The following is a 143,121-nucleotide window of genomic DNA, read 5'->3' as shown; positions in this document are numbered from 1 at the left end:
ATCAGGATTTGAATCAGATCCCCTAATCGCAAAGTTAATCCTAAAGTGAGTTCTTCTTATACTGTGCCACAGTGGAAAGGAAGGGGATCTTTGAGGCTTTCAAGGACACCCAATATCTATGCACTTATTACCCAAATCCTTTAAAGTGCAGATGATAGGATTATAGATTAGGAACTAGAGGAACCTTAGAGGCCATCTAGTCTAACCCCCTAATTTTATGATAAAACTTATGGCCAGGGAAGTTAAGTGACTTGTCCAAGATGACATAGGTAGTAAGCACCAGAGGTGAGATTTGAACTTATGTCCTTTGATTTCAGAGGCAGTACTCATTCTAGCCTTCATACAAATCCTCTGGACTATGGTATATTTTAACACAAAATCACCATGTAAAGTCAGGTCCTAGATTTAGGTTATGGACTTCCATTAATTAGGTATAATGATGATGATGATGACAATATGAGGTAGTCATTTTGTGTCCTGTTCTTTGCCTGGATGGTCAGCTTTCTTTAGCTCCTTAAAAACTGCTATTCATATTAACTACTTTAGGCAGAAGGCATGAGTATGTTTGGATACTGTACAGGACAGAGTGAGCCAGCACAGAAACCTTGGTTTTTTAATGGGAAATCAGCACAAATTAAGATACAGAGAATACAGGAGAGGGTACTTGGAAAGAGGATGGATGGAGGCAGGTGGTCTGTAAAGACTGTTTATTTTTTATTTACTGTAGCCTTCTTTAACAACCTAAAAATGAATATCTTTCTAGGTTTTGTCCCATTATATGCCTTACAAATTGCAAGCTCTCATTAAATATTTGTTGATGGCTATTATCGATCCTTCTTGATGACATCACTGAAAAAAATGTGTGATCAGAAAAGGAGAACAGTCTCGTTCTATCAGTGAAGGAAAGGATGGGGTTCTATAATTGGCACCCAAGAACTACAGAGTGATCCAAAAGTCTTGGTTCAGTTTACAGTTTTAATAACTGGAGAAGATCTGGAAAGTTTATTTCACCCCTGTTATTTTAGAGATGAAGACACTGAGGCCTAGAGAGCCAGGATTTGCACCCAGGTTCTCTGTCTCCAGATCCCCAGGCTTCCTATTGCATTCTGCTGCTTCCTTAGTTGATTTGTACTATTGCTTCCACCCCTTAATGGGTGGAGCCAAGGAAAGTAGATTTGTTCTCTCCTCCTGCCCTTCCACTCTAGCACATTGGATAGCACCCCTTTGAAAGATCTATTGAGAAAATGGACTAGAATTATGCAGAGTAAGAGACCATTAAGGAACTGTCATCTGCAGTGATGGAGGGAATAGTCACATTAATGAGATCAAAGATTTATTGAAGTCTTTTTTTTTTTTGGTACTTTAACAATTAGGTGGTGCATTGGATAGAGCACCAGGTCTGGAGTCAGGAAGAACCTAGTTCAAATTTGGGCTCAGGCACTTACTAGTTGTGGTACCCTCAGCAAGTCCCTTAACCTTGTTTACCTCAGTTTCCTCATCTGTAAAATAAATTGAAGAAGGAAATGGCAAAGCATTCCAGTGTCTTTGCTGAGAAAACCCCAAATAGGGTTACAAAGAGTTGGACATGACTGAAGCAACTGAGCAACACGAGGTAGAGCTGGAAGATATTCATTTTTAGGACACCCAATATCTATGCACTTATTACCCAAATCCTTTAAAGCGCAGATGATAGGATTATAGATTAGGAACTAGAGGAACCTTAGAAGCATAGTTTCGATTGTCGTCACCATCCTGGTCACCCTTCACTAGAAGGACTCCAGCTTGTCAACATTGCTGCCTTAGTCCTTAGGTGCCCACCTCTTTCAAAATGTATTCTCAGTAATAGCAGAGGTGGAGGGAGGGTAGAAAGGCACTAGTGGGAGATAAGAAAGCAAAATCCTGCTTTGAGGGCTATGCCTGAAGAGGTTCTCTCAGTTAATGAGTTGAAGAGGGAGAACAGGAGGCAAAATCAGGGTCAGAATGTGTATCTGATTATGGTGGAGGGAAAAAAGGATGCAACTGATGTCCAAATGAATGATTGACATAGACATCCATGCCGTGGGACCAGATTACGTGAGAAATGGACAAGGAGGCTGCCTTGAAGCAGCTAAGGCATGGTGGAAGGGGCACTGACTCTGGAGGGAAAGGACCCAAATTCAGATTCTGCTTCTACCACTTATTAGTTCTGTGACTTAGGGCAATTGATTTAATCTCTGTGAGGCTCAGTTTTCCCATCTATAAAACAGAGATAAACCACAGTTTCCTCATCTAAAAGTAAGCATGAAAAGAATGCCTGTATTGCTTCATAGTTTTGTGAAGAACAAAAAGATAATAGATTGAAAGATAGTATAGTACCATGGAGAGAGCATTGGGTTTAGAATCAGATTTAATCATGAATCCTGGTTCTCCTACTTTATCACCTATGTGTTCTTGGGCAAGTTACTTCATCTCTCTGGGCCTCAGTTTCCCCATCTGTAAAATGAAGGAGTTGGACTAGATGATCTTTGTGGCCCTTTCATTTCTAAAATCAGATTTTTTTTGGTTGTTTAGTCATGTCCAACTTTTCATAACACCACTTAGGATTTTCTTCTCAAAGATGCAGAAGTGTTTTGCCATTTCCTTCTCCAACTCATTTTACAGAGGAAGAAACTGAGGAAAACAGGGTTAAGTGACTTGTCCAGGATCACACAGCTAGTAAGCATCTGAGGCTGGGTTTGAACTGAGATCTTCCTGATTCCATGGCCGGCACTCTATCCAATGCACCGAAATCTATGTTCCTATATAAAATGCTTTTGCAAAGTCTATTTGAAGGTCAGCAGTTGTTATTATTTGAACTATAGTTTCTTAGTGCTGGGTAAAGATTGAAACTCAGAAGGCTTGTGGATGTTACCCCCTGGAGCTCAAGCCAGGACTGTTGACTATGGCATTGACAGGAAGAAGAGAGGACTCCGGGGAGAGGAGAGGTCAATCCAGGGGGTGAAGAGCAGAGGAGACAGGATGGAGCCTCAGGTGAAATGCCCAAAGAACAGTGATTAAAGGGAGAGAGATGACTCAGAGCTGGCACAACAGTGACTGATGAAGCCCAGGAAGCAGGAGCAGGAGCCGAGCCAGGCATCATGAGGAGGCATCTGTTTAGAGGAGCAGCTGAACAGGTGTAGGAGAATCACTGAGGCGTAAAAGCTCTCAGTTTAGAGAGAGGATGGCAGGACAGAATTACAAGGGTGTATGTGTGTGTGTGTATGTACGTGTGTGTGTATGATGATAACACCAGCTATAGACTAGCCCTATCAGCCTTTTGCTCACAAATATCCCTCATCTTCAACCTCTCCTAGCACTGTATATATTTTAAATCCCCAGACACATGCACTGTGAGGCACCTCCCTCTTCCATCCCTGTTCTTCCCTCCTTCCTCCTCTGCAGAGCCTCCAGGTCAGATTCATTCCAAACTAACAGCTTGTCTTGGTCATACTGCCTTGCTGCATGCCACTGCAATGAAGGAACATGGATTTAGAACTTGAAGGCACCTCAAAGATCATCCAGTCCAACCGCTCATTTTACACTTGGTGAAACTGAGGCATAGAGAAATTAAGTGACTTGCCCAAGGCCATACAGATAGAAAGGATCAGAGATGGGATTTGAACCTAAGTCCTTGGGGCAGCTAGGTAGTGCAGTGGACAGAGCACCAGGCCTAGAGTCAGTAAGATCTGAGGTCAAATCGCGTCTCAGACACTTACTAGCTGTGTGACCCTGGGCAAGTCATTTAACCTCTAATTGCCTCAGTTTCTCTTCTGTAACGTGGGAACACACCAGAGAAGGAAATAGCAAACTTCAGGTATCTTTGCCAAGAAAACCCCCTGGACAAGACCCATGGGGTCACAGAGAGTTGGGCATGACTGAATGATTAAGCAACAACAAAAACAATCCGACTCCCAATCCCCACTCTTTCCACTTTATCTGTCCTCAGGACTCTTCGTTTCTCACATATTTGTCTCTGATATCTGCTTCTCTTCACCTTCCTCTGGTCCAGGGGCCACAGTGAGCCTGCAGGCATCCACAAGTCCCAGATGGTGCTCTTGTGCATGTGTTCACAGAAACTCAGGAGGAAATACTGGTCAAATGCATCCTTATTTTGAGGTTTCAGTTATTCAAGCAGGATGGGACTCTAGATGTATTTAGGATCCGATAGCTTGAAACCCCCTTTTGGCAGAGAAGCTCGAAAAGCATAGTCTTAAGAGCAGTGGCCTTGGAGTCAGAATGATGGTGATGATAATAACAGCATTTTATAGTGCCTGCTATGTACCAGGCATTGTGCTTAGTGCTTTACAAATATTAGCTCGTTTAATCCTCACAATAACCCTAGGAGGTAGGTGCTATTATTAATCCCCTTTTCACAGATAAAGAAACTGACGCAACAGAAGATGGAGGTTTTAGTTTCGGCTCCAGCACTTGCTAGATGTGTGACTTTAAGTCACTCGAATTTTCAGTTTCTGGAGTTATAAAATGCAGATAAGCTATGCTCTGTTTCATAGGCTTATTGTAAGGAAAGGGCTTTGTAAACTTTAAAGTGTTATATAATTTGTGAGATTACGTTATTGTAGCATTGGCATTTCTATTATATTTGCAATGAACTCTGAAGTTATCAGAAAGGATCCACTGTTTCTAAAAAGGTCCCCTATGTTCCCTGCATAGTGTAGACTATAGCACTAGAGAGCAGTTTGGAAAATTCAGATCAATGAGAATGAAACGTTCAAGTGTTGGGGGGGAGGGGCTAGGAATAGTATAAACAGATGATAGACTATGATGTCCACAATGTTGTTTTTAAAGTACTTTTACTGCTAGCTTTCGTTTTTTATCACCTTCATTTCCAAATAGATCTCTTCCTCTTCTCTTCCCAGCAAGCCATCCCTTGTAACAAAAATTAAAAAAAAAAATAAAAATAGAAAGGGAAGAAACCCCAAAGCAGTTCCAGAAAACTTACCAATATACTTGATGGTATATCCACATCCATATCATCCACATCCATAGACACCCTCCCACTGTCTCTACAAATAGAGGAGAGGGAATGTATTTTCTCCTTTTCTTCTTTTGGGTCAAGTTTGGTCATTATAATCGCACCACATTAGGGTTTTTGTTGTTCTCTCTGTTTACCTAGCTGTAAGCATTGTATATATCGTTTTCCTGGTTCTGCTTACTTCACTTTTCTGCCTGTTCAAATAATTCTTCCCGTGCTCCTCTGTATTCTTCATATTCATCTTTTCCTGTAAGGCAGCAATATTCTATTAGATTCCTTCACCACAATTTGCATTTTGTGGAAATATTGTTAAATCTCTTCCTGGTGGCATTCACAGAAGCATGGTAAGTGAACTGGCTAGTTGGTTGTTCAAAGTTTTAACATGGAAAAGTCAAAGGATCATATCAGATTTTGATCCTGACCTCTCAGATAGTTAAGGATAGATTACATGGACATCTTCTTTAAACAACAGTTTCCTGAATCATGAGAACATAGATTTAGAGCTGGAAAGGGTCTCAGAGGTCATCTAGTACAACACCTTAGATGAGGAGACAACTATAAAAAGTAACACAGGCGTTAAGCAGAAGGACTGGATTTGAACCCAGGTCCTCTAAATTCAAATCCGTTGCTCTTTTCATGGACCAATATTTCTTGTCTATTTGGGAAGGTAGGGTACTAGCCCAATCCTTGCTGACCCTCTGGATCTTGAAGAGCAAATGACTTGGTTGACCAAGGTGTATGCTTTGTGTTGAGTTTTATCTTCCTCTTCCTCATCATCATTAAGTGTGTCAAGGAAAAGATCCCTATCAACTGTGCTTAGCTTAGAAAGAGACGAATGGTACAAAATCATAGGAAGAAGCAATATGTGGGCAATTTATCCTATCCTTTTCGCAGTTAATGGAAGGAGCAGAAGGGAAGAATAAAAACTGAGAAAGCTTTTCTATTCAAATTAACAAATAGCTTATATTAAGTAAAATCTCATGAAAGTTAACATCTAATTGCTTTGCTGGCTTTCACTCTTCTTTGGAGCAGGCTTTGGACTGTGCCTGTTCTCTTAGCTAAATGAATATATCCCTTCCCCGAGGCTCTGTGAGAGGTAATATGGTGTAGCAGATAGAGAACTGACCTTGAAATGGAGAAGACCTGGGTTCAAGTCTGTGACACATACTGGATGTGGGACCCTGAGCAAGGCACTTAACATCTCATTGACCCAGACAATTCTCTAAGACTATAGGCTTCAAAGAAGACACAGACTTGTGTTGCTTGAGGGAGTTTCCTCATGTAATACTAACAAAACCATAGGTCCCATAACTATATACTAGGTTCTGGGGACAGAGAGTTAAAAAATGACAGGCCTTGTCTTTAATAGCTTAAATTCTTATTGGGAATGAAGGGCGTGTTGCATGTAAAATTAAAATATCATTAAATATGTAGGAATAAAGTGGCCTGAGGGACATTGTAGGATGGGATCCTTTTAACTGGGGATACGAAGGAAAAATTCACGCAGGAGGTAGCATCTGCTCTGGATCTTGAAAGAAGAGGAGGATTTTAGCAGACAGAGATATGGGGAGAATTTTAGTTCAGGCAATACAGAGAAGCTAGGGGCAAATGTATGGAGGTGGGAGCAGTCAGGATGAAATCAGCCAACGACTAATAATCCAGTTTGACTAGATTTGTAAGGGATGTTCAGTGGAGGACTCTGTGTTTTGTCCTAGACGCACTAGAAAATATCTGAGCAGGGGATTAACATGCTTACACTGGTGTGTCAGGAAGATTGTTTTTGTAGAGAATGGATTGGGAAAAGGAGGGACTGAAGAGAGGCCAATAGGGACTTCATTTGTAGTAGTTGAGGTGAAAGGTGACAAGGGTCTAAATTAGAGTGGCAACCATCTGAGGGGGAGAAGAGAATGAAGAAGAGAGATATCCGAGTAGGCTGAAATAAGATTAGAAACATGGATTGGAACACTCAATTGGGTATGAAAATCTGCCTTGCCTTACAGGAAAGTAGGGGGGAATGGGATGGGGAGGGGATGATAGAAGGGAGGGCAAACGGGAGGAGGGAGTAATCAGATGCAAACACTTTTGAGGAGGGACAGGGTCAAAGGAGAGAACAGAATAAATGGGGGGCAGGATAGGATGGAGGAAAATATGGTTAGTATTTTACAACATGACTGTTATGGAAGTGTTTTGCGTGACTACACATGTATAACCTACATCAAATTGCTTGCCTTCTCAATGAGGGTGGGTGGGGCGGGAGGAAGGGAGAAAATGTGGAACTCAAAGTTTTAAAAACAAATGTTAAAAATTGTTTTTCCATGCAACTGTGAAATAAGATATACAGGTAGTGGTGCATAGAAATCTCTCTTTCCCTACAGGAAAATAGAAGGGGAGGGTATAAGAGAAAGGCAAGGGGCTGGTGATAGAAGGGAGGGCAGATTGGGGGAATGGGTAATCAGAATGCACACTGTCTTAGGGTGGGGGAGGGGAGAGATGGGGAGAAAATTTGGAAGTCAAAATCTTGTGGAAGTGAATGTTGAAAACTAAAAATAAATTAATAACGATAATTTAAAAAACCCAAAACAACAACAACAAAGAAACATGTGCTGGAGCCAGATTTTGACAGTTGGGGAGGTCAAATGCCAGAATAATGGGTTTGTATTTTATTCTGATGAGATTCCCCTCCCCCACCCCATCTATTATGTCTTGCCATACCATAAGTAACAGGGTGAGAGGGCAGCTCACTCTTTTTTGTCCCCTTGTCTCCTCTCTTCTTTCCCCTACTATCTCTTTCTTCTTCTCTTGACAAATTGCTGTAACCACATCCTCAACCACTGTGAGCTGGTGGGGCGGGGGGAACGGTCGCCTAGACAGTCTGTTTCTAGCACCCTGATTCTTGTAGCATCTGGTACTCTTTCCAGTTGTACAGCTGTTGGTGGTGCTCCCCCAAGGCAGTGATAGTGGTGGCAGTGGCTCTGTTTACAGAGGGAAAACCATTCCCTCTTCCCCTTTAGATAAAAGCTCCAGTAGAGGCAGTGGGCCATCTTCGTGGTTCTCGTGGAGTCAGTCCTGACTTTTGTTTCCAAGAGTTAGTGTAAGTGTGGATTATAAGCTGACTGAGCTCATGTCCTATCTTCTGCAGGAAGTCTTTCCTGGCTCCCAGCTGCTCAGACCTGCCTCTTTCAGATCACCTTTGATCTACTCTATATCTTTCTTCCTTGTAGTTAGTTGTTTACATGTTGTCTCCCCCATTGGAATATGAGCACCCCAAGGGTAGGCGTTATCTTTTGCCCTTCTTCATATCCCCTCAACTGAGCATAGTGCCTGGCACATAGTGTATACTTAATAAGTAAATGCTTATTGATTCACTATATTGGTGAAAATTCTGGTACAGGTTAAAGAGGAATTTATTGAGATGTATAACATGGTTGACAGTCACCAGGATGGACTAATTATACATAATAACCCTGTGAACTAGATTAGCATGGTTGTTGTTGTTGTTCAGTCATTTTCAGTTGTGTCTGTCTTTTTGTGACCCCACTGGGATTTTCGTGGCGAAGATACCAGAGTGGTTTGCCATTTTTTTCTCCTGATCATGTTAAAGATGAAGAAACTGAGGCAAACAGGGTTAAGTGACTTGCCCAGGGTCACACAGTTAATAAGAATGCTTGAGGCAGGATTATTCATTTCTTCCTGATTCTAGGTGTGGTACTCTGCCGGGATTTTGTTAGATACTAACCCTCTAAGGACTGCCCCTGGATATGATACAGAGAGAGGGCTCTCTATTTCCAGGAGGGAGTCTGCAATGCCAAAGCTTTCCTGATCTTAGAGAGGAACCCTTGGGACATATCTGAGACCCTTGTCCCCCGCCCCAAACCTCAGCTAAATCCCTGAAGCAGTCCTGAAATCCCTGATGTATGGAATGTAGAGCATCCAGAGTTCTCAAGTCCCCAGAGGCTACAAGAATGATATGAAGAATATTTGGTTAATAACTAATCTTACTGAAATTAATTAATTACATTTCTTGTATGCACATGCATGATAAACTCTAGAATGTATTTCCCTTGATATTGAATAAGAAGTCCAAGAAGTTTTACTAAAAAGTCAAGGGTTAAGGAGACTGAAAAGTTTGAGAATCCTTGGAAGAGAGAATGAAAAGTGCAGTGCTGTTGGGAAGCGGATGGAGAGTCTTATATCTTGACAGTTTCTGGGACATAAGAGTGATGAGCTGAACCAGTTCTTTGGCATGGGTGGGGAGGAAGAAACTAAACGGGCAGACTTCATCTGTAATTCACAGAAGAGTTTCAAATGTGGCTCTTAAGTATGTGCAAAAATGGCTGTCTCTCCCTCATTCTGTCATTTCCACCCCCACTAGATCCATGAAAATATGGCTTAAGTTGGAGTTTGAGTGGTAGGGAAGCTTAAATATGCTTTTCCCATGTTTATCCCCAGGGTGCTGGGGGAGGAAGTGGGCATTGCCACGTGGTGCCTTCCTGGGCAGCAGGAGCAGCACTTAATGCCAGTGACAGCTTAGCTGTGTTTCCATGGAGGAGGAAACCTTTCAGTTTGTGAAGTATTTTCAGGTTCTGCCCAGGAGATGTTTCCCAAGTTACATTAGGCATTGCCATTAACTCAATCGTTTTAAACCTTCTGACCAACAGAAAGACTGGGGAAGGCTTTCTGCCCTTTCTGCATCCTTAGCAATAGCTCACCTTAATATAGCACTATGATGGTTTAGAGAATACTTTGCTCTCAATATCTCTTGTTCCACTTCCAAGGGTTCATATCATTTTTACCAATGGAGAAGGATCAATGTGTTGTCGTGGGAAAAGTGCTAAGAACAGCATCAGGAAGACCTTGGTTTCAAATTCAGACTGACATTTTCTGGCTACGCGACCCAGCTCCAATCATCTCATTTCTTTGTGCCTCTGGCAACTCCCTTGTACTTATAGACTAAAATCAGAGACAGGTTTAGAGCTACACAGTGAAGAAACCAGAGATCTTTCCCTTCATTTGTGGATGGAGAAACTGAAACTCATGAAGTCTAAGTGACTTACACAGGTCCACACTGCTAAAAAAAAAAAAAGTTGGAATCAGGATTCAAACATGGCTTCCTTCTGTTACCAAGTCCATCATCCTTTTTTTCCCCTTAAAAAATTTTATTTATGTTTTGGGGGTTATTTTTGCATCATTGTCATTTCTCAATAACCCCTCCTCCTGTAACAAAGAGAAACAAAAAGGAATCATATGTATCCACCATGTATAAAACATTTCTGCATCTGTAATCCACCATGTCTTGATAAAGAGGAGGGAAATATGTCTTCTGGGATCAAGATTTGTCATTACATTAATCTAATTTGTGATGATTTTTAATATAGTTTTGCTTTATATTATTGAGTCCTTTGTGTTTAATGATGTCTCGTTTTTTTTTCTTTTTTTATGTGGGTATTTTTCCCTCGGAATCACTTGAAACAATGGCAACCAACTCTTCCCAAGTTTCTTTAATCTACTCGTGGCCATTGTTTTGAATGGCACAGCAAAATCCTATTACATTCCAGTATTACAATTTATTCAACCATTTCCCAATCAATGGACACCTATTTTATTTTTCAGTTTTTTTGTTAGCACAAAAATTGTGGCTATGAACATTTGGTCTATATGGGATTATTTTCTCTTTCTTTGACTTCCTTGTTTTATGTGCTCAGTATTTGAAATGAAGGACAAGTACATTTTAGTCTCTTTTTTCATATATTCCAAATAGTTTTCCAGGATAGTTGGATCAATTTATAGGTTCAACATATCTAATTTCTCAGAGCCTCTCCAACACTTCATATTTCCTTCTTAAAAAAAATTATCTTTGACAATTTGATTTGAAGGGCTGGCATATGGAGGGGCAATTGAACTTGGTCCTTTTGACCCCAGAGGGCCAGAACCAAGAGCAATGGATAGAAGTTTCAAAAAGACAAATTTAGGTTCAATATGAGGAAAATTTCCTAATAATTGGAGCTGTCCCAAAGTAGAATGGGATGCTTCAAAGAAACAGTGTGTTCTTCCACCTTGGTGATCTTCAGGCAGAGGCTGAAGGAGCACTTGTCAGATATGTTGTGGTTGGAGTTCTTTTTCATGTATCAATTGGGCTAAATGGCAACTGAGGTCCCTTCCAGCTCCCTAATTCTGTGATTGGTATGAGGTGAAATCTCAGAATTCTTTTAATTTGCATTTATTAGTATTGGTGATCAGGAACATTTTTCATACGGTTGTTGATAGTTTACATTTTTTCTTTTGAAAACTGTTGTTTCCCATCCAATGTCCATTAATCTATTGAGGAATGGCTCTTGGTCTCAGGCATTTGTGCCAATACACTATATATCTTGGTTGTCATACTTTTATCAAAGCTAGAAATATATTTCCCCACTGGATTTCATTGTTTTTCTAGTCTAATATGCTTTCCACTCCATTATTCTGCTATTCTTTTTCCCCCTCAATGCCCCCTATGATTTGGATAGCCTGCCAGGGAAATATGACTGTATTCTGAATACATCCTCTCTTGTTTTTCCACTTTGTAGGATTTCCTAAAAAAAAGCTCAGTGAGGCAAGAAGCAAAATGTAAAATGGCCTGGGGAGAACCCTACATTCTTAGATATTTCATCCCTCTCTCTCTCCTTCTCTTCTCCTCCAGGTCTTTTTATATACAGTGGGCCACACCTTTAGGGATGATTCCAGGGTTATTTCAGAGTGGCAGTGTGGTATAGTGGATAGAGAGAAATCCTTCAAGCCAGGAGCACCTTGGTTCAAGTATAGCTTTTGACTCATACATGTGTATGACCTGTGTAATCAGGCCAAATCACTTCATCTCTCAGTATTGTAGACTAGCAGTAATCAAACTTTTTGGTCTCAGGACTCCTTTACACTCTTAAAAATCATTGAGAATGCCCCAATAGCTTTTGTTTATGTTATATCTATCAGCATTTACTATATTAAAAATTAAAATGTCAGTATTATTATGAAAATATGCTTAATGTCAAGGGCCACCTGAAGAAGTCTTGGGGGGGGGGAATCTCAAAGGTACTAGGACTATACTTTGAGAATTGCTGCTCTAGACAACTCTCTAGGACTATAAGTTGCAGAGAAGATATCGACCTGTGTTAGTAGAGGGAGTTTTCTCTCTCTGGGCATTCCCTGTACCAGTGAAATTCCAGGTCTGGTCTCTATCCCTATTTCAGAAACAAGCAAAAAATGAGGGATTTCCTTGTGCCGTCTTTATGTTGCCCCAGTGGTGCTATTGCTTCCCTTTGGTACTTCATGGAAGATGAAAACAACCAGCCTTCCAAGAGTTAAGAGGATGACTCATGCATGATTCATCTAAAATAAAATAAGTGGCTTTGAAATCAAACATTTTAGACTAAGGGTTTATGCTTGAAATGATTGGTACCCAGTAGGAAATGTGAAAATTGAATGCTGCAGGAGACTTTTTAATCTGCTTTTAATTTCCTCTGTATTTGCTTTCTTCTTCTCTTCCTTTTCTTCCATTGTTCCCATTACCTTGACTATACAAATACATTGTAGAAGGTATGTCAGAAGGGGGAGGAAAATAGTCAGCTTGGTGCAGTGGATAAGAGCCAGAAAGATTTGTGTTTAAATCCTACCTTCAAGAATTATTAGATGTGTAGCCCTAAGCAAGCTCCTTCACCTCTGGACTTCGGTTTCCTCCTGTGTAAAATGAGAAATTTGGATGTGAATGGCATCCAAAGTCCCTCCCAACTCTACACCTAAGATCTCATGAGCTTATATTCCTTGTTAAAATATATTTAAGATGATAAAGCCTACGAAGGCCAGGTCAGGGATGGCCAGAGATGTAGACCAGTTCCCCTCCTTGGCTATGATGAGCTGGGTGAGGCGACTTTTTTTTGAAAGCTAAAATCTACAGTTGGGCTGAATCAGTTGCCTTGGTGATGGGAAAGTCTAGTTCAATTAAAACATAACTAATTCGGTCTTGCTTTAAGTGCAGACAAATTAGTAATTAAAATTGCCTCCTCATCTTTCATTAAAGCCTGCTCAGATCTTCTTGAGTCTATCTTTGTCCCAGGTGTCAAATCATCACATGATAAGTCTCTACCTTTAGCCAGCCTCATTCTTTCTTGTTTTACTATTATTTGCCCCTGTACCAACAAATACCCCAACTTTCAGTCAGATTTGTTATCTTTGGGCATTCTTTTAGGAAATTTCTGTCTCTATGTTCTTCCTATATTTCTGTACACGTACAGGAGAATCTGTGATATTGGCAGTGTGGGGAACTCATAGTATGAAGACTCTCTCCACCAATGAAGACAGCATCCAATTTATGACTTAGATAAGTCTGGGGCCATGTTACTTAGTCCATCTGAGACTCAGTTTCCTCCTCTGGAGGGGATCCATGACCTACCTTAAACACCCTGCTAGCTTTCATCCAAGGGGTGGTCCCTAAGGCACATGCAGAATAAGTGACTTGTCCAAGGTCACACAGGTAGTAACCATCAAAAGCTGGTCTTTGACTCCAAGCCTAGCACTCTAGTTGTGATTCTATGTTGCCTTGTTATCCCTTGGCTTTTCCTTTCTTTCCATTACTGCCCACACGGACCTTTCTCTGCCATCCCAGCACTTTCTCAAGTTTCAACATCTCTTCAGAGATTACTGTTCATTTTTGAAGACAACAAGATGTTAATGTTACTGGGCCTCAGGATCCACTATTTGGGATAGGAGTCTACCTCTTTAAATAAATGGGAATCTTGAACTGGACTTCCTATATGTTGCCTTGTTTATTCCACCACATTTCAAACTTCCAATGCCATTTTTCCTTCCACCTGCTTTTTCCCTGTAATTCTGTATTCCCCAACAACTGAGCCACAGTAGCCAGATTTGGTAACCCTGGATATAAAGAGGGCATTTTAATACCTGCCTTTAAACTGGCAACACTGGCAGACTCAGGCCTTCCCTTTTAACCTTTGTCCTCCGCAGCTTTCCACTATAACCTTCACCCCTCTTCTGTGCCTCTTGCTTTGCTGTAAACATCACATGAGTTTCACGATACATCTCCTCCAACACTGGGCCCATCTGTCACCAGGGAAAGCAAGGAGAGGGGTGGGGGGAGGAGCACAGGCTACTCTCTCCAGCCATATCTTCTACCGCTTAGAGGTCACTCAGCTTCTCAAATTACCTCCCTTCTCCACCCCCACCACACACACAAGCATCTGTATTTATTGTCTCTATTGTTCAGCTCTCTTGAAGCAACATGAACAAGAGGAGTTGATCCTGAATTCTTTCTGTCTGATCCAATCTGGCCTCAGGAGTCAGATGAACAGAATTAAAAGTCCATTTAAGATAACAACTAAATGCTTTAAACATCTAAGAATTAACCTACCAACACACACAGGATTTATATAAACCCCAAAGTGTTTTCACAGAACAACAAAATAAATCCTGTTTCATGTACATAGATGGATGGACCTTAGAAAGTGTAAACCAAGGTAGGCCAACTCCAGGAGCCTTCTGGATTTCTCTATACAGTGTGAGCTGAGCCAATCAGTCCAGCTCCATTTCTTCTCCCCACTATCAGTCATCGGAGAAGTGCCCTTTTTTGAGGTAGGGGACACACCTTGTGGTAGTAGAAAGAGTGGAGACTGGATTTGAGTTGTGCCTCTGACACCTAATCGATGTCTTGTCATTGGTATTGTTCAGTCATTTCAGTCTTGTCCTTCTCTTTGTGATCCCATCTGGGGTTTTCTTGGCAGAGATCCTGGAGTGGTTTGCCATTTTCTTCTCCAGCTCATTTTACAAATGAGGAAACTGAGGCAAATAAGGTTAAGTGACTTGTCTAGGGTCACAAAGCTAGCAACTAACTGTCTGAGGCCAGATTTGAATTCAGGAAGATGAGTGTTCCTGATTTCAGGCCTGGCACTCTGTCCACTTCATCTCTTGGTTGCCTCTCATAGCTGTGTAACCATGAGCAGATCATTTTGCCTCTCCATGACTTAATTGCCACATCTGTAAAGTGGAGACAATAAGCCTTTCACTGCCTACCATTCAGGGTGAGAAAAATGCTTTGTAAACATTAAAACAGTGTATAAAGATGAGTTATTAGTTTACTAATAATTACCAATTAGTAATTTAGTAGTAGTTTACTAATAACTACTAATTAGCATTAGTATTTTAGGTGTTCTTTCTAAATTTTTTTTCAATTAACAAGCATTTATTTTCCCTTTCTGCTATCTCCCCATCTCGCCAGTGGGAAAAGAAAAAGATAAAAAGACAAATATGCGTAGTTAAGCAAAACAGATTTCCACTTTGTCTATATCCAAAATTGCGTGTCTCTTTCTGTCTGTTGAGTCCATCACCTTTCTGTCAGGCGATGGGTAATGTTCTCACACTTCTCTGGAATCATGTTTGGTCCCTGCATTGATCAGAGGTCTTAGATCTTTCAAAGTTCATTTCTACAATCTTGTTGTTGTCCTAGAAACTGTTCTGGTTCCGCTCAAATCATATAAGCCTTCCCAGGTTTCTTTGAAAAACATCTCTTTCCCGTTCATCATTTCTTTGGGCACGATAGTACTCTATTCTATTCACAAATGATTATTTGTCCAACCATTCCCTGATTGAAGGGAGCCCCCTTAGTTTCTAGCTCTTTGCCACCATGATAAAAACTACTTGTTATATTTACTATCATTATCATTGTTACATGGGTCTTATTATCATGAGTCTTTTTTCTTTGATCTCTTTGGGGACCTTGACCTAATAAGCAGCTATCATTACTGTTAAATTGTCAGTCAGAGCCACCTATGCCTGCCACCAAATGGATAGATTTTCCCCCACTTTAGCCCAAGTCACACTTTCTCTGGGCCTCAAATTCCTCATCTCTAAAACGAGAATGTGGGTCTAGGCGATCTCTGAGGTCTGTTCCAGCTCTCAATCTATTGTCTCAGAAACATGTCAGAATGAGTGGAGGCCCTGTGCTCAGGGGAGGAGCTGAGATGTGTTAGCCCTGCCACCTGCTAATTATTTGGAATGTATTATCCACACAACAACTGTGAAGTGATTAGAATCAGTGACTGTGAACTAATTAGAATGACCCAGTGACTGTGAACTGATTAGGATTTCTCACTCAGTGACTGGAATGTGCTACTTAACCCAGGCAGTCCTGTCCATCTTCGGAAGCTTTTAACCTCAGAAGCACTTTGTGCTGGAAATATCCCTGGGACTTGGGGGCCTGCCAATCACCCAATCTTGCAACGCAGGCATCATTCTCAACTCCCCTTTCTCTCTCACCCTCCATATCCAATCTATTGCTAAGACCTGCTGATTTTTACCTCTGCATCATCTCTTGAATATTCCACCTTCTCTCCTCTGACACTGCCCTCACTCTAGGCTCTCATCACCTCACTTGGACTGCTGGTTGTTCTGCCTGCCAATGGTCTCTCTATACTCCAGTCCATCCTCTACTCAGCTGTTAAAGTGATCTTCCTTCCTAAAGTACCAATTTGTGCCATGTTCCCCCAAAATGTAATGACTCCCTATCATCTCCAAGATCAATATAAGATCCACTGGCATTCAAAGTCCTTCATAATTTGTCGCCCCCATATGTTTCCCGTCTTCTTACAACCTATAAACCTCCTATACCTCTTCCCCTCCCCCACTCTGTGATTAAGTGACCCTGGCCTCCTTGTATTCCTCAGACACGACACTCCATCTTGCTACATTTTTACTGGTCATCTCCATGCATGGAAGGCTCTCCCCACCTCATTTCCACCTACTGGTTTCCTTGGCTTCCTTCAAGTCCCAGCTAAAACCGTACCTTCTACAGGAAGCTTTTTCTAATCCCTCTTAATTCTAGTGTCTCCCTCTCTGATCTCCAATTCAATCTTATAAATAGCTTGTTTGTACAGAGTTGTTTGCATGTTGTCTCTGCCAAAGATTGAGAGCTCCTTTAAGGTAGGAGACACACCTTGTAGTAGTAGAAGGAGTGCTGTGCTTAGAGGCAGGAGCCTGGGTTTGAATCATGCCTCTGATGCCTGATCGGTGTCTTCTCGTTGGAGTTCAGTCGCTTCAGTCTCGTCCTTCTCTTTGTGACCCCATTTGGGGTTTCCTTGGCAAAGATACTGGAGTGGTTTGCCATTTCCTTCTCCAGCTCATTTTACAGATGAGGAAACTGAGGCAAACAGGATGAAGCAACTTGTCCAGTCACACAGCCAATAAGAATACGAGGCCGGCTTTGAACGCAGGAAGATGAGCAGGGACTGTATTTTTGCCTTTCTCTGTATCCTCAATGCTAGCAAACAGTAAGCCCTTAGTAAATGTTTATTGATTGACTTATGGTGAATTATAAGGCATAGCAGTTTTGGGCCCTAGTAGTTTAAAACTGATTTAAGACTTTTGAAACACTCTGTAAATTTGACATGACTTCCCTGGGACTATCTATTATGACCAGTCAAAGCTTTTAATGTTTTTTCTTCTAGAAACCTCACCAGAGCTCCAACCCCAAACCTTTGTTTCTTCCTGTGAAAGGTATTTTAATCTAATCATTTTGTTGGTGGATTTCTAGGGAAAGACATGGCTGCTGTGCAGAGGACCTTGATGGCATTGGGCAGCTTAGCTGTCACAAAGGATGATGGCTGCTACAGAGGGGAACCATCGTGGTTTCACAGGTAAAAAACCAAAAATCCCAAAATCAATGTGCTTGAAGCCAAGAGTGGTGCTCAGAGGGAAGCCTGGGAGGCTGGCAATATTAACTGATATTTACCCAGGCCCAACAGCGTACTTCCCTCTGTCTAACACACAAGGATCACAGAGTTATAGAACTGCAGAATTGGAGGGGACCTTACATTCATCTTGTCCAACATGGCAGCTAAAGAAGGAATCAGATGTGAACTGGCCATTTGGGAGGACATGTATGATCGTTACTTGGAACCAAAAGGGACTTCATTCATTTTACAGATTAGAAAACTGAAGCCCTGAGTCATTTAGTAATTAAGAAGTGAAGTTGACATTTGAACCTGAGTCTTCTGATTCCAAGGTGGTGCAGTGGATAGAAGTCTGGGCCTGGAGCTGGGAAGACACGTCTTCCTGAGTTCAAATCTGGCCTCAGACATTTACTAGCTGTGTGACTCTGGGCAAGTCACTTAACCCTGTTTGCCTTAGTCTTCCCATATACAGAATAAGCTGGAGAAGGAAATGGCAAACCGCTCCAGTATCTTTGCCAAGAAAATCCCAAATGGAGTCACAAAGAGTCAGACATGATGGAAAAATGGCTAAGCAAGCTCTGATTCCAATGATCTTACCCCCTACCTTTTTTTCCTGCTAGAGCTTCAGATTCTCCCCTCACATCTCTTGAATCATCAAGTATTGTCCCAACCTTTTCCTCTCTTAAAGTTTATAGGGATGGTGTGGCATGTATGAAGCATGGTTTGAATACCAAAATGTATTTTGATCATGACTTAAGTTTCACCTCTTGCTAATTTTTTTTAACTTTCTATTTAATAAAATATATGGTCTCTGTTGTTGTTCAGTTGTGTCCAACTCTTCATGACTCTATTTGGGGTTTGCTTGGCAAAGATACTGGAATAGTTTGCTATTTCCTTCTCCAGCTCATTTTACAGATGAGGAACTGAGGCAAACAGAGTTAAGTGACTTGCCCAGGGTCACACAGCTTTAAGTGTCTGAGGTCAAATTTGAACTCAGGTCTTCCTGACTTCAGGCCTGGCAACCTAGGCACTGTACTACTTAGTTGCCCATGGTCTCCGTTTTCTCACCTCTACAGTGAGTAGGTGTAGACCTGAGTTGGGGTGGCCATAGCAGTGAAATTCATTAACTGATGAGAGAGAGAGAGGGAGAGGGAGTTGGGGTGGGTAGTATTGCTTCAGTCTTCACTGCCCTCTATCATAAAAATCAGGGCATATCTTGAAAGGGGTGTAGTAGAGGGAGAGGATGGCGATGGCAGCCCCCTGGGAGATGTACCAGGTAAATCTTTGAAATCTGCCAATAGGTTCCGACATACCTGCTGGGAAGTCATGTTATAGCTTATCCAACAACATTATCTTGAGATGGTCAAAGAAATAAGAATAAGTTTCATATTACTATGGAAATTGGTCATAATGACACTTTACGATCTTTTCTCTGTCCAGGAAAGCTCAGCAGAACCGGAGAGGGTTTTCTGAAGAGCAGCTTCGCCAAGGACAGAATGTAATAGGCCTGCAGATGGGCAGCAACAAAGGAGCATCTCAGTCTGGAATGACTGGGTACGGGATGCCCAGGCAGATCATGTAAAACACTCGGTTCCTTGTCCCCCATAGAGAGGATGAAAGGTTCACAGCACGATCTCTGTTAAAAAAAAAAAAAGACGTAGTTAGTCACCTTCCAACCTGCTCCTCTTCTTCCTCAAAACTTCTCTCCCTTTTCTTGGTTTTTGCAAATGCTGCGTTTCTGCTGAAAATCCATATTTCAAATCGCTGCCACCTGGTGTTCATTTCTGAACTATGCAAAGATGTCCCTGACTCTCCTGGGAGCACCCCCACCCCTACTTTCCTCTCCAGTACTTTATTTATTTGGTTGTCTATTTATTTGCTGGCAATTCCCCTATTGTTCTTAGATATTCACCTAATTAAAAAAAAGAAATCTTGCATCTAGAAGTGGACACTTTCTTTATTTTAACTTCTCCTTGGGCCGGGGTTGTTTCATAAGGTCATAGGAATTAAAACTGAAAGGAATCCTTAGAAGTCGTCTAGTGTAGCCCCCAACTTTTATATTTGAGAAATCTGAGTTCCAGAGAGGAAAGGGATTTTTTCCCAAGATAAGAATTCAATGAGTGTTATTATTAGGTGACTGCTATGGGTCAGACACCGTGCTAGGTGCTAAGGACTATCGTTTTGTCTTTGGTCCAGACCTACGGTGTTATTGGTGCAGGAAGCTTCCAATATAGTAATTTTGAAACTTACAGCGTTAAAGAATTTTCTGAGCCCTGAGAGATTGTCGATCACCCACCGTGCTGGCAGTCAGTATGTGTCAGAGGCCAGACCCAATTCCAAACTAGGCCCTCTGTTTGCTACTCAGAGCTGCTCTGTGGTGCTGGGGATACAACATTGAAAAGCAACACATTACATGCTTTCCACGAGTTTGTAGTCAAGCATTAAGTGGGACAGGTACACAAATAAAAGTGATAGCACATAGAATATGATAAAGACAAAGAAGAGGTCATGGGGTCATAGAATAAGAGCTGGAATGGAAACCTTTCACTATATGCATGAGGAAAGTGAGGCACAGGAAGGTAAAGTGACTTGGCCAGGGTCACACAACTAGTGAATGTCTAACGTAGGATTTAAACTCGGATCTTCCAGATTCCAGGTGAAGTGCTACCTAACCATCAGAGAGATGGATCTGAATGTTTCATACCCTCAGTTTTGCAGTTCTCAAGCACTGCAGTGTGGCATGTGATCCTTCCTTCACTTAGAAGAACTTCTAGGAGAGAAAGTAAAACCAGAATTCCCTGTGGGGAGAGGTAGAGAAGGAAAGGACAGATACTCCACTCTCCATTCAACAGTGTTGGGTGTATATAAGTAACTTGATATATACCAAATTGGTTTGGTGCTTTGCAAATGACAGATGGCTCAGTAATAGTTTAGTGCACAAAAAATCACTTGCACTTAGAAGATACTCCATAAATGTGTGGTTGAACAAATAATTCTCACACTTACTGCCAGCATCATTATCATGGAATGGATCCTGGATTGGAAATCAGAAGGTCCAGGTCAGAATTCTGCCCTTGCTTGCCATCCTTATGACTTTAGGAAAATCATTAACCTTCCTAGGATTCTATAAAGGACCTTTAGAGTCTAACCCTTTCACTATATTCATGAGGAAAGTAAGGCACAGGAGTCTCAGGGGTTCTCAGAGGCAATCCTTAGACTAGATATTGAGAACCACTGGACTAGATGTTCTCTAGGGTCTGGGTCCTTTCACCTTTAGATCTATGGCCCTCTGATCCTATGAAAATCTGGTTTCCTGGAGGGTTAATTAAAAAAAACCACTACAAAACACAGAGAAGTCTGAGATATGTCAGGTCCTCAAATATCTTCCACCATCCAACCACTCTTCCAGAAGGACACCAATGCATCTATTTTTGCTCACTTCCAATAAAAATAACAACTAAAAATACCTCTTAGGATGAGTGAAAAGAAGGATGCTGCTTTGGATGAAAGGCCTATAAGGTGATAACTGCTTCCTGAATGTTCTAAGTGAATCACTTATCCATGTCCAAGACAAAACTACAGTTACTGTCAGATACGCTCAAAGCATTTGAAAAACACAAATTGTCCAGACAGTGAAGGATGATCCCGTCCAGCTGGTTAGATGGAATCTGCCCATTCCTCTCATCGTGTATCAGTCTATTCTTTGGAAAAGATGAATTATTTAAAAAAGTTCAATGCTGTCAGGTTGATCTGATTCCTGTTTGGAATTCATTCAGAATGACATCCTTTGAAATCCACGAAAAAAGAGAATGTTAGAACTTGAGAGACTTTTGGAGGCCTTTTAATTCAACTCTCATATTTTATAAGTAAAGAAAGGAAGGCCCGAAGAAACATAAAGTGTTGCCTTTGATCACACAGCTAGACACTAGCAGAGCCCAGACTAGAACCAGATTTCTTTACTCATGGTCCTGTGTTCCTTCCCCTTTGATCTCTGGGCTATAGATTTATTCATAGAATTGGATCTCAACTGAGTAAAGTCTACACTTTCTATCTTTCTATGTCTCAATTATGAAAAGAGTGTGAGTAACAAGTCACTTAATAATAATAGCTGGCATTTATGTATCTTTTTTGATTGCTAAGCACTTTACAAATATTATCTTCAAAACAACCCTGGGAACTAGGGGCTATTATTATCCCCATTTTACAGGTGGGAAAACTGAAACAGAAAAAGATTAAGTGATTTGCCCAGAGTCACATAGCTAGCAACTATCTGAGGTTATACTGAACTCAGGTTTCTCTTAGCTCCAGACACAGCACTCTATCCATTGGGCCACCTAGCTGCCTACTTAATCTTCCTGGGTCTCAGATTGTCCTATGAAGCTAAAGGATATTCTATCCCTTATTACCCCTCCTGCCCCGGGCCACAAAGACTTTCTGTGGGAGGCCGGTGATCCAAATCATTCTCACCTCCCTTGCCTACTCAAGACCTCCCCTTACTCTGCATCCTATTTACCCTAGGCCTGGCTCTTCTAGTGATAAATTTCCATCTAGGTTGTAAATAGTTGCAAGATAATGCATTTTAACAATCTTATCAGGTAATTAATCAAACCACAAGGCACTTGCTGAGCAAGTGTATCACATACTACATGTAGCATTGTGGTGGACACAGAAAGATAGAATAACCTCAAGGCACTTACAATCCAGTGGAAGAGATGAGAAATAGACACAAAGAGAAATTAAAAAGTTAATAATGCAAGACAATACCACAAGAGACTTCACCAGATAGTAAATGTAAAGTAACAAGTGTATGGGATAAACAATTAGTGCCACAGGGATCAGTGGAGGGAGGGAAATTATTTGGGACTAGATTGATTAGGTGAGGGATGGGATTTGATCTGGGCTTTGAAAGGATATGGGGCAAAACTTTATAGATGGGAAGGGAGATGCTATTTAAAGCTGGAGAGTGACGAGTTTAAGGAATGGTTTCTATGCTTCAGTAAATCAAGAATCCGTGACTTCATACAACTACAGAATCTCAGATTTGTTATCTCAGAATCCATCTGTATAACCCAGGCCTGACTGAGAATCCCCTCTACAACCCCAGCAAGTGGTCATCCAGCCTTTTCTTGAAGACCTGGAGTGAAATCAACTTCTATTACATAAAAGTTTTTTAAACTATGTATTAAAATAAATGAAACAATGCATACATATGTGTTTATGTATATATATGGGTGAATGTGTATGTATGTATATATCTAAGTGTGTGTGTGTGTGTGTGTGTATACATACATTATATATATATATATATATATATATATATATATATATATAGATAGAGAGAGAGAGAGAGAGAGAGAGAGAGAGAGAGAGAGGGAGAGAGAGCAGACACAGGGTGAGTTGAAGATGAAGGGAAGATATCTAAAAGAAATAAAATGAAATTAAGGGATGAGAGAGGAACATACTGAGAGAGGGAGATTAGGAGAGATAGAATGAGGTAGATTATCTTGCATAAAGGTGGCAAGAGGAAGCAGTTCTGTGGGAGGAGGGGAGAGGGCGGATGAGGCGGGAATGAGTGAACATTGCTCTCATCAGATTTGGCCTGAGGAGGGGATACCATACATAACCAATTGGGAATCTTACCCCACAGGAAAGAAGAGGGAGGATGATAAAAAAAAATGGGGGGGATGATGGAGGGGAGGGCTGATGAGGGTGGAGGTAGTCAAAAACAAACACTTTCGAAAGGGGACAGGGTCAAGGGAGAAAATTCAATAAAGGGGGATGGGTTGGGAAGGAGCAAAATATAGTTAGTCTTTCACAACATGAGTATTGTAGAAGGGTTATACATAATGATACGCATGTGGCCTATGTTGAATTGCTTGACTTCTTAGGGAGGGTGGGTGGGAAGGGAAGACGGGAGAGAATTTGGAACTCAAAGTTTTAAAAACAGATGTTCAAAAACAAACAAAAATGTTTTTGCATGCAACTAGAAAATAAGATACACAGACAATGGGGCGTAGAAATTTATCTTGCCTACAAGAAAGGAAGAGAAAAGGGGATGGGAGGGGATTGGGGTGACAGAGGGGAGCACTGACTGGGGAACAGGGCAACCAGAATATACGCCATCTTGGAGTGGGGGGAGGGTAGAATGGGGAGAAAATTTGTAATTCAAACTGTTGTGAAAATCAATGCTGAAAACTAAATATGTTAAATAAATAAAAAAATTGTGGTAAAAAACAAATAAATAAATAAATGAAACACAAAAGAAACTCCTCTTCTGAGTTCTTTTTGTTTTCTTCTATCAACTTCAAGATGTTCTATTGATGATCTTTTGGGGTTTTTTTTAAACATCTCTATCACTATTTATTAACTTACTTCACTCTGTATCAGTTCATATAAGTCTTCCCAGGTTTCTCTGAATTGTTGGAATAGCTTTTTTCTAGTTCATTTTAATTTTAATTCAGAATTCTCTCCCTTCCCCTCTTTCTATGTCACCTATTGAGAAGGCAAGAAAAACCAAAACTCATTATAAATATGTATAACCATGCAAAACAAATTCTAACACTAGCTATTTCCAAAGAAAAGAAAGAGAAAAAAAATGCTTTAATCTGCACTCTGAGTCCATCAGCTTTTTATCCGAAGGTAGAAAACATGTTTCATCATGAGCCTTTTGGAATTGTGTTTGGTCATTGTGTCTACCAGAGTTATAAGTCTTTCAAAATTGGTTATTGGTCATCTTTGCAATATTACTATTAAAGGAGAGAGTTGAAGAGTCCCAACAAGATCAATAATTGGGGAAGAGAGGCAGCACGAGATGGTGGAGTCACTTTTTAAACATCTACTGTGTGTGCCACTCTTCCCGGCTCAGTCAGCTGTCAATATTCTTTGACTCATCCCCTCCTCCCCTGCTTTCATCATGGAGAACTGTGTCATTCTAAAGTCCTTTACCCCTGAGCTCCCTGGGGAATTCAGCTCAGCTCCTCACATGTTCCATGGGTGTGCTTTAGTCAGAGCTGCATGGGGAGGTGGGCTGCTCCCCTGAGTACTCCCACTAGGCACACACACACACACACACACACACACACACACACACACACACAGACAGATTAAAATCCTCCAGGGTCCTCCTTTTACCTTCAAGAAGCTAAGATAAAGATAAGTATATACTATATATAATATACATATATATGTGTATGTATAGATATGATATAGATAGATGTAAGGAAGAGAAAGAGAAAGGAAGAAAAAAGGAAGGAAGGAAGGAAGAAAAAAGGAAAGAAAGAAAGAATGAAAGAAAAGAAAGAAAGAATGAAAGAAAAGAAAGAAAGAAAGAAAAAGAAAGAAGGGAAGGAAGGAAGGAAGGAAGAAAGAAAGAAAGAAAGAAAGAAAGAAAGAAAGAAAGAAAGAAAGAAAGAAAGAAAAGAAGGAAGGAAGGAAGGAAGGAAGGAAGGAAGAAAAAGAAAGAAAGAAAGGAAGGAAGGAAGGAAGGAAGGAAGAAAAAAGAAAGGAAGGAAGGAAGGAAGAAGAAAGAAATAAAGAAAAGAAGGAAGGAAGGAAGAAAGAAAGAAAGAAAGATAGAAAAAGAAAGAAAGAAAGAAAAAGAAAGAAAGGAAGGAAAAAGAAAGAAGCGGGGAGAGAGAGGTACACAGAGACAGAGAAAGACAGAGAGACAGAGACAGAGAGAGAATCCTTCATTAAAGCTCTTGGAGGTGACTCTTGAGTTTTCTCTCATAGAGATATTGATAGCGATATAAATAAAATATAATAATATAATATTAAATATAAAAGTATAAAATAAATATACTATAATAAAATAAATTAAATATAATAAAAATAAAAATATAGATACACAAAATATGAATGTAAATATGCATATACTTCACATTTGACTCTTGAAGCTATATACATCCATCCATCCAGCCATCCATCCATACATCTATCTATCTATCTATCTATCTATCGGATTAAAATCCATCAGTAGTAGTAAAGGTGTGTGTGTGCGTGTGTGTGTGTGTGTGTGTGTGTGTGTGTGTGTGTGCATATGTACATAAATCTTAACAGTTGCCTTTCTGAGGGTAAATTGAGTACTTAAATAGATGATTTGAATCTGTATCTGTCTTTCTGTCTCTGTCTTTCTGTCTCTGTCTCTGTCTCTCTTAAAATCCTTCACTGAAGTCCTGATTATCATTTTAAGGAGGTGACCCTGGGTTCTCTCAGGCTGTGCCAGACACAAGCTCTGGTATGTCCTACCAAATTGGAAAGGCATCAAGGACAGTCCTGGTGATGAATTGTATGTCTGATGTCTGAGGAACAGCCCAGCTAATTTTGGAGAGGCCCAGAACCAGGCTGGCTGCTTGCAGGGTGATGGATATTTTTGTCCGCATCAACCCTTGAAGATTATCTGCTAAGTCATATAGGGATCAAGATCTTTGTAGTAGCCTCCACTCCAACTGAATATCACAGATCATGAAACCTTAAAAAGCATGTGAGTAAAGTCTTTGTAAGTTGCTTTTATTCTTCAATTATTATTATTAATTATTCGCATCAGGCTCCAGCTAATGGTAGGGGCCAATAGGAGATATGAAACAAGCACTAGAGGAGTAAGGACAGAAATTCCATTGGGACCGAAGAGTAAAAATGAAGCCCACCAACAAAACAACAAAGTCCCCAACATTGACAGGAGTCTCTGATATTGGCTGGGTTTCTCTTTTATTTTTATTTTTTTGAGGTAGAGGGGCAGGGAGGATCAACACAGGAAGAGAAATACACATTAATGTTAATGTTCTGTCCTGAAAAGAGTTGGAGAACCAAGAGGCCTTTGAGGATTGAGAGGTTCTTATCAGATCTCCTCTCTGCTGTATTTTCTCCAAACATAACTTCATTTCATTATATCATGGCTCGCGACCATAAGACCGTGGAACAAGTACTAACTATGGAGTCAGGGTACCTGGCGTGAAATTTTGTCTCCTCTACCTGCTACCCATGTAACTTTGGCCAAGACATGTAACCTCCTTTAGCTTCTATTTTCTCTGCTGTAAAAGAAAGGAGTTGGATTAGACAGCCTCTGAGATAACTGAAGCAAGCGGTCTGCTTATAAATGTTTAACGACTGGCTCTCCAGGTGGGAAAATAAACTTACCTTGGATACTTTTAAGTTTAAAATGCATTAATACCATTTTCTCTGTCACTTTCTTAAGTCTAGACCCTCAACAAAACAATCATTCAAATCCTGAACTGTATCCTTTGCTGATTTCTGAGGTTTGCTGATTCCCTAGATGTAAACACAGTGAAAATGTAACAATGGCCTCTCCAGAACAGCTGCTTCATGATGGTGCTTCCAGTTCTAATTCTATGATACTAGGAACTTATAGTTTAGATTCACATTTTTAAAATGATGAATGATTCAGAACGGTGCTGTGTGTGTGTGGTGTGTGTGTGTGTATATGGTAGAATCGTCCTTCAGTATGCCACATTTCTGCCCAATATTGTTGACCGACTCTTGTTGTAAATGTTCCCATAGCATAGGATTGTCAAGCCTTTCCCTCGTGAGTTGTGCATGGAGCCTGGGATTGAAAAAAAAATACCCTGTATTATGTAGTAATGACTTTCTGGCTTTTGTTACTGACCAGACCTTCCCTACTCCCATTTTGTTCCATATTTTCCTTTAGGTTTTTGCAGCAGCTGCTCTTTTCAGAGAACATAGGCATAAGAAAACAATTTGTGTCTCTTCCTTTTGCTATGACTGGGGTTGAAAATTCCAGAAAAAGAAGAGAGGAGTTGACAGTTAATACTTTCTCTCTGAAGGAAAACTAGCATTTCAAGTCTTGGGCTTCTGGGCCCAAATGGAGAGAAACGATCCTGTGCAGCAGAGGTGGAGACCAGTGGCAGAAGATCTCACCTAGGTGCTGTGTGACTCCAATGCACTGGTGTCCCTTTGACTCTGGGGCAGTGAAGTGGATAGAGTGCCAGGCTTAAAGTCAGGAAGACCTGAGTTCAAATCTGGCCTTAGACACTTGCTAGCTGTGTGATCCTGGGCAAATCACTTAACCCTATTTGCCTCAGTTTCTTCATCTGTAAAATGAGTTGAAGAGGAACTGGCAAACCATTCAACTATCTCTGCCAAGAAAATCTCCAATGGGCTCATGAAGAGTTGGACACAACTGAAAAATGACTGAACAGCAATTGTAGGGGAAGAAGAAGATGATTACTTGCTAAGATACAATAAACTGTTCACAAAGCAATTGTGTTACTTTGGGGAATTTGAATTAATCAATTCATTCAATCAATGTTTCTTAAACACCAACTATTTCAGCCCCTCTGGGCCTTGGAGCCAGGAGGGATAGTGTAGGGGATCTATCCTACTAGGAGGAATATAGAACACAGACGAATATAATAAAAATTAACACAGCATAAGTGTGTAAGAGAATTGAAAAAAATGTTATGGGAATTAAGGTTGGGTAATTACCTGGGGCAGGTGGTTATTAGGCTGGGATTTAAAGGGTGGATAGGAATTAACAGGAGGGGTAAAGGCAGAGATGGTATTCCACCAGGTAAGGCAGAGAAGGGCACTCCACCATTTTGGAGCAGGAGGGGAGAAATCAAAAGGTAGGGTTATCCTAGAGTTGAGAATTTGCAAATCTGAAGCTGGGTTGGGGTCAGAGTGGGTTGGGGAGATGAGTTTCTAGGATAGTGGTTCTTGAGCCATTGATGTGAAAGGCCATGAGGTACAGGCCTGATAGAAGGCAAATGAAGCCCAAGTTGAGAGGATAGACTGGAAGAATTTGGAGAAGTCGTATGATAAAGATGAAGAAAAAGTTTAGTGTGAGTGGAAGTTGGGAGAGTCAAAAGGATAGATGTCCCTGACTTGAAAGTAGAATTTTGAAGTTAAGGATTTTGGTGGTCACGAAGTTCCTTGAACTATTAAGGATAAGGTGTAAATGGGTCAATTACAGAGTCAGATTTGTTGAAACTTCATAGATGGGGAATACCAATAATTTCACAAAACAACTAAAGTAAAATTCTACTTGTGAAATTTCTGGTGTAATGTAATTTGAAATATATGCTATAAGGTATTTCTGCTATAAGGTATAATATATATTATTATTATTGCCCCAGGTAATTACCCAGTCCTAATTCCCGTAACATTTTTTCAATTCTCTTACACACTTATGCTGTGTTAATTTTTATTATACTTATCTGTGTTCTATATTCCTCCTAGTAGAATAGATCCCCTGCGCTATCCCTCTTGGCTCCCAGGCCCAGAGGGGCTGAAATAGTTGGTGTTTAAGAAACATTGATTGAATGAATTGATTAATTCAAATTCCCCAAAGTAACACAATTGCTTTGTGAACAGTTTATTGTATCTTAGCAAGTAATCATCTTCTTCTTCCCCTACAATTGCTGTTCAGTCATTTCTCAGTTGTGTCCAACTCTTCATGAGCCCATTGGAGATTTTCTTGGCAGAGATAGTTGAATGGTTTGCCAGTTCCTCTTCAACTCATTTTACAGATGGAGAAACTAAGGCAAACAGGGTTAAGTAACTTGCCCAGGGTCACACAGCTAGCAAGTGTCTAAGGCCAGATTTGAACTCAGGTCTTCCTGATTTTAAAGTATATATGTGTGTGTGTGTGTGTGTATATGTGTGTGTGTGTGTGTGTGTGTGTGCTATAAGGTATAATATATGCTGTAAGGTATTTCTATCCAACTTCTGGTAGCTACATGAATTACAGGCATAGTGGTTACAAGAAACAATAATCTAGTTTAGAAAAGGCAAGTAGCATACATGTAGCAGGTTCCTTACCTTTCTCAGTTCTTGTTAGGATGTGATATTGCACAAAGGATGCGTAAGTTTTACAAATCCTTAGAGTTATTTTTTCCCATATATCACACTGAACAGCCTACATTGATTCATGGGTCAAAGTTTACCAGCTATTCAAAAAATCAGTTTCAGCATTTTAAAATCATATCTAAGGAACAGGACAATACTCCTACTTTTCATTTGTGAGGGGATTCTCTTTGGTGCCCTAGATTTCTATCCTTCTCATGATGGATTCAGTCAGCCAATAAATATTGTTAAATGCTTATATATGCCAGGCACTGCACTAAATTCTTGGGCTACAATTAAAGAAAGATAAAAAAAAACCTAACCTCAAGGAACTGACATTCTAATGGGGAACAACACACAAAAAACTATACATTCTGTACATACATCACAAATGGAAGGCAACCTCAGAGGGAAGGCATGGAACAAGGAACTGAGGTAGGTGGGGCAGTTAAGGTCTTTAATAGAAGGTGGGATTTGAGCTGAATCATGAAGAAAGCCAGGTATGTCAACAGACAGAAGTGAGGAGGGAAAGCATTCTAAGCACGAAAGATAGCCAACGAAAAGTCATGGAGCTGAGAGATGGAACACGGTATGCAAGGGGCAGTAATACAGCCAGTGTGATTGAATACTTGAAAGGGAATAAAGTATAAGAATGAAATCGATGAATTCATCCCCATTCCTTATCCCAGCATAAGGACACTGAGAGACAGAAAAGCAAAATGACTTTCCAATTGGTACCATTATCAGGTTCAGAATGTGGACAGATGATCGCAGATATAGTGACTGTAAGTTCCTGAATCATGCTGGGATATCTCTTTGGAAATACTGGACAGAGGCTGGTGGATAAAGTAGGAGATGAGAAGAAATAGTGCACTGAAATTTTTTTTAGCTGTGGCATAGAAACAAGATTGTTTGTGTAACTTAGTTATCTTATATAGATTCTGCTTATTTTGTAAAGTGTTCCAATCAACTGAGTAGGCCTCCTGAAAATCAAAGCCAGGTGTTTGCAAATGTATCCTGGTCTTAGCTCAAACTATTTGAGATCTTCAGAATAGGTGGTGTTATTGATTAAACATACTCTGGGCTTTTATTGGAACTGAAAGCCAGGTGCTGAAGAGACAGTCTGAATAATGCACACAAAGATCACAATTATACTCGAAATAGGATCTTTGGAGAGCCTGCCCAGTGACCTTGATTCAGATCAGCAAGGTCATAGGTTATGGATGATTTGTTCATCCTCCCCTTAAAAGAATGGCAATTTGTTTCTTCTTTCTCATGATCCATTCCATTGCTCATAATTCTTCTTTACGACTTGACTATTGTGTAAATAAGTTCAATGCAAAGTTATATGTAGAAGATATATTGGATTCCATGCTGTCTTGGGGAGGGAGGGAGGAAGGGGGGGAAGAAAACCTGGAACTCAAAATCATGTGGAACTGAGCATTGTAAACTAAAAATAAAAAGTCTTAGTTATAAAAAAAGAAAAAAAGAATGGCAAATAAGGGTCTTCTATGCGATACAACATTATATAATGTAAGGTATTATATTACCTTATACTTGAATATACTGAGACTCAATTTCTTCAGTGGTTGGTAAAGTGGACTTGAAGGCAGTTCCTGAAAGCAGTCCCAGAAATATTTTGACCAATGGCAATGTCACTAGAAAAAAAGTGCATAGTCTCCCAAGGAGACTACTTTTAAGCCCCATTTGTTTGTTTAACACGTCAGTTAGTGACATTGTAGTCAGACCTTTGATCAGGCATTTGGTTGAGGATGACAATAACAGTGACTAAAATTCATATAGCATTTTAAGATTTGAAATTTACCTATACTATCTCATTTGGGTAATAGAGAGAGAGAGAGGGATGAAGGTGGTGGAGGATAGATTAAATAAATACAAGATTTTCAAAGACAAGAACTTTATTTTGGTGGGGAATTTCTCAGTCAGTCTTCCTGGATAGCCTAGGTACCCCCTAGCTGGACTGGAGGTCGAATGACTTGAGGAGGCAAGCTGAGAAGACAAAAGATTTGTTAGCATGCTAAGGAAGACTCTTTGCTGGTAGATGCTTCAGTTTCTTAGGGTACAAATTTGGTTTTTATAATTTGTCGGGCCCACTTAGAGTACACAACCAATGGTCGGCATTCTGTGGCACTTAAGGCTAGGTAATAAAATAGTACAGGAAAGTGGGCAAATGGAAGGCAGAAGGGAAAGGAATGATTGTTTCTATAGTGCCTACTCTGTGCCAGGCACTCATCTGATCCTTACAACAACTCTGCAAGGTAAGTGTTATTATCATCACCACTCTACAGTTAAGAAAACTTCTTTACTATGCATCTAAAGGAAAGATCAGGCTAATTGTTTACTCAAGGGGCTTTGAGACCATAGAACTGAGACCAGGGCAGAAAAATACAAAGCATTTGCCTAACCACGTACTGTTGTCTTTCTTGGCTATGGTCATCTTGTTGCCTTAGCCCAGAAATGAAGACTTAGATGCCTACAGATTATTTAAGAAGAAATATTTATTGCATGGGTAGGCCACCAATTAGTACTAGATCTCTAGTGTTACTGTTTCATGTGATATATTAAGTTAATCCACAAAGATATATTGAGTCCAATATCCAGTCTAGGTATTTGCCAAGGACAAAGGGATGATTTAAGAAAAAAGGCTGTGCACAGGCAGGAACCCAGACTAAATTATCTTTTCCGTGGCTGTGACTCCAAAACCACTTCTAACATGATGTCCAAAACTGAAAACAGTTGAAATATGAAAAATCCAGTCAAACCAGTTATACGAGGCAACCACATTATGCTTCATTACTGAGATCAAAAAAGAAAATGTAACTAAATGCAAACTAGGCTTTCAAAGGAATTTAGTCCAACCAGTAGTTAAATATAGATATAGTCCAAGTTATGATTCATGTATTTGAAGCTAGGTGGCTCAGTGGATAGAGCACTGGACCTGGAGTCAGGAAGACAAATCTGGCCTCAGACACTTACTAGTTGTATGATCCTCATCTCTGTCTGCCTCAGTTTCCTCATCTATAAAATGGGATAATGTGAGCATCAAATGAGTTAATATTTGTGGAGTACATAGCACAATTCCTCAAATGTAGCTGGCATTTAATGAATGCTTGTTTGTTCCCTTCCCATGGAAAGGTTTAAGTTCAAAGCTACATTTTCTCTATTTATAGGGATTATCGATACTGTGGGCAGCTAAGTGGTGCAGTGGGTAGAGTGCTGGGCCTGGAGTCAGGAAGACCTGAGTTCAAATTCAGCCTAAGACACTTACTAGCTGTGTGACCCTGGGCAAGTCACTTAACCCTGTTTGCCTCAGTTTTCTCATCTGCAAAATTAACTGGAGAAGGAAATGGAAAACCGCTTCAGTATCTTTGCCAAGAAAACCCCAAACTGGGTCATGAAGAATCAGACACAACTGAACAACAATAATTGGTGCTATGTTCAGCAATCAATCAGTAAGTAAGTCTTTAATCTGTAACCTCTACCATCTGATATGCTCCCTCGTGCTGTAGGAGATACAGGTGACTCTAGGTGTTGCATTTGTCACCATCTATTCATTTACTTTCTTCATATTCAAAATTGCCTGTCTTTCCAAATTTAGTGTGTGACCAACATTTTTTTTAGATAGGATAGATTTTTACCAGCATTTTAACTTTAGAGTGCCTGTAGAGCAGGCTTACCTGATTTCCAAAAATGTCAGCTTCTGCTTGTTTCTAAAAACCACTTCCCAAATGCAATGATTTGATTAAATTAAATTCAATAAGCATTTGTTAAGTACATACTATATGACAGGTACTGTGCTAGGTACTAGAAATGAAAAGACAAAAATGAAATAGACACTGCCCTTAAGGAACTTACATTGTAATATAGGAAATACCACATACAAGTAGAAAATTAAATATAAAATTAGCATATATAATAAATTGGGGGGTGGAACTAGCAACTGGAGGCAGGGGGATCAGGATAGCCTTCCTACCAGAGGTGGCCCTTAAGTTGGGCTCAGAAGGAAGCCAGTGATTCCAGGAGACAGGAATAGAGGATGTATTCATGGCATAGGGTGGAGTTCTATGTAAGGACACAGAGAGGGGACATGGGTTATAATTGCAGTAATTGACAATGGCTGGATTTACTGGAGAAAGCCAGGTGATAATTCTATGATATTGTTTTCTTATTGTTATCTTTCTTTTCCCTTCAAATAATAGTCCCAATTTTCACATCATTAATCTGAGAACAAAAAGTTGTCTTAACTGGCAAACATAAATCTTGCTATAGAGCAAATGGATTTTGAAGAATATCCTCTTTCTGACCTTCATCATTAATGAAATATATATTGGTGGGCCCTCTTGAGAAGAAATATTACACATGTCTATTCTGGTTCCACAAATCTTAGTACCACAGTTTCTCTCTCTCTCTCTCTCTCTCTCTCTCTCTCTCTCTCTCTCTCTCTCTCTCTCTCTTCCTTCCTTCCTTTCTTTCTTCTTTCCTTTTTTCTTCCTTCCTTCCTTTCTTCCTTCCTTTCATTCTTCATTCCTTCCTTTCATTCTTCCTTCCTTTCCTTCCTTCCTTCCTTCCTGCTTTCCTTTCTTTTTTCCCTTCCTTCTTTCTTTCTTTCCTTCTTTCCTTCTTTCTGTCTTTCTTCCTTTCTTCCTTCCTTTCTTCCTTTCTTCCTTCCTTTCTTTCTTTCTTTCTTTCTTTCTTTCTTTCTTTCTTTCTTTCTTTCTTCCTTCCTTTCTTCCTTTCTTCCTTTCTTCCTTCCTTTCTTCCTTCCTTCCTTCCTTCCTTCCTTTCTTTCTTTCTTTCTTTCTTTCTTCTTTCTTTCTTTCTTTCTTTCTTTCTTTCTTTCTTTCTTTCTTTCTTTCTTCCTTCCTTCCTTCCTTCCTTCCTTCCTTCCTTCCTTCCTTTCTTTCTTTCTTTCTTTCTTTCTTTCTTTCTTTCTTTCTTTCTTTCTTTCTTTCTTCCTTCCTTCCTTCCTTCCTTCCTTCCTTCCTTCCTTTATTTCTTCCTTCCTTCCTTCTGACTAGGCCTCCCCATCTCGTCCAGACTGAAGGTTCAGTAGCCATTCCTGAATTGATCTCAATAGTAATCAGCTTTAACCCACTCTAGTTTTTGTACCTGGGCTGGTTTTCCCTCATTAAGCTCTTCAGGGAAGGGAGTCTTAAATCATTTTTAAGAGAATAAAGGGGTCTTGGGGCTGAAAAGTTTGAGGACAACTGTCATAGAGAAGCCTTTGATTGACCCTCAGGAAACACTAATCTGTAAGTTTCCTTTAACCCAGAGTCTCCTTCTCCCTACAAGTGGCCATCAGGTTATAAAGGACATCATGGAAAATCAAAGAACAATGATGCCATCAAGATTGTTCATGGCCTGGACTCCTGATTAAATCCAGCCCTTTTAAATACTCTCCAGATTCTAAGACCCAACATATGATAGTAATGAGGACTTCAACTTGTCAGAATCTCCCCATGAAGAAAGTCCTTTCTCAGTGTAGTTCATCACATTTTCTGTACCTTGTAGTCTTAGGGAAAGTCCTGGGACACTAAGAAGTTAAATGTCTTGTCTAATGTCACATAGCCAGAATATGTCAGAAGTGAAATCTGGATCCAGGTCTTCCAGACCCCGAGAAGCCAGAGCTCTGCCCGTTATGTATCCTGCTTTTCAAAGCCTCTTCCCTTATAGGAAGAGCCATAACAAACATTATAAAATAAATTAGAGCATCCATGATTTGGCTTTCTTTTTATATTTAGTGGATACCCAAAAAGAACTCGGGCTGTCCAACTACTATACCTCATTTTAGCTACGTGATTCATCTAACTCCTTTTCTGGTCAGATATGTCTTTAATAATGTCTTTTATGAATAATAGATAGAGTGACAGACTTGGAGTCAGAATGGCCTGAATTTGAATCTAGTCGCAGAAACTTAACAGCTAAGTACCCTTGGTCTTTGAGCCTCAATTTTCTTATGATAGCTAGAAAGTGCAGATAGTAATAGCAACTACATAAAGGATTGTTGTGAAGATAAAAAAAGATGATCTATGCAAAGCACCTTGTATTCCCTGAAGTGTTAATAGAAATGAATTATTATTATTATCACTTTTGTTATTATTATCAAGTCAGCACTGGTAGCATGCTACTCACATCTCATCATGTCACTTACAATTTTGATTCCTCCTGAATTATGGTATTTCATGATTAACACCTACATAGAATCACCAAGTTAAAAAATTCAGGATGTTAGTGTTCACTCAACAATCCTCTAAAGAGTTCCTTGTTGTTTAGTTGTGGCCAACTCTTCATGACCTGATTTGGGGCTTTCTTAGGCAAGATACTGGAGTAGTTTTCCATTTCCTTCCCCAGCTCATCTTACAGATGAGGAAACTGAGGCATACACAGTTAAGTGACTTGCCCAGGGTCTTAGACTGGATTTGAACTCAAGTCTTCATGACTTCTGGGTCATCACTCTATACCCACTGTACTACCTAGCTGGCCTTACAGAGTGCCTACTTAGTACAATTGTGGCACTGGGAAGACGCTAAAAAGCCCCATCGATATTTGAATTTACATCTGTGAATTCAGAAAGGAAAGTGTTAACCATTGCACCACAGAACGATGGAATTCCATTAGGAAAAAAAAGTTGGCACTAAAGTGGGAAGTAGAAGGAGGGGAGTGAAAATACATGTAAATAGGCATTATTATCTTGTAAACTATATTTTTCCCCCAATTTGAAATGTAAAGATCATGTATATGGCTAAACTGTTTCTGTGGGGTTGAGGAAATTGCATCAGTCTTTCCAAATGTATTCTTTCTGTCAGTAGCTGCTGGTCTGTTACTTTTAGCATCTGATGACACTGAATCGATTTATCTATTTTAATCTCCTTTTATTTCTTGTTTTCACCTAATTAAAATAAGCAAAAGCTGTTTGAGTTAGGTCTAAACACAAGATTACTCAAAAGACTCAGGGAAAATAAAATGGATTAAGCTTGTTTGAAAATTTGGATCCAAGGCTGCTTGTGTGGCAGGCTGGTCTCATCTGGCCCCATAGATCTAAACCAACATAATCATAGTTTTCTCTTCCACCGCACAGATGCCTAAAGCCTCCAGGGAGAGTAAGTATGAAAAACAGATGCTGCAGCCTGGACTTGTCTTTACCTCCTTTAGAAATGAACCAAATCAAAGAAAACAGAATTCCTCAGCAAATGCTAAAGGCAATCACATTAGTGGCATCTTATTAAATAATTACTCTTAGGCCTTCCCCTGAGATAAGCATTTGTTGGTAAGATTACATCATTTAAATTTCCTTATAGTTTTTCTTTCCCTCAATTTCAATTCTAACCTCTTTTTTTTCTGACACGATTTTGTGACTTTGGTCCAAATATTTTGTGTTGGAATGGTTTTGTCTGCAAGGTCAGTGAGTAGGGAATGTGGGTTGACAGGGAAATGTTTACTTTTGGGTAGAGAGAAAAAAGGTGTTTCATTCAGATGGGTAAACAAGCTAATGGATCTAAGGCCATAATTTTCCCATCGAGATTGCATTTGTAAGCTATTTTCCCTCTATATATAACAAAACGCTGAGCATACATAGGTAACCGCTGCACAGCCCACAGAGGCAGTATTCTCAAAGTGGCAGCAAGGTACCAGTGTGTTTTCAGGAGCAGCTATTGAGGAATAAAAGAATATGCTTTGCTCCACAACATATCTAAGGGGGAAAAACAGATTTGCTTCGAATGGCAGTTTAGGAGATATTTTCAATGAGGGACTGTTTTTTGTTTTCTTCAGCATGGATACTTAAACTTCTTTGCCCTTCAGAGGGGCAAAAGGGCCCAGGGATCTTTCAGCCTGCTTGGTCTGGTTTATTACACTGTTTGTTGTTGTTCAGTCATGTCCAACTCTTCATTACCTAATTTGGGTTTTGTTTGTTTTATTTTGGCAAAGATACTGGAACGATTTGCCATTTCCTTCTCCAGCTCATTTTACAGATGAGGAAACTGAGGCAAACAGGGTTAAGTGACTTGCCCAGGGTCACATAGCTAGTAAGTGTCTGAGACCAGATTTGAACTCAGGAAGATGAGTCTTCCTGACTCCAAGACCAACGCCCTGTCCGCTGTACCATCTAACTACCACATTAAGCCAACCTCACTACAATGAAAAGGGAAAATGAACTTGTTGTGATTGAGATACCATTGGGTAGGATTGCTTTTTAATTCTTTTTATTTTTGGTTCAGACCTGTGATCTCATTAGTATAGGGAACTTCCACTATGGAAATTCCTTCCATGGGTGCAGATCAGCAATTCTCTGCCATTTATAGTATCATAAGATTGTTGATCTTGAGTTGAAAGAGATCCTCTCATCCAACCCCATCATTTTAGAGATGAGGAAACTGAGGCCTAGGGAGATTAAGAAACTCCCCCAAGATCACATGGATAGAAAATCAGAGGCAAGATATAAAATCAAGTCCTCCGAATCCATTTGGTGCTTTTTTCAACAAAAACTAAATGGCTTGCCCATGGTCACATGGCTAGTATATGATAGAGAGAAAACTTGAGAAGCCTTCCTCTCAAAGGACTAAATTTGATCTTCTGTCTACTATTCATAGTACTCTCATGATTTTCAGTACATATAAGAAAATTATGTATATTTTTTCAGGTATTAATCAGTCAATTCATGTTGTAGACCTAAACTAATATAAAAGAGAAACTTGTCGACATTCTGAAGCCTTTTAGGGATATTATTGAAAACCTCTCTGATAACGACTGGTATGGGTATCTAAGGAAAAATAGAACAATAATAATAGCAAGCATTTTAAGATCTAAAAATTATCTCTGTTTCACAGTTGAGGAAACTGAGGCAGTTAGAGATTAAGTTGCTTTCCCAGGGTCACATAGCTAGTAAGCGTCTGAGGCAGGATTTGAACTCCTTAACTCAAGGTCCAACACTCTATCCACTGCACCACCTAGGTCAAGCCATTTCATGAGCAAAATAAGGTTAAAACAAATCAATTTTATTCAGAGCTATATATGAAGACGTTGATGAGGTCTGGTCTTTAGAACTGGAAACAGTTTAGAAGACTCTTAGAAACTGCCCCTAATTCCATCCCTAAATCTTGTCCCCTTTTCCACAAGTCCCCAATGCCCTGTGAACAGCACAGTTAACATATAAAATTGGACATGCCATGATCTCCTGAGATGGTTTCAAATCTTGAAGAAAACAAACAAAAAAGGGGAGCTTCTTGTTCTATGAAGAAAAAACTTGTCCTTTTGCCTGCTCTCTAGGGTGTAATAGGTAGAATATTGGAGGAATTATTCATGATTAGCAATTATCTTTGCCATCATCATAAAGGCAAAATACTGTACTTAATTAGTGTTCCAAAGTTCCTAGGGTTAGGCTAGCAGGTCCAATGCCAAGGCAGGATTGAGACATTGTCATTTATCTTTAGTGACTCCACCAATCAGAACCCTGGGTTAAGAATGGGGTCAGATTAATGTCATCTGTAGTTAAAAAAAAAAAAAACTAAGTACTACTTCAAGATACTAATTCACTCAGCTCGGGCAATGGCACAGACCACTGGGGATAAGTGCTGAACCCAAAGGGGAATTCAGTTTACTAGTGTGTGTTGATACAAGGTTGCCTGGCTGAGTGTCAGGATAACAGAAGGCACCGCAGCACCAAACTGGAACAGGGAGATGAACATGATCAAATATTCAAGTCCGAGCTGATACAATTATTGCAAGTAGGACACAGAGAAATGAAAACTGAGAATGAAAAGTAGCTTGATTGAGAATCGTGATGAAACTATATTCAGAAGATGAAAATGAGTCACTGAAGAGATAAGCTGTGAAGTGATGGGCTGCTAACATGGTGGCCCCATGCACTCAAATGTCTTAAGGGATCATGGCGCTGTCAGCTTGAATCTTGCCACCTCCTTCAAGCTGAGTGCTCTCATACCAGGTCCCTCAAGCACTTAACACTGCCTACTGGCTTTCTGGGATACTCCATTTAGGCTTGACTTCCCATGGTCTCAAAATCACTATCGATTGAATTTTTATATCCTCCAGGTCATAGAAAGATTATAATGGAAATAATGTAGAACATCAGTAAGGAAGGATTAGAGTTTCTCCATTTTACCCTTTAGATCACACCATAGGAGTGGCTGCCTATTCTGACATACCTGAGAGTTTGGTGGGCATTCCCTTTCAAAGTAGGTCACATTGTCTTTGTTCCCCAAAAACATACTATAGAATAGGCAGCACTGATAAAGTCACCCAAAAAAGGGTTTGGCATACAATAGAAATGAAGTCATACAATTAAATCTAAATTATTTGTAGTGAGAGTGAAAGAGGAAGGGAGAGAGAGGGAGAGAGAGAGAGAAAGAGAGAGAGAGAGAGAGAGAGAGAGAGAGAGAGAGAGAGAGAGAGAGAGAGAGAGAGGAGGGAAGAAGCAAGAAAGGGAGAGAGAAGAGAAGAGAAGGAGGAGGAGGAGGGGGAGGAGGAGGAGGAGGAAATCCACAAGTAGTAGTTTAAGAATAAATTTCTCTATTAATATTTGAATATGGGTATGCCTGATAATTCTGGACATTGACTTCATACAAAGTAATGAAGGACTGAAGACCTTATTTAGGGTGTTAGGATATTTTCTCCATTTCATTTACCTTTTATCAAGTTCCTACACTGTATAGAATGCAATCCTAATTGCCAGGGGAAGAGGGATACAAAGTCTAGATAGGAAAGTTAGAGAGGAAGAAGATGCAAATAAAGAAAATACATTGCATGGTATTATATAAATACATCAGATCAAATCAACAAATAGTTTATGGATTGTGTTAGTCTTAAAAAATCTCTTTTATGAGTTTCCTTCTATATGACAAGTATGGTCCTGATTCTGAAACCAAGGAGGGATAAAGCAGAGAAAGAGGACATAGTAGACCAATATCATGAATGAATATTGATGAAAAAATAGCAATGAGACTAAAGAAATGTATAAAAATATCAATGCTGACTAAGCTGGACTTCAACTAGGGTAATATAATGTTAGAAGAGTTATTAGCATTATTAATTATACTAATGACAAAAATAATGAATGTCACATATTTCAATAGGTTGAGTGAAAGCAGTCAGCAAAATACCTCAATCATTTATGACAAAAAACATTAAGAGACATAGAAATGAAATTACATTCTTTAATATGATTAAAAGTCTTGATAACCAAAAATAAGAATCATTTATGATGGAAAAGCAGCAGCTTTCCCAGTAAGATCATGGATATAACACTGTCTTCAATGAATGATTGACAGAGTATTAGAAATGTAAATGACAGATATAAAGAAAAAAGATGAAAAGAATATACAGAGGAAGAACTTATCCTATTTTAGGATGACATGATGGCTTTCTCAATAAAATCATAGGTTACAAAATAATCAGTAGCGTTTCTATAACAAGAACCAGGAAGAAATAGAGCAATTTCATTGAAAATAATAACAAAAGATATTAAATATTTATGAATTGATCTATCAATACACACTAGATTTATATAAATATAACTATAAAACATTTTTTTCCAAAATAAAGGAAAATCTAAATAATCTGTAGAGAATAGTCAATGTCTATGACTGGGCTACACCAATACGGTAAAAATGATACTACTCTAGTCTCAAGATCATCTCATATCTGAGAATCTGCTGACAGAAGTGAGAGTGTTTAACTTGGAGAAAAAAAACTTGGGGAGAAAATGATTCTTTTCAAGTATGTGAAAAGTTGTTACGGAGAAAGTATGGAACTAGGAGCAATGGACATCACAGAGAGGCAGATTTTGGTTCTCTATGAAAAAGAAAAAAAACACTTCCTAACACTTATAGCTACCCCAAAATAAGATAGACAAACTTAGTAGTTCCTCTTCATTAGAATTCATCAAGTAGAATCTGGATGACCACTTACTGAAAATACTGTAGAGATGCTATGTCATGAATGCTTGGATAAGGTGGCTTCCAAGGTCTCTTTCAACTCTTAGATTCTCTCCAACTTTGAAGATTTTTGAGCAGAAGAGTGAGAAATGTTGCATTCAGAAAGAAGTCTGGCAATGTTATGAAGGATATTGAAGTAGGAGAGAGAACAGAAGTTGTGAATGCTTATTAGAGGCAATTATCATAATCAAGGTTGGTAGTAATGAGGATCTATAATAGAGTGGAAGATGTGGAACTAGAGAAAAAAGGTACAATGCTACTCCATGCTCAGTTCTTCCTAAAAGCCATTGCAGACTGGGAATAGACCCTTTCAGGTTGATGGTGATTTCTCTGTCTCTGTCTCTGTCTTTGTCTCTATCTCTGTCTCTGTCTCTCCAGAGGTTATAAAATATTTGAAATCCAGAGTTCAGATGTGAAGAAAGATCTTCTCTGCACTTAAAGTTATAAAGAGTAAGGCCCAAGATGAACCCTGCCGCCCCCCAAAAAAGCAAATAGCAATGTAGAGAAGTGCAAGAAAACTGTAAGGTTTGCCAAACACTTGCCAAGAGTTAACAAATATCACGGACTTTAGCTGAATGAGTGGTTCTTGCCCTCACAGATCGTATGACCTCTCCATGTCTTAGTAGATAGTCTTTATCAAGTGATATGGCCAAGAAATTTATCCCCTGTTGACTAGCTTTCTGGTGACAACCTCTCTCCATTTAGCTATGCTGGTCCAGAAGACAGAGGTCATTGGAGCCATACTTATAGGTTTATGAGATTGGTCTGATCTGCCAGAACAATCTTGCATAGCCATTGTGAATTCAGGGTCACCTTCATGGCATCGTGAAGCATTAGAAGCAGACTTTATAGGAAAAAATTTATGTTTTGTTTTTGATTGTGAATGGTCCTGTGATTTCATTGGTGTGGAGAATTCCAGAAGAAATCACTCTGATTAAAAGCCAAAGGAGCCTTCAATATAAATAAAGCCAAGCTATGTATTTCTATAGATGAACTGCATAGGGATATGACAGGTAACAAAACAACTTACAGCACTTTCCAATATTATTTGTGGTACTTGTCATTTTTCCCATAGCTTGGGACCTAGGAAACTCGGCCTTGGAAAAAAGCAAAAGGGATCCCCTGGGCTGATGTTGGTGATGCTACTCTGTCTTCACAGACAAGGGGCTCAGCCTAAGGACTGTGGAGAAGGGATGGAGGCAGCCCTGCTTGTTCTAGCCTTGTCTCCTAACCTGCCACCATTTTGTTTTGATTGTTTGGACTTATTTTATCTTCCTGGGGCAAATTAAAGGGTCATAACATTCTGAGCTTTTAAATAAGAGGATTGTGGTAGATATGTTTGACTGCCAGTTGGAGAGACTATAGATTCTGGAATGACACCCTACTGGTGACAAGAGATAGGAGAGAACCATTTGGGATGAAGATATTACTTTTTCTGGGTCATTGGTACATGCTGAGAAAATGAATAGATGCTTGCTGATGCATTCACTCATTTGCCCTTTACGCTTCAAGTAAGAATGAGAGATCAGCAGCAATCACTGGGCAAGAAGCAAATAAAAAATGCAATGCTAAGATTTGGGAAATGGCAGGAAAGTTCACCCTGTTTGCTGTATTTTAGAGTCTGTGCTGAGTCTGTCAGAATGACCTAGCACATTTTAAAATATTCTAATAAAATCAATAGTTGCTGTAATGCCAGGAGACCATTTCCCCAGTAAGTTCCTGTCTTACAGTATGTTTCATAAGCTGAGGCTTGGGGCAAGCACAAATTAGTGGCTCAGTCAGTTACAGATGCCAAAAACAGAACCTATGGAAGTCAGTGAAGGATGTCAACGTTCTGTAGTTCCAGCTGCAGCGATACTGCATAGGCTTTGGAGGAAAAAATGGACATAGTCAAGAGAGAAGACAAGCTTCATATCTATGAGAAATCATAGGAGCATGGATTTAACATTGGAAGGGACTTTAGGAATCCTCTAGTTTCATACCCTAATTTTTGTAATTTAAAATTTTATTGATGTGTTGTGTTTCTAATAACATTCATTTCTGAATAGAGACCCCTCTTACTCAAGGAGCCAGCTGTTATAATGGTAAGGACAGGTTGGACTTATAAGCTCCCATGAGACACTTCTGTCAATGCAGATTACCAATTTCTCTGCAATTTATGGTTTTAGGGTGATGCCTGGAGTACTAAGAGGTTAAATGACTTGCCCAGGGTCACTTAGCCAGTATGTGTCAGATGTGGGACTTGAACCCACATCCTCATGGCTCTGAGGTCATTTCTCTCTTCACGATATCACACTGCTTTGTCGGTAACAAAAGATGAGAAAGGAAAACTATCCAATGTACCAACCAACTCTGACACTACATGCAATGTTGCTCAATGATAGCCCTCTGCCTTCAATTTCATCATTAAAAAATGAAATATATTTCATTGATGTCTTTTGTCTGTACATTGCAGTTATTTTACCTCCACCCACCTCCAGAATAAACTATTCTTTCTGACAAACAAAAGCAGACACAAACATATCTGACACAGTGATCACCTGATCATTTTCAATCCTAGTAGGTCCCTGCCTATGTCAAGAAGGGAGAGTTCTGTTTCATTGTCTTCTCTCTGGGAATGTCATGGCCAACCCCACCATTTTTTAGATGAGGAAACCAAAGGAAAGGGAGGTGAGGTCACTTGTCTAAGAGCACACAAGTTGTAAATGAAAAAGCCAGGATTTGAACACAGGCTCTTTGTCTCTAAATCTAGCATGCTTTCTACTTTATCATGCTGGTATGATTTAATCAAATTGTCATTTCCCTAAGAAAGATATACCTATGCACAAACATGCATGTCCATATAGGTAAACATATGTATTACATATAAACACACACATTACATAAAAATGTATTTTGTATGTATATACTGGAAAGATTTTGCCATTTCCTTCTCCAGCTCATCTTACAGATGAGGAAACTGAGGCAAACAGAGTGAAGTAACTTGCCCAGGGTCACACATCTAGTGAGTTCAAATTTGAACTCAGGAAAATGAGCCTTCCTGATTCCAAGCCCCAAACTCTATCACTGAACCACGTACCTGCTCCTGACGAAATAGTATTAGCAGGAACTACCTTACAGAATTTTAGAACTAGAAAGGACTCAGATCATATTGTCCCCCTCCCTTTCTCTTACATATGAGAAAACTAAGGCCCAAGAGAGGTTAAAGTAATTTGGCCAACGTCATATATCCAGTCAATGGTAGAACCATTTTCATGCTTCTTGACTTCCAAGTACAATTTCCTTTCTATAAAACCGTTGGCACCCTCTGGAAGACTGAAGTAAGTCACAATGGTATGGGCTCATTTATGCTTAAAACTGTCACCCACAGGGACAACATGGGGAAGACCTGGACCAGAATCCTCCAAATCAGATTTCTTGGCTATGCTGAGTAAAAATACAAATGATAATGATATCAGGTAACATTGAGGATAATACATTTTATGATGCATTATTTTACAAAATGCTTTCATCATAATAGCTGCATTAAATTGTGCAAATACTTATCCATAGTTATACATCTGTAAATGACGGTGCCTAGATCTGAACTGAGGTCAAGTGCAGTATTGGAGCATTGCAAGAGGGTCCACATACATGTGATAAAAACAGGTATTTGAAACAAGGGTTGAGGGGAAGGGCTGAACCTCAGGGTTTTTTTATTCCTTGCCTTTTTCCTTTCCATTCTTTCCCACGGGAGTGTAGGATGGGATGGAGTGGAGGGAAATGTAGAAGAGGGGGTGGTAGTTATGCTCACTTCATTCTTAGTTTAATTCACTCTCTAGACTACTCTACCTCCTCACCAACAACCTTACTTCCTTCACGCCCTGCTTTCAAGGTACCCTTTATGTTTTATCTTCCAATATTGGAATATAATCTTTAGAATTAGGGTCAGTAGAATTAGTGTATAGAATTTAGCTCAGTGATTGGCACATAGCTGTGTTCATTCTTCGTTTTTGAAGAGGACCATGACATTAGGGAAATGTTGAGATGACTTGCAGTTGACTTTGATTTTAGCGAGGGAGGACCGTACCAGGTCACCAGCCTCACTTTCTCCTCTAGAGCCATCTGGGTCCAGTGACCAGATATTCATCAGGATGACTGGAGATGACCCGGGATACAATGGGAGACCTTGGCCCTTTTAGGCCAAGACCTTTTCATGTACTCACTTAGGGTGAGGTAATGACCATTCGGTGAATAGGCCTCTTTAAGAGGGATGGCCCCTTTAGTTAGAAAAAAGAAAAAAAATCAAGCTGGGAGGGGAAGACTCTCAGGGTTTCCTTTCGAAAGAGTGCTTAATCAATGCTTATCTAGCTACTGGGGCAGCTAGTTAACACAGTGGATAGAGCACTGGGTCTAGAGTCAGGATGATTTATCCTGAGTTCAAATCTCACCTCAGACACTTAACTAAATGTGTGACCCTAGGTAAGTCACTTAACCCTGTTTACTTCTGTTTCCTCATCTATGAAATGAACTGGAGAAGGAAATGGCAAAACACTCCAGTATCTTTGCCAGGAAAACCCCAAATAGGGTCACAAAGAGTCAAACATGCCTAAAAAACAACCAAACACCTATCTGTGAAACCAAAAAGAATCTTACCAGGGGACCTCAGATCCAGACAATATTTTGTGGTTTGTTAGAAGGGTAGCCTTAAAATTCTGATTGGGTGCAACTTGGGAATCAAGCATTAAGCAAGGAGTTAAAAGACTTTCCAACCTTAAGTCAAATAGAGATTTCAGATAGAGACACTCCCCTATGTTAGCAGAAAGTACAGGTAAAATATAAACAATGCCAATGAGAAAGACTTATTTTCCTGGCTGTTTCGTGTTCAAGAGACCTTAGTTCCAGGAACCGATGACTCTTCTTTTGTGGGGAAAAGCCTATGATAGCCAAGAACTGAAAGAGTCTCCATATAAAGAAAAACAAAACTAAGTCTTTTCCCCTAGTCTAGTAATTGGTAACTCTTTTGACCAGCAACCTTGAGGGTCTTCCCCTCCCAGGCTGATTGTTTCTTTTTGGATCAAAGGGGCCATTCCTTGACTTGTTCTTAAAGAGGCCTAATCACTGAATGGGCATTACCTCACTTATAGTGAGAACCTGAAAAGACCTTAGCTTAAAAGGGCTGGGGTTTCCCATTGCATTCTGGGTCATCTCCAGGCATCCTGATGAATATCTGGCCACTGGACCCAGATTGTTCTTGAGAAGAAAGTGAGGCTGGTGACCTTGCACAGTCCTCCCTCACTCAAATCAAAGTCAACTGTAAGTCAAGTCACCATCTCCCTGATGCCATGGTCCTCTTCAAAAATGAAGGATAAACACAACAACAATGAATGAAATTGTGAAGGCCCTACATTACTAAAAGAGGTATAGTTTAAGGATTTAAGCTAAAAGAGAGATAGCAAAGCCATCCTTTGTCTTAAAGCAGAGAGGTGGGGTTTAGTTGAGTGTTCTAGCTAAAATCAGAAACTGGAAGACGCCAACAAGCCCAGCAGAGACTGAATGCCAAGGAAGACGAATGGGGACCATGTGCAATAAAAGCAGTAGGATGTTATCACCAGAAGACATTGGTAGCTCATCAGTGATGTGGGTAGAATTTAACCCTCCATATGTTTGCTCTGGTAACATGGATTCCCTGAGCATGTTCTTCCAAGTGGGTTCCTTCTAAGTGTCAGCTCTTCCCACAGATAATGAGCATGTTTGTGGGAGTGTGTGCCACAGGTTTAGGGAGGAAATATTTTATTGTTACTTTTTTTTACTATGCTATTCTAGTAAATGACTTCGTGTTGAGTTAATTGCACCATCTGGCTGAAAAGCAAAAGGAAATATATTAGCAGTGAGCTATTGTTTTGAGTGTATACAAACCTACAGGTGGTTTGGAATCCAAGAAAGCTTGTCTGGGTAAAAACATTTGTGAGTTGAGAGTAGGGATGTCTCACCTCGCACTGCAGTGCTATATATCAAAAGGGCTTTAAACTGAAAAGAAGAGGGAGGGAAGAAATCTGTTTATATCTGTTGACCAAGTTAGGCACTATAAAAGATCCCTACAATGTTGGAAAAATAAGAGTAGTAAGAAAGCCAAAAGTTTACAGGCAACAAAATTAAATAAACTGGTAGTAAAAGCTATGATCTTGGATGTCTCTACCAAAGACATAGAAAGCAACCCAACTATTTTAATACCCTTTATATAGCTGTACAGGTAACAAACAAGATGAACCAGAGATCTTAATGCAAGGAAGCCTATCTGACCTCTTAGATGTTGTTAAGACTGGTAACATAATACCCATGACTGGAAAACAACTCTGGAAAGGCACATCTATTAAAAAGAAAGAGATCTCTTCAGTCTCTGCAGTTGCTTTGGGTGCTTCTGGCTTCCAGCTTTGAGGGAGAAAATGGACAATGCCAACTTCTCTTTAGGACATGGAAAGGAGAATAAGACTCCAGGAGGAAGCCGAAATGAGGGGAGCTGGCAGTCTCCATCATATTCCTATTCCCAGCTTGCTACACTAGAGACTTCACATAGTTTCCCTTTGAATGAGATCTGGAATTGTCTCTTGGTTGAGCTGAGTTATTTCACTCCCAACAGGAGAGCCCCTTCATTTCAAATTGTCTGAAATAAATTCTCCTACATAATTTTCTCTAATTTCTGTTTTGCTATTGACTTGGGGATTTTTTATGCTTAAAAAGAAATAAATTAGATGGGTAACTGCATTAGATGAGGGGGGAAATGCATGTTAATGAGATATGCTCATGTGAGGAAATCAAGGAACCACAGGATACAGAGCACGTGATCGAAAATCAATGGAGGAAGAAACAAGGAGCCTTGTTATCACATTATATTATATAGGAAAAAGGGAAGTTTGGGATAACAAGTTGGGCATGGGGGCATGATATAATGGTAATAGGGAACTTCAATTGTTCATACGTTTGTTGGCGCTCTCTCTGTCAATAATAATAATTTCTTCGTTTGCCTTAATGATAGTTTCAACATTTAAAAGGTGAACGAAACAACACAAGACAATTTTACTTTGGCCCTGATTCTCACCAAAAAGAGAAACTGGTTGCTTTGGTGGAATGGAGTGATACCATGAGGGAGAAATGGGAAAATTAACTACTCCACCTTGGAATTTGTAAATAGAGGAGAAAAAAAAGCCTGAAATAGTTTGTCATGCAGGCTGGATTTGTTGAGAACAGATTAATAAAGATTAGATAGAGTATTGTGGTCAAAAATTCACCAGAGACAGAAAACTAGGAGGAATGGGAAATTCTTAAGAATGAAATTCTAAATACCAAAAAAAATAATAATTCTCATGAGGAGGAAAAAGTGGTTTTGAATACCGGTCCTTTGTGATGTTGGATAAGTGAATTAACCTATCTGGGTCTTAGTTCTCTCACTTAGAGAATGAGGGAGTCAGAACAGATGCCTCTTAAGAGGACTTCCAACTCTAGTCATGTTATCCTATAGATGATCTAATTTGATCTTAGGGGGAATGAAATGAGGAATGTACTTTGTTGCCTTTCAAATTCTTGATTAGGTCTTAGGTAGGAATTCTCCTATCTTGGAAAAAATCCCTAAAATTTTTCTTAGAATTTTAGTTTGTTACTTTTATTATTGATATGATAAATTATGTTAATAGTTTTCCACATGTTAAACCATCCCTGCATTCCTTGTATAAATCTTCCTTGGTCATAATGTATAATTTTTGTAATATATTATTGTAATATCCTACCTAGCATTTTATTTAGGATTTTTGCATCAATATTCATTAATAAAATTGTTTTATAATTTTCTTTCTCTGTTTTTACCCTTCTTGGTTTAAGTATCAGTATATTTGTTTCATAAAAGGAGATGAGTAAGATCCCTTTTTTATTATTCCAAATAGTTTATTTAATATTGGAATTAGTTGATCTTTAAATGTTCAATAGAATTCACTTATAAATCTACCTGGTCCTGGTGCTTTTTTCTTAGAAAGCTTATTTATGGTATGTTCAATTGCTTTTTTCTAAAATAAGACTATTTAGTTATTCTACTTCCTCTTTTACTAATCTAGGCAGTCTATATATTTGTAAACCTTCTTCCATTGGTGGAACTGTGAACTGATCCAATCATTTTGGAGAGCAATCTTGAATTATAGCCAAAGAATTATTAAACTGCCTATACCCTTTGACCCAACAATACCACTACTAGGTCTGTTTCCCAAGATAATTAGGAAAAAAGAAAAGAACCTATATGTTATAAAATATTTATAGCAGCTGTCTTTGTGGTGGCAAAGAACTGGAAATTGAAGAGATGTCTATCAATTGGGGAATGGCTGAACAAGTTGTGGTATATGATTATGATGGAATACTATGGTGTTATAAGAAATGATAAGCTTAATGATCTTAGGAAAAAAAACATGGATAGACTTGCACAAAATAATGAAGAGTGAAATGAGCAGAACCAAGAGAACATTATATACAGTAACCACAATATTGCTTTTAGAACAATTTTGGGTGACTAAGTCATTTTGAATATTACTCAAATTAATTACAAAGGATCTATGAAGGAAGATGCTATCTGCATCCAGAGAAAGAACTGATAAATAGAAATATGTATAAAATGGTTTTATATATACATATACATATGTATGCATATATATGTATGTGTGTATATATAAATATATACATACATATATACATATACACATATATACACACATATGTTTGTGTTTAATGGTAGCCATCTCTAGGGTGGGGAGAGAAGGAAAAAAAGGGAAAAAGTTACATGATAACTTTATTGTATATTTAAAAGGAATACCAAGTTGTACATAATAGATTTGCAGTTTCATGCGCAATCAACCTTTTGTTTTTTTCTATTTTACTATGTTATGGAAATGCTTGTTTTATTTCTTAAGCTTAGAATAAAATAAAATAAAAAGTTTTAAAAAGAATTTCAGTTTGGCTCATCATAGAGATCTAAACTATCACAGAAAAAAATGCCTTTAAGCTCTCTTGTACTCCTTTTATAATTATAGGAAGGTAAGTTGGCTTTGGTGATAAGAACATGGCATGGTAGAAAAAGCAGGTGGCCAGGAGATAGTAAATCTGGGTTTTAGACTTGGATTTAATGCTTGGTGATGGTTAGTCAGTCAACAAACATTTATTAAGTGCTTTCTCTGTACCAGATGTGGTGTTAAGTGCTGGGAATACAAATGCAAACAGAAAGATAGTAAGCTCTCTCAAGGAGCTTCCATTTTAATGGAGGAAGACACCACATAAAAGGAAAAGCAAAAAAAAGGATGGGGACATGGTAAAGAAAGTTCAAAATTCAGCCTGGAGAGATATAGCACATGACTGGCCTGGGAGGAAATATCCAGTAAAAGGGAGAGGCCCTGTAACAGCAAGCACCCTAGCATATTCAAGATGGCCTGCTAGCACAGGTTCTTTAATCTGCTTTTAAAGGAAAGCAACTTTAAAGCGGTCAACAATCTTCTCTAATTACATTCACTGGCTCAGGGCAAAAGTCAGCCACCTGAACGTCAGAGAAAATACAAGCAGAGAAATTAGCATAAAGACCAACAGACTGGGCTCTTAACTGCCTGAATCAAAGCAATATTGCTGTCCACTTTACATACATCACTGGATCGAGAGAGCCTTTACATCTTAGCAGTCGGGGAGCTCTGAACATGCTCTGAACATGCTCTGGATCAGAGTCTGGATCAGGGAATCAAAAGATCCTTCTCATAAGAGAACACCCAAAGCAAAACCTTACTTCAGCATATATATACACTTTTGGCTAATAGGCTCAGAGCCAGACATCACAACCCTTGTGACTCAATTTAATTAGCTTAGTACCAAAAGGTGTGAAAGCCTTCCTACAAGCAACCCTCCCCCTAAGCAAGCTCCTCTTTAGGCAAATCTCTCTCCCAACGGGCTCTATGTGACTCAGGATCTATTACAGTTGTGATTGAACACATGTGGTCACATAGGCCTATTAATGGGAGGGGAAGATCTTCCTATTCCATTAACATTACAGGCCCCAGGGAAGGAAAGTACTTTGAGTTTCCAATTCCAGGACTGAAGTGATATTCCATGATGAAGAGGTCTCTGGAGAATGATAGAGAAGTCCAGAGTCCAAAGTCCTGGAGATTCCTTCACTTCTCTGGGCCTCACTTTTTATTTGTAACCGGTCTTTGAGCATACTTAGTTTGCCTAACATGGAGTCCACTGCATCTCCTACCACATGAGTGGAGTAACTTCCTTGATTGCTGTCAATATCTTCAAAAATCATGTGGACCTGAGATATCCTCACTCTTCCCATCTTTTCAGCTATGCTCATAGCCTCTGTGCCCAGGATGGATGCAATGAATTCAACTGGTAAGAGGGGGAAGGGACTTGCCTGTCTCTTGTTTACCCTCTTTTACCTTAAGAAATAGGCCTAGGCTATTTCTGGTCTGTGTTGTTTGTCCTAGATTTCAGGGGCTGGAAGTAATCCCCACAGGAGCAGAAGTTTGTTTGGTGACCTTGGAGCAAGGATTGCAGGCGAGGTGGTTCAGCCAGCCAGGCCATCATAGAAACCATGAGAAACCAGAGTGTCTGGGACTCAAGCACATGAAGCACAGGCTGGAGAGGGAGGGGTTGGACTCAGAACTGAGACTGTGCTCTAAGGGAACTGAGTTAAGCTATGAAACTAATACCCTCTTCCTCCCCAGAGAGCAAGTTAAAGCAGGTGAAGATGATTATGCCTCTTATTGGGAGGAGTTAATTTGTATATTTGTGATGATGTCTTCTGAAGTAAATATGTCTTTATGAAAGTTTCACTGTTTTTTTCTTTTTTTATTCATTCATCGATTTATTATTTTTTCCCCCAAAAGCTGGGGCAATTTACTTTTTGTCTCTTGCAGTTTTTAATTTATGGTTTCTTGAAATATAGCTCTGAAAAAACAGGCTTTAAAAAAGCCCATTGTGTTTCAAATGGAGCTACTTGACTATGCCTTTAAAACTCAAATCACTCTGACTTTCATTGAGTGGCCGCTAATAGCCCCCAGACCAAGCCTCTGTGGCTCATTGTTTAGTTTTGATAGCTTAGAACGAATATAAATATCAATTGTTTTCTGTTCTGGCCATAAACTTTGAGGGTCTTCCCCTCCAAGATTGTTGATTTTGTGATAGTAAATTAGGCCATTTTTTGTCTCAATTCTCTTCTAGCCCTTAGTCATTGAATGGGCATTGCCTCAATCAAACTGAGACCTGGGAAAGACCTTAATTTAGAAAGGCCAAGGTCAACCTCTGCATCCCAGGCCATCACCAGTCATCTTGACTTTTGTCCTGCCACTGGACTTCAATGATTCTGGAGGTGAGAGTGAGACTGAGGCATAATGAAGTAGCCCCATTTGCACAATTCTTTCTCACTTGAATTCAATTCACATGCAAGTCAAGGCATCAGCCTCCTAACATCACCTGTAAATGAGGTTTAGGTATATTGGATGTCTAAGGCATCCTCTAGCACCAAAATTGTCTGATTATGCAGGACGAAATGAATCAAATCAATGAATGATGCCATTTTATAGTTAAGAATATGTCTATAAAAACTTGAATGACATATATAATATATACATAATGTGATAGATGATTTATTGGACCCCTATTTTATACAATCAGTACTGATCAGTTTGATATGACTCCATAGGAGTGGTGATTATAAGTTCTGAGAGTAGGCCTCAGAGCTGTGAACTTCAGATTGTAAGTTTATTTACTTAAGTATAGGAAGCTAACTATAGGACTTCCATCCTTGTTTAACTTGTCATGGTGACCAAGTCTAGCATGGCAGAAGTGACTCAATTACATGAAAAGCCCCCCAGCTATTTTTGTTGCCCCTCTGTCCATTGTCATCCCTCTATTGCCCAACATGGGGACATGACTATAATCATTTGGCCAATGAGCGACCCTTGTTGCTGGACTGTGGCCTGCCCTTCTAGTGGCCTGTCAGCCCATGTAGATGTTTTGACATCCGCTGATCAGCCCAAGCCCATAAGCCTCCTCATCAGCTTGGTAGAACCTCCAGAAAGATCAAGGTGGTCTGTTAAAGTGTACTCATTAGCCTGTTTGTCCACCAATGGGATTCTGTATTTTGTGTAGACCCTCCTAGAAGGCCAAGGGCAAGGCCTATCAGCCAATGAGATTCTGTGTTTTTGGTCTGCTTCACCTGTATTGTGAGAGATTGGTAAAAGTTAGAGAAAGTTAGGTTTCCACAGAAGAGTTAAGTTCCACAGAATAATTAATGAAGTGTCAGCCTGAACAAAGAAGGGAATAAAAATTACTAAGGTAGATGGACCCAGCCAATGAGAGAATAGTAAGTGGCTTTCTGAAAACCACAGATTCAGGATGTTAGGAAAACTGGTCTAAACTGGCCAGATAACAGGGTTGAAGAGAAAACTGGGTCAAATGGCTACCATGCATGCTTAATTGGCTAATTGAATATTACCTTACACAGTTACAGGGAGGAGTTTTCTGCCATTTTTGAACATGGAACATATGTTGGGGGGGGGGACATACCAAAGAGTTGCATGTGGGGGAAGTGTAGGGAAGATTGTAACCCAGAAGGGAGCAGACCAATCCGTTCTCTGAAGGGAGATACTGAGCTGATGATACATTAATGTTCATCAGTCTAACAGAATAAAGTTGGTCTCACTCCTGTATTCCCCACTCCCTCTTCTTAAAGAAGGGCAGAGTCCGCTCCTGGCCGGGAACGTTTACCAATTCCTTTGGATTCCTCAATAATAATAAATTGTCTTTGATACCTGAATTTCAGTGTCAAGGGTATTTCTAACAGTATTGACCAGGTATCAAGCACTATAAAACTAAGGCCCTGGAGGAAGGGGGCATCTCAGATCATGAGGAATATCTAAGGTCCACTTCATTAAAGAGGGCCATAGACCCTTTAAGAAAGTGCCATTGGCTCAGAGATCTGCTTCAGTGTTTTTTCTTGCAGATTGAGCAATTATAATCTCTACAATACACATATAATGTTTATATGTATCTGTGTATGTACATACACACAGATACATATGTGTATAGCATATATGTATCTATGTTATGTATGCTTATGTGTGTATGTGTGTGTATAAATCTGTAGCTATATAGTGCCTTGGGAAGAAAACGATCCAAGTTAATAGGATTTAGCTCAGAAATCTAGTAAAAATTCACATTTATTTATATAGCACTTTAAAGCTTACAAATCCTCACTATAATCCTTCAAAAAAGACAGTATAATTATAATTGTCTGCATTTTACAGATAAGGAAACAGGTTCACAATGGTAGAGTGACTTGCCCATTGTCTAATAGCTGACAACTAGTAAGCCACAGTGCTTAGATTTGCCTGAAACTAGGCCTTTTAACTCCAAGTTCAGTGTTCTTTTTTCTACACACTGTGTGTCTTACTAATATGAGGAAGAAATAGTCATAAAGCTAAGAGACTTGGATAACACGAAGGGGTTTGGTGGGGAAGACAGACAGAAGCCTATGAGTTGTAGCTCCCCAGTGTGAAGTGTATTTCTGTCTGCCAAGAAATTAAATGTTCCCACAGGCCAATTTAAGCTGTAAGAGAAGTATGAAAGGATATGGTTATATTAAAAGATTTGTTATTCCTCTCTCTTTTCCTCTTCCTTTTTCTCCTCTTCTTTCTTTTTCTTCAAGGCTCATAATACTGTGTTAATGTTGACTAATTTCTTTCTTTCACCTTATCCAGTCTATGGTCATTGTTCTCATCTTTTCATCATCACTTCTGTTTTGTCTCTATCTCTTCAACTTGACTTTTGAATGTTGGTTTTTACTGTCCTCTGGGATCTAGTGGCCTTAATAAAATGTAACCAAAGTCAAATAATTAGTTTTTAGTATATAGATAAAGTACCTAAAATTATTTCCTTTTATTAGGTTGAGAATCCCTCCCCCCCAATCACAACAGATTGATTAATCAAATCATAAAACAAATATTTACCATGTGCATACTATGGACATAGTAAGTATCATATTAGATCCACTTGGTTGTAATGGAGAGAAAGGGAACCAAGGACTGAATGAGAGACTGGAGGTGAATTGTGGATGGTTTTTGTACTGGAACATAGGAGCCAGTCCCTGGTTTTCTATCAAGGGAAGGAGGGATTGAATCTATGGTATTCATTGAACTCCTTCCTAAGGGGTTAACTTGCCCAGGGTCATACAGCCAGTATTGTCAGAGAACCCAGATTTTCTTGGCTCCAAGGCTAGCTTTCTACCTGCTACCCCATGCTTCCTCTCAATCTTCCAAAGAGGACTTTTATTACAAGATGTTCTATATGGATGAGAGAGTAGGAAAAGTTATTTCTTTTTTACATTTTCTAACTCCGATTTTAAAGTCTGGAGTGATGTTGGAAATCTCATTAAATTTACTGCACCATACCTAAATTCAGAAAGTATACTTTAAAAAATAGCATAATTTGTTGATGCAGCACTGTTTCAAGCTAAATTAAATGCAAAGAGTTCAGGGACTCAGTTTGTTACTTTCATGCTTGTTTTCTCATGCACAGCACCCAAATAATGTTATGTTCTTTTTTCCCCCAAAGTTGACAGCACCGTGCCTCAGCTTCCAAAAGGGAGCAATCAACATAAACCTCAGATCATATATGGAAACCGGCCTACCCAACTTTAGTTTAGGACACAATTTGCCCGGTCCCTTTAACACCCCATGTGGAGCAGTGAAACAGATTCAATTACAGAACTGGAAACTGCTGGATGTAAACTGATGCCCTGCCCTGAGTGATCTCTTAAATGCTGTTGCTGATTCTCCCCAGAACAGGAACCTGGCGACATTGTACAAGAGTTAGGGGCAAATTTGGCTTTGGAGCAACCCTACCTGCAAACTCAAGAAGAGTTCCCCTAAAATGGAGAAACCCAACAGTGACGATTCAGCCAAACCTGCTGACTTGAATGTAAGTAGTATGTGAGAACCTTGCTCTCTTGGCTGCTTAGGGTCTGTCTGTCATTGCTTTCTGCTCATCAGTGAGGACTGCACCACCCTTTTGAATTGCTGTTAGTTTGTGCCAGAGCTTTGTCAGTGGCAATTTGTTCAACAGCTGTGCATTGAAAATGTCACTGAATGTGTACTGATCTTTAAGCAAACTGCATTTAATAAATGCCAAGGTAAACTGATGGAGACAAAGCTTATCTTTGATGTATCCACTAAAAATTAACAGGGAGACTCAGCCTATATGTTGAAAGCATCACAAGCATTTATTTTGGGAGAATTTCTTCTTTGGATTATTTAGAAAATGTTTGGAATGGAATTTTATTTTAATGAATCCACTCCATATCCTACAATGGCTATTTTCTCTTTAGAAACACTATCTTCACCTCCTCCAAGGTACAGCATTAGATTAAGTCGACTCTAGTTAAATTTCAGCTGGATGACTATAGTCCACATTCCACTGGACAAGTTTGTTTGGCAGGAAGAATGAGACACCAATGAATAATTCAGAACATACTGAGCTGCAAATTAGCCCATTAATTGGTATGAATATATATTATAAGAACTGGGCTTATTAGCAGGACAAAAATGCATTATTTCTTTAGAATTCTTATTCTCATTTGCTTTATTCTTTGTTCTAGGCTGTTGCATTTCACTCAGTTATCATTAAAAGTGCTGCAGTTAGAAATTACCTCATCTTTATTTACAGTGATATGCATAAATGTCTTTGTCCAAGGAGCTTAAAGTCTCTTCTATACATTATTCTATAATTCTCACATTTTCAGGTAAGGAAGGCAGGGGAAAGAAAGCAGAGATGAAGGGCAACAGTAAGTGATAAATTGCAATTTATTTTTTGCAAACAGAATATTTTCATTTTACCTAGTGGTTTTTGCCAAAGTAATCTTTGCCAGTTCCTTGTTTGTCATCCCCATTTTATTGATTGGGAAGCCAAAGCAATGCCATCACTCAAAAGTACATAGTTAGAAATACAGTTGTGAGCAGGCTACGTGAGTATTTTCCCTCAAACAAAACATCTATAAATTTTTTTTCTAGTGGCAAAGAATTCTGTTGCAAATAGGAATAAAAATTACTCATTCCACTGGAGGATAAGATTTGAACTTTTTTTTGCTGTTAGTTTTCTCGACTGAGACATGGCTATGCACCCATGGACAGACCAAGGATCACCTGGCACCATGTAAAGAGCCCTAGATCAGGAGTCAGAGGACCTGGGTTCATATACCAACTCTCTTACCTACTACCTAGATGATATTGAGCGAAAGACCACCTCCCTGGACCTCGGTTTCTTCATCTGTAAAATGATCAGGTTGAACTAAGTTGCCTTTGAAGACTCTTTCCAGTTCTATATATGATCCTAGGATCACTTACCTAAAGAAAATAAATATGCCACTATGAATATTCACCTTTCATCACTTTACTCTGGAAGTTTTGTGCCAAAATTTCCTTGTATAGGTATTTCCTTTTATTATTATTATTCCAGCTGCCTCTGATACATGATTGTTTATATATGTCTCTCTGTGTGTATGTCTATATATGTTTTTCTTTCTTCAAGGTATCTAATATCTCTGTCCAAATGGTAACCCGACCAGAGAAGCTACCAGTCAGGAAACCACTGAGAAAGCCACACAGAAAACCTATTGGAAAAGTAAAATCCAAGAAGAAAGCCAAGAAAACCCCCTTTTGGAATATCCAGAATAAAATCATTCTTTTCACCGCATTTTTAGTCATCCTAGCAGTAATCACCTGGACATTACTATGGCTCCATATCAGTGAGTTAAAATGTGTGCTTGTGGAAGTTGAATGCATTGGGATTAATGATACATTGTAAATGTAGGTTCCATTATGTATCCTGTAAAATTCTATGTGTTTTCCTTATAGTATTACTTCATCCCCTAAGCAAAACTTGATGTGAGGTAGAGGAAGAATTGGAATAGTCTGGACCCTATTCCACTTCAACTTTAAAAGGATAGGGGGAGGCAGCTAGGTGGCTCAGTGAGTAGAGCACCGGCCCTGGAGTCAGGAGGACCTGAGTTCAAATCTGACCTCAGACACTTGACACATGTACTAGCTGTGTGACCTCGGGCAAGTCACTTAATCCCAATTGCCCTGCCAAAAATAAATAAATAAATAAAATGAAAGGATAGGGGAAATGTGGGAGTGAGGGCAGAGAAAGAAAGTTCTTGAGTGTTTTTACTGGCTAATATAGGTTGAATGAATTTGAAGTCCTTCAGAAAAAGAAGCTGCTTTTTCACTCATAATTTCACCTTTCCATTTGTCTAAATATCATTATCATGGGAGGCTTTAAGGTTGCTTTGTGGACATGTGCTAAAGAAGGACCACCAACTAACTATATCTCCCCTATCCACTTGGCTGATTGCTCAAATGTTACTCAGAACATAATCCCTCGAGTTTCAGGCCCTATTCCTGTTAAAGTGCAAATAACCCTGAAAGGGGTAGTTCAAATAACTTGAATCTCAATTATTTCTACCTCATTATGTAAGTTTTAGGAGGTTTTTTTTTATCTGGGAAAAAATGGAGGGTCATAAGTAAGAAGGGAGAAGGACCTGAGGATGCCAGGTACCCGGAGGGGTGGAAAACAGCAAATTGTTGGAAGAATCTCTAGTGAGGAGGGGAAAGGACTCAGGTTTCAAGATGATTTTTCAGTTATTGTCAGAGAAGGGCCTGATATAGTGATAGAAATTTCCTAAGAAGCAAATGGAGCTTTGGTGCTAGACCCATTCCATTTGAATCAACTAGAATGAAGAGATTCTCTATATTTTCCATTATTAACAATCTCACAACAAGTAGAATTGACAGGAGGAGATGTTAGGTTTACCTAGCTTGAGAAGTTTTGCAATTTTGGTCAGTAATTGAAAGTTGATCACCCTGGTAAAGGGGGGAGTCAAAGTTGGCTGAAAAGGAATAGAAAGTGGGACTGGTTGGTACCCAGTGAAATTGATTGCTGTTTTACACTGGACAGATGTTTTAGTGGCAAGAGGTCACCAAGTAGAGCAAGAGGTACCCTTAAGGCAGTTGATATTTAAAGAGAAACTTCAAAGCTTAGGAGCATAGAGACCTTTATACTTGCTCCGTTCCCAGAATTCCCATGCTGCTTTGCTCAGTAAATGCAGCACATTTTGCTCAGTAGATTCCTTTCCCACTAGATGTTCAATACTGGAATGCTGGTTAATAAATTACATCAGAGTAATGAGAGATGGATGGAAGGAAGAGCCCAAGTCTCTATCTCCTCTTACCACATATCTACTTAGATACTACCAACCTTAGATGGGATCCTTCAGTGCCACAGAATGTCCTTTTAAATCCTTTCCCAATAGTGGGAACACAATAGGACAGCATGTACTTCTCTCTATCAGTAAAAGTAACTCACCAAGCAGTTTATATGTTATTTGGAGCAGGGTTTTAAAAGTGGCATCATTAGGCTTCCTTGGAGTTTCAGTACACACTCAAGATTTGGGACAAAAGGAAGAATTTTCCAAATGGAAGTGGACTTTTGTTATTTTTTTAATGACTAATTTTGAAAAATGTTTTAAGTTGTGTAAGGGTATTACTTTTGAATCTATTTCCTCTCATCATATTTCATTTGTTTCTGGTTATGATGAGATGTTGAACCATAAAACAAAGTAGTATTGATAATAATGGCCGACACTAATATAGCTCTTCACAGCTTTCAAAGCATTTTATATACATTATCTTATTTAAGACTCGCAGGAACATGGTGATGTAGGGGTGACATTTATAATTATCTCCATTTTACAGATTAAAAAAACTGGCACTCAGAATAGCTACCAGACATGCTCAGGATCATAGGATTGCACCCCTAGTTAAGTATCAGAGAAGGCATATGAACCTGAGTTCTTGATTCCAAGTTCAGAACTACATTTACTAAGCATTACAACACATTGCCTCCAAAAAAAGAGCAAAAGACAAATTATGTTATCCGTAAGTAGAATGTTTCCAGTCAGTAGGCAATATTTTATTTTGTCTTTAAACCAACAGGGTCAATGACAGTATCTCATATATTTTCAGTCAGTCGTGTTTTTCAGTCATGTCCAACTCATCATGACCCCAATTTGAGATTTTCTTGGCAAAGATACTAGAGTGGTTTGCCATTTCCTCCTCCCCCTCATTTTATAGATGAGGAAACCTAAGCAAGCAGGGTGAAGTGACTTGTCACACAGCCAGTAAGTATCTGAGGCCAGATTTGAACTCAGATTTTCCTGACTACAGGACTGGCACTCTAGTTACCCATGGCATAGTCTAGGCTGGGGTAGGCTGCCTGGACTATGCTTATTCTTCAACCATTTTATTTTTCCAATGTCCTTAGGCCAAATGCTTTTAAATGAATATGCATCTCTTTTAGGAGACTGTAATGTTACTGGGGTTTGTGTAATTAGCACAATGTCGTACACAATAGGAACATCTGAGGAACTTTACTATTAGAGGGAATCTATTTTCTGTTTGGACTCTATACTGGATATTTTCCATGACAGTGGCAAATATCTTTGGTTACATATATCTCCAATAACTCACTTGATTACTAGTGAGAGGGTCATTGAACAAAATAGTCTGTGTTGCATCTTTCAAGGAATCTTGTTTGCCCTTCGTTTTTGAAGAAATGACCAATGACATCACAGGGTGATGTCTTGACTTCTGTATGAATTAGATTTAAATGAGGCAGAGTTGGACAAAGTCATCCGCCTCACTCTCTACTCCAGAGTCAAAGTACAGTGGCAAGACAAAAGTCAAGACGGCTGGCAATGGCCTGGGGTCCAGTGAGTGACATATAGTAGTTTCTTTAAAAAAAGACACATTCTGCAACTCAGGTGTTTTACAAATTCATATTGCTATGGCTCTGGACTAAGAATTTAAAGATTTTTGTCATAATAATAAGAAAGCTTACATCACATTAAGTCAACAAGCATTTATTAAATACTTAACTAGATGCCAGGCACTGTGCCAAGTGCTACCTTACATCCTCCCCTAGAGAAGAATTTGAAATCTCTGAAAATCCTACTGGGATCCACCAAGATATCTCTGCATATGTAGCACAATATACAGAACTTAGCATATCAAGTAATTAAAGAAATTTATAGAAAAAACATTCAATATAGTTAACACAGCTAGTCTTCTTAGCAGATGTTAGATTTCACATGCAAGCCATTAATCTACACATTTTACAGCAGAATTTCATGTAGCTAACCATAGTACACAAAATAATTATAATTCACTGTGCCTAAGCATAGCATAAATTATGATGTTGCACATAAGGCCAAAATACAAGCATCTTGTAATAAATGACACATAGAACATATAAAAGAGTTCTGTGCAGTAATCAAATATATAGGTCATTTGCAGAAACATGGCATATAAATTGTCTATATGATAAAATAGCAATCAATCAACAAACGTTTCAATGAATTGCCAGGTATAAGGCACCAGAGACACAAAGAATAGAGAAGTTAAATAATCCCTACTTGCAAAGAGCTTACATTCTATGAGGAGAGACAACATGCACATAAATATTTTTTAAAGCCATTCACAGCCTATCTCCACTCTATCTTTCTTGCCTTATTGTACATTTATTCCCATGCTGCACTGAGGTCCAGCCAAAATTACCTTTTCTCTATTCCTCACATACTGTATTCCATGTCCTGTCCCCATGTCTTTGCCTCAGTCATCTCCCATGCTTCGATTATACTCCTTCTCACCTCCACTTTAGAGAATCCCTCTCTTCATTCAAGACACAGCTCAAGTTACCACCTTCTACATGAAGCTTTTCCTGACCCTCTCTCTCAGAATCCCCTAATGCCTTCCTCCCTAAGGCATCATTCTTCTCTTTGTTCTCCAGACCCAGAGCCAGGAACACCTAAGTCAAATCCAATCTCAGACACTTCCTTGCTTGTGAAACTGAAAATTGATTTTTAATTCTACCTTGTTAAGATTTAATCAATCTAGGTTTAATGTTCATCTTTATTGTAAGTTTTACTCAGGCAACCTTAGGTTGCTTGTCTTACAGTTCTGATCTTGTAAGTAGTACCTACAATCTTGTATGATTTTATTATATACTTGGGAGACGCTTAGTTGGAGAAAAGCCATTAGGGTGAAATTTTGCTCTACTGAATCACAAGTTGTTTTTTAATAATCAACAAAAGATATGTTCAGCGGAAATTTGTATTCTCTCCACGTTTTCAATACTTGCCAGTCAACAAGCATTTAGAAGAACTTAGTATGTGATGTGACCAACAGAGTGGAAGACTAGATACCTTTTGCAATCTTTATGATCTCTCATACTTCTCCAAAATAGCAATTATGCACAAGAGATAAATACATTTGGCTATCTCCACAATTTAAGATACCAAGAACTCTAAAAAGGTATCAACCAAGTGAATTAACAGCAGGGAAAGCTAATCCCTAACCCTTAATGTGTTCACTTAATTCCTCTTTTCCCACCAGCCACCATGTTCCTACAGGGCTGCACAAGTCAAATCATGGGCTTCCAATAGAACTCAACTCTTCCTCACTCTGCCTTTGTTCTTCTCTATGGAGGAAAACCAAAAGGTAGAAGCTTGTTTTGGCTAGGACTACAGTTGGCAGGAACATAAGGAAGTGAGGCAAGATGCCCACATGTGTGTATATCCATCAGACGATTGACATTGAACTGAGGACAGTTCTGTAGCCCCAGAAGTCATTTAGGCAACAACCCAATAATGAGGAAATGTGAATTCACTAGTGAGGGAGGAAAGTGAAGAAGCTTTGAGGTCTGATCCCTGGGGTAACTACCAGCAAAGAGGAAGGAGTCAAAAATTGAACACAGGAGAACATAAGAGCAAAGGTTGAAATTACCTAAGATTTCAGGTGGAAAAAAAAACTTCATTTAACAGTCTTGAGCATAAGCAAGGAAATAGTATACAGAAGATTATAATAGAAGAATGGAATTTTTCTCCAGATCTACTAAATAAGTCCAGATACCTATGAATAAATATGGCAAGACAAAGAAAAATGAATCAACGCCTGATGAAGCAGAGAGTCCTGCCTGATGAAGCAGAGAGTCCTGTGGATTCCCAGGAGATCATGGAACTGTATCAGAATATTTCCAAGTGATTTGAAAGAGAAATAAGAATTTTGAAAACAGAATTTGTGGTCTATGTAGCAAAAATTGACAGGATAGAAAAACTTGAAACCACAATGGTAGACCTCATCAAGAAAAAAAGAGAACGATGGATTGAGAATGGAAGTCTGCAGAAGTGAAGGACAAATATGGAAGAAAAAGGAAAAAAAACAACGATAATGTTTAAAAATGATCTCTATACAAGCAAATCACGCTGTTCTTAAAGACAAGATGCATAGAGACAGCTTAAAGTCTATGTCTCTCAGAAGGACATGACAAGAAAAAAAATAAACTGAACATGACAATACAAGAAATAATGCAACAAAAATTGTCCAGAACTTCTGATCATAGAAAACAAAGTATCATTAAAAAGAATACACAGATCACCTCCAGAAGGAAAAAAAAAACAAAACCAAACAAAACCAAGCCCTGTGCTACAAATTCCAAGATATATGGTGGTTAAATTTGACAATTCCAATGATAATCAACAAATTCTGCAATCAACCAGGAGAAATACCTTAAAATATAAAGGGAAGGAAATTAAAGGAATACAAAACTATTTTGTACCCATCTGAGGGGGTGGGTAGAGGGAAGGAAGTGAATTGATGTGTTCCAAAGAGCAAAGGAGTTCAAGATGCGACCCAAGATGACATGCCCTGCAAACCTGAGCCTATCAATTAAAATTGGACATTCAATAAAATAATGGTATTTGAAACATTTCTACCAAGGAAACCAGAGCTGAACAAATTGTTTCCTTTACAGACAACAGAAATACAAGAAAGGCAAACAGATACAGTAACTAAGGAAGGCACAGATAATGAAATGAATTACCCCTCCCCCAAAAATTAGAAATAAAACTAAAATGAGAAAGTCCCCTATGGGGCTAATAAAAGCAAGAACAAGAACAAGAACGAATTCTGAGATCATTAAGAGATTTCTTTCTAAAATTATGCAATGTGTTAGATGGCCCAGTAGATAGAGTATTTGGACCTGGAGTTAGGAAGATTCACCTTCCAGAGTTCAGATCTGGCCTCAAACACTTACTAGCTTTGTGACCCTGGACAAGATGCTTAACCCTGTTTCTCTCAGTTTCTTCATTTGTAAAATGAGCTGGAGAAGGAAATGTCAAACCACTATGGTATCTCTGCTAAGAAAACCCCAAATGGGATCACAAAGAGTCACACATGACTGAAAATGACTGAACAACAATAGAAGTCAAATAGAAGTCCTGGCTGAGAAACAGGACCGAAACAACATGACACCATGATACAATAACACCAGACCTACAGTTGAATCAATATTGTGTTTTTTAAGGGCATACTAAATGGCAAAATAGTAGGGTACATAAAAAAGGAGGGGGAAGGAAGAAGATAGAAAGAAATATGCTGTTGTAGTTCAGTCACGTCTAACTCCTTGTAATCCCATGGACTATACGGTCCTTGGGGATTTTCTTGGCAAAGATGCTAGAATGGTTTGCCATTTCCTTCTCCAGTGGATTAAAGCAAACTAAAATTTAAGTGATTTGCCAAGGGTCACACAGCTAGTAAGTGTTTGAGGTTGGATTTGAATTCAAGTCTTCCTGACTTCAGAGCCATCTCTCTATCAATTGAGCCATCTAGTTGCCCTAGGGGAATACGTGATCTCCCCTAATCAAGTGAACTGTTTACAATGAAGGGAAAATAACTCTAGGGAAGAAGAGTGTCTACAGGTGAATGAATGAAGAGGAAAAAGGAAAGACTGAAATTTTGTTGTTCAGCCATGTCCACCTCTTCAGGTCCCCATTTGAGGTTTTCTTGGCAAAGATACTGAAGTGGTTTGCCATTTCCTTCTCCAACTCGTTTTACACATGAGGAAACTGAGACTTGCCCAAGGTCACAGAGTAAGTGTCTGAAGCCAGATTTGAACTTAGGAAGATGAGCCTTTCTGATTCCAGGTCCAGCACTCTATCCGCTGAGCCATCTAGCTCAATGGAATGTGGGGAGAAAAAGGGTGAAATCTTTCAGTGGTTGGAGAAGGTCTCAATGAATAATGCTCCCATGGTGAAGAGATGGAGATGAAGACTTTGCAATAGATTTTAACCTGGTCTGATCTGGGCATGCCCAGTTCAGGTAACATTGAGACCTGTGTCCCACCATGTGGATAGGGGTAGCCTCTTTTGATTGGCTGCCTGCATCTTTAGATCTGGGAAGACTGAGCCAATCATCCTTTATAGCTATGCTTTTATCTATTACCCTGTTTCTACTGTGCTCTTTAAGCAACTTTTATCTGCTATGCTCATAAACAACCAACTGAAAGTGTTCTTTCCCTGCTCTCCCTCTTTTACCCCAGCTTGGAGAAATGAGTCTGGGGGTCTTTGTTTCTATCCTGTGGTTTTTTTGTCCTCAGTTTAAGGTGCTGGAGATGATTTTCATGGAACTGGGAATTGGAACCATGACTATCATGGAGCCAATATTTCTGGGGGATGGTGCAGCAAGCCAGGCTTGCATGGAAGCCCTAAGAAGCTAGGGTGCCTAGAACTGTGAGGGAGTTTTAATCTTGGAATTGGGATTATTGCTTTATGGGAAATGAGCTAAACTATGCACCTAATCCTCCTTTTCCCCTGCACCAGCTCAGTCTCTGGGAAGGGAAGGTGGATTAGGTTCATAGTTTAGTTCAGTTCCCATAGAGCACAGTTTCAGTTCCAAGTCCAAAACGTGCCTTGGGCATCAACCTCATCATCTATGTGCACATCCCTGGAAAATATGCTGCCAAAATAAGTGAACTTATCCATAGCATTCAAAAGTTCTCCATTTGCTGTAACCAATGGTTCCATGGATGGTGTGGTACTGGTCAGTGGAGAGCCTCTGTATTTTTGGTGTTAATTGTTAAGCCAAAATTAGCACAAGCAGCAGAGAATCAATCCATACTGTGTTGCACCTCAGTCTTAGAGGCTGCATTGAGTGCACAATCATCTGTGAACAAAAAGTCATGCACCAGCTCTCCCTCCACTTTAATTTTGGCTTGTAGCCTTTTCAAATTAAATGATTTACCGTCAGTGTGGTGGTTGACCTTAATGCTGTTTTCATCCTCGTTGAAGGCATCTGACAACATTTCTGAAAATATCATGTCTAAAAGTATGGGAGCAAACACACTACCCTGCTTCACTCCATCAGTGACTGGGAAAGCTTGAGATCATTGTTCATTATCCAGAACCCATTCAAGCATGCCATCATGAAATACTGAAATACATCATAGGAATACTGATAAACTTTTCCATGTAACTAAATTTCACCAAGAACTTCCACAGGACCTCATGACCGATGATATCAAAGGCATTGATTTGATCAACAAATATTGTGTACAGACCTCTGTCCTGTTCCTAGTATTTCCCTTGGAGTTCTTGGGCCACAAATACCATGTCAACCATTCCTTGGCTCTTTCTGAAGCCACACTAGCTCTCAGGTAGATGACTATCTTCCAGGTGAAGGATCAGCCTATTAAGGAAGACTCTGGCAAGAATCTTGCCAGCAATGACTGAGAGAGAGACACCCCTCCCCCCACCATGGTTGTTACAGAACCACCTATTTCCTTTACTGAGATGGAAAATGAAGGCATCCTTGAACTCCTGGGAGATAACCTCCTCTTGCCATATAACCCAGAAGATTTCCATATTTTATATAATCCCCTGCCTTGTAAATCTCTACTTGAATGGAATCAGACCCAGGTGCTTTGCTACACAAGAGAAGCCCAATGGTATTGAAAAGCTCTCCTTCAGTTGGAAGTTTAGCTAATAAGGAATTAATTCCAACTTGAGGTAAACTGTCAATGTCTTCAGCATTGGTTGATGATAGTCTGTCGAGAACACTATGGAAGTATTCAGCCCATTGCTCCAGGATCATGTTGTTATCACTGATCAGTGGGGCTCCACCATCATTGTGTAGAGAGGCACTGAAGGTCTTTGGGCCCCAAATAGTCTTCAGGGTATTGTAAAAATACTTTGGATTGTTACCATTGGCATAAAATTGAATTTTGTCTGCCTTTGTACTGAGCCAAGAATCCTGCATCTCTCTAAGCTTTGATTGCACTTTATTTTTGATGGACTTAAACACTGCTTTTTAGAGATGGATGAACTATTCTGTTGGTAGACCCTGCAGAGTTCTCATTTTTCATTTGGCAGCTTCTGAATTTCCCCTTCATTTTCATCAAACCAATCCTGATGTTTGCAACTGTTGAGGCTCAGATGAGTAAATGTGGTGCTCTGCACTAAATCTCTGAAAGCTGCTTACTCCTTTTCTGCTCCACTGTTACCACAGTATGTTGGCTCAGCTTTCCCGCCAAGTCAGTTATAAATTGTTCACACAGAGAGAAGAGCTTTAATCTGTTGACAATGAGTATTCCAATAATCATCATGGTTTGGGGCTGCCACTTTTGTTGAATGTGAATGTTTAGCTTGGAGAGGATGTCTATGATTGGTTCAGCACTCTGCACGCCACACAACCTTCATCACTCTCACATCCTGTCTGTCTCTTCTTACAATGGCACTGTCTATTATATACCAATGTTCACTGAGAGGGTGTCCATTAGTTGGGGAATGGTTAAACAATATGCGGAACAGAAATGTAATGCAATATTACTATACTGTAAGAAATGACAAATATGATGAATACAGAGAAGTACGGAAATATCTACATGAAATGATGCAGAATGAAGTAAATGTAGCCAAGAAAATAAGATTCACAATGAGTACAATAATGCGAATAGAAAGAGCAATCACACAAAAAAATCAAAAGTGAATGCTATGAAATTACTAAGAATAAGCATGGTTTGAAAAATGTGGTATGAGAAGATACTCCACCTCAGCCCTTTACAGAAGTTGGAGGTCCATGTTTGTTATACATTGCATATATTTTCAGATTTTTTTGATGTATTAATTGGTTAAACTGATTTCTTCTCTTTAAAATATCATTTGTTATATAGAATGGCTCTCTGGGAAGGATGAAAGAAGAAATATCAGGGGAATCATGGTGATATTAAAAACAATAATTATTATCAATAACTTTTTAAAGAAAAAATACTATACTAAGTATATGCTTAGCATATGCTAAGCATAAATACTATGCTAATACTATGCCAAATACTATGCTAAGCATTAGAGATACAAAGAAAAGTTAGAGAAAGTTTAAGCAGGAAAGAAATCCATCATTTCCCCATCTAATCAGTTAGCGGTTCTGAGTCTCTCAAAGTTTTCAATTCAATTTAATTAAGCTAGCATTTATTAAGCTCCTAGTATGCAGTTCATCTATAATAGCAGGTACCAGGCATTACACTAAGCACTAGTACAATAAGCAAAAAACTAAATAGTCCCTGCTCTGAAGAAATTTAGATTGTACCAAGGTGGAGGTAGGAAAACAACACAGTCATAGATAAGTAAAGAAAAAAATATACAGAGTGGCCCAAAACTGCTTAGCATGGTATTAAGCTTTCATACCCTAAACCTTCACTAAGACATTTGGGATAGCTTAAAACTATACTGGATTTTGGGACAATGTATATAAAGCAAATACAAAGTAATTTCTATTGGTGGTGTGTGAAAATTGGTGGTTCACAAGAGCTTTTGGGGAGGCAGGAGAGGGAATCAAGCTCTCCTCTCTACTTTTCCCACAATTTAGTAGCAAAGGGGTAAGGGTTTGTTTGTTTGCTTTTCTTTTTTTTGAGGTAAACCAGTGTCCACTAAATCAGAAGAGTTAGAAAAGCTCCCACACCAAACTTGCCTCGTAGAGTCAGTGTACTGAAGGGTATTTGGAGTCACAAATGACAGAATCATCAGCAGTGAAATTAAGAGCAGCTTCTAGTTATTTCAAATGCTTCCCTGGACCTCCTCCCCCCCACCCCAAAAAGTCTGGCTAATCTGGCTTGTAGGGCTCAGAAATTTTATGCCAATTGGTGACGCAGCCCCAGTGAAGAACAGCATATAAGCCCCGTTTATAGGATGTGTGAAGCAAAAGGACTTGGCAGCTTTCCTCTCATACATAAACAAAGTCTTGTTTCTGATATAAGTTTCTGCATCTTTTTTTCTGTTTCTAGTCTATCTTATGTGGCTAAGGGACTAGAGGTCAAATTTTGATTTAGGAGTGCAAAGGCAGTAAGAATAAAAGGATTATTAGAACATTTAATAGAAATAAGGTATTAAAATATTAGAAAACTAGCATGGTATAGTGGATAGAGCATCACTTGGAAAAATTCATGGGAGGGATGAACATTAGTAATATAGATCTGGGATCTGCATAGAGATGAAGATGAGATCCATAGTCACTGATGAGATCACCAAGAGAAAATTTAAAGAGAAGTAAGAGATAAAGAACCAGGAATAAAACTCTGAGGTACACTCATGCATTAAAATATTAATATATGGAAAATAGTTTTGCAAAGGAGAATCAGGAGGAGTGGTCAGATATGTAGGAGAAACAGGAAAGGGCAATGTCATTTAAAAAACAAACTAGGGAGGAGAAAGTATCCGGAAGGAAGGGGTTGTCACCAAATAAACTCCTTCTGAAAGTACTTTAGATTTCATTAAACCCAGAAACCTCTTTTTCTTGGCACATTAGGGAGTACAATGAGCAATCTTTACATAAAGTTAGAGTTTGTCCTGTTACTTTGGTTCCAAGTTATACTGACCATATTTTTAGGAAAATTTGGGCTAAATCAGGATTACAGGTAGGCAGAGTAAATGACCACCTATTTGGAATGTGGTAATTTGAAAAATAGACCAATGGCTAAGTTACTGTTCCTGTTACTCTGCCACATTTCTTTCAGAAAGATGGTCAGTTTAGAGCTGTAGATTGTTAGATCTGGAAGTACCTTAGTGGTCATCAAGTCCAGGCCCCTTATATCACATATGAAGGAAACTAAAGCCCAGAAAGGTAAAGGGACCCTTCCAAGGTCATTGCTAGCTAATGGTAGATCTGGGTCTCAGATTTAAGTCTTCTAAATTACTTATTCTTTTATCTCTTATGCAGTACTTTTGGAGACAGTATGGGGGCAAGCATTTGAAGCCAAAGGCTGGGCATATCACTCTGACCAGAGGCCAGGGCGTCTGTGGTCCTCTTCTTCTTTTACTTTCATCCCATCACAAGATATCTAACACTATAAATCTTTCACTCTCCATCCACTTGGCTTTCCTTCTGAGTATACCACGGTGGTTGTTTGCTCCCCAACAACCTCAACTTCAGGGGGTCCATGAATTGCAAAATTTGTATTTTTACCTTACTCTAAATAGCTCTGTCAAAAGAGAAAAGGATATTCCCAGGGGTACTATCATTTACTACTCATGAAAGAGATGCTATTAACTATCTAGAGCACAACACAGTTCATGAGCCACTAAAATATTTATTTGCCATTAAAAACAATGAATTCATAAGCACAATGCTGGCATAAATCAGATACTACTTCAGTGTGATGCAGCTACCTAATTGTCTTCTTTTTGTTTCACAGGCCAGGCTGAAAGCAAGGATGCTTTTTATTTTGTTGGGCTGTTTCGTATCACCAACATTGAATTTCTCCCAGAATATCGGCAGAAGGAATCAAGGGAATTCCTTTCAGTAGCACAAAATGTGCAGCAAGTGGTAAGAAGGTACAGCAGGGATTATAGAATCACCATAGCTCAGGAAGTAAAGAAGGTTTGTAGGATTAAAATAGCATCTATAAAAAGTTGGATTTATATATGCTCTCTACTAGCTAGAAATAAACATTTCTTTTCGTATCAAAAGTGAGAGCAGGCATTTTTCTCTTCTTCCTTCATGTAATGGTTATTTAATATGCAGGCATTCCATACTGAACCATAGGTATATGGTTGAGGAGAATAATAATGCAAATAACTATTATTCTCTATCCCCATCAACACCAGAAGAGTCTGGAGCCAGAATAAAGCTTGCTTCAGGGAGAGAGGAAATGGGGTAAAAAAATAATGCATTGACTTGTACTAGTGTTAAAAATGAATGCAAAATTGAACTTCTAAAGCGAAGAAGCCAAAAAGAGAAATAGAAGTAAATAAAGGAACTGCTTCTACAGAATAGGTGAATTAAACTGTGGCACAATCAGAATGTCAGCACCATGGTCAGCTGAAAGTAATTTGCTGTTTCAGCACTGAGACAGTGGATAGCACCATTGTCCCTGTTTCTACACACAGAGTGCGGACGGTGTTAGGAATATTTAAGAAGAAATATATTGGATAACCGTCATGGGTTTGATGGTTTATACTGCTCATGGTATAAGAGTAAGATCTAGATGAGCCTCTGGGGTGTGAGAAAACTGCTATATTGTCTGAATTTCTGTAGGAGAAATGTATTGTCACGAGTCTTGTGTTGGCATCTCTTTTTCTAGGTGCTAACCAGCAGGGAGCTGGCTGGGGGGAGGGTGTCTGTGTGTCTTTGTTTCTCTCCATTGCTGTCTGGTGTCTGGTGGCAGTACCTGATACTACCACTGAGTGGCAAGGCATATGCATATTCTTGAAGGAGGAGTCTGTGTTGAGATCTTTCAGAAACAGTTTTGGTTGCATTTTTGCTACAGGCCTTGTTCTGAGCTCTGTTCCATTCCCCTAAAGCTAGATTTGGCCATCCAAGTTATAATTATGTTTCTAGGAACACAATACAAGTGAAATGAAAATGCTTTGTCCCAGAAAATGAGTGTGGCAAAATGGATGGATTTCTTAAATCTGGGAGCAGGAAAAATATTTGTTGTTACAATAAAAATCTAAGCATGTCAGAACTGGAAGACTTTTAAAACTATGTACTAAAACCCCATAATTAATATTCAAGAAGAAATCTCCACTGATACAATTTTTCTACTTTTAGGTATGTCCCTAAGGCATCAGGAATGCCTTAGGACACTCCCTTAAAAGGAGGCTTTTGGGCTAGAAAAATGTCTGAACAGGTCAGTTAAAACAGTTAAGGGGACATTTCTATAAGAATATACACAACACAGTGTATGAGGTGTACACTGAAATCATAGGAAGGATTAAAAAAGAGAGAAGGGGGAAAGGAAAGAATGGAAAAAAGAAAGAAGGAGGTACAGATGTGGGGAAGTGATAGAGTGAAGTGCCTCCCAGGGTTATGCTGTCTATTTCTGAAGTACCCAAACATGAATACAGCTTTTTCACCATAAAGATGAATATTGAGAGAAGATATAATAAAAACATGTAAAATCATGAAAGGTGTGTTATAGTGAGACACTAGCTAGTTCTTGAGTAAGAGGAAGACTTTGCAGTTCTCTTTCTTTAAAAATCCTCTTAATACAAATAAAAGCAAACACCATTTGATGAAGTAGAAAGTTATATACACATATGTACATACACATGTACAATATATATATATATATATATATATATATATATATACACACATATATATGTGCTTCTCTAACCCCAAGAAATGGCAGAGACAGAAATTTTGTGATCATTCAAGGAAAAACATATGTAGATCTAATGGATGAAAGCAGAGAGATGCAATAGAAAGAATGTTGTACTTTAACCTGGGTTTGAATGACAGTTCTGTCACTGCCTGTGTGACCTTGGCAAGTCATTTGGATTCCTCATCTGCAAAATGAGGGAGTCAGATTAGTTGATCTCTAAGGTCCTTTCTGGGGTGGCTAGGTGGTGCAGTGGATAGAATACCAACCCTGGAGTCAGGAAGTCTCATCTTCCTGAGTTTAAATATGGTCTCAGACACTTACTAGCAGCATGACCCTGGTCAAGTCATTTAATCCTGTTTGTCTCAGTTTTCTCATCCGTAAAATAAGCTGGAGAAGGAAATGACAAACCATTCCAATATCTTTGCCAAGAAAACCCCAAATGGAGTCACAAAGAGACCAAAACTACTAAACAGCATAAAACATCCTATCTAGATCTAAATCATATGAGTCAGTAAATTGTAATTCAAAAACAAATATACAGAAGATAGAACCTTCATTTACAAGGAAAAGCAGGATTTCTTATATCATGAGGTCACTGTAATGGAGGGAATTCACATATCCCTCCCCAGCACAACCTTTGGTGCCTCTGATTGCATAGGCCATTGGTCTGAGCCAATATAGAGCTACTAGTATTTTTTAAGTCTGCCATCCTTACTCTCTCTTCTTTCCCCATGTTGAGGAGTTTATTGCCAGCAGCAACCACTAGCATTAGGCATAGACAGGAAACATACTATGGATAATCCATTCATCAACTCAAGCTAACTGTATATAGTAGATATTTAATAATGCTAAATTGAACCAAATTACTTTGTATCTTCCTTTCTAGATTATTAAAATTTTTATTAACATAAATTTAATGACTATCACTCATCTTTAGAAGGGCAGAAAGTAAGTATTTTCCATGTTTGGAATATGGTTAATCTGGTTTGCTGCCTGAAGTACAAATGGGACTAGGAAACATTGGTTGCCACTACAAGTCCCCTCTCAGCAGATGTAACCTTATCTGGAGGATGTGAATGGATATAATGATGGCAGAAGGTAGGAGGTATAAAAGGAAGCTCGTAGAGACATCGTGTATGAGATATAGTAGAAAGAATATTGAACAGTAAGTCATGACACCTGGTGTATTTTTCTGGTTGTAGCTTTGGCATGAATTAGTATGTGACTTTATTAAGTAATTTCACATCTCTGAAGCTCAATTTACTTATCTCTGTAATGGTGTTGATGTATAGGAGCTGTCAGTAATCTGGGCCTGGGGCCAGGTAGCTGTTAATCACCCTGAACTCTGCCTCTATTTCTATGTTCCAAGCTCTTTATCTGGAAGTATGTGTCTAGTGCAGTGCCTGGCACATATTAGGCATTTAATAAATGCCTTTTGATTGATGGATTGAATCATGATGTGCACTTTTATGTCTCTGCCTTTACCTATTTGCCACATATTCTCCTTTATAAATCCAGCAAACTTCTAGCTACCTTCCTTAAGATTATTTGCCAGCATGGTAAAATTAAGAACAAAGGATACATTTCTCATGAAACATCATGTTCCATTCTTTCTCCATTTCCACCCTCTAGGCAAAAATCTCTCCTTTCCTACTGGTTCTTCCTTCTTCAGCCTCTCAGCTATAGAACAGAAATGAAATAGCTAATCTGGAAATTTAGTGCCTTGTATTATATATACTTCCCACTTCCCAGTAAAGCATTCTGTTAACACAAAACTAGTGGCCCACATTGGGACTGGAAGTAAAGCGTTCCAGAAACTTTTGAAAAAGCACGTTTGTGCAATCACTTTGGCTGCCATTGTCTCTAATTCTCCATCTTTTCCACTTCAAAACTATGTCTCCTATTTGATACCAGCCTTCTCTATTACAACTACCAGCTTCTTTCAAGCACTAAGTATAGCATGAGGCGAAAGGGTGGATAAAATTGCAACAGGATGTCTCTCGTGTGGAACACTAATACCTCACATTTAGATAGTGGTTTACAAAAATATTCCTTTCACAACAATCCTCTGAGAGAAGTTATTGTTGCTTGTTGTCCAGTTGTTTTCAGTTGTGTCTGTCTCTCTGTGACCCTATTTGTGGTTTTCTTGGCAAAGATACTGGAGTGGTTTGCCATTTCCTTTTCCAGCTCATTTTATAGATGAGGAAACTGAGGAAAACAGGGTTAAGTGACTTTCTCAGAGCCACACAGCTAGTATATCAGGCTAGATTTGAACAGAGAGCTGGTAACAAAACCAGGAAGCCCTGGGTTCAAGCCCTGTTTCTGACACATTCTGTCTCTGTGACCCCGGGAAAGTCACTTAATCTCTCAGTGCCCTAGGTAAGTCTCCAAGGCAGTAAATTGCATAAAAGGTGCTAATTTGCATGGAGAAAGGGAGTTTCCTTACCTGAGAGTTCTCTAAGTAATGAACCTAAGGGTCAAATCCTTATCCTTATAGAAAAAAGAAAGCCTCTCTTTAATTAGAGAAGTCAGATGTCTTTTGGGGATCTGAACCACGGATGCTACCTGCCACCTAATGGTCAATATTGGAATGTCATTCTCCTTGACAACAGTCTCACTGACCATTTTACCAGAGAAATCATAGGCAGTACCTTCACTTCGCTGCTACTTTTATACATGGAGGTTGGTAAAAAGGACTGTGAGGATGGGTTAATGGAGCTTGGCATATTCATCTCAGAAGAAGGTAACCCTGGAAGAAGTTAAGCTTGATCAGGAGCTCTTACTGAGATAAGAGGTTATTGTCTTGTGGAAGGGGGATGACTGACAATTGTCTATCTCCCTTGGGGACAAAAAGAAAGAAAATAGTCTGAAAAGATGTCACATAGGGTGAGAACTAACTTAAGTCCAAGGAAGAATGTCTTTACAGGGATTATTGTTAAGCACTGGAACATATTAGGAAGGGAGATTGTAAAACCTACTTCCCAATCGATTCTGATGGTGGTTTATGTGAAGTCCCACTTAGTGGCAGAGAGGTGGATTAACTTTTTTTAAAGAGTCTTTCCCAGTTTGTCATAGGCATGATAGAGAATGGTTAAGTGACCTGCCCAAAGTCAAAGATATCCCATAGTGGAACTGCAATTCAAATCCTGGCTTTTGGATTCAAACCCGACACCCTTTCCACTGGTTCGTGCTGTATGTCCTTTGAGGCTAAGGAGGATGAATCTAATCCATTTTCCATATGACACCATTTCAAATATATGAAGACAGATGTCAGATTTTCTCCTCCCTCTCCCAGAATTTTCTCTTCTGGCAACACACCCCCAGTTTCTTCAAATGAATCTTGTATGTGTTCTAGCTCTCCCACCACTCTGATCCTCCTTCCCCACCATGATCTAGTTTGTCAATGTCCTTCCCAAAGTGTGGTGCCCAGAACTGAATACAACATTTCTGTAATAGTCTGCTTAAGGCCTCTACAGAGACCATGCTGCTATTCATTCAACTTAAAATGACATTTACCTGACATGTAATTCAATTCAATTTATTCATATCAAGTTTGTAGACCATTAAAAGCTGTATATCTTGTTCATATCAAATCATCAATAAGCATTTTTCAGTTCCTGCTATCTACCAGGCATCATGCTAAGTGCTAGAGATACAAAGCAAGATAAAAACGGTCCACCCTCCCAAAAAAGAGCTCATGACCTAACAGAGAGAGACAATATACAAATAATTATGTGTAAAAACATATATGCAGGACAAATTGGAGGTAGGCTCAGAGGAAAGGTACTAATAATAAGGAGGACCAGGACTGGTTTCTGGCAGAAGGAGAATTTTAGCTGAAACAGGGCATGCCAGGGAAGCCAGGAGGCTAGGGGAACAGCTAGGGAAAATGCACTGAATTAGGACATGGAGTATCATGGGTGAGGATCAGCAAGGAGGCCAGGGTTACTAGACTGTAGAATATGGGGAGGAGAATAAGGTATGAGAAGTCTAGAAAGGTAGGAAGGGGCCAACGTAGGAAGGGGTTTAAAAGTCAAACAGAGGATTTGATATTTGACTTGAGGCAATAGGGAGCCACTGTAGTTTATTGAATAAGGGAGCGACATGGTCAGGGAACTACAATATAGTTATCATCTATTATACAGCTATGCCTTCTGCAATCTAGATTTCTATAGTTGATTTTTAAATCAGGGAAAGCCTCCGTGTTTTTCCTTTAAAATTTCATCTTATTAGATCTAGCCTATTACTCTAGCTAGTTAAGATTGTTTTGGATACTATCATACTTCTGTATTTAATCATACCCTTTTCCTATTAAAATAGCTTAATTAAAATATAGCTATATCTAGGTAAAATAGAAGAATCACAGGATTTCAAAGGCAAGACTTGGATTTCAGTCTTAGCTCTGCCATCCACTGTTCATACGACTATGGATAAGTCACCAAACCATTCTGAAGCTTAGGCTTCTCCATGTGTAAAGCAGTACTAATGATATTTGAATCATCTATCTCAGGACTGTCATAAGGAAAAGGACTCACAAGTTGTAAAGCACTATATAAGTAGGGGCTATTAATGCAACCTCTATCAAGATTTTAAGGAATATAATCGTACAAAATTGCCAACTTTTATCCATTATTATTTACCCTAACCTTGATTTTATCTTAGAGTGGAATGAGAGGCAGCATGGTGTTGTGGATAGAGTTTAGAAGTGATCTAGAAGCCAGGATGACCTGGGTTCAGGTCCTGCCTCTAATGAATTTTGACTGCGTGACCTTGAGTAAGTCACCTAGCCTCTTGGTATTCTAGACGCTAAACCAGAAAGGACTTCAGAAGTCATTGAGTTTAATTTCTCCATTTTACATCTGAGAAAACTGAGGCCCAGACACATTAAATGACTTGTCCAAAGTCACACAGGTAGCATAGAGGTAAACAAGTATTTGAACCAGGTGATCTGATGGCAAATAATTATACTAAATGATATCACATTTTGCGCAAGAAGAGAAATTTACTTAAAACGAAACGCGAAGCAAATACTAGAAAAGTGCGTTGGCTAAAAAGACTCCCAACGTTCACAAAGTAGAATTACCTCCTCTGTGTGTATCAGTAGGTGTGAGCACAGTACAGCACCACGGGCTGAATGCCCTCTTTCCTGGGTGTCAGCATAGGGACTGGAAAGCATTGGAGAAAGCTTTGTGATTTTCCTGTGATATGACATTTGTGTAAAGAGGATGGAGACATCATAGCACCATAGGAAAACAACAACACAAAATGCTGCGCCTGGAGCCAGGTGAGCTGGATTCCCATCCTGCTTCTTAAAGCCTGCTCCTTCTCCCTGAGCCTCAATTTCTGTATCTATAAAATGAGGGCATTAGGGGCAGCTAGGTGGTGCAGTGAGTAGAACACCAGCCCTGGAGTCAGGAGGATGTGAGTTCAAATTCAGCCTCAGACACTTGACACACTTACTAGCTGTGTGACCTTGGGCAAGTCACTTAACTCCAATTGCCCTGTCTTCCCCCCCTCAAAAAAAAAAAAGAAAATGAGATCATTGGACTAAATGGGCTCTGAGGTGCCTACCATCTCTAGAGCTGTAATTCTATCATCCTTTGTGAAGGCTCTCCCTTGTCCTGATTGATATCTGGCCACTGGACCCAGATGGCTCCGGAGGAGGAGGTGAAGCTGGTGACTCTGCACAGACCTTCCTCACTGTAATACAATTTGTTTGGAAGTCGTAGTGTCACCTCCCTGATGTCATGGTTCTCTTTGAAAACGAAGGACAAACAACAACAACAATCTCTTGTCCATCTATCTCTGGTGTTTCTTTTTCTAGCTTTCTGGTTCTCCTTGGTCCTAGAAATTCTTCACTAACTCTCTCTCTCTCTCTCTCTCTCCCTCTCCCTCCCTCTCTCTCTCTCTCTCTCTCTCTCTGTGTGTGTGTTTCTCTGTCTCTATGTCTATCTCTGTCTTTCTCTGTCCCCATCTCTGTCTGTCTCTGTCTCTCTCTCTGTCTGTCTTTCCCCGTGTCTCCATGTCTCTCTGTCTCTGTCTCTTTCTGTCTGCCTCTGTCTCCCTCTCTGTATCTCTGTCTCTCTGTCTCTGTCTCTCTGTCTCTCCTGGCTGCACAAGATGTGAAGTCAGTATGATTATTTGCCATCAGATCTCTCTCTCTCTCTCTCTGTTTCTCTGTCTCCCTCTGTGTGTCTCTGTGTCTTTGTCGGTCTGTCTGTCTCTCTGTGTCTCCGGCTGCTTCTCTCTCTCTCTCTGTCTCTCTGTCTCTGTCTGTCTCTCTGTCTCTGTTTATCTCTCTTTCTCTCTCTCTCCTGGCTGTACAAGATGTGAAGTCAGTTAGTATAATTATTTGCCATCAGATCTCTGTCTATCTCTCTGTCTCTGTGTCTCTGTCTCCCTCTGTCTCTGTCTGTCTTTCTTTGTGTCTCTCTGTCTCTGTCTCTGTCTCTCTCTCTCCATCCATCTCTCTTTCTCTCTCTCTCAGCTGCATAAGAAGTCAAGTCAGTTAGTATAATTATTTACCATCAGATCTCTCTCTCTGCCACTCTCTGTCTTTCTGTTTTCCTCTGCCTCTGTCTCTTTCTGTCTCTCTGTCTCTGTCTCCATCTCTCTCTGTCTCCATCTCTCTCTCTCTCTCTCTCTCTCTCTCTCTCTCCCTCCCTCTCTGCCTCTGTCTCTCTTCCTGTCTGTCTCTCTACCTATCTCTGTCTTGCTCTGTCTGTCTGTCTCTCTACCTATCTCTGTCTTGCTCTCTCTCTCTCTCTCTCTCTCTCTCTCTCTCTCTCTCTCTCTCACTCTCTGTTTCTCTGTCTGTCTGTCACTCTCTCCTGGCTGGAACCTTCCTGGAAAAGATGGGGTAAGTCCACAGGGTTGCTGGAGTTTCACCCCATCAGCCTTCCAAGTCTAGAAGAGTGGGATGGGTTGGGGGTCAATGAACCTATAAATAATTGCCAAATCCTCAAAAGATGAGAAGGTGGCTCACAAGGCTCTATTACATAGCAGCTGCTCTTCTTTCTATCCACTAGTTCTTTTCCAAAAGGCAGCTGGGGCTGCAGTGGATAGAGTACTGGGTCTATGTATCAAAAAGTCAAGATTCATGACCTCGAAGATGACCATGAACATACCCGTATGGTTTGGAATCACAAAGTATAAGAGATTCTCTAGGTAGAGGGCAGGGGAAGTATAACATTTGTTTAGACACCGGAAGATTAGATTGTAAAACCAATAACTCCAACCTGACATAGGAACAGTTGTATCCCAAACCCAGTAAGTCCACCTCATTGTAACAATAAGGAATTTATAACACAGTATTACAGCAAAGAACCAAATCATCCTGTAACCTTCCCCCCTGCTGGGGCCTTCCCATAAATACTCACAAATCCCAATTGTCTGCTTGCCTATGTCCTCTCCCCTCTCAGTTCTCTGGTCTCCACAGCTCTCTGGTCTCTACACTCTGCTCTGCACTCTCTCTGCACCTCTCTCTTATCTTTCTATAGCTCGCTGGTCTGCAGATTCTCAACTCTGTCATCTCAGAGTTTTTACTTCTTCTCCTTGGGCCAAATTCTGACCTTAACGGCTACTTTCTGGGTATATACACTCTTCATAGGGCCTGAGGGCCTCACACCCATTCAGCTAAAGGGTGTAGGCCTGGGGCTTAACAATTAGGAAGTAAAGGGTGTAGGCCTGCCTCTAATCAAGCCTCCCTAAACCAGCCCCACCTGAGGTCTATTGAATGGGTGGGAAGGATCTTTAATCACTGATTGGGATCACAGTCTGAAGTCAGGAAAAGCCTGAGTTCAAATCTGGCCCCGGACACTTAATAGCTGTGTGACCCTATAAAAGTCACCTAACCTCTGTTTTCCTCAGTTTCCTCGACTGAAAAATAATAGTAATATGAGTATCTACCACAAAGGATTGTTGTAAGTATCAAATGAGACAAAATTTATTTTAAAAAACAGTACAGTGCCTGGCACACAGTAGGTATTTTAACAGTTGTATTTTATTCTTCATAAACCCATTTGGGGTTTTTGTGGCAAAAATCCTGCCATTTCCTTATCTAACTCATTTTAAAGATGAGAAAACTGAAGCAAACAAGGTTAAGTGACTTCCCCGGGGTCATACAGCTAGTAATTGTCTGAGGCCAGATTTAAACTCAGGAAGATGAGTCTTCCTGATTCCAGGGCAAGCACTTTATACACTGCACCACCTAGCTGCCCTGCCAAGTAGGCAATATATAATGCTTGTTTCCTTCCTCTCCTTCCTCTTCTGTTTGACTTTCTACTCTCCTGAGAACATTTCCTCAATGACTGATTCTCTTGCTGACCCTGAAACATTATGAAAATGAGGTGGTACTCTGAAGAGGCTATTTATACAAGTGAACCTCATGTCACACGTAGAGATTGAATCAGGACTGAAATTTGAGAAGTGACCATATATTTGTCCTCTACTAAACACTGGTCCTAATCATTGCAGGGAGGCAGGATGTTTGACTTGGAGTAGTTTGAAGACCTTTATAAAGAAATAGGTGGTTTCATATGGCCCTTGTCCAAGGACCTCAGTGTGTTTTAGATATTTGCCATTAGCTTTCCCACCACTTGTGAAATACAAAGAGAGATGGAGGTAGGAGGGAAATGCTACTGGTTTTCCAAAGGTTATACATTCTCTTTTCCTAACTCTAACTGCATACCTTGCCTGTATGTAATAGATGTGCCATAGACATTTATTGATTAGTTGAAAAAACAAAGAAATGAGTTCATGAAAAGGGATTGTAGGGCATTTGTCACATAATTTGTAGATACCAGTTTGACCTAACATACAAAATCCAGACCTATTAAATGAGGTGAATGCTTGTTCACTGTTTTTTTTAACCACTTTTCTACAGGCAACCAAACTTAAAAGACTTTGTTCTCATTAACTACAATCAAACACGAATCCAATAATCTGGCATCCTGACTTTTCTTTTTCAGATGAACCTAGTATACACAACATCTGCCTTCTCCAAATTTTACAAGAAGTCTGTGGTTGCAGATGTCAGGTAACACCTTAAGCTAGTCACAATTTTCATCATTCATAGGTTCTTTCTGCCTTGGTGTGTCTCAGCTTGTTGCAGGAACCCATGTGTCCTAAAGCTATGTGAATTGTGAGATTGCATTATGGACTGATGTCAGTATGTTGTCCAGTTGTTTCACTCATGTATGACTCTCTGTGACCCCATCTGGGGTTTTCTTGACAAAGATACTGGAGTGGTTTGTCATTTCCTCCTCCAGCTCATTTTACAGATGAGGAAAGAGGGTTAAGTGACTTGCTCAGGGTCACAGAGCTAGTTAGTGTCTGAGGTTGGATTTGAACTCAGGTCTTCCTGGACTCCAGGTCCAGCATTCTATCTACTGTGTCACCTGGCTGCCCAGTCTCAGTATATTTGAAGTTATTTTGTTACAATATACATCTAGAGTAGCCAGGTGTCCAGTGCTATTCACTGCCCAAGTCTGGTTCTCTACCACCCCTTTCCTCTCCATCAATTGATCTTGACCCTTACTTACCTTTCTTGGATAATTCCTATCACTCCCCTTCACAAACTCCATTTCAGTCAAACTCCTCTCTTAGTCATATCCCATATGTGGTATTCCATTTCCCTTCTCCACGCCCTTAAATAAGTGGTACCTTATGTCTGGAATGAATAGTTTCTTCACTTCTACTTTGTAGTATCTCTGTTATTGTTTAGTTGTTTCAGTCATATGCATCTCTTTGTGACCCCATTTGGAGTTTTCTTTGACAACGGTACTGGAGTGATTTGCCATTTCCTTCTCCAGCCCATTTTATAGGTGAGGAAACTGAGGTAAATAGGGTTAAGTGACTTGCCCAGGCTCACACAGCTAATAAGTGTCTGAGGCTGGATTTGAACTCAGGAAGATGAGTCTTTCTGACTCCAAGCCCGGAACTCTATCTGCCCGGTAGTATCCCTGTCTTCCTTCAAAGTACAGCTCATGTGCCACATATGGCATGAAGTTTTCCCAATAGCCATGCCCTGATACAGTTGTTAACACTCTCTCTCTCTCTCTCTCTCTCTCTTTCACTTTCTGTCTCTTTCTCTCTCTCCATATATGTATATACATGTGTTTTTATACCTATACGCATGTATGTATCTATACACATATACACACATATATATGTACATACAGAGAAAGAGAGAGAGGGAAGTAGAGAGAGAGGGAGGAGAGAGAGGGAGGAGAGAGAGGGAGACAGTGGGGGGGGAGGAGAAAGAGAGGGGGAGAGAGAGAGAAAGAGAGATTTTGTTTTCACTTAGCCAAGTATATGTTGCATTTTTCTTCAAAGAATGTTGGCTTCTTGAGAGTAGAGATTATTTTACTATTTTCTTTGCTCTTCCCATTTCCTAACATGGTTTCCTGAACATAATAAGTGCTTAATAAATGTGTGTTGAAATATAGAATGCTGGACTGGGAGTCAGGGAGACTTGAGCTTGAATCTTGCCTTAGACACTTAATAACGGTGTGACCCTAGACAAGTCACCTTTTTTCAACCTCACTTTCCTCAACTGTAAAGGAGATTTAATTCAATGTCTTCTAAGATCCCTTCTGGCCCCTATGATCTTATTTACTTGCTATCAACATGGGTACCATCTGTTCAAAATATCATAGTCTCCCCCGCCCCAACACACCTACAGAGAACATGATGCATAAAACAAGAATCTTTCCTTGTCTTATGATCTCCTTTTGGGAAGCCAACCCTATTTAAAAGAAGTCCCATATTTGTGTCTGGACACTAGTAGGGTGTGCCCCAGCTTCCCCCTGAAATGCCATCACCCTAGGGGTTTCCATGATCATATCTATTTCTTTGCTTCAGCAACAATAATGAGGGTGGCCTCCTTGTCCACTTTTGGCTTGTGTTTGTGGTGCCACATGCCAAGGTCTTCTGTGAAGAATGTGTAGCAGCCATCTTGAAGGACTCCATTCAGACAAGCATTGTGAACCGGACCTCTGTGGGGAGTTTGCAAGGCTTGGCTATCGACATGGATTCTGTGGTACTAAATGGTGCGTCCTCCTGTAAGCTTTGCTGTTTGCTGCAGGTTATAGCAACATCTTAATGAACTTAATGTTCCCCACTCTCAATGAAGAAAGTTCAGATAAGAACAGTGGGGCATAGATTAGTGAAATAGCTGGACTAGATACATGTAGTGATTCACCAGCATTGACAGGAACCAGGACTGCAAATAAGGAAGCCCCAGGCCAACAGCTAATCGACTGAAGGGTATTTTTCTTCTCCCTGTGTTCATTATGGCTCCATGTTCTCTCAGGCCATTCATTTTAAAGGACAATCTGAGAATCCTGGAGAGAGAAGTCAAGACAACATCTAACCCCACCCCCACCCCAAATTATCTAACATCACAAAGTTTCCCTCTTCCTTCCGCCATATACCCCAACTGTCATTATCAACTTTACAACCAACAGTATCTCTATCAGATTCCAAACTCCTTCAAGAGGTCAGTTTAGTTTCTATAGAAACTTGCAGACTCCATTTCCTAATGATTTGGGGATTAAAATCTATAGTGGAAAATTCTTAAACTCAATTTCTGGGCATTAGTACAGAACAGCATTGGTTATTGCGTTATCCTTGATCACCATACGTGTGGGTACTTCTTTTTGTAAAGGACTAGAAAGGTTTTCCCTTGATTAAATCAACCTGAATGGAAATGCTGACTGCTTTCTGTTTGTTTTCTTCACGCAGCTGGGCTCAGGTCTGACTACTCTTCAACGATTGGGATAGGTAAACGGTTTCATGCTTCATTTCCCAGCTCTTTTTTGCTATATCATTTCCTTCCTTGAATAATAATCTGTTTTTGCTATTGACCCATTCTGTTCACAGGGCACCAGGAAGTTCACTTTTTGGTGTGCAAATAAACTGTACTATCTTCACAGATAAAGGCTGTGCTCAGGACCTATATGCAGATCATCCCTTTCAGCACTTCCCCCTGGAGATCTCCGCTACCTCGGGACACCTGACGTGCCACTTCAAACTGATCGCCTCGGTGGGCTATCTCATTCGCCTCTCTGTCATATCCTTACAAATCGAAGCTGACAACTGCATCACTGACTCCCTGACCATTTATGACTCCCTCATGCCCATCAAAAGCACCATCTTGTACCGGTACGGACACAGTTTGGAGGCGCATTTGTTGATTTGACAGATGTTTTCGTAAGATGTCCCTTGTTTTATTGTTTACTAATTCTCTTGGGATTTGTTTTTGGTGGGGGGCAGGGACATTTTTCTATGTGAAAGGATAAGACTTATCCCAGCGTCAGTATTATCACCATCATTATAATTGGTATTTATGTGCAGACCTGTGTTTTATGGTGTAAGGTAATCCCAGGTGAACAAACTTCCTCTACCAATGTAGATTGGCACCTGCTCTGTCATTTCTGAGGCATTTGAGATGTCAAGTGACCTGCCTAGGGTCCCACAACCAGTATATGCCAGCAATGGGATTTGAACCCAGGTCTTCTGACTCCAAGGCCATTCTTTTAGCCACTATGCAAATACCTTTTTGTCATTTACCTAGCGCTTGGAAATTTGCAACATGCTTTGCACACATTATCTCATTGGATGCTCACGACAGCCCTGTGAAGTCGCACAGCTGATATTATTGACCCCATCTGTGGATGAGAAAACTGAGGCACAGGCAGATTAAATGGCTGCTCAGTATCACGCAAATAGTAAGTGCCAGTGGCAGAATTTGAACCTTCTTCTAATTCCAGGGCCCGTCCTCTGGCCACTATAAGAAATTTCTTTTACGGTAGTTGAAAAATTACATAAGTGCTTTGTATACGTTTTCTTAGTTGATGCTCACAACAGCGCCTATGAGGTGATAACAACAGGTATTGTTACTCCCATCAGACATATGAGAAAACTAAGGCAATGACAAGTAAAATGGCCTGCTCTGTGTCACACAGCTTGTAAGGGCCAGTGGCAGGATATGAATCCAGGCCTTCCTGGCTCCAATTATAATATGCTATCTGCTATGATGCAGTCATAAGTGCCATTAGCAGGCACCAGTCAGAGACAATGCCGATTTTTACTGGCAGTGCCGGTGGGATATGACCAAGAACCAGGCTACAATTTGCCATATCTAAAATCAGTTCGAATCAAGTCAGCAAGCATTTATTAAGTGACTGCTTTGCCAGAGATTTTGTTAAGTCCAGGTATACAGAGAGACCTAATAGTTTTCTTATCTAATTTTTCTTTTTCTCTAAATCTAGGTAACGTTTCTCCTATATCACAAAGCACCTTCATAATGAATAGTTTATTATAATGGTCTGATTATAATATTACAGTATTACACATCAGTCAAAAATCTGTACAGTACAGTACGGTTCCAAGGAATGCCCAATGGATGGATGACTTTATAGGGATACTTCATGGTCCAGTGAAATTTATTATAATGGGCAGGTAGGTGGTGAAGTGGATAGAGCACCAGCCCTGGAGTCAGGAGGACCTGAGTTCAAATTTGACCTCAGATACTTGACACTTACCAGCTGTGTGATCCCAGGCAAGTCACTTAACCCCAGTTGCCTCGAAAAAGAAAAAAAAAAGAAATTCATTATGGAAAACATTCAAGTGTTACCCAATGGACTAGAAGGTACTGTGCAACCAACTTCCCCATATTTCTGAGATCAACTTAACTTATGTCCCTTAGGGAAGTAGAACTGGAAGAAAGTAGGATTGGAAAGGTTAGATCTGGTTTAGAGGGACATTGCATGTCCAATTTAAGGGAAGGGGGTAAAGAAAAATCCTGTTGAGTTAGCAAAATGAAGGCAGAAATACTGAACCCAGAGTTTAAGGTTAACTAAAAATTATTGTGAGATGTTATATAAATGCAGTATTATGTTATACCAATATGTGTATATAATGATATTATATTTTATTTATTTATACACACGCACATATGTGTAAAGCAGTTCTATGCATACTTCTATTTATCAGTCCTTTCTCTGGATGCAGATAGCATCTTCCTTCATAGGTCCTCTGTAGTTAATTTGGGTATTTATAATAGTCCAAATGACTTAGTCACTCAAAGTTGTTCTTAAAACAATATTGCTGTTATTGGATGCAATGTTCTCTTGGTTCTTCTCATTTCATTCTTTAATATTTCATGCAAGACTATCCATGTTTTTCTAAGATTATCAAGCTTATCATTTCTTGTGGCACAGTAGTATTCCATCACAATCATATACCACAACTTATTCAGCCATTCCCCAATTGATGGGCATCCCTGCAATTTTCAATTCTTTGCCACTACAAAGAGAACTGCCATAAACATTTTAGAACCTATAGGTTTTTTTCCTTTTTACCTAATCATCTTTGGAAATAAACCAAGTAGTGGTATTCCTGGGTCAAAGGGTATAGGCAGTTTAATAATTCTTTGGGCATAATTCCAGATTGCTCTCCAAAATGGTTGTATTAGTTCACAGTTCCACCAACAGTGAATTAATCTCCCAATTTTTCCACATCCCATCCAACATTTGTCACTTTCTTCTCCGACTGCGTTAGCCAATCTGACAGGTGTAAAATGATATCTCAAGGTTATTTTAATTTGCATTTCTCTAATCAATAATGATTTAGGCATTTTTATATGACTATAAATTGTTTTGATTTTTTCATCAGAAAAATGCCTGTTCATATCGTTTGACAATTTATCAATTGGGGAATGACTCACGTTCTTATAGATTTGACAAAGTTCTATATATATCTGAGATTGGCTGAGAAACTATAAAAATTTCCCCTTCCCCCCAATTTTTTGCTTTCCTTCTGATCTTGGCTACATTGGTTTTATTTGTACAAATGCTTTTTAATTTTATGCAATTGAAATTATCCATTTTACACATCACACTGCTCTCTATCTCTTATTTTTCATAAATTGTTTACCTTTCCATAAGTCTGATAGGTAATACGTTCCATGGTCTTCAAATTTTCTTGTAATATCTCCCTGTATATCTAGGTCATGTAACCATTCGGCCTTATCTTGGTAAATGGTGTAAGATACTAGTCTATGCCCAATTTCTTCCAGACTGCTTTCCAGCTTTCCTGACACTTTTTACCGAATAATGAATTTTTATTTTCACAGCAGCCCTATGAGATAAGCAGGGCAGGTGCTATTACACGCATTTTGGAGATGACAGAATTATACAGGATGTTTTAAAAGTCTTAGGGTTGTTTTGAGCTGGGGCAGCAAGCTACACACCTGGAGTCAGGAAGACTCGTCTTCTTGAGTTCAAATCTGTGCTCAGACACTTACTAGCTGTGTGTGACCTTGGACAAGTCACTTAACCCTTTTTGACTCAGTTCTTCATCTGTAAAATGAGCTGGAGAAGGAAATGGCAAACCATTCCAGTATCTCTGCCAGGAAAACCTCAAATGGGGTCATGGAGAGATAGCTGACTGAAGCAGCTCAACAAGTTTGAGCTTAGCTTAAAACTGCCCTAGGAGCTTTGGAACAGCCCCTACAATGAGTGACTGGTTTTGGAACTCCTAATCATTCAGTAATCTATTATTCATGTCTTTACTCTGTATCTGGTTTCAGAATTTGTGAACCTACCAGATCATTGATGTCATTTGTTTCAACAAACAATCTCATGTTGGTGACCTTTAAATCACCACGAGTGCGGAGGTTGTCAGGAATTCGGGGATATTTTGAGGTCATTCCAGAAGAAAGTAAGTCTCTTGTCAAATGTTCAAAAATGTAAACCACATATGTACTGCATATGTAAAATGTAAATGTATGCATACTCATGTATAAGAGAGGCAGCTTGGTGCATTAGATAGAGAGTTTGCCTTGGAAGCTCTAAAGACCTGGGTTCAGGTTGTGCCTCTGATATATACTGGCTATGTGACTGGTAAGTCACTCAACTCTCAGTGCTCTCTCTAGGCATCTTTCTAAGTTGCAAAGAAAGTAGCCACTTGCGTTAGAAAAAGGAATGTCCTTGACCGGGAGTTCCCTCTACTGGGGAAATCAGAAGTGCAATCTGTATCCAAATGAAGCTCTTGGGATGATGAATTATGATAATGTATTCCTAGTGGAGGAAGGAAACGGTGTGTCTTTTTCTTTAATGCCCTTTGTCTACAACATGACAAATAAGCATAAAGATGTTCATTGAACTTTCCTGGATCCTTAGTCACAACCAATGGACATGTATGTTTTCCAATCAATCCAATTTACAGAAGGCTTTGTATAATCAGGTGTAAAAAAAAAAAGCATAGCTTAACTCTGGACAATTGAAGCCATGTTAACCCATTTCTCAAGTGCTCTGGGTAAAATGCATGGATAAATTTAGATAATCTTCCTGGGGCAGGCAGGCAGGAGATGGAGTGAACCTAGAAAGGCTCATAGCTTGTTCTGACTTGCTTCAATAAACTAGGCTCACTTTGCCACCAAGATCATGCATATAAAAAATTGTTTCAGAGGATTTTTTCTGTTATATACAAGGACAATGATTGTAACAAAAATGAGAGACATTTCAATAGTTTAATTTAACCAAAATGAGCCTATATATCATATACATGTAGACATACATACATACATAAATGTATATGGATGTATGTGTATGTATTTGTACACACATATATGTGTATATATACATACACATATTTGTGTGTATGTATATGCATACATATATATGTAGATATAGATATAGTTAAATATAGATATAGATAAGTCTTCCTGACTCCAGACCTGGCACTCTATCCACTGGGCTCATCTTCCTGAGTTCAAATCCAGTCTCAGACACTAGCTGTATGACCCTGGGCAAGTCACTTAACCCTGTTTGCCTCAGTTTCCTCATCTGACAAATGAGCTAGAGAAGGAAATGGCAAATCTCTCCAGTATCTTTGCCAAGAAAACCCCAAATGGAGTCATGAAGAGTTGCACATGACTGAAACGACTAAATAACAACAACAAAATTGAGAATATTGGAATAGATGATCTTTCTAAGGCTCATTCCACCTCTCATGTTCTATGAGAAACCAATATTGGTGTTGTAAGCTCAAAAGGTTGTGTCCTTAAGAAACCATAAACTCACTTTTAAAAGCAAAATTGGAATTCAAGCCTGAACTGATTAAATTTAGTGTGTGCTATGATAAATGCTTTGGCCGTAAAAATATTTGTTGTGTTTTGTCTCTATAAAAAATTCTAATTTCTGCGCATTTTTTTATTTTGGCAGAGTGTGGGAGCACAATATTAGCCAAGGAGAACATTGGGTTTGAAGGGAAATTTTCAAGTCCATATTACCCAAGTTACTATCCTCCAAAATGCAAGTGCACATGGAAATTTCAGGTACAGGTACCTTGACTTTTCCTTATTTCTTAGGAATGAGAGCAGCAAAAATCCTGCTATTTAATATTAGCCAACAACAAATAATGGAGAACTAACAAATTCTGTATTTCTAAATATGAGTTCTTTTACCTACTTTTATTGTTTATTTCAGTGTTGGAGGTGTCATGCTATATTAATAGTAATACCTTGAAAAGTAAGGAAGAAAAATCAGTATGCTATGTCAGGGCTAGGCAAACAACTGCAGAGGACCAAAACCCATCTGACACATATTTTTGAATGCCCTGTGAACCAAAAATGTTTTTTGACATTTTAAAATGCAAGAAAACTTTATTTTAAAATGTAAAAATCGTTCTTATCTGGGTGGAGGAGGTTGCATACAAAACCAGGCCTTTTGCCTGTAGATTGTGGTTTGCATAAACCTTCCATAAGAATTCTTATTAATTTAGATTAATTCTCCCTTGAAGTTAGTGCTTTATGAAGGACAAATTAATGCATCATTATAAAAATGGGGTGTAGGATAAAAACCCATTTTCTTGTAGTATTCATTATACTCCAAAGAACTTGTTGGAAAATTTTCTAAGAAATTCAGATATTCACCTAGAGCACTGCTATCAAACTCAGATAGAAAAGAGAGCCATTATATCTCACAGAAAGACCCCTTTGGGGCTGAATATTGACTTAGAAAATCACATAATAACATTATCTGCTTTATTTATTTTAATTAATTTCATTAAAAATTTCCGAATTACATTTAAGTTTGGTTCAGGCCACACTCAGAGGCCATCTAGTCCAATATCCTCATTCAGAGGCTATCTACTCCAATGTCTTCATTTTATGGATGAGGAAAATGAGACCTAGAGAGGTTAAATTACCAGGTTATCTTGTGGTTTTTGTTGGAGGCGGTTAGGGTTAAGTGACTTGCCCAGGGTCACACAGCTAATAAGTAGCTGAGGTGACATTTGAACTCAGGTCCTCCTGACTCCAGGGCCAGTGCTGTATCCACTGCACCACCCAGCTGTCCCCAAGTAACTAAGTCATGATTCCACGGGGAGAGTTCAGATTTTAGCTCAGGTCCTATGATTCTAAATTGAGCCCTCTAAATTCGGTCATCCTTCCTTTGCAATTTAGTAAGCCTTCTTAGGGTCCATTGGCCAAATGTGTATGGATAAACTTCTTGACCCAAAGGGCCTCTGGAATAAGATTGATTTCATTCTTCTTCAGGGTAAGTATGTCTTCATCCCTGGGGTACTGATGTCCTCATCTTGTTCACTAAATATTTAATAAAAGGATTTGTTCTGTGAAGTTTGGATTCAGTCCAAGGGCCCAACTTAAGGACCTAGAGGGCCACATGTCTCCTGGAAGCCACGGGTTCCCAACCCCTGAGTCCCACACTTTAGGGAAGCCTTTAAGGTAAATCTCTTGTATAGTATCTCCACACTTAGGAGTTCAGTATTCTGATGGTGACTTCTGGTTGGGCCAGCAGCCCAAGTGACTGCAGCTCTGGTAGAAGAATCTGATGGAAATAGGCCTATTGTTGTCCAGTTATGTCCAACCCTAGGTGACCCCATGGACGTTGCCTGTGGGGTTTTCTTCGCAAAGATACTGGAGTAGATTGTCATTTCCTTCTCCAGTGTGTCTCTGTTTTATAGAAGAGAAACTGAGGCAAATAGGGGTTAAGTGACTTGCCCAAGGTCACATAGCTAGTAAGAGTCTGAGGCTGTATCTGAACTCAGATCTTCCTGACTCCAGGCCAGATACTTTATCCATTGTACCACCTAGAGGCCCCTAGAATATAAGGCCTGGTAAAAAGGGTTGGGGGTGGGGCAGGCTAAAAGAGATTGGGGTCTGAGAGCTCAGAACTCCCTGATCTAGGCCTGTGCAGCTTTATTCCTCATGCTCTCCTAGATCTTTTTATTCATGTACATCCAGAAACCCAGGAAGGGAAAGTATAGACCTCCATTTTCTGGAAATTCTCTTGGAGGAAGCATCTATAGGAAGGAGATTTGGAATCCAGCTGAGGGAAGAAGCAGAGAGTCTCTGTTGCCCAGACCCTACCGGAGAATAATAGTCCAAATATATATATGTACATACGTATATATGTATATGTATATGTATATATGTGTGTATACATATATATACACACACATATACATGCACATATATATACATATATACACACATATATATATACATACATATATAATAGTCTGAAATTATGTAATGTTTTAAAGCTAAACAACGCTTTCGTCAGAACAACTCTCAGAGAAAGATAGTAAAAATACTATTAGGTAATTTTTATTGTTGTGGAAAGTAATACTTAAGAGCTTTTAAACAATCTTGCTTGGGCCACCCCGGTAGGACAACATACTGAGCGTCCAGATTATATTTGAAGTGGTCTTCTGACCAGTCATTTTCATTGCACTGTGAGGTCTCGGTTTATACTCACTTTCACCACTCTACAGTAATGAATAACCCACTAGGTTGGAAAGGGAGAGAGGGTTGCAATCACCAGCTCTCAGGTGATCTTTGGTACTGACATTCAAAACTTCAACCTTTTTGCTTGGTAGAGAGGGGTGGTTTGGAGTGGCAGATAATCGTTGATGGTGGCATGAAAGCTGCTTCTTTGGAATTAGTTTACAACCTGTAGTCTGCCCTGAGATCACAGAAGAGGCACAAATAGGCATTCTGGAGTCTGTGTTTGGTGGGGGGAGGACCTGGGAATGGATTACCAGGACAGCTTTGGGAAGAGGACCGGTTAAGACAGGACAGAGGAGAAGGAACCTCAGGATACTACCTTCTGTGTAGGCTAAACTTTGCTTCCGCTGCTATAAGGTTAGTTATTAGCCGTGTGACCCTGGACAAGTCACTTCACCCTGTTTCCCTCAGTTTCTTTACCTGTAAAATGAGCTGGAGAAGGAAATGAAAAACCACTCCGGTATCTTTGCCAAGAAAACCCCAAATGGAGTCACGAAGAGTCAGGTGGGACTGAAAACTACTGAATAACAATAATACCTAAGGTGCCATTCAAAGTTCCACTTCGTATGCTCTGTCTTTCCGGTAGGCTAGGGGTGGTATCTCATGGAAAAAGTGATTATCTAACTAGAGATTTGTGAATATAGGCCACAATTGAAACAAAAACTGGAAATTCTCATTGAAAGTGATATAGGTGGAAGACAAAACATTTCTTTCAGTATTATGTCAGTAATTTTGGTTATGAAAGAAATTTCATCAAAGGGAAAAGAAATGGACCATCTTAGTACCTACCACCTGCAACCTACCTCGCACTGTGACATTATACTTCTTGGCAAGAGGCAAGTCTGTGATTAAGTCTATTGTGACAGCTGTCTAGGGTGGAAGGAAGTTGGCAAAAGAGTTGATAAGTTAATTGACTCACATTCCTTGGTTAAGGGGGTGGCAGGCGGGGGAGGGGGAGAGAGAAATATTCAGAGTCATGATTTTCTGGGTCAAGAGGAAAGCAGATCATTGAGTCAATACTTAGTGTAGACAGAAAGCTGGCCTCAAAGACAAGAAGATATAGGTTTGTTCAGCCAATCAACAAACATTTATTAAGAGCCTACTAAGTGCTGGCATCGTGCTAAGAGCTGGAATAAAATAAAAGGTAAAAGACAGTCTCCACTCTTGAGGAGGAGACAACATTCAGACCACTATGTACAGACAAGCTATATATAGGACAAATTGGAAATGATCAGCAAAGGGAAGGCACTAGAATTGAAAGGGACAGGCTTCCTATAGAAGGTGGGATTTTAGTTGGCACTTGAAGGGAGCCAGGGAAGCCAGGACGGGGCAGAGAATTACAGGCACAGAAAATGCCTGAGTCAGGTGATGGCGTGTCTTGTTCTAAGAACAGCAAGATGATTCAAATCCTCCTTCTGACATACACTGGTTGCATGACCCTGGGCAAATTATTTAACTTGCTGGTACCTCAGTCAATTCTCTAGAATTCTTAATTTCAGAGAAGGTATCACTCTGCATGGAGAGGAGTTTCCTTATTTTGAATTTCCTGAAGCAATGAAATCACTATCCAGCACTTCCTCCTGCCACCAACATTATCTGGTATGATCTCTTATTTGGTGGCAGTGGGGAAAAGGATGAGAATAAGAACCCCATATAGGATGAGTACAGCCTCACTCTTTCAAAGCTTCTGGAGCTGGGTTCTTGATCTGATGGTAGTAGACAGCATCTTCAGGAAAGAGAAGACTAGACAGTTGAAGCCCTGCGGTCCTACAGTGTTTAGACTTATTCTCATTATCTTTCTCCTCTGCCCAATGTGATCATGTGATCCAAAATTCCAATCCAATGTGCAACAAGAGGACACTGAGGTACTCCAAACATTTTTAATGTATTAGGGAGCATGAAGGTCACTAATCAATTGGGTCCAAGATCTTCCTCATGATCAATGACCCCTCCCCTTGGGGGTTAGCTACTTTTACACACTTGGGAGAGCACTAAAAAGAGAATGTGCCAATACAATTTCATGATTGGTTAACAGCAGAAGAGGGGGAAATTCTATGATTAGTTGAAGGGCTTTTGAGTCATTAACTGCAGGTTTTTCCCCACTAAAGGCATTCCACCTGTCCCCTCAGCAGGGGTTTTCCTAGGAAGCCAAACATGTGGTGTTTTGGTCAGCGTATCCTAGGGGTTAAGGAAGTGGTGGGTGAGAAGAGAAGTCAACAGGTAGCAGTGATAATGATTCATAGGGGTGGGGGTATTGATGCTGCTATAACAAGCTCCAGGGTTAATGTGATATAATTCTCCATAATAGACAGTCATATGATTTTATCCTACAAGGATATTACTAATACATAATATCATATCACTAACATAAAAGAGGATTTTTTGGTCTTAGCATATATAATTCTTATCCTATCAACATTAACATACGTAACTAACTTAAATTTAATCCTATTCTGCTTAATTCACTGATATAATCACTGATATCCATCAAATGACAATAAACTGAGTAAATGCTGACTAATTTGAGTAGGTGGTATCAAAATTATCGTCACACCAAACAGCTGCCTTTGCCCAAGGAAACTGAAAATAAAGGGGTAGGAGCTGGTCAGCTATAACTGAGGCACAAGACAAGAGACTAGAAGGATATGAATTCTAGTGCTGACAGATGGCACTTGGATTCTCTAAATCTCACTTTTCTCCTTTGTAGAATGGCAATGCACAAGATGATAACTAATGTCTCTTCTGGCTTTTACATCCTATGGTTTAATGATTCTATGAGACTTATTTGGTTTTTGTTTCCCCAGGCACATAGTAGGCGTTTAATAGATGCTTGCTGATTGGTTGGTGGATCCTTCAAATCTACTAGGATAGCAATATTCACATAGTGATCCTCAAGTCAGCCTGTTCTAAATAGTTCTGTTGGTCTCCACATAACTTCATTTTGGAATTGGTTCCCTTGTGCTTCTGAATTTCTAGGTGCGCTTATACAATGTTGTCTGGGGAATCACCCTCTCATTAAACTTTGCATTATATGTTCAGTATCTAAGATTTGAACTAGTTAGCTCCCTTTGGTATCATTACTACAGATGCATACACTGTCACTAGGTGGTGGTAGAGCCACAAAAGAAAAACTGTCTCTAGGCCATGGGGAAAAAGTGAATAAAATTAACTGTACTGTTGTTATCAAGCGATGTTATTAAGCAGTCCCTAAAGCTCAGTCCATTCATGATCTGTAAAGAGGTGGCTAAGCATTACTGTGTTACCCTTTGGGTAGGTATAAATGGGAAGCAGTTCTCATCAATGAATGCCAGGTTAACCATGCCCTCCAGACCACTGGCCCAGATTCAAGATTTGCCCTACAGCAAATTAGCCAGGCAAACAACCCTGTGGAGATTTTACCTAGGGAATGCCTCCACAAGCAAGTACTGGAGCCCCCAAATTCCAGCAGCCACATATATTCAAGATCCAGAAAAGAAAGCGTCACCTGCCTTGGCACCGTGAAGGGGTTCGTCAGACACCGACATGATTTTATTAAGAGAAATGACATAATAACCTATATCAAATTGTTTGCCTTCTCAATGAGAGGGTGGGGGGAGAGTGGGAGAAAATTTGGAACTCAAAATTTTTTAAAAAATGAATGTTAAAAATAATTTTTACATGTAATTGGGGAAAAATAAAATATTAAATATTTTAATAATTATTTCAAATATTAAATAATCAATGTATTTAAAATTGCCAAAAATAGAAATAACACAAAAGAAGATAATAGCTAGCATTTATATAGCACTCTACAGTTTATGATATGCTCTACGAACATGTACCTCATTTTACCCTTAAAATAACCCTGGGAGGTAGTTATTATTTGTGTTCCCATTTTACAGATAGGGAAGTAGAGAGGTTAAGTGACTTGCCCAGGGTCACACAACTAGTAAGTATCTGAAGCCTGATTCGAACTCAGTTCTTTTGGATTTTAGGTCTTTGTTCTACCACCTGCACCACTTAACTACCATTACTATCTTACTTTGCTGCTGCAATCTAAGGATCACCAGACTTTTCCAATTGCTCTGCAACTAACACCCCCTACAACAGATGTATTATCTCCCCCCTAACTGAATGTGATGGGCAGGCTAGTTGTCACAGTGGATAGAGGCACCAAGGGCCTGGAGTCAGGAAGACTCATCATCCTGAGTTCAAATATGGCCTCAGACATTTACTAGCTATGTGACCCTGGGTAAGTCACTTCAGCCTGTTTGCCTCAGTTTCCTCATTTGTAAAATGAGCTGGAGGAAGGAGATGGCCAACCACTCTGGCATCCTTACCAAGAATACCACGAATGGGGTCACAAAGACATAACCGAACAACAACAATTGAATGTGAGCCCCTTGAGAGCACGAACTGTCTAAATTTTCTATTTGTATCTCTAGCACTCAACACAGTGCTTTATACATTTCAGGTTCTTTAATGATTTTTCATTCATTCATTCATTCATGATTGTAATTAGAATATTTTTTACGTAGCCAAAACAATTTTTTTAGCTTTCCTCTTTTTATTTTTTAGTTCTCGTTTCTAAATCAAAATATGGAGCTTTACTATTTGTGTGACCCTGGGCAAATCATTTAACCTCCTAGTACCCTGTCAAGCAACTCTCTAAATTGACCAGTCTCAGAGAAGGTAGATGAATTACATCACTGAGAGATCCCTATACTGATGAAATAACAGGTCTAGGGGGAGAAAGTTCACTAGAAATGTGAATTATTCATAATCAGCATCAGTATCAGGAGTTCCCTTGATACCAGACACCCACCCTTTAATCAGTGAGATCACACTTTTACATCCATAGGAATTAGAAGATAAATCTTTTGTCTTACTTCCCAGTACTTGGGGTTTCCCTTCTCTGACTCTGACTCATTTCCAAATGAGATTCTTGATCAGTTAGTCATAAGATAATAGATTAAATAAGCACGAATCCATTTTACAGATGAGGAAACTGAAGCAAACAGGGTGAAGTGATTTATCCAGGGTCACACAGATACTAAGTATCTGAGGCTGGATTTGAACTCAGGAAGACGAGCTTCCCTGACTTCTAGCCTGGTGTTCTCTCCACTGAGCCGCAGAGCTGGCCTTCTCTGACAATTAGGACTGTTCAAAAGTGAAACAGGCTGTCTTTGAGTTCTTCTCACTGGCTTTCTTCAAGCAGAGGCTGGCCAGTCACCAGTCACAACCCTCATGTAATGAACTATGTGGGAAGTTGGACAAAATTCCTCAAAAGCCCTTTCTAACTTAGATTCTGTGGTTTTGTATACTGGGAATAAGATAAGAAAAATCAGGAGATTTTTAAATTTGAAGAGTTAGCATATATACTGTCATGTACTTTCTTTTTAGCTTTTAAATTTCTGGTTCCAAATGCTATCATTAACTCCGGCGTTGTTTCTCATCCTTGGTTCCCCAGCACCTACCACCCAGTTCAGTACTTTATAAATATCTGTTGAATTGAGTTATCCTTTTAACTCATGCCCAGAGTCAAGGGGCCAGCATTGAGAGTACAGCAGCCCTGCACCAGGATAGGGCCTGGATTTCCTTTGATTAAGTTAGAAAAGCAGCAAGAGCTGGGGGATGTCACATGAGCAAATAAAAACCTACTGAACATATTTATTGCTTTGTCTGTCTGCACAGAACTTTAAGCAGGGTCATGTCAGTATTGTGTGTTTCATTAGGTTTTCACAGCCTGAGTGGCATGTAGTTGTGGGGCATTAAAGGGTTCTCCTGGCCTGCGTGGGGAATTGGAAAAGGGTTCCTAAAACCTTGGAGTTTTTGTTGTTGTTTGGTCATTTCAGGTGTATCTGACTCTCTCTGACCCCATTTGGAGTCGTCTTGGCAAAGATACTGCAATGGTTTGCCATTTACTTCTCCAGCTCATTTTACAGATGAGGAAACAGAGGCAAACAGGGTTAAGTTAAGTGACTTACCCAGGATCCACAGCTAGTAAGTGTCTGAGATTAGATTTGAACTCAGGAAGATGAGTCTTCCTGACTCCAGGCCTGGCATTCTATCCACTGTGCCACCCAGCTGCCCCCCCCCCCCCAAATCCCTTAGAATGAGTTGCATTATTCCACAAGTTCATGTGGATCATTTCATGGGACCATTCTCTCTGGGTAGGTCAAAGGCCTAGGCTCTTAAAAGACACAGTCAAGTGGCCTAATAGATAGAGGCTGGACATAGCATCAGGAAGCCCAAGTTCAAATCCTGCCTCAGAGATTCACTAGCTGTGTGATTCTAGACAACTCAGCCTCTCTTAGCTTCAGTCTCCCCTTCTGTACAATGAGGATGAAAATAGCACCTTCCTCCCAGGGTTATCCTGAGGATGAAGTGAGATGACATGTGTAAAAGGCAACCTCTAAAGCATGATTAACATGTGACTTACTACTCTTATAGTGGATAGAGAGCTAGCCTTGGACCCTGGGTATATAAGCTGGACAAATCACTTAAATTCTCAATGTTCTGAGCAGCTCAGTAAGAGTGTAAGTTACAGAGGAGTTTCCAACCAAGATGGACAGAAGGAGTTTCCTCATCCCAAAATTTCCTATACCAAAGAAGTCACAGGTCTGGATTCTGTCCCTCCCATCTCAACAATCTGGAAGCCACCTTGGCAGAAAGATGGGACAATGCACAACATGCTCAGGCTGAGTTCAAATCCAACTTCAGAGACTTAATAGCTGTGTGACCCTGGGCAAGTCATTTTAAGCTATATCTGCTTCAGTTTCCTCATCTATAAAACAAGGATAATCATAGACCCTCCCAGGGTTGTTGTGAGGGTCAAATGAGATAATACAAAGAGCTTTGTAAACCTCAAAGTACTAAATAAATGTGAGCTGTTTATTATTATTATGTATAAAATGCAGAACTGTGTAATTCTTTATATACTATATCATACTGAAACGGGAGATATCCTGTCTCCCCTTGGAAAAGACAGCCTTGTGGTCTTCTTAAACTCACTCTTCACCCATACCTGGAACAGATCTAGGATATTTCTAAGGCATTTCTTCCCCTTCTGCATTTTCCCTTCTTTCCACTGCGTCAGATCCCTCCAGACCCCTTCAGACGCTGAGCATTAAGGGTAGGTGATGAAATGAATGCTCATCCGTTGTCCATACAGAGCCTTAACTGTTGTGTTCAGATCTTGACCTTGACTTCAGGGTTATCCAGCTCAGGGAAGAGAGAGAAGAGGAAGTGCTCCAGGACTTTTAAGGCTCAGTCCATTTCACTTCTGTATGCTTTTGGAGATACGGTTCCCAGTGATCGCAGAGTTTTTGTCTTGAAAGTTATGTTTGTGGTGAACCAGATAGGCCTTCTTCCTGAACCAAACTGGAAATAAGATAATAGGTGAGTTTGGTTTGGGAAAGATATTGGATTCGGATGATGATTCCCCATCTGTAACATAGAGATAGTCAGAGAAGTTAAAGCAGACAGAGGCAAGTCCTGATGATACATAGCTATTCTTTCTAGTTCTACAGTAATTTGACTTGGTTTTCTGATCACTACTATCTCACCAGACTACTAACCACAACTGAACCAGAACTAACAGAGGCAAAGCAGGTAACTGACTAGAATATAACATTCACGGAGAGTAGCAGAAAATAGGACATGTTTTAATATCATTTTAAAAACATATTGTTAAGGCTGGAAAATTAATCTCACCATGGCTTGTAAGTTTTTTATTTTTTTTATTTTGAGATAGAAGTACGGGTAACAAGCATTTATTAAGCTCTTACTATATGCCAGATAGGTGGCGCAGTGGATAAAGCACCAGGCCTAGGATCAGGAAGACCTGAGTTTAAATCTGGTCTCAGATATTTGCTAGCTGTGTGACCCATAGCAAGTCACTTAACCATGTTTGCCTTGGTTTCCTCATCTATAAAATGAGCTGGAGAAGGACATGGCAAACCACTCCAGTATATTTGCCCAAAAAACCCCAACTGGGTTCACAAAGAGTAGAACACAACTGAAAAAAATGACTAGAATATGCCAGAAAAAAAATGCTAGACATTGTGCTAAGACCTTTACAAATTTATCTCATTTCATACTCAGAACAACCATGGGAGGTAGGGGCTTCTATAATACCATTTTATGGTTGAGGAAACTGAGGCCAATGGAGGTTAAGTGACTACTCAAGGTAACATAGCTAGGAAGTATCTGAGCCTAGATTTGAACTCAGGTCTTCCTGACTCCAGGCAGGCCCAGTGCACCACATAACTGCCTCTGATGAGTCAAGTAGAGAGCAGAGGGTAACATAGGAGACCCAACTTTAAAATGGGTGTGTGGGAGGAGAGCGGAAGAATTTTCCAGTCTTAAGGGTCACAAATTCCTTATTTCTGTCTTGCCAGTAAGGGCCATGTTACAACAATAATCTTCCAAGCAATGAGATTCTTATGAAAGCTAGGGACATTTAGAGTGTGGATCTGATAGATGTCTCTCAAGGTCTGAAGAGCTGTCATGTGGAAGAACCGTCATGGGGAAGCTAGATGGTGTAGTGGGTAGAATGTTGGCTCTGGAGTCAGGGAGACCTGAGTTCAAATGTGACCTCTGGCACTTACTAGCTGTGTGGCTCTGGGCAAGTCATTTAATCCTGTTTCCTCAATTTCTTCATCAATGAGCTAGAGGAGGAAATGGCAAACTACTCCAGTATCTTTGCCAAGAAAACACCAAAAAGAGGTCCCAAAGAATTGGACACAACCGTGGAAGAAAGACCACCATGGATTCCCAAAGTGAGCAATACTGCCCCTGGGGGTTGCTGGAACAACCTAGGAGGGTGGTAGGAGGCTTGGGTGCAATTGGGAAGTGTTGAATAAAAACAAGGGGGCAGTGGGAGCATAGGGAAAGAAGACAAGTAAGAAAATTTTGAAAAAACTGTTTGTATATGTTTCATCTGTTGTGTAACAGAATCAAAGTTGTACTGATTACATTATTTTCCAAATAAATACACAAAATGCAAGTTTTAACCAATCAGTGGTCAAGTCCTCTGGCAGATCTTAACAAGCAAGTGTTGGCAGGTGAGCATGTCTTGCACTGTTGGGAGTCCAGCATGCATGGGCAGGAATTATGTGTGTGTAATGACTTGTTTACAATATAATACTATATGGCTACATGACACAATATTGTGTCACCAAAATTTCAGTACAAGAAAAAAACAAATTTACAACAAATTATTAAATTTAAAATGCGTTATTTAAAAAAATGTTTTAAATGATGTCATTTTTAAAAAAAAAAAAGTTAAAGGGTTAAAGAAAGTGGATTTCCAGCAGGGCACGGAGCATTTTTTTAAAGGGGGTGGAAAGCCACATAAGTTTGGAAACCTCTGCACTAGACTTGTGCTTGGCTTCAGAAGGCTGAGCTAGGTATAGGTTTCATGAAAATAAAAAGTTAAGATCAGAGCTGTCTCAAAGTGGAATTGGCTGCCTCAGGAGGTGACAGGTTCTCCATCACTGTTCCGTCCAGTCCATCACTGTTCAGTCCAGTGGCCAGATATGGATCAAGAAGACTGGAGATGGCCCTCTGAACCTGAATAGGGAGTTCAGAGAAGATCGTTTTCTCTTTCCTTTAGTGAGATGAAGCTTGAACATGGTGTGGTTGAAAGTGACTGTGACTAAGGCAAAGCAAAAATAAGATCCCATTCTCCTGATTCACAGACCAGTGTGTCTTCTCCAAGTTCACCATGCTTATTGTTATTGACTCAGTCTTTTAGTTTGTTCTGCTCATTTCTAGTTGTCATTTACTAAACCTCAAGTCATTCTACCCTGGCTATTACTACAGCTTCAATTTTTTGAAATTCAATTTTATTTTGTTTTCATGTCTATATTTTCTTTCTCCCAGATTCCCCTCCATTCTCCTACCCCTTTGAGAAAGCTAGAAAAGACAATCCCATTCCTAATAGGTATTATTGGTGAATTTTCTAAAAGAAAGAGCAATGGGGACAGGAAATAATATCCCACTCCTCCAAGGACCATCTCAGAAGAATGGTAGTAAAGTATTATTGGGCATTTGGGCAATAACAAAAACCCTGGAGACCTGAATGTGCACTCAGATCAAAAGACATCTCCTGACCTTCTGTTTGCTCTCCACAGACTCCCCTGCCAACTCTAGGGATAGCACTGAAATTTCATAACTACACAATAACCAAGAAGAATGTGAAAGGCTGTGATCATGGATGGTGGGAAATCAATGAGCACATGTAAGTGATTTTCATATAGTAACAACAACAATAAATTAAATGAAATAACATATAAAGTGCTTTGTAAACCTAGCGCTACATAAACGATAGACAGCTATCAGTTAACATTTATGAAGTGCTTTAAGTTTTACGAAACTCTTTGCATGTATGATCTTCTTTGACATATGAATGATTGCTGATAGAGAGCAGCCAGCTAACAGAGTTCTCCATACCACCAAGCTAGGATATGTAGGTTGGGACTCTTTCAAAGGGAACAAGGGAAAGCTAGATTGTGTTGGTGTCCTGAGCCAGACTAAGTAGTCCCTAGATCCCATATTTTAATTGTACTTTAGTTTCTTTTTTCTATCAAAAAAGAAATTTATTTATTTCCTATGAACTGTTTCTCCTCCTCCTCCCTCAGCTACACACACAGATTGTCATGCTCTTGATTTTGTCATGACCTGCAAGTGTTCTGCTTCAGTGTTAATGAACTCTAACATTTCTTTATTTGATCACAGTTATTCCATTTCTCCTTCTGCCAAGAGTTGCCGCCTTTATCATGCCCACTTTCCCACTTATCTTCAATCTTTCTCTGTCTACTGGATGCTTCTCTACTGCCTATGAATAGGCGCATAGCTCCTTCAACTTCAAACACTCTTCACTTGATCCATCCATCCTCCCAAGCTTTTGCCCCATTATCTCTCCTCTCATTTATGGCAAACTCTCTGAGGCCAATTACACTCACTTTGATACTGTTAATCACCCTTTTCTCTCTAGGCTTTCCAGACCACTGCTCTCCTCTGGTTCTCCTCTTGCCTGACCATTCCTTCTCAGTCTCCTTGGCTCCATGTTCACACAGGTTATGCTGTTAATGGTGGGTGTTCTCCAGAGTTCTGTCCTGGGTCCTTTTCTCTTCTCTCTATGTGTTTCACTTGGTGACCTCATTGGCTCTTATGGGTTCACTATGAACTTGAGGCAGATTATTTTCAGATTTATTTGTCCAGCCCTACCTTCTCTCCTGACCTTTAGTCTCACACATCCAGCTGCCTATGGGACATCTGAAACCGGATAACACATGGATTCAACATATCCAAAACTGAACTCATTTTTTTTGTTGAATTTCAGTTGATCAGTCATGTACTGCCTCTTCATGACCCCATGGACCAACTGTCAATTTTCTATAGGGTTTTCTTGGCAAAAATACTGGAGTGGTTTGCCATTTCCTTCTCTAGTGGATCTTTTTCGTCGGTCAATCAGACATTAAGTGACTTCCCTAGGGTCACCCATCTAAAAAGTATCTGAGGCTGGATTTGAACTCAGGTCTTCCTGACTCCAGGCTCAGTATTCTATCCACTGAGCCACAAACAGCTACGTCTATTATCCTTATCATGTTCATTATCTTTCCCCCCAAATCCTCTCCTTTTCCTAACTTCCCTCTTGGTATTGAGGGTAACACCTAGTCACTAAGGTTTGCAAGGTAGGTGATATTCTTAATTCCTCATCCCCCTAAAGCCAATCAGTTACCGAGTCCTGTCTTTTGTACCTTTGTGATATCCCTCATATATGCTTCCTCTTCTCCTCTAGCAGGCCCTCATCACCCCAAACCTGGACTCCTGCAATACTCTGCTGGTTGGTTCTCCCTGACTCAAGTCTCTTCTCCCTCCAGTCCATCCTCCACTCAGCTGTCAAATCGATCATCCTAAAGTACAACTCTGATAGTGTCATTCCCCTAGCCAACCAACTCCCATGGCTCCCTATTGCCTTCAGGAGCAAATATAAAATTCTCTGTTTGGCTTTTAGGATGCATAGCTTGGGCTTTTTCAAAGCGGACAAAGAGAAATCCAGATTGTCTTGGCATCCTGAGCCAGACCAAGTATTCCCTAGTTCCCATATTTTAAATTGTACTTTAGTTTCTTTTTTCTATCAAGAAAGACACTTATTTTTTCCCATGACTTACTTCTTCCCTTTCCCCCAACTTCAGCTCCACACCTAGATGATCTTGCTGTCATTCACAAGTGATGATGGCCACCATCCATAATCCTTCATATCCCAGACCCTTCCTAACTTTCCAGTCTGCTTACACCTTAGTCACCTCCATGTACCCTGCACTGCAGTGGTACCAGCCAACTTGCTGTTCCTTGAACAAGACACTCTATCTCCCAGCTCCAGGAATTTTTCATGGCTATGGCTCATGCATGGAAAGCTTTCTTTCTTCACTTCTGCCTTTCAACTTCCCTGACTTCCTTCAAGTCCTGGCTAAATTCCTACCTTCTGTAAGAACCCTTTCTCAGTCTTCCTCAATCTTAGTGCTTTCCAGCTGAGATACACACACACACACACACACACACACACACACACACACACACACACACTATACATACATATGTACATGTATACTTTCTCCCTCCCTCCCCCCCTTTCCCCCTTTTCCTCTCTCTCTCTCTCCTTGCCTCCCTTCCTCCCTCTCTCTTTATATATATACACACATATGTGTGTGTGTGTGTGTGTGTGTGTGTGTGTGTGTGTGTGTGTGCATAATCAACCTCTGGGCAGTTAGGTGGTACAGTAGATAAAGTGCTGGGCCTGGAGTCAGGAACTGAGTTCAGATCTAGCCTCAGGCTCTAGTCGTGTGACCCTGGACAAGTCATAACTTCTACCTGTCTCAGTTTCCTCAACCGTAAAATGGGGGTGATAATAGCAACTACCTCCTAGGGGTGCAGATCAAATGAGATCATATTTGTAAGACACTTTAGCACTGTGTCACACATTGTAGATGCTGAATAGGTGTTTCTTTCTTGTTTCCTTCCCCTCCTTGAGGGCAGGGATTGTTTGTTTTTTGCCTTTCTCTGTATCCCCAGAACTTAGTACAATGACTAGCACATTGTTGTTGTTCAGTTGTTTTCAGTAATGTACAACTCTTTGTGACCCCTCGGACCACAGCATGCCAACACTGTCCATGGAGTTTTCTTGGCATGGACACTGTAGTGGTTTGCCATTTCTTTCTCCAGTGGATTAAGGCAACTCTGCCTCACTTAAATCCAGTTGACACACAAGTCAAGACATCATCCAATGAGGTCACTGGTCCTCTTTGAAAATGAAGGACAAATGACAGCTAGGTGGTGTAGTGGTTAGAGCACTGGCTCAGGTCAGGTCAGAAGGACCTTAATGCTGATTGCCTCCCTCCCCCCAAAAAAGAAGAAAAAGAAAATGAAAATGAAGGGCAAACAAGAACAAAGCAAACAGAATTAAGTGATTTGCCCAGGGTCACACACCTAGTAGGTGTCTGAAGCTAGATTTGAACTCAGGTCTTCCTGACTCCAAGTCCAGTGCTCTGTCCACTGAACCACCTAATTGCCTTGGACTAGCACATAGTAGGCACTTGATAAATTGCTTGTTGACTTAGTTGTATAAGGGCACACAAGTATTTTGCTTGAAGGAATGGTTAGAGAAATAGGTTCTGACCTTTCTTTGAGAAGGTAATAGAATTTTTGTCTGAGTTTAAGCTTTGAAATTAAAACAATGGATTATCATTTGTCATAATGACCTTTTGGTGAGGAGATCTTCGCTTCCTAATGTTCTGAACTTCAGGAATGATGCTTCTCACTACTAAATTCAGGCAATATTATTCTTGGAGATGTCATTAGAAGCTATCATAGCATTACTGGGAAAGCAGCAAGATATAATGAAAAGAAAGCTACATCTGGAGCCTGAGGTACTGGGTTCAAATTCTGACCTTGTCACTTGTGTGACCTTAGACAAGTCACTAGACCTCTATGGGCCTCAGTCACCTCTTGTAAAATGAAGTTGTTGGACTAGATTATTCCTTTGGCCTCTTCCAATTTATGATACCACAATCTCTATGACACTGTGATGAACCATGTTGTGGAAGCAGTAGAATTCAGTGAAAAGAACCTGCACTCTGGAGCCAGGTTGTCATTCAATTATTTTTCAGTCACATCTGATTTGTGATCCCATTTCTTGGCAAAGATACTGGAGCGGTTTGCCATTTCCTTCTCCAGATCATTTTACAGATGAGGAAACTGAGGCAAACAGGGTTAAGTGACTTGCCCAGGGTCACCCAGCTAGTAAGTGTCTGAGGCCAGATTTGAACTCAAGCAGATGAGTCTTCTTGACTCCAGGCACAGCACTCTAACCACTCTGCCACCTGGCTGCCCTCTCAGGCAAGAGACCTGGGTTAAGAATCCCAAGTCTGAGACCTCCCTGTGTGGTATAAAGCCAGTCACTCAACCTTCAGACTTCAGTTTTCTCATCTATAACATGAGGGACTAGGACTAGGTGGTGTCTGAGATCCCCTCCAACTCTGGATTTCTAATCAGAACCGCTTTTATCTCCACTGGATGTAGAATATTACCTAGGTTATACCTTCTGGCATTAGCAATACTTTGGGGCTTCCTTGTAAAATTTAGGTCAACAACTATTTATTAATTGCCTGTTACGTTCAAGGAACTGCAGATACAAACTGGAAATACAAAATAAAAGACAAACTAGCTTTATATCCTTCCCCCTTGAGAGACTTAAAATCTACCCAAAAGCTGGCCTGTGGGTGGGGAAAAGAACTTTTTTGTTAAGTGGTGTTTTCCAAGCAGTGATTTTTTTTAAAGTTACCAGCTCATTATTTATTTATGTTTAAAGTCCAGAACATGTATTTGTTTGCTAATTGCACCAAGGCCTGTCTCAGCGGTCAGTGGAGTAGATAGCTGTCCATTGAATAGAAGGTCTATGGCTCATACTTTTATCTCTCCAGGAGCCTTAAATTCATTTCTTCCGGTGACTGCTCAGGGAAAGTTGCTGGTTCAGACTTCCTCTTGAGCTGAAGAACATCTTTTAAAATGCAAATGAACCTGGGAGGGCTTGGTCATTCATACCTTAGAGGGAATTCATTTAAATAGATCCTTTCTTCCTTGGGAGTGAAACTGCCCTGAATACATGTATTTACTAGAGTAGGGAGAGAAGTTTTAAAAGGTTTGTTGTTGTAAGGACTGGGCAGGTCCTGAATGAAGGTCATAGAGTGGATGGCTTGGGATAGACAGATCCTCCCATAAGAGCACTCTGAGCTTGGTGAGTCATTAAAAAAAAAATAGAGGCTTGGAGATGTGTGAGAGAAGAGCTCAGAAAGAGAAGAGACATCACCTGAAAGACATCCTTTGAAATCTGGCCCAGAACTTGTCTTGAATTACAAGAAATCATTATTTCCTCCCTCCCCTCCCCTCTGCTCCCCTGCCCTCCATTCTCCTCTCCTCCCCTTCCCTCCCCTCTGCTCCCCTGCCCTCCATTCTCCTCTCCTCTCCCCACCCCTGCCTTCCTCTCTCTTCCCCTCCCCTCTCCTTCCCTCTTCTCCCTTCCCCTCTCCTCTAGCTTCTCTATTAATAGGGTACCACCATCTTCCCAGTCCCTCAGGCTCACAATATAGGTGTCATCATCAGCTCCTCACTCTTTTTCATCCTCCATATCCAATCTGTTTCTGAGGCCTATCAATTTTAACTCCTTAACAACTCTCCCCTGACTCCTCTGACATTGCCACCATCTTAAAGCAAGTCCTCATGGCTTCCCATCTGGATGATGGTAGTCCACTGGTTGGTCTCCCTACCAAAAGCCTCCTCCCTCCAGTCCAACCCCCTCTTGCTGTCAAAGGGATCTTCCAAAGGAGCAGGTCTGACTGACCATCTCTAGCACCTCCCTATCACCTCTAGGAACAAATATACAGTCTTCTGTTTGGTTTTCAAAGCGCTTCATAACTTGATTCCCACCACATTTCCAGTCTTCTTGCACCTTATATCACAGTCCCTTCCCTCTTTTCTGTTGTCCAATTGTTTCAGTCACATCTGACTCTTCCTGACCCCATTTGGGGTTTTCTTGGCAAAGATACTAGAGTGGTTTGCCATTTCCTTCTTCAGCTCATTTTACAGATGAAGAACTGAGGCAAACAGGGTTAAATGACTCACCCAGGGTGACACATCTAGTACATGTCTGAGGTCAAATTTGAACTCAGGTCTTCCTGACTCTAGGGCCAATACTCTATCCACTGTAGCACCTAGCTGTCTGCCTCCCCACTTTTTCCCCCACCCCATTTTCACTAGCTATCCTCCATACATGGAATGCTCTCCCTCCTCATCTCTTCCTCCTGGTTTCCTTCAAGTCTCAGTTAAAATCCCACCTCCGACAGGAAGCCTGTCCTGATCCCTCTTAATTCTAGTGCCTTTTCTCTGTTGATTATTTCCTACTTATCTTGTATTACGTTTGCACATAATTATTTTCATGTTGTCTCCACCATTAGATTGCGAGTTCCTTTAAAGCATGGACTGTTTCTTACCTTTCTTTGTATCCCCAGCTCTTTGCACAGTACCTGGCAGACAGTAGGCACTTAAATGTTTATTGACTGATTGAAAGTGAGTGAGGATTCAGTTTAAAATTACACCCTATGGATGTGTCAGAGCTCCATCACCTGGGTGAATTTGATGCACAGACTTGATCTGACCCAGCGAATTCTGGCTCTACGTTCCTCCGAGGATGACTGCCGTTAATTAGTTACCTCTCAACAGTTTCGCCTAATGCCAGCATCTGGATTGCCCAGGATTCTTTGCTCCTCTTTTCCACTTTTGCCTCTCCTTTGACACCTTCACAGTTGGTCAGCACTGCCACAGGAGGTTGGATTGGGCAAGGAAAAGAGAATCTTAGTCAATTCTTCCAATTAAAGGGAAAGTAGAGAAAGAAGTTAAAATAAATAGTTCAAGTGAGATTTCAGGATTATTGATGGACTCCAATTACTCAAGTTCTCCCATCCCCATATGACCTCGGATAATTGAGTGTCTGAGCAACTCCACAAGAATTGTTTTTGGGGCAGCTAGCTTGTACAGGGAATAGAGCACTGGCCCTGGAGTCAAAAGGACCTGAGTTCAAATCTGACCTCAGAAACTCACTAGCTGCAAGTCATCTAACCCTGATTGCCTCCAAAAATTAAAAAAAAAAATCAGTGCTCTTTATATAGGAGAGGCACCATGGTTTAGCAGATAGAGAGCTGGTCTTGGAGCCTGGAAGTCCCGGGTTCAAGACTTGCCTCTGCTATCTCTATTGGTTATCACTTAACCTTTCAGGGCTCTGGACAGCTCTCTGAGAGGTATTTGGTGACTTGCCTTGACAGCTTCTCCATGTGACAGTTCCTCATACCAATGAAATCATAGGTCCAGTCCCTATATCAGGGGAAGAAACTGAGTCATGGAGAAATTAAATCAATCCTGGGTATCAAAATATTTTTTGAAAAAACTAACTCATAGCTGCACGGTACCTTAGAGATCACTTGTCCAGCCACATCATTTTACAAATGTGGAAACTGAGGCCCAGAAAAGTAACTTGCCCCCAGTCACACAGGGGTGAGATTTGAATCCATGTTCTCTAACTCCAGATCCAGTGTTCTTTCCACTATACTACTCAGAAGAAGAAAAAAAGCCTCATTATTTATAGCAGGAGGAATATGAAGGACAGCAGAGGCCAAAATGTATGTGAACTTGGTTACACCAAAGCTTGACCCATAAAACCCAGTACATTTCCAATCATTTAATCAATCCACAAGTATTTATTAAAATGCCTACTATGTGTCTGGTACTATGCAACTTCCAACCTCCTCTGGCAGTACTAATCAACTGAGAAGCAAAGGAAAGTAGGCCCTTAAATGTTTGTGGACTGACTGACTGAAAGTGAGTGAGGTTTCCGTTTTAAGTTAGATCCTATTGTATCTGAACTCCATCATATGGGTGAATTCAAAGGACCTACTTGATCTGACCTAATGAATAAAGCAGTCCCAACCCTCAAGAAGCTCGAAGTCTATTGGAGGAGACAACTCATCCATAAACAAGCATATGCAAAATAAATACGTGTGGGGTAGAACACCAGCAGCTGGGGAGGCTTTATGTAGAAGGTGATCCTTGAGCAAGAGTTTGAAAGAAGGATTCTATAAAGTGTTGTTGAGGAGGGAATATGATCCTGGCATTGGGGGAAGCCAGTGCAAAGAGTGAGAGATGAGATATGATCTAACCTGGAAGGAATAGCAAGAAAGGAGGTTGGTTTGTACCTTGTAAGTTGGAAAGGGGAGGAATTGAATAATCACATTGGAAAGGGAGGCTGGAGCTGGGCAGCGAAGGGTTTTGAAAGCCAAATAGAGGTCTTCAGATCTGACCCTACAGGCTACAGGGGAGTTACATGGACAGACTTATACTTTAGGGAAATCAGTTTGGAAGCCATGGGAAGGACAGATTGGAGAGGGGGAAGAGAATTGAGACAGGGGAACCAACTGGGAGGCCACTGTAATAGTCCAGGAGTGGTTAAATCCAATCTGACCTAGTTATTTCTCTCCTTTGTCTTTCCCCTTTGTCGCTCTCTTCTCCTCAGGTACTGTGGTTCTTACATTGATCACCAGACAATTTTCCGAATAGCCAGCTCTGTAGTTCACGTGCAGCTTCAGTGCAGCTCAAGACTTTCAGACAAACCACTTTTGGTGGAATATGGTAGTTACAACATCAGCCAACGTAAGAATGAGATTCATGTCCCCCGTCCCACCCCCCCACCCCCTCTTTGATAGATGCATTTACAATCAATGCCTTTTCATCCCATGTGCTTCTCATCCATCCTCCACAGAAGATATACTCACTGTGCTAGAGGTCACTCTCCGGATCTTTTTTATAAACATTTTTGTGGGTACCAGCACAACAATCGTGCTACCCTGTCTTCTTTCACTCTCACCAGCTTAGTGATAGTTTGTGACCCTTCTTGCATACAAATTATTGTCCTGCAGCCTACTCCAACCTACTACGTTCCTATCCCTTGTCCTTTGGGTCCCTTGCAAATTTCATCCTTCTGAGATGGTGGAATCCATGATTCCATGCAGTGTGGTGAGGGGATAGGGGGAAAGAACTGGATCCGTGATTTCTTTAGCAAAGGGAGCTATCTCGGGTAGGGAAATTCCCTCTACCAATGCAGGCCTGCACTTTTCCTGAAAGTTAAGAGTCCTAGAGATCTGATTAGAGAAGCTGTATCAAACTCAACTAGAAATAGGCCACTCATCCCTGAATAAGGATCCCTGCAGTGGCATACTGAAAAGTAATGTTATCTATGTTTTACTTTTATTTTGTTTATTTTATTCTTTTTTAATTTGGATTTTATTATTATTTATTTTATTATTTTTATTTTGTTCTTGCTAAGTCTTTCAGTAGACTCTACCTGACGCCCTGGACTTTGTCCACGAGGTTTTCTTGGCAAAGATACTGGACTGGTTTGCTATTTCCTTTTCCAGTATGTCCCCATTTTACTGATAAGGAAACTGAGGCAGAGTTTAAGTGACTTGCCCAAGGTCACAAAGATAGTGAGTGTCTGTGGCTGGATTTGACTTCAGATTTTCCTGACTCCAGGTCAGGCACTCTATCCACTGCACCACCCACCTAACAGCCCTGGTATTTTTTTTTTTATTTTGTTAAATATTTCTCAATTACTTTATAAGCTGTTTCTGGCATGGGCTGCCTGGCAGACTAAGTGTTTGACTCCTCTGTCCAGTGAAAAAGCTAAAGACTTGCCCAGGGTCATACAGCCAGCATTTGTCAGAAGCTTCAAGGCCCTCTGTCTGTCCACCAGTATACACTGCTTCTATCGCATTTTTAAAACCTTAAGAACATAGTCAAATGTAGTTGCTACTGCAGCGGCTAGCATTGCAGAGTTTAAATGGTAAATACTGAATTTTAACGCAACTTACATAGTTACTATTTTGTTTTTTAAGGTAATATTTTAAAAATCACTAAGTCGTTGTTCATTTATCTTTACAACATAGGTGGGTGGCCCACCCTGGTGGTGATTTACAATCAATTAATTGCTTCTCATGTTATTCTTAATAGGTAGGATAATATAATCACCCTGGAAATTTTTCAGTCTAGAAGTGCGCTGCTTGGCTCCATGCCTGGAATGCATTCCCCTCTTATCTCTGCCTGTGGAAATACTTGTCTTTCTTGAGGCCCAGGATATTAACCCACTAGGAAAACATTCCTATAAAATGGAAGCTTCTCATAAACAGAGACTGTTTTGACAGTTATATTTTTGTATCCCCAGTTCCTCAAACATAGTAGGTACTTAATAGATTCTTTTTTTTTCATAATATTTTCAGTATATTCTTAAATTTCAGCAATCAAGAAGGAAACTACACAATGGATTTTAGAAAGACTTACAAAGAAATTGCTTGATTTCTCTACACCCCAGTGCACTCACACATACATTTCAGCCTCCGAAGTACTTAACAGATTTTTTTTTTGAGGCAGAGTTAAGTGACTTGCCCAGAGTCAAGCAACTAGCAAGTGTCTGAGGCCAGATTTGAGCTCATGTCTTTCTGATTTCAGGGCCAGTGCTCTATCCATTACACTACCTAGCTGTCCCTAATTGGTTCTTGATGGAAGTATTGTAGTATTGTTTGAGATCTGGTGTTGAATTGAAGTCCCAAATTGCCAATCCACTAAAATTTGTTTCTGAAGTCCTGACCTGGTGATGAATTTTCTGTGTACGGTTAGGCTGGACTTAAATTATATGGTTCATTTTGGCCTGGATTAACTATGGAGATCTGGGCAAAGAAAATCAGATCAGTCCCTTTTGTCTTAAATCTGCTGGAACTTAAAGCTCACAGAATTGACATTGCTACAGGCAGAACTTCAGTGCCTTACCTGTGTTCTGGGAAATCAGTACTGTGACAGTAAGAACAGAGAGGAATATTAACCTCAAACCTTCTTAAGGAAAATTGTTGAAGCTGGAGACAGAATTCAGTGCATTTCTGAAGCTGACAATCCCCAGCATTCAAGTTTCTCTCATCCCTATAAGTATGCTGGCTGCGTGGAGAGAAGTCTCTGGACCAGGTCTTGTACCTCATCTGAAATGCCAATCAGCACATCCCTTCGATATCTCCCTGGAGCGGAGCCCTAGCTGGCAATTGCTCTTATTCCAACCCAGCCAAAACTACTGATTAGATCCTTAACTAACCATTCCTGATGGATTCATTCAAGACCCAGTAATCACCATGAGGCATGACTCCATTGGCATATTTCTCCCCTTGCCTGGCCCATATTGGGTTGTACTGATTGGCTGTCTCTTAGGTTCAATGGCTTTGAGTGTCTTGAATCAAAGGAGGGAAGAGAACACAAGTTTAATGTCTAAGTCTTGGCTCCAACATGTTCCTGAACCACAGCCTAAGGCTCTTTACCCTGTCCTCCACTACTTCTCTAGCAGCTGGGCCACTTGACACTTTGATCTGGCTTCCCAGATGCTCTTCCTATCAGCCTGCCTGGTTAGATAAGTATGGAGCAAGTGACTTTTTATTTTTCTCTGTGATTAAGAGAGAACATTGGACCTAGAAGGAAGAAATTGAAAGAGAAATTCCATTTAAAATAACTGCAGATAGTAGATTTGGGGGTCTACCTGCCAAGACACATACAAGGACTTTCTGAACACAATTACAGAACACTTTTCACACAGATAAAGACAAATCTAAATAATTGGAGAAATCTTAATTGCTCACGGGTATGCCAAGCCAACACAATAAAATGACAAGACTACCTAAATTAATTTACTTATTCAGTGCCATACAAATCAAATTACCAAAGAATTATTTTTTAGAGCTAGAAAAAATAATAGCAAATTCATCCAGAGGAACAAAAGGTCAAGAATAACAAGGGAATCAATAGAAAAAAGATGAAGGAAGATAGCCTAACAATACCAGATCTTAAACTATACTAGAAAGAGGTAATTCATCAAGATAATCTGGTAGTGAACAAGAAATAGAGTGATGGCTCAGTGGAATAGATTAGGCACACAATATATAGAACTAAATGAGCACAGTAATCTAATATTTGATAAACCCAAAGATCCAAGATTTGAGGACAAAAATTCACTATTGACAACAAACCATTGGGAAAACTTGAAAGCATTATGGTAAAAACTAGGCATAGACCAACATCTCACACCATATACCAAGAAGAACTCAAAATGGCTACATGATTTAGACATAAAGGGTGAAACCAACAAATTAAAGGAGTAAGGAAAAATTTACGTGTTGGATCTATGGATAAGAGAAGAGTTTACAACCAAACAAGAAACAGAAGATCATGGGATACAAAATGGATAATTCTGATTATATTAATTTAAAAATGTTTGCATAAATGAAACAAATACAGCCAAAATTAGAAGGAAAGCGGGAAACTGGAAAAATTATAACAAGTTTCTATGGTAAAGTCCTCATTTCTCAAATATATAAGGAACTGAGTCAAATTTATCCAAATAAGAGCTATTTCCCAATTTATAAATGGTCAAAGAACACGAACAAGCAATTTTCAGAAGGAGAAATCAAAGCTATCCACGGTCATGTGAAAAAATGCTTTAGATAATTACTAATTAAAGAAATGCAAATTAAAAGAAGCCTCAGAAATACCAACTCACACCTATCAGATTGGTTAATATGACAGAAAAGGAATATGATAAATATTGGAGGGGATGTGGGAAAATTGGAACAATAATGCATTGTTGGTGGAGTTGTGAACTGGTCCCAAACATTCTGGAAAATAATTTGGAACTAGGGCCAAAAGGCTAAAAATTGTGCATCCCCCTTGACCCAGCAACACAGATAGTTGGTACATACCTCAAAGAGATCAAAGGAAAAAGGAAAAGGATCTATATGTATAAAAATGTTTATGGCGACTCTTTTTATGGTGGCAAAGAGTTGGAAACTGAGAGGAAGCCCATCAGTTGGAGAATTGGCTGAACAAGTTGTGTTATGTGATTGTGATGGAATACTATTATATCATAAGAATTGAAAAACCTGGGAAGACTTATATGAGCTGATGCAAAGTGAAGTGAGCAGAACTAGGAGAATATTGTGCTCAGTAACAGCAATATTGTAATGATAATCAATTGTGAAAGACTCGGCTATTCTAATCAAATACAATGATCCAAAACAATTCCAAAAGACTCATGATGGAAAATGCTATCCAACTCTAGAGAGAAAACTAAAGAACTCTGAATGCAGATGAAAGCATATTTTCTTTCACTTTCTTTTTTTTTTCTTGTTCTCCTTCCTTCCCCCACCAACATGGCTAACATGGAAATAGGTTCTGCATGACTTGATATGTATAATGTATATTATATTTTTTGTCTTCTCAATGAGTCAGGGAGGGGCTGGAAGGAGGGACAGAATTAAGAACTGAAAAAAAAAATTTAAACCAAAGAAAAAACATTGAATTTGGAGTCAGAAGACCTGAGTTTGCAGTTTGGCTATACCATTTACTACTTGTATGACCTTGGTTAGGTCACTTAACTCTTCTGGGTCTCAGTTTCCTCATTTGTAAAAATGAGAGATTGGTCTGCATGACCTTAGAGGTTCATTCCAGTCTAAATGTGCAATTGTGGTACAGTAGAATGGGTAATGGATTTGGAGTCAGAGGACCTGGATTCAAATACTGGCTCTATTACTTAATCACTGTGAGACTTTGGGTAAATCATTTTATGTCTTGAAGCCTCATTTTCCTCATTTAAAAATGAGTAAATTAGATGAGATAACTTGGAAGATCCCTTCCAGCTTTAACCCCACAATCCTACAAATTTTCTATTTGACAAATTTTTAAAAATCATAGACACTTGATGTTAAAATTATCTTACCTATTTAGCTTTTGGCTGGAAACAGAAAGCTCCTTTAATCATGACCCTTCCTTCACCAAGCCCCTTCTAAGCATTCGCATGGGGTGGGGGGAAGTGTTGAAATTGGAATGTTGAGCTTGGAATCCTGGGACCTGAATTCAAATCTCAACTATGCAACCACGGGCACTACTTCCTACCACCTAACCTCCCCAGGCCTCAGTTTCCTCATCTGTAAAGTGAAGGTGTTGGCATAGATTACCTTTAAAGTTGCTTCCAGCTCTAGCTCTATGGATCCCAAGAGTGTAGAAGTATACACTAATTTCTTTTGGCTCCTGAACATTAGGAGCTCAGATTCACCATTAACAGAAAGAGGTAGTCAGCCAATAGATTTTCAGCTCCACTCCCTGATATACCTATACAATAAACATGGGCTTTTGCCAAGGATAGATTTCAGGGATATAGGTAAATGTTTAACAACTGACTCACCAGATGGGGAAATTTATGTGTAACACACTTTTAGGTTTTATCTATATTATTATTAATATTTTCCCCTTACTTTCTTAACTCTAGACAATCAACAAAACAATAAATCAAACCCTGATTTGTAATATTTGCCAATTTCCAAGGTGTAAATACATACACTGAAAATTTAACAATCAGCTCTCATAAGCCAGTACAAGCTGGCTCCAGCACTCTCCTGGATAGGTCTATTTAGCACATCTGGCTGAGAGTTCACCTGATATGTTTATTGCAACCTTCTGCCTGTTTTACTTTTATGAGAACAGAGAGAGCTGCCTCTCTACAATGCATTTCTTTGGTATGTTTGATTTTAAATTAAGGAGGTGGCAGTTTGGGCAAATGTAGAGAAATGATTAGAAGTAGTATAGTACAAGGAGTCTTGGACTGGAAGTCAAGAAACCAGGGTTCAAATACCACCTCTGCCACCAAATAGCTGTGTGACATTGGTTGGGGTCACTTTATTTCTCTGGACCCCAATCTCCCTATTTAAAAAATGAAGGAATTAACATGATGACTTATAAGTCTATTGGACTAGATCAGGGGTCAACAAACTATATTCCCTCCCCCCAAAAAATCCAGCCTAGGATGCTAGAAATGATTTTTACATTTTAAAATAAAGTTTTATTACATTTAAAAATGTAAAAACCATCCTTTGTTCATAGGGGACAACTGCAGGATTTGGCTGTCCAGCTGTATAGTTTGCCAACCCCTGGCCTTCATAATTATATGTTCTAATCTCAACCCTGAGAGCCATGATTAGGATCAGAGAGCTGTCATTAGTGTGGTGGCAGTAGGCAGTATAGCCATAGAATCCTAGAAAGTCAGAACTGGCAGGGACCTTATAAGATTTAGAACTGAACATGACCGCTAGGTGGCACAGTGGATAGAGCATCGGGCCTGGAATCAGGAAGACTCATCTTCCCGAGTTCAAGTCCTTCCTAGCTGTGTGACCCTGGGCAAGTCACTTAACCCTGCTTGCCTCAATTTCCTCACCTGTAAAATGGGCTGGAGAAGGAAATGTCAAACCGCTCTGTTATCTCTGCCAAGAAAACCCCAAATGGGATCGTGAAGAGTCGGACACGACTGAAAACGACAGAGCAACAACAGGACCTCAGAGGCCATTTTGTCCAACCTGCTTATTTTTATAATGAGGAAACTGAGGCCCAGAAAGTTTAAGTAACTTAAATAACCAAGGCCACACAGCTTTGCTAGTGGTGGGTAGAGCTGGTACTCGCTGTCATTCTTTATCTCCATATGACTCTTGTTTTTCTGTCAAATTAGTCATGTCTGACTCATCATGATCCCATTTAGAGTTTTCTCGGCATAGACCCTAGAGTGGTTTGCCTTTTCCTTCTTCAGCTCATTTTACAGATGAGGAAACTGAGGCAAGCAGGGTTAAGTGACTTACCCAAGGTCACACAGCTAGGAAGAGTCAGAAGACAAATCTGAACTCAGGAAGATGGGTCTTCTTGACTCCAGACCTAACACTCTATCCACTGTGCCACTTAGCTGCCCCTAGACTCTACATGACTCTAGATGGAATATTAATCCAAAATTCCTGTCCATCTGTTTTCTTCCTCCTTCCCTCAAACACTGCCTTTTTTGATTAATTTTTAAGAAAAGGAATGTTACAATAAAATTTCTATCAATGATGCTTGGAAGAAATTATGGTACCACGAAATTTAAATTCCTCTATCATAGACTTCAGGTAGCCACAGCTGGCTGTGGAGGTAGGAATAACTAGCTTGACGACTTCCTTTTGAGCATTTGACTAAGGAGATCTTACACCACTTGGGAATGTGCTTCACTTCTCTGCCTTCTTTTGTCTCTAGCTTGTCCAGCAAATCACTTCAGATGTGCCACCGGCCTATGTGTTCCCCAGGCTCAGCGCTGTGATGGCAGCAATGACTGCTTTGATGAAAGTGATGAACTTTACTGCGGTTGGTATCTGGGTTTTCAACCTGATTCTTGTCAACAAAAAGCTCCTTGAATACACCCTCTTGTATTTTTAGCCTTAGACTACTATCTTCTAGCTGCATTACCCAGTGATACTCAAATTCAGTTTCTGACTTCCTGCCTAATCCTCTTGGCCAGTTGCATTGGTCACTTTCTGACTTTGACTTCCCATCAGCCCCACTTCCTGTTAAGCCCCTTACATATCAGTCTGGACCAGCTCTTCCCTTTGCCCCCTCCTCACTATGGCCTCTCACTGCTGGGCTGTTCATGGTTACTGATCTCTTCTATATCTACCCTCTTCTCCTCCCTAGCCTGCCAAACCTCTCCAAGCCCCACAGTTGGAGTTCAGTTTGCCGATTTGTAAAAGCAAGGAGGCAGAAGTGACCTAGGAAAGCACACACAGGTGTCAAGAGATTGGAAGATTGTGGGTGGAAGAGTTAGAGGGGGCTATATGCTCTCTGTTACCCAGAAGCTAAAAAACACTTAAATCCACAGACATTCTCACTGAGGAAAGACTCAATTTCATAACTGAAAGGTTGCCTTTAAAGCACATTGACAAAGACCAGCAGAAGTCCCCCTTTTCTGAGAATAGTTTCATTTGGGGGGATTTTTGTTGGTGGCAATATTATGTTTATGGACTAAGGGAGAAGTCTTAAGAAACTAATCCACAAATCACTGTTGGTTCTACCCTTTCCCAAACGCCCTAGAAGTTGAGTTTGCATATAACTGCAATAGCTTACTGTAAATGTTTTTCTTTCATTAACTCCTAGTTGAGAGGCAGCAATGGCATGTTTACTAAACAGGATGCAGACCTCAGGATCAGGAAGACCCAAGGTTCAAGCATAACTGAGGCAAATTGTCTGTGGAATCCTAAACAAATCACAAATCGCAGTGACTATAGTTTTCAGAGTAGAGAATAATCTGCTTTTGTAGAGTGGGGTATCTCCCATGGGTGTTCCCTACCCCGTGGAAATCAGAGATTTAGAGCCCCAGCTCCACATACCATAAAGCAGACCTGTACAACTTGGCAGTAGGTAGGGGCCAAAATTAAAATGGGCTAAACTTCTTCAGTCCACAGATAGGTTAGACTAGAGACAGACGGACAACAGATGGTTGCCACAGGTCACTTAACAAACAGGACAGAGTGAGCAGCAGCAACCCTATATTTTTCATGCCACTGGAAATCCTTTGGTGGGCCTCAAGTGGCCATACGTTGTGCCGGCCTGCCATAAATGTTACTTGCAGTTAGGCCTCTTTGAATATAACACATATACCTATAAAAATTAAAATTAATTTTATATGAATCAATATGCAATACATATGATATTGATCATTTTGGTCTAAATGACCATCTAATGAATTGGTCTAACTTCTCACTACTGATCATTATCTGGTGGTTGAGGCACGCATCTTCTTTTGCTTTATTGCCTCAATGTTTTACAGCAAAGGGATTAATTATGTCATCATCACCTTGGCAGCTGTTGCTGTTTAGTAGATGAACATCCACCCACTTTTCTTGAGTTACTCCTTGGGAGTAAATCAGGAGATGAATGAAATCTTTAAGGAGCGTAGATGCCACACTCAAAAGAGATCTGTTTCGATAATCAACCCCCTCATTTGCCTTACTCCTATGATTAAACGGCTAGAGGCTAAATAAATTCCTCCCAAAGGGCTCAGAACTTCCAAGGTAACTCTCCATTTTCCATTGGCAGCTCTGTTGGTTTCTATTCTAGGACCCATACTGGGTCCCTCTTGATCCCAGGGACTTTTTTTTTTAATTTGTATCCTTAGCACTTATCATAGCACCTGGCACATAGTAGGTGCTTAATAAATGTTTATTGAATTGAATCTGTTAAGTCACGTGAACAGATAAATATAAGGATGGTGGGTGGCATTACAGGACACCAAAGATGACCTGCCACTATGTACTGGATGGAATGCTGTAGTAACCATTTAGATTTTGAGGTCTTTCCCACCCATTAATAGGCCATGTGACCCGCTTACATCACAGGAAGCCTAAGTCACATGTGGTGGGAAGAGCTTCCTGAAAGGAAAAGGAAGTTTTATATCACAGGAAATTCTGAGAGAGAGAGAGAGAGAGAGAGAGAGAGAGAGAGAGAGAGAGGAGGGAGAAAGAGTGAGAGAGAGAGAGAGCAGTTAGGCTGCTAATGGCTGCCGTCATGATAGTTAGAGCTGAACAGGCTGACTTAGCTGTACTGTGACTTTGTTTTGGGGGAGACCCCAGCAGGGAGTTGGAGAGGTTTTGGGATGACGAGGCTCCAGGTGGTGATATTGTGTGTAGAATGTTTTACTGCTCTGATACATTGGATAAATGGCTTGTGGGATCTGGTTCTCTGGTGTCCGAATGAATGGTTTACTTCTTCTACCTTCTGTGTGGAGTCTCGTATACCTTGCGAAACAGAACCAAACAGGCATTTGGACAATTATCATCTACGTTGTTATTATTGCCTAGAAGAATTAATTCAGTTTCCCAAAATATCCACTTCACTTTCCAATTATTTAACTTAGCTGCCAGGTTTGGGGTAGACACTTTTTTTTTTTTGAGGGAGGAAGGTAGGGCAATTAGGGTTAAGTGACTTGCCCAAGGTCACACAGCTAGTAAGTGTGTCAAGTGTTTGAGGCTGGATTTGAACTCAGGTCCTCCCGACTCCAGGGCCGGTGCTCTACTCACTGTGCCACCTAGACACTGCTTTGGATACAAAAAGCATTGCCTTTGTCCAAAGGAGCTTCGTGGGAGTATTACCAGGATGAGAGTACCGAGATTTATGCTTTAGCATGTTTGAATGCAGAATAATTCCTTTTATTTTTAACAGGAAGAAATACCTAAAAATGGACTCCCATTGTTCAATTCCGCCCCTACAAACCATGTGTCTACGACTTGCTAGCCTTCCTTTGGGTTGGGCCTCACAGAACCAGGAGGGTATTGGTTTTTGGAGCAGTGGGCCGAGTTGTTGTTTTTTTTTTTAATTTCAGAAAGTTTGCATGCCCAGTGTGCAGCTGCTACCCTAAGAGGGGCATTTCTCACCCCCAAAGCCTCCCAACACTGACTCAGACTCACCAGTTTGCTCTCTGCTTCTTGTTCTAGGCATGCTCAAGCCTGCTTGTAATGTCAGTGCCTTCACATCACAGGCTCCCCTGGTCTGTGATGGCTTTAGGGACTGCAAAGATGGCCAAGATGAACAGAACTGCACTCAGAGTAAGGAATCTTCACTCTGTGCTCTTTTCGGCAGACCTTTCCCCAAATATTTCTGGGACATGTGTGCCTGTTAAGTATGCAATGCTCTTTATCCCTTTGCTTTTCTTGTAGTTCAGAAGTGTAGGGAAACTAAGGCCCTGAGGTTGACTGACAAGACCCCCTCGCTCTGCCAGTGGCAATGGCATAAGGCACTACTATGTGCCACACAACACCATATGCCCTCTAAGGGTATGCATATCGGGCCTCTTCAGAGCTAAATGTCCTGCAGTTTTCCAAGAACCTTGTTTTTTATTGGTTTATTTCTGACAAGAAGCAAATGATTTTAAGCATTGCTTCTGTCTTTTCTTTTTTTTTTTTTAAGCAGCCACGTGGTACATTGTAGTGAATAGACAGCTGAACTTAGCATCAGGAAGACCTAATTTGAAACTTGCCACAAACATCTACTGGCTGTGTGATCCTGGGCGAATCACCTCTCTGAATCTCAGTTTCCCTATCTGTAAAATGGGGATGATAATAGCACCTACCACCCAGGGTTGCTGAGAAAATACAATAGCTGTAAAGCGCTTTGTATATCTTAAAGCACTGTATAAATGTGATATTATCACTTTTCTTCCCAGAGAAGACTCGAGTCTTTGACGTCCAATTGCTTTTTATCATAGACTGATCAGAGAAGTCACCAAACAGCACTGTCTATTTCCAACAGGCCTCCTCTGATTGCACCACTGTCTTTAAACGAGCCTGAGAGCTGAGATCATTTCATTTCCACCTTCCTTTTTTTTTCTTTTTTGCTGCAGCAGTAAACACAGCATTTGGCAAATGTGCATTAAGTGATGAAATTTGTGATGACTCATGTATATCACTCCCAGGGGAGGTAACAACAGCATGAACTTCTCCTTTGGTTTTCTTTTAGGAATTCCTTGCAACAACCAAACTTTTAAGTGTGACAATGACTTTTGCTTTAGAAAACAAAATGCCAAGTGTGACGGGACAGTAGACTGCCCAGATGGGAGTGATGAGAAAGGCTGCAGTAAGTATGAAGAAGGATCTTCTCGACTGGTGATGCCTTTATTTCTTTGGCTTATTTGATTTAAAAATTTAATCTCCATCTAAACTAAGCGTCACTGAGTGAAAATGTTATACATATATATATATATATATATATATATATATATATATATATATATATCATTGTAGCAAGCAAGAATGGTAGAAAATCTATGGTTTTTATTGGGAGAAAATGGAGGAAAAAAAAGAACAAATCCAAGAACAAATGTAAAAAAATCAAACAGGAACTATCTTTTGTAAATAGAAGTATAAAGTGACCTTTGCCTTGACAAGTCATTAGTAAATAAAACTATTTCATGAACTTATGCTGGTTAATGCTCCAGATGAAGGCATTGCAAATAGCCCGGAGAATAGAAGTTTCACTTGAAACACAATGAATGGATTTCCTTCCTCTCTCCCTATCTGGATATATGCATTAGCCAAAGTTGAGTCATTAGATAAGAAATAGTGACTAAAATGTAATAAAAATTATAATTGATAATAGTAATAATAATGCATGTACACATATGCCTTACATGCTTGTAAATGAGTTTAATGTGATTTCTCTCTTTACATGTACACATGTTTGCATATATACACATGTATACATATACACATACATATACACATATATACATTTGTACATATATACACACCTGTGTCTATAAATATCACTCCTGGGGTAGCAGATACACAGTGTAGAGATAAATACACACACACATATTTGTGTGCATCCCCACTGTGTATATATACACACAAGATATATGTATATGCACATGCATGCATGTATGCATACATATATGTGTCCTCATTATGCAGCTGTTACCCCAAGATTGTCATTTGTAGTCACCAACATTATACACACCACACACATATACATACACACATATACATATGTTACACACCTCATGCTTACTACCTAGGTGGCCTTGGACAAGTCACCTACCTTCCCTAGGTCTCCATTTCTTCTAATGTAAAATGAGGAGGTTGGACAAGAAGTTTTAAGGGTCCATTCCAGCTCTAGGTCTATGGCTACAATTATATAAACTTCAGTGGCCTAAAACTGCACTAAGACTTTTGGAACACCCTGCATAGGTACATTCATTAAATTTCAAGTTATTGAAACTCATCAGAATAGCATAAAACCTCTGAATGGATTCAACCATTATCATGAATCCTTGTCAAATATCTTTCCCATCTATGAAATAAACGTTTATAATCTCCTTGTGGTATTTTAGTAATTAATTTGTGGTTGCATGCTTTCTTCTCCACCCCCTATTTCCCTCCAGGCTTACAATGACCTCAATTTTGAAACCCTTTCAGCTTTTCAGCTATTTGGATCTTATCTTGAGTTCCTACCCATACATTCTAACTCTCCTGGTTTTTCTGGTCACTTGGCAAACTCTAGCCACCAGACCCTTCCCTCAGGTTGATCCCTCTCAACTTATCTCTGCTGCATCCGTCCTCTTCCCCAAGCCCTGTCCCATATAGATGGAATATAATTTTTGTACATAGAAAGGAAGAATATGTGTAGATATGAGCCGAGAGGGAGTAGTTTGGGTAGCACCAGCCTCAGGGAAAACCCAAACGTTCATTCTCCTCTGGAAGAAATGGACACTAATTTACAGCAGTGGTAGGGTCCCAATTCCAGTACAAACTTGATTCCATTTCTCTTCACTGTTGAAGGTTGCAGCAGGACTTTCTCCTCTATTCTCCACCGCATCATTGGTGGTTCTGATACTCTGGAAGGTGGGTGGCCATGGCAAGTCAGCCTCCATTTTGTTGGGTCTGCTTACTGCGGTGCTTCAGTCATCTCCAGGGAGTGGCTCCTCTCTGCAGCCCACTGTTTCCAAGGAAGCAGGTAAGACAGAAGTTCCTTTGCTTGCTGCCTTCACATCTCCTCAGGTGAAAGAATTGCAGAATCTTGGATTTGGAAGGGCCTCCTAGGTTACCTAGTTGAGTCCGTATCTGAAGAAAACTTTCCTCTACAAAATCCCCAACAAGAGCATCTTCCTGCCAACAGAGAATGTATTGCCTTTACCTTTATATGACATTATTTTTAAGGAAATTTTTCCTTTTATCGAGACTAATTTGGCTTCTTTTCAACTTCTCTGCATAATTCTGCCCTCTGGGCTCAAGCCAAACAAGCCAAATGCCTCTTCCACTTGCCAGCCTTTCAAATAGTGAAGGCTGCTGTAATGTTTCCCCTAGCTTTGTTGTGTTGTTGTGTTTGTCCTTCGTTTTTGAAGAGGACCATGACATCAGGAAGATGATGACATGACTGGCAGTTGACTTTGATCTGAGTGAGGGAGGGCTGTGCAAGGTCACCAGCCTCACTTTCTACTCCAGAGTCATCTGGGTCCAGTGGCCAGATATTCAACAGGATGACTGGAGATGGCCCAGAATACATTAGGAGACCCTGGTCCTTTCAGGCTAAGGTCTTTTCAGGTTCTCACTTTGAGTGAGATAATGCCCATTCAGGGAATAGGCCTTTCCCCCCCAGCTAGTCTTTTCTTTTCAAGGCCAGATATCACCAGTCCTTCCTTCCTCCCTACCTCCCTCCCTTCCTTCCCTCATTACACAGCTAGTATCTAAAGCAGGATTTGAACTCAGGACCTCCCTAACTCCAGGGGTGGTACTCTATCCTCTGTGCCACATAGCTGCCCCCAGTTCTTTTAACTGATTGTCATATGGAATGATCTTAAGCCCCTTCACCATTTTAGTTATCTTCTTTTGAGTATTCTCCAAGTTATCAATACTCTCCCTAAAATGTAGTATCTAGAACCAAACCTAATACTCTGCATGTGAGCTGGTCAGAGTAGAGTATGGTATGTCTATCACATCTCTCATTTGAGATAATATGCCTTTCTGAAAAAAACCCAAGACTATATTAGCTTTCCTGTGTGGAGCTTTTATTTTTCCAAAAGAATTTTGTTATTATTTTGTCTAGCTCTATTGTATTTAGGTTGGCATAGCACTTAACTTGTGCATTGATCTTTGCCAAGTTCATTATGTTGGCATGGGCTGGTCACGAGCACTTAATGTGAACCCAACCATTTAAAATATTCTTTGTTTCTTTAAGGAACATCTTGTAGTTGTATCTATACAGATAAATAATGCGCTTCAGTAGGTTGACTCCCAGATACCTTATGCATTTTGTAGTTATTGTGAATGGAACCTCCCCAGAGTTTGTTTCTACTAGATGGAAATGATATCGATTTGTAGTTGTTTTTGTTTAGTTGTTTCACTCCTGTCTGACTCTTCATGACCTCATTTTGTTTTGTTTTGTTTTCTTCTTTTTTAACAAAGAAACTGGAATGGTTCACCATTTCCTTCTTCAACTCATTTTTACAGATAAGGAACAGAGGCAAACAGGGTTAAGTGACTTGCCCAGGGCCACACAGCTAGTAAGTGTCTGAGGCTGGATTTGAACTTAGGAAGATGAGTCTTCTTGACTCCAGGCCCAGGGTTCTATCTAGTAAGCCACCTAACTATCCTGCTCCTGATTTATGTGTGTTTATTTTATAACCTGCTACTTTACTGAAGCTATAGTATCAGTTAGTTTCTTTGCTGATTCCCTGGGATTTTCTAAGTAAACGATCTTGTCCTGAGCAAATAGGAATAGTTTTGTTGGAAGAGGATTTCCAAAGAATTAATAGCATGTAAATAGTCAAGCACGGTGGCACACACCTGTAGTCTATAGTGGTAGAGGTAGGGACTAGAAGATCCTCAAGGTCAGGAGAGTTCTGAGCTGTAGTAGGACTAAATTTGATTGGGTGTTCATGCTAAGTCTGGCATCACTGATCACCTCGGAGCAGAGGGCCACTGGACTACCTAAGGAGGTGTGAAAAAAGAGCAGGTCAAAAGCAGCCATGCTAATTAGTAGTGGGACTGAGGTTACTACACTTTCAGCCTGGGTAAGATAGGAAACTCAATCTCAAAACAAAACAAAACAAACAAAAGCCCGAGCTACTTGTTATTTCTAGTGCAGGGGTAGCTGGGGTCCAGATGCCCAAGTGGTTACTGGAAAGATTTTAGGTTTTCCATGAACTTGTATGAGGCAAAATTTATACCTTTTTTCATTTTTTTCATTTTTATATATTTTATTTTATACATTTAAAAACATTCAGAGGAGAGGTCTATAGGCTTCACCAAATTTCCAAAGGGATCTATGACATACACTCAAAGTTAAGAACCCTCAACCTAGTAGAACAGTCTCAGGAGTAATGCAGGTACCCTGTGCAATTGTAGTCTATATTTATTTTGAAACAAGTGTCTTTCTGTGTAATGATTCATTCTTCAAATCCCAAGTTTCCCTCAAATAAATTCTCCAAGCCATATCTTCTAACCAGATGCCTGCCAGTCTGCTAAGTAAATGATTAATCATACATTTTTGGTTTGTGTAAGCATTTTTACTGACTTAATTCAGTTCAACAAATATTTATTAATTGGGCAAGGCATGAGAGGCACCAGTAGTATATAGCAGGTATCATGAGCAATACTATTAACTTCTCTTGACTCTTTAAGACTATGGGTTACATTTAAGTTTCTAATCTATAGCAGTGGAGAGAGGCTTTATATCAGGAATTCTCCACACTTATGAAATAACAAGTCAGGCTGAACAAAACGGTTGGGGAGGAGGCACAGGGCACTAGGCTTGACGCTTCTCAAAGCTTTGAATGCTTTTCTGCCAACATGTAGAGTGAAGCTGCTAAGATGGTGCCCATGGCTGTCTTACACACCTTGCTTAATATTGTGATTCAATGACTTGCATTCAACGCCTTAGTGTGTTGGGACTTAGGATTCAGCAGAACCTGACGAAAAATTTCCATCACTTGGCACAGAAAAGATGACTGGACTACTTTGGCTTCAGAATGGTGATTACTGCTTTACAAAGTGGGATCTCTAGAGACTTTGGTACACTTGAACTCATATCCTAACTCCTAGTTCAGTGTTGATTTCACCACCCAACACCACCTCTTAAACATTGCTACTAATAATATAATAATATCTATACGTTAGCTCTCAATATCCCTTGATCGCTTGAGCAGGGCTAACGCCCCTGAAAACCATCAATCCACCTGTTTCTGTTTATTACCACAAAACAATCTTGACAGAACTAATTATGTGAATTACCAATGAGATGATGCCATGTTTTTGTTAAATATCATAAGTAAGTTATGATTTCCTGTTAGGAGCCAAAGTTCTAAACTGTATTTCTTCTATCGTAGAACATATTTCTTGTGAGTACTGAGTGACTGGAAATTTTCATTACAGACTGCAGTATGTGTACAGAGGGTGTCACCCAACAGAGTGAGAGAATTTAAAACCATGCCATAAAATGATCAGTTAAGGGAAATGAGCATATTAAACTTGGAGAAGAAAAGCATAGAGAGGCATGATGGCTGGTTTCAAGGAACTGAAGGACTGTTATGTAAAAGGATAAGACTTGTTTTGCTTGGACACCAAGGAGAAGGTAGATTTATTACTCAATTTAAGGACAGACTTTCTAACAATCAGAACTGTCCATCTTGGGATAAACTAGCTCAGGAGTATTGACTCCCCCATCCCTGAATGTCTTCAGATTAAAGCTAGATCATCATTAATAATGAGTAGTCATGGAGAATTCCTCCTTAGGTGTGAGATGGGCTAGATGACTTTTAACATCCCGTCCAACTCTGAGATTCTGTGATTCTTTGATTTTCTCAGCATGTTATCTCATATCCACAGTTGACTGAAAGGTACAAAAAATACAAGATCCTGTTGAATTTCTGTATTGGTTATACATACATGCATATGTGCATGCATACATACATAGATGTATATGTATATTGTTTGTCCTTCGTTTTCGAAGAGGACCAGTGACATCACGGGTGATGTCTTGTGTGTGAATTTGATTTAAGTGAGGCAGAGCTACACAAAGTCATCGGCTTCGCTTTCTCCTTTTGAGTCCAACAGCAAGACAAAAGTCAGGTTGACTGGTGATGGCCTGAGATGCAGTGGATGATCTGGGCTTCTTTGATGCCTCTAAGCATTCCATGGAGCCTGCTTCAGCTACCTTCATGGCCATTGGAGCAAATGGTTTTCGTGCACCCATTCCACTGGGGAAAGTCTTCATATGCTTGGGATAAACATCCTCCTATCAGGGATGGGGAGCCTTCAGCCTTGAGGCCACATGTGGTCCTTGGTGTGGCCTTTTGACTGAGTCCAAGTTTTACAGAACAAATCCTTTTATTAAGGAGATTTGTTCTGTGAAGTTTGGATTTAGTCAGTGGGCCACACTTGAGGACCTAGAAGTCCACATGTGGCCTTAAGGGCATCATTTTCCCTACCCCTTCTAACTCACCACAGGGTTTGAGGCCTGTCAGTTAACCTTACCTTGGTTTAGCCCATCTGCCAAGATGGTTTATTGGGGTGTGACCACTGCATGTACTACAACTTCTTGGAACCATAGTTGAGAGTTGAGTGAATTAGGTGGGCACCAAAGATGGATGAGCATTCATGAAAAGGGCTCAGAAAGCCCTCACATCAGAGGTCCTAATCTTCCTGAACACTATACATGTGTGTGTGTGTGTGTGTGTGTAATTTGACTTGGTATAGTAAAACATACTCCTTAGTGTTTTTCTCCAGCAAGATGTCCCCATGCACATTAAAATCATACAATATTCCTTGATAGATGCAACCACAAAGATCCCTTTGTTGAATGATTAGTATCACAATTCAAAACACGAAGAAGGCTTACCAGAATTGTTTGCCATTGCCAGGGACAATGTCTTATACAGAGCACCTAACTGAAAAGGGGCTCCCTACAGATGGTGAAATCCTCCTGATGATCCTGGTTGCAGATTGTATCATGCCAACTACTTAAAACCTTAGAGTCCTATGGGGCCTCTTCAGTGATATCCCTGACCATACAAAAGAGTTTAGCTTAACAGTCTACACAGAGAAATTAAATGGATGAAAAATACTTTTCTTCAGAATGTGGTATGCTGTGGGATAAGCAGTCTATTAATTTGTCCATCATTACATTGTGACCCCAAAATTCCTATCCACAACAAAGAGAAATGGGCAAGACTTGACGCAGTTTTGATATATTAGGGAAACTGGTGGTCCCTAAGAAATTGGATCCAAGACTCTCCTCTGCAGTCAAGGATCCCTCTACCCCAGGCTTTGCTTCCTTCATAGCAACCAAAGAGATGTCCCAAATAGATTGAGGTAGAACAGTTCTTTGATTGGCCAGTTCCAAAAGAGGAAAGCCACGATTGTCCAAAGGGAAATCTCCCTCAACTGCCAAAGTTAAATCATCAGGCTTTCCACATGTATAAATTATGAGTGTTTAGTCAGTGACTAGGCAACAACATTCTGAGACTTTCCACTAGCATTTTATGAATGTTAGGATCAAAAGATTAAAGTACTAGAGGAAACTGGTTTTCTGGAACACAGAAGACCTCAAAGCATATTCATATGAGTCAGGGGGAGGACAGCAAGTCTCTATCTTTATTCCTAACACAGGTTAATACTCACCTAAACAACAAACTATAAGTCTATATAACATAAATCTATCAATTAAACGCAATATAATCATCAATACATGAATATTATCATCAGTAGAGGATCAATTAATTCCAATCCATGTAATTCTTATTCTAATAATTAATTCTATCCTATTTATCTTACTTATAGACAATCACTGGTACCAATAAACCATGATGAACTGAGTAAATACTGACTAATTGAGTAGGCATATCTAAATTATTCTCACAACATCTGTCCTTGACAGACACTACAGACAGGCAATTAGCCAGGACCAGAATTAAAGAGAAAAGTGGGGTGAGTTGTATTTGGAAAAATTACACAAATTTTAGAATCCCAAGCTGTTTTCCTGACACAGACCCCATATTTTTCCATCACTTTTTAAAGGGATTTTATATGGCTATGAATTATGGAATACACAGAATCTAAAGAATAGGCAACTCAGCGGTCAACAGAGAGATACATATCAGGGAATAGGATAAAACTACTAATGATTTATAGACTCATCTGAGTATCTCCTGAATGTTGAAGCTTATAATGTTTTATGTAATGAAAGAAGGAGGACAAGAAAAATTGGAATCCTTTCTGGCTGTATATATCTACATTTAGTAGACTCACTTTGAAGATACCAATCACATATAAGCTAGTTAAAGAAGATCACAGGAATTGATAAAATTGCTTTGGTTCACTTACAGGTTCATTAGTTATATTCATCAGTTATTCCAACTGTCTCTCTCTACTTTTTTCTGGGGGAAGGGATCTGTTCTGATTCAACTGCCTTAGGATGTGATCTGTGTCATGGAAGGTAGTCATAAAATAAATTAGATCACAGACTTATTGAAGTATTGAAGTAAATGTCTCACTTTTATTGTCAGGGAAATAAGGATACAGAACAGTTATGATTGCCACCGTTTTAAAAACAAGGATGGTGAGGCACAAAAATATCTTATCCCTAATCCAACATCAGTAGCAATAACTATACCTAGTGTTCTATCCTTTGACCTTCATTTTGACAGTGTCCTCAGTACCTCATATAGTACTTGTTTTTGCTTCTAGAAATTGATGCCCTTGCACCCTGCTCCTTTTCTGCCAGGTTATCTGACCCCAGGCCATGGACTGCTCACTTAGGGATGTATATACAAGGTAATGCCAAGTTTGTCTCTCCAGTGAGAAGAATTGTGGTTCATGAGTACTATAATAGCCAAACCTTTGACTATGATATCGCCCTGCTGCAGCTGAGCACTGCTTGGCCTGAAACCATGAAGCAGTTAATTCAGCCAATATGTATTCCTCCCATTGGACAGAAAGTGCACAGTGGAGAGAAGTGCTGGATAACAGGCTGGGGACGAAGGAATGAAGCAGGTGAGCAAGCACTCATTCGTTGCCCTGCCCCCACCCCCCAGCTGTTCTCCTTCAGTACCTTGAGCAGGATGATCTAATAAACACACCGATAGCCCTTCTAATACCTTAGCCTCCCAGTTCAGTAGCCTACTCAAATCCCATGACCTACATCTCTACTCCATTCCTGCCTCCCACAATAATGATTATACATTAGATATTGCCATCTCGCATAACTTCCACCTCCTCGATCAGCTCTGAAGTTCCTTCTCTCATAATAACTTATCCTTCCACTCTTCCTTTCCTTTACTCATTGTGTTAAAATTGTATCTTGTTCTGGTCCCCTTGACCACTCCCTCTCCTTCTAGTCAGTAAGTTTTAGCAAGAAATGAGATTTGCTAAGGGGAATCTGGAAGCCACATACAACGCATCTCAAAGCCCCAAAGAGCATAATTCACAAGTTATATCATATATCAACTAAAATTCATATCCTGGTAATATGTGCTGATTCAGGGGAAACCATCTAGATACTGCTTCTTAAGGCTTCTGGTCCTATGATATGTAAATTCCATATAAAATGCAGACTTCCGCAGTTCCCGATCAGCCGAATATCAAAAAGGTGCTGATTGCTTTGAGATGATGACTTTGAAGTTTTACCGGTAGCTTTCAGAAAGTTTATATATCTTATTAAATTTACCACAAAGTGATGCAGATAGGAGCTGGTCTGTTTCCTTCAGAAAACTTGCAAAAATGAGACCTCAAACTCCTATCTTACCCCACCCCCCCAGCTCCCAATTCTAATCCATGGTTATGTGAGTGATACTCTGTCTCTCCCCATCGCTATCCCCTTCCCCTTGAGGTCTGCCTTCACTATCCCATTCCCCTGTTCTTGAGCTGCCTTCTGCCTCTGTACCATTTCTGCTGCTTGTCTCTGTGCCTCATTAAAATGTAATTGCTTTCTGTTTCCTGCTGTCACTCCCAGTCTTTCCTGGCGAGTACCCAAAGAATTGGGTGTGCCTGCCCCTATTTCATAATTTATAATTTAATTATCAGTTCATTCCTCCTAAACTTATTCTCCGTCATCACCACCACCTTAATTTCTTTCACTCATCTCTGTTTTCCTGGGTCTTCACTCCTGTGTGGTTTTTTTACAGTCCTGACCCTGAGGCTGTATAGAGTCTTTTACCCTTGAGCCTTTGGCAACTTTGTTTTATCATTACTTGTTTTCCCAAACCTCAATCCTGGGTTACCTCTAGTAGATAGATAGATAGATAGATAGATAGATAGATAGATAGATAGATAGATAGATAGATAGAGAAACAGATGATAGCTAGACAGATAGACAGATAGTAGACAGATAGACAGACAGTAGACAGATAGATGGGCAGACAGATGGATAGACAGACAGATAGAAAGACAGAGGGATAGACAGACAAGTGGACAGATAAGTAGATAGACAGAAAGACAGATGATTGATAGACAGATAGATAGACAGACAGACAGATAAATCGACAGAGGGCTAAATAGAACATTTATTAAGTGATAACTATGTACCAGGCATAGTTCTCCACCCTTCACCTTCTCTGTTATCACATGTTGTTCAATACTGCTGGAAAAAGTATGGTGTAGTTGAATGGAGTGCTAGACTTGTAGTTGGGAAGACCCAAGTTCAAGTCTCACCTTAGAAACTGACTATATGACCTTGAGCAAGTTATATAACCTCTTTTGGCCTCACTCTCTCATTTGTAAAATGAAGGGTTTGGACTAAGTGGCCTCTTAGATCCCCTTCAGTTCTAAATCCTTGATCCTGAATTCATATAACAATGCCATCTTGATCCACTTCAAATTTGCATTATCTAATCTCAACTGCTCATTGCTGATGGCATAACAATTCTTCCTATGCACCCTCTCACTCCAAACCATACATTCCAAACCTTCTGACCACTTCTGAAGTACATTACAATGGGGATTCCTTTCACACATAGGTTGGACTAGATGGCCTCTAAGGTTTCTTGCAAGTATCAAAGTCTATGATTCTAAGATTTTCTTTACTCCCTAACCCCCCTATACCACTGTCCATTTCCTCTCAGCATAGGATCTTACCTCCTACTTTTTTTGCCTCCTTTTGTATCCCTAGCACTTAGCACAGTGCCTTAGTAGGAGCTTAATAGTAGGTACTTAATAAATGGAAGCCATGTGCTGTGAAACCCTCTTTATGCTCTATTCCATATCTCAAAACTCACAAAATAATTCTCCTTTCTTCTCCCTTTTGCTCCAGCCATTAGAAGATATGTTTTTTCTCTTTTGCTAAAGCAAATTTCCCTACTTGCATCTGCCACATTCCATCACTTCAAAGAACTTTGCTCCTTTCATCATTTGGTTTCTCTATCCTTCACTCTTCTTACTATTTCTTTTTGTGATATCGGTAAACACATCCCCCTCCTGTATTCTAAAACAACCACAAAACCTTTTCCTGAATATTTATTCCACTCTGTCTCTCAGCCAAACTCCTAGAAAGTCAACTGTTCTCCTTGAGTGCATTTCCTTCCCTTCCCAACGCTTCTCAGTCCCTTTCAATCTAGCTTTTGAAACCTATAACTCAGCTGAAACTCCTCTCTCTAAAGTGATCAATGACCTCCTGTTATATCCAATTGCTTTTTCTTAGTCTGAAACTTCTGATACTGTTGTGTACCCCTTCTCTTGGATAGTCTTTCCTTCCCTGGATTTTGGGGCACTACCTTCTCTGGTTTCTCCTAAGAGTTATAATAATTGACATTTATTTATATAAAGTATTAAGGCTGGCAAAGCACTTAGCATGCAGTATTTCATCTCATATCACGCAACAGTCCTGAAAAGTGTTGTAGGTATTATCATACTCACCTTACAGATGATAAAACAGCCTAAAATACATTAAGTAATTTATTTAGGGATCATATAGCTAGTAATTATGTGCAGTGGGTTTGAACACCAGTCTTCCCGACTCCAGCACTGGCACGCCATCCATTACAACACATTACCTTCTATCTGACTACTTTTGTCCCTCTCCCCTAATATTGAATTTTATGCAAGGTTCTGTCCTGGGCTACCTTCTTTCTCTCTAATTTTAAGTCATCAGGTTCCTGGGTTTATTTATCATCTTTATCCTGAAAACTTCCAAATTTCATAACCAGTCCCAATCTCTCTTGAGTTACAATCCTTTGTTGTCAGCGACTTGCTGAACATCCATTGACCAGCATCTCAACATCAATATATCCAAAATGGCTCTGATTACCTTCCTTCTTAAGCCAACCTGTTCTTCAAACTTCTCTATTTCTTTTGAGGGCACCACTGTCTTCCCAGTTGGCCAGTTTCACAACCTCAGGGAAATTCTTGACTCTTCTCTTCTCCTTCACACCCCTATATCCAATCAATGATCAAGTTTGATCACTCCTGGGTCCTTATCTCTAATGTCCATCTCCTCTCTACTCACATTCAGTAAATTCAGTAAACATTTATTAAGCTCCTACTAAGTTGTGCTAAGCATTGGGAATACCAAAGGAGATAAAAAACAGTCCCTGCCCTCAATATGCTTACAATCTAATGGGGAAGGGGGAGACAACATGCAAGCTAATATATACAAAACAAGCTATGTACAGGATAAATAGGAAATAATTAAAAGAGTCAAAGAGCTGGAATTAAGAGGGGTTAGGGAAGGCTTCCTGTAGAAGGTGGGGTGTTAGATGTTAGGTCAGGTCAATAGTTGGAGCAGATGAGATAGAGCATTCCAGGCATTCTACTTCTATGTCTTCTTGTCCAGAATGTCGCAAGAGCCTCTTAATGGATGGGCCTGTTTCTTGTCTCTTTACTCTCCAATCCATCATTAATTTGGTTGTTAAAATAATTTCTTAAGACACATTTAATTGTGTCACTTCCCTGATCTTCCCAATTTTTTATGTTCTTCTTGCTTTTTGTTTTCTTCAAGTCATCGAGCACCTACACTGTACTAAATGCTAGGGATGCAAAGGAAAGCAAAGCACAATACCTGCTTTCAAGGAGCTCAGTCTAACGGAGGCAACAACACGAAAAAAAAACTATGTACAAATAAGATATACACAGGATAAATTGGAGATAATCTCAATAGAACATTTGTTCCATCAAGCTAGGATACACATTTGCATAAATGTGTACATTTATGTGTACATCATTTAAGAGAATGCCCACGTATGAGGGGGCATACGGATAATGTATGACCATTGGTGTCCCTTCAAATATCTGGCCTCCTGTTTACCAATCTCTTCAGTTCTCATGACCTATACTTTCATTCCACACATAGAACATATTAGTCATGTCCCCTTTCCCTGAGCAAAACACAATGAGAGGTGGCACAGTGGATAGAGGACTGGCCCTGGAATTAGGAGGGCCTGAGTTCAAATCTAGCTTCAGACATTTACTAGTTGTGTGACCCTTGGCAAGTCATTGTTTGCCTCAGTTTCCTCAACTGTAAAATGTGCTGGAGAAGGAAATGACAAACCACTCCAGTATCTTTGCCAAGAAAATCCCAAATAGGGTCATGAAGAATCAGACATGATTACAATACTCAACAAGAACAACCTTTGACTCCAGAGTGCTGGCTTTTTTTAATAGGGGACCATAGTACTTACCATCCTTACTCACTGTTTCACATCCTCAATTTGGAGTAAAAAAACAACTACGTGAGGAGAGGTCTCTGAAAGGTCCCTTCAGCTGGGAAGGAGGGGCTTCTATGCCTCCATCTGATACTCAGTTCTGGGCTGTCCCAAGTTTCCCCTCCCCCCATGATTGCACCTGATAGAGAGGAGCAGAGCCTCTCTAATGATCCCTGTCCCAGCCTGCTCCTTATTTTGGGACCAATCTGCCATGAATCTGTAGTGCCCTTCTCCCCTTCCTCTTTGCCCCTCACACACACAATTTCAGCACCGTGGGGCATAACCTCTTTTGCCTAAATCTGGTGCTATGTTTGCTAGGCAATGTACATTCTTATTTCCCACCATTGGAAGGTAAGCTTCTTAAGGGTATGTGGTATAACAGAGGGACGGGATTGAAATCAGAAAGACCCGAGCCTCTGACATTTTACTAGCTGTGTGACCCTGGGTAAGTCACTTTACCTTTTGGAGTCTCCATTTCTGCACCTGTAGAATGGGTGTGACAATAGCACCTACGTACAGGGTTTTCCTGAGGATCCAATGAAACAACATCTGAAAAGCACCTTACAAACTTTTAAAGTGCTGTGCAAACGTGAGCTTCCGAGCACGAGAACTGCAAGCACTGAGCTTAGAGGTTACTCTAGGTTCCACTCTGCTCTAGAGGATTGTTGTATTTGTCTTTTGTTTTCGAAGAGGACCATGGCATCAGGGAAACGATGACATGACGTGCAGTTGACTTTGATTTGAGTGAGGGAGGGCTGTGCAAGGTCACCGGCCTCACTTTCTCCTCCAGAGCCATCTGGGTCCAGTGGCCTGATATTCACCAGGACGACTGGAGGTGGCCCAGGATGCATCGGGAGACCCTGGCCCTTTTAGGCTACGGTCTTTTCAGGTTCTCACTTTGAGCGAGGTTACCCTAGAGGAGAGCTCTTATAGGATCACGAGATTAGAGCAGAAGGGATCTCAGAGGGAATCTAGCCCATTTGCTTCACTTATGTATGAGAAACCTGAGGCCCAAAGAGGTTCCTGGGCAGCAAGTGACAGACACAGGATTTGAACACAGGTCCTCTGATTCCAAAGCCAGCATTCTTTTCAATGCACCATGCCACATTCCCTTTGATCTTCCAGGCCCACCAGTGTCCTTTGCTGTCATTTTCAAAGGCTTCAGGATGAATGTCCTGTGACATGTGGGCCTGGAACCTTGTTCTGGTGTCTCACTGTTTGATATTCTTTAAACACAGGCACCAAATGGAGACAAAGATAGCTAAGTGGCACAGTGGATAGAGTGCCAGGCCTGGAATTGGGAAGACCAGCCTCAGACACTTACTAACTATGCGACCCTGGGAAAGTCACTTCACCCTCTCTGCCTCAGTTTTTCTTATTTGTAAAATGAGATGGAGAATAAAATGGCAAACCACCCAGCATCTTTGCCGAAAAATCTCCAAATGGGGTCACAAAGAGTTGGGTGTGACTGAAATGACTCAACAACACCACCACCAACAGTATTTATATATCATTTTAAAAACGAGACTTCAAATTCTTGCTCCTGAACCCTCTTCCATCTCCAGCTCCTGAATGCTCCCAACTCTAGTCCACGGTTACATTGTCTTCACGGGCTCTTCTGTCCAATTGTTCATGACCCTGTGGACCATACTGTCCATTGAGTTTTTGTGGAAAAGATAATTTACCATTTCCTTCTCCAGCAGATTAAAGCAAACAGAGGTTAAGTGACTTGCTCAGGGTCACACAGCTAGTAAGTGTCTGAGGCTGGATTTGAACTCAGGTCTTCCTGACTCCAGGTCTAGTGCTCCAGCCACTTAACTGCCATCTTAACTTTTAGGTCAATAAGTGATTCTGACCAACAATTCTAAAGTGAAGAAAGAGGGGTGTGTGTGTGTGTGTGTGTGTGTGTGTGTGTGTGTGTGTGTGTATTTCATTCTTGTCTTCTACCTTCCACTTTTTTCTTCCTAGATAGTAAAGGTTCCACGATCCTGCAGCAAGCTGAAGTCGAACTTATAGACCAAACTATATGTGTTTCCACCTATGGAATTGTTACTTCCCGGATGCTTTGTGCAGGTGTGATGTCTGGGAAGAGAGATGCTTGCAAAGTAAGTAAACAATAACCCTCTGTCTCAGAGTACACTCTACTTTCTGATACCTATTAGCATATTCTAACCTCCTTTAGAAGTCTGTGAGGTGACCTGGGCATTACCTCCCTGGCTAGTGCAGGCTCATCCCAAGGAGACCTAGGGAGAGAAGAGAAGGGCTACCAGGTAGTTGTCAGAAGAGAAGGGGAATTTTTCACAGCGCCTTAACTCATTTCTCTACACGACCCCAGTTGCCGTACCCTTAAAATCTATTGGCATGCAAGAAAAGGGCTGCCAACCCTAGATCTAGGGGTCTCAGTCTAGGTCACAGAGGTGGGGAACCTACAGCCTCAAGGCCACACGTGGCCTTCTAGGTACTTGGATGTGGTCTCTTGACTGAGTCCAAGTTTTACAGAACAAATCCTTTTATTAAGGAGATTTGTCAAATAAAATTTGGATTCAGTCAAAGAGCCACACTTGAGGGCCTAAAGGCCATATGTGGCCCCGAGGCCGCAGGTTCCCCACCCCTGGGAGAACGGACATGGCATCAGAAGACCTGGATTCAAATCTGGATTCTGCCGGTTACTTTTGGTAGAAATTCGGGCAAGTCACTTAACTACTCTGATTCTTAGTTTCTTCATTTGTAAAAGAATTAGATTTTCTCCAAGGTCCTAAAATTCTCCTACCTTCTGACTTTAAGGTGATATTGGCTCAGGCAGCAGACTAGATCAAGCAAGTATGTTTGGTGTGATGAAAATCCCTGCGTTAATCTGAACCTATTTTTCTCACTATCCACAGTGACCATAAATCAGGTACATGAGTGATGAGAGGAAAATTTGCCTTATGCTATTGAGACAGGTCTGATTTCTGAGTTTTCACAACCTTGGGATCCCACAGAGTTACAATAATCCAATTGTTGCAAAAAGAATCAAATGCAATTATGATTTGAAGAAACAATACTAGAACAAACATTCCAGAATAAGGATTGAATCTGTGATTTCATTGGTATAGGGAATTTCCCCCCTGCTAATGCAGGCCAGCATTTTCTCTACAGTTTGTAATTTTAGGGAGCTGCCCCCAGCACTAAAAGGTTAAGTGACTTGCCCCAGGCCACTCCAGCTTTGAGATCAGTTCTCTGTTCATTATTTCATGATCCCTCTGAGAGCAAGCAGCTCATAGATTCATAGCCACCTGAGCCTTAATACTGGGGAGGTAGAAACTCAAATCTCCTCAAATCAAATATCTTCAGTTGAAGGAAGCCTACCATCGATGTTACAAACAAAGGTGAGCTGACATTTAAAGGTTCATTTTCCTTCCCAATATCTCAGTGGCACATCAAGAAACTTCACTAGCCACGAGGAATGTGGACAAACTAATGCCTAAACTAGATTACTTTTGAAATAAATGTTCTTAATACATTAATAAAACAAGTTAAATTGCTTGTCGGACAAATGTGACTGACATAGATATGATCTTATTATAGGGAGATTCGGGCGGACCATTGTCATGTCAAAGAAAAAGTGATGGAAAATGGATTTTGACTGGCATTGTTAGCTGGGGACGTGGATGTGGAAGAGCAGACTTTCCTGGTGTTTACACAAGGGTGTCAAATTTTGTTCCCTGGATTCACAGATACGTACCTTCCCTTTTGTAACTCCGGTTGTGATTGCCCTGGAATTCTGAATGTTCACCATGTGAGAATACCATTAAAATGATTTAGTAATTACTAACGGCGATGTCCATTTTTCTTCAGGAAATGTCATAGATCACATGCACATTGCTGGGTGGGTTACAGATGGAGGGTGGAATAATACGCAGTTTTGTTCAGATAGAATTTTCCTGTCAGTATTCATTCACTCACTAACTCATTCATTCAATAAACATATATTTAGTACTCATTGTGTTTGAGGCACTATGGCAGGTACCAGGGCTAAAATGATAAATAGGACACGGATCCTATTGTCAAGGAACCTATCACCTCTTTGTGTACGTTTACACAAGTAATTATGACATAAAATCGAGAGTTCGAGATTAGTGCCAAGTTTAGGCAAAGTGCTATAAGAAACTTGAGAAAGGAGAGGTCACTTTTCACTTTCACCTGGAGGGGCCAGGAAAGCCTTCATGGAAGAAGAGCTACTTGAACTGAGTTTTGAAGGAAGGGAATGACTCTAGTAAATGAAGATGGAGAGGGATGAATTGGAACTCAGGACCTCCTCTTTCCACGGCTGGCACTCTATCAGCTGCACCACCTAGCCACCCCTTGAAATATTTCTCATAGCACAGCAGTATTCCATCACAATCACATACCACAAGTTTTTCAGCCATTCCCCAGCCGATGGGCATCTGCTCAATTTCCAAGTCTTTGCCACCACAAAAGAGCTGCTATGAATATCTTTATACAAATAAGTCCTTTTTTCCTTTTCTTTGATCTCTTTGTGGTACAGACCTAGTAGTGGTATTGCTAGGTCAAAGGGTATGCATAGTTTTATAGGGCATGAAAGATATTACTGAGGTAGAATCAATAGAACTTTATAACTGATTAGACATGTGGGATGGTGTGGGGGAGGTGTGAAGGGGTGTGGAGAGACAGAAAGCTAGAGAGAGAGACAGTTACTACAGAGATAGAGGCAAAAACAGAGAAAGATAGAGACAGAAAGACAGAAAAGACACACAGAGAGACACAGAGAGAAAAACAGAGAGACAGAGATAGATAAAGTCAAAGAAGACACAGAAAGACAGAGACACACAGAGAAATAGAGCCAGAGAAAGAGAGACAGAGACAGAGAGAGACAGAGAGACAGAGACAGAAAGAGAACAAGAAAGAGACAAGAAGAGACAGAGACAGATACACACACAGAGAAACAGAGCCAGAGAGAGACAGAGACACAGAGAAAGAGAGACAGAAACAAAGAGACAGACAGAGACCGAGAGAGATAAAGAGAGACAGAGAGAGAGATAAAGAGAGACAGAAAGAGAAGAGGACCAAGGACAGAATCTTGAACATATCCACGCTAAAGGGGTGAAGGGAAATTACCAAAGGAGACAGAAAAGTGGTCACAAAGATAAGAGGAAAGTCAAGAGAATGTCAGGAACCAAGGAAGGAAGGGGTATCAGGAAAAAGGAGACATGGTTCACTGTGTCAAATGCTTTTACATGGATCAAGGATGATGAGAACAGAAAAGGAGCTATTGGGGCTAATGATAAGCTTTCCAGGGACCTTCAAGAGAGCTATTTCATTGTGGGAGAGGGAGTGGACGGAAGCCAGATGGTAAGGAGTTGAGTTTTGAGGAGTAAGTGAGTAGCGAGGAAGTAAAGACAGTAAGTGTAAATTATTCTCTCTAGAAGTTCATTCGTGAAATGGAGAAGAGAGATTTGCCATGACAGCTTGAGGGTGGCAGGGTCAAAGGAACTTTTTCCATTTTTTAGGCAGCCAGGGAGTGCAATGGGTAGAACGCTGGACTTAGGAGTCAGGAAAACCTAAATTCAAATCTGCCTGAGACACATACTGGCTTTGGGCAAGTCATTTAACTCTTTCATCCTCCGTTTCCGCATCTTAGTAGGGATGATAAGAGCACCTATCCCTTCGGGTTGTTGTGAGGATTAAATGAGATATTATACGTGAAGCATTTTAGAAGCAAAGTACTATAGAAATGCTAATTATTGTCATCATCATCATCATTATCATCATCAGGATGGGAGAAGGCCTGTGCATGTCTGTAGGCAGATAGGAAGAATCATTTAACAGTCAGAGAACTGGAAGAGGGCAGATAGGCAGCATAGTGGATAGACTGCTGGGATTGGAGTCAGGAAGACTCCTCTTCCTGAGTTCAAATTTGACCTCAGATACTTACCAGATGTGTGACCCTGTGCAAACCACTTAACCCTGTTTAACTCAGTTTCCTCATCTGTAAAATGAACTGGAGAAGGAAATGGCAAACCATGACAGTATTTTTGCCAAGGAAACCCCAAATGGGGTCATGAAGTGACTGAAATGACTGAACAATAAAAATCTGGTCTTCTGAT

The 143,121-nt window shown here is 40.0% G+C and overlaps 2 protein-coding genes across 3 annotated transcripts in view; both read left to right on the top strand.

The window, feature by feature from the left end:
• TAGLN3 (transgelin 3) overlaps positions 1-19,653 on the top strand; it is a 23,196-nt gene extending 3,543 nt beyond the window's left edge. For both annotated transcript variants that reach the window (XM_036745711.1, XM_036745710.1), the window contains 2 exons: positions 17,580-17,682; positions 19,159-19,653. In XM_036745711.1, the coding sequence (XP_036601606.1) occupies positions 17,580-17,682; positions 19,159-19,300 (245 nt within the window). In that variant the 3' untranslated portion in view covers positions 19,301-19,653. The remainder of the gene's footprint in view (positions 1-17,579; positions 17,683-19,158) is intronic.
• A 36,785-nt stretch (positions 19,654-56,438) lies between these two features.
• Positions 56,439-140,822, top strand: TMPRSS7 (transmembrane serine protease 7). Its single transcript, XM_036745362.1, has 18 exons — positions 56,439-56,486; positions 58,092-58,308; positions 71,139-71,269; positions 82,022-82,089; positions 83,916-84,103; positions 84,798-84,836; positions 84,989-85,217; positions 88,648-88,778; positions 90,284-90,396; positions 102,990-103,096; positions 111,479-111,615; positions 119,095-119,202; positions 122,325-122,435; positions 123,346-123,462; positions 125,166-125,340; positions 132,106-132,374; positions 138,983-139,119; positions 140,582-140,822. Exons 1-18 carry the CDS (start codon positions 56,439-56,441, stop codon positions 140,750-140,752), a joined length of 2,496 nt encoding a protein of 831 aa, XP_036601257.1. The 3' UTR covers positions 140,753-140,822.
• Positions 140,823-143,121: the final 2,299 nt, after the last annotated feature.

The sequence above is a fragment of the Trichosurus vulpecula genome, chromosome 2 (genome assembly GCF_011100635.1).
Source record: "Trichosurus vulpecula isolate mTriVul1 chromosome 2, mTriVul1.pri, whole genome shotgun sequence".
NCBI classification, from domain to species: Eukaryota; Metazoa; Chordata; class Mammalia; order Diprotodontia; family Phalangeridae; genus Trichosurus; species Trichosurus vulpecula.
This window is presented reverse-complemented; position numbering and strand designations above follow the sequence as displayed.

Bases quoted from the DNA above. Each gene is read 5' to 3' on its own strand.
- TMPRSS7 (XM_036745362.1), top strand. From the start codon at position 56,439: ATGGAGAAACCCAACAGTGACGATTCAGCCAAACCTGCTGACTTGAAT. The intron at 82,090-83,915 runs GTAACACCTTAA...TCTTTGCTTCAG, and splicing joins TCTGTGGTTGCAGATGTCAG to CAACAATAATGAGGGTGGCC. The intron at 90,397-102,989 runs GTACAGGTACCT...TGCTCTCCACAG, and splicing joins AGTGCACATGGAAATTTCAG to ACTCCCCTGCCAACTCTAGG.